General features: G+C 42.5%; 15 protein-coding genes, 3 long non-coding RNA genes and 1 pseudogene across 34 annotated transcripts; 12 read left to right on the forward strand and 7 right to left on the reverse strand.

Annotated features, from left to right (window-relative positions):
• Positions 1-1770: 1770 nt before the first annotated feature.
• On the reverse strand, positions 1771-2659 carry LOC135677695 (small ribosomal subunit protein eS27w-like). Its single transcript, XM_065190070.1, has 4 exons — positions 2512-2659; positions 2334-2435; positions 2216-2244; positions 1771-2112 (listed from the first exon to the last, which is right to left on the reverse strand). The coding sequence occupies exons 1-4, from the start codon at positions 2512-2514 to the stop codon at positions 1986-1988; spliced, it is 261 nt and encodes an 86-aa protein (XP_065046142.1). The 5' UTR covers positions 2515-2659; the 3' UTR covers positions 1771-1985.
• A 7106-nt stretch (positions 2660-9765) lies between these two features.
• On the forward strand, positions 9766-11554 carry LOC135676105 (chalcone synthase 2-like). The gene is made up of 2 exons (XM_065186937.1): positions 9766-10027; positions 10377-11554. Exons 1-2 carry the CDS (start codon positions 9850-9852, stop codon positions 11375-11377), a joined length of 1179 nt encoding a protein of 392 aa, XP_065043009.1. The 5' UTR covers positions 9766-9849; the 3' UTR covers positions 11378-11554.
• Positions 11555-11725: 171 nt separating this feature from the next.
• LOC135676106 (uncharacterized RING finger protein C548.05c-like) lies at positions 11726-14733 on the reverse strand. Of its 2 annotated transcripts, none has more exons than XM_065186939.1 (5): positions 14573-14733; positions 13854-14055; positions 13646-13727; positions 12914-13002; positions 11726-12292 (listed from the first exon to the last, which is right to left on the reverse strand). In XM_065186939.1, the coding sequence occupies exons 2-5, from the start codon at positions 14040-14042 to the stop codon at positions 12071-12073; spliced, it is 582 nt and encodes a 193-aa protein (XP_065043011.1). In that variant the 5' UTR covers positions 14043-14055; positions 14573-14733; the 3' UTR covers positions 11726-12070. The 2 variants fall into 2 exon arrangements, with proteins under 2 accessions (XP_065043011.1, XP_065043010.1); XM_065186938.1 differs by having other exon boundaries at positions 11726-12301.
• Positions 14734-15311: 578 nt separating this feature from the next.
• LOC135676107 (uncharacterized) lies at positions 15312-15895 on the forward strand. Its single transcript, XR_010514140.1, has 2 exons — positions 15312-15427; positions 15532-15895. It is a non-coding gene; the product is annotated as an uncharacterized LOC135676107 (long non-coding RNA).
• A 370-nt stretch (positions 15896-16265) lies between these two features.
• LOC108953078 (uncharacterized) lies at positions 16266-17389 on the reverse strand (annotated as a pseudogene).
• Positions 17390-32899: 15510 nt separating this feature from the next.
• Positions 32900-33891, reverse strand: LOC135677697 (protein BIG GRAIN 1-like E). Its single transcript, XM_065190071.1, has one exon. It carries the CDS (start codon positions 33774-33776, stop codon positions 32970-32972), a length of 807 nt encoding a protein of 268 aa, XP_065046143.1. The 5' UTR covers positions 33777-33891; the 3' UTR covers positions 32900-32969.
• A 2093-nt stretch (positions 33892-35984) lies between these two features.
• LOC135676108 (oligopeptide transporter 3-like) lies at positions 35985-39500 on the forward strand. The gene is made up of 6 exons (XM_065186940.1): positions 35985-36531; positions 36969-37066; positions 37319-37888; positions 37991-38246; positions 38330-38512; positions 38590-39500. Exons 1-6 carry the CDS (start codon positions 36037-36039, stop codon positions 39202-39204), a joined length of 2217 nt encoding a protein of 738 aa, XP_065043012.1. The 5' UTR covers positions 35985-36036; the 3' UTR covers positions 39205-39500.
• A 682-nt stretch (positions 39501-40182) lies between these two features.
• LOC135676109 (heterogeneous nuclear ribonucleoprotein 1-like) lies at positions 40183-46884 on the forward strand. Of its 2 annotated transcripts, none has more exons than XM_065186941.1 (5): positions 40183-40496; positions 40589-40651; positions 41121-41356; positions 41600-42797; positions 46298-46884. In XM_065186941.1, exons 3-5 carry the CDS (start codon positions 41129-41131, stop codon positions 46309-46311), a joined length of 1440 nt encoding a protein of 479 aa, XP_065043013.1. In that variant the 5' UTR covers positions 40183-40496; positions 40589-40651; positions 41121-41128; the 3' UTR covers positions 46312-46884. The 2 variants fall into 2 exon arrangements, with proteins under 2 accessions (XP_065043013.1, XP_065043014.1); XM_065186942.1 differs by having other exon boundaries at positions 40187-40496; positions 41121-41350.
• A 947-nt stretch (positions 46885-47831) lies between these two features.
• Positions 47832-51739, forward strand: LOC135676110 (probable inactive shikimate kinase like 1, chloroplastic). Of its 3 annotated transcripts, none has more exons than XM_065186947.1 (11): positions 47839-47972; positions 49327-49635; positions 50061-50107; positions 50189-50243; positions 50350-50422; positions 50512-50599; positions 50684-50766; positions 50870-50999; positions 51176-51257; positions 51339-51403; positions 51495-51739. In XM_065186947.1, exons 2-11 carry the CDS (start codon positions 49443-49445, stop codon positions 51561-51563), a joined length of 885 nt encoding a protein of 294 aa, XP_065043019.1. In that variant the 5' UTR covers positions 47839-47972; positions 49327-49442; the 3' UTR covers positions 51564-51739. The 3 variants fall into 3 exon arrangements, with proteins under 3 accessions (XP_065043021.1, XP_065043019.1, XP_065043020.1); XM_065186948.1 differs by having other exon boundaries at positions 47847-47972; positions 51179-51257; XM_065186949.1 differs by lacking the exon at positions 50061-50107 and having other exon boundaries at positions 47832-47972; positions 50172-50243.
• Positions 51740-54923: 3184 nt separating this feature from the next.
• Positions 54924-60355, reverse strand: LOC103987510 (vacuolar protein 8-like). 4 transcript variants are annotated; one of them, XM_065186944.1, is made up of 5 exons: positions 59783-60355; positions 59375-59515; positions 59062-59284; positions 57216-58973; positions 54924-57119 (listed from the first exon to the last, which is right to left on the reverse strand). In XM_065186944.1, exon 5 carries the CDS (start codon positions 56896-56898, stop codon positions 55180-55182), a length of 1719 nt encoding a protein of 572 aa, XP_065043016.1. In that variant the 5' UTR covers positions 56899-57119; positions 57216-58973; positions 59062-59284; positions 59375-59515; positions 59783-60355; the 3' UTR covers positions 54924-55179. The 4 variants fall into 4 exon arrangements, with proteins under 4 accessions (XP_065043016.1, XP_065043015.1, XP_065043017.1 ...); XM_065186943.1 differs by having other exon boundaries at positions 59375-59541; XM_065186945.1 differs by lacking the exon at positions 59062-59284 and having other exon boundaries at positions 59375-59541.
• A 385-nt stretch (positions 60356-60740) lies between these two features.
• LOC135676111 (uncharacterized) lies at positions 60741-62986 on the reverse strand. The gene is made up of 2 exons (XM_065186950.1): positions 62407-62986; positions 60741-61050 (listed from the first exon to the last, which is right to left on the reverse strand). The coding sequence occupies exon 1, from the start codon at positions 62960-62962 to the stop codon at positions 62429-62431; it is 534 nt and encodes a 177-aa protein (XP_065043022.1). The 5' UTR covers positions 62963-62986; the 3' UTR covers positions 60741-61050; positions 62407-62428.
• Positions 62987-67407: 4421 nt separating this feature from the next.
• Positions 67408-68824, forward strand: LOC103987512 (protein TIFY 9). Its single transcript, XM_009405838.3, has 6 exons — positions 67408-67600; positions 67682-67844; positions 67932-68019; positions 68095-68152; positions 68233-68293; positions 68624-68824. The coding sequence occupies exons 1-6, from the start codon at positions 67501-67503 to the stop codon at positions 68715-68717; spliced, it is 564 nt and encodes a 187-aa protein (XP_009404113.2). The 5' UTR covers positions 67408-67500; the 3' UTR covers positions 68718-68824.
• Positions 68825-73089: 4265 nt separating this feature from the next.
• Positions 73090-75601, forward strand: LOC103987514 (serine carboxypeptidase-like 45). The gene is made up of 10 exons (XM_009405839.3): positions 73090-73614; positions 73691-73792; positions 73888-73983; positions 74057-74149; positions 74225-74304; positions 74390-74671; positions 74748-74872; positions 74952-75044; positions 75119-75236; positions 75319-75601. The coding sequence occupies exons 1-10, from the start codon at positions 73362-73364 to the stop codon at positions 75478-75480; spliced, it is 1404 nt and encodes a 467-aa protein (XP_009404114.2). The 5' UTR covers positions 73090-73361; the 3' UTR covers positions 75481-75601.
• Positions 75602-76784: 1183 nt separating this feature from the next.
• On the forward strand, positions 76785-95655 carry LOC103987515 (protein MEI2-like 4). 7 transcript variants are annotated; one of them, XM_065186953.1, is made up of 23 exons: positions 76785-76988; positions 77808-77928; positions 78371-78492; positions 78935-79056; positions 79499-79620; positions 80011-80130; positions 80306-80467; positions 80797-80872; positions 81167-81347; positions 81435-81490; positions 84362-84559; positions 85820-86158; positions 86386-86819; positions 86933-87091; positions 88573-88689; positions 88805-88956; positions 91091-91182; positions 91291-91728; positions 92018-92666; positions 92778-92862; positions 92960-93028; positions 93385-93564; positions 94955-95655. In XM_065186953.1, the coding sequence occupies exons 12-23, from the start codon at positions 85834-85836 to the stop codon at positions 95168-95170; spliced, it is 2916 nt and encodes a 971-aa protein (XP_065043025.1). In that variant the 5' UTR covers positions 76785-76988; positions 77808-77928; positions 78371-78492; positions 78935-79056; positions 79499-79620; positions 80011-80130; positions 80306-80467; positions 80797-80872; positions 81167-81347; positions 81435-81490; positions 84362-84559; positions 85820-85833; the 3' UTR covers positions 95171-95655. The 7 variants fall into 7 exon arrangements, with proteins under 7 accessions (XP_065043025.1, XP_065043026.1, XP_065043023.1 ...); XM_065186954.1 differs by having other exon boundaries at positions 81245-81347; XM_065186951.1 differs by lacking the exon at positions 80306-80467.
• A 539-nt stretch (positions 95656-96194) lies between these two features.
• Positions 96195-100436, forward strand: LOC135676112 (RHOMBOID-like protein 12, mitochondrial). The gene is made up of 8 exons (XM_065186956.1): positions 96195-96631; positions 96944-97064; positions 97247-97366; positions 98389-98499; positions 98652-98690; positions 99182-99286; positions 99364-99405; positions 100099-100436. The coding sequence occupies exons 1-8, from the start codon at positions 96270-96272 to the stop codon at positions 100186-100188; spliced, it is 990 nt and encodes a 329-aa protein (XP_065043028.1). The 5' UTR covers positions 96195-96269; the 3' UTR covers positions 100189-100436.
• LOC103987517 (uncharacterized) lies at positions 100205-103520 on the forward strand. The gene is made up of 4 exons (XR_010514141.1): positions 100205-100343; positions 100492-101061; positions 102995-103075; positions 103172-103520. It is a non-coding gene; the product is annotated as an uncharacterized LOC103987517 (long non-coding RNA).
• Positions 103521-103802: 282 nt separating this feature from the next.
• LOC135676113 (cell division control protein 48 homolog B-like) lies at positions 103803-109107 on the reverse strand. Of its 2 annotated transcripts, XM_065186957.1 has the most exons (12): positions 108544-109107; positions 108390-108434; positions 107786-107841; positions 107494-107643; positions 107324-107431; positions 107092-107191; positions 106625-106906; positions 106375-106544; positions 105742-105870; positions 105122-105215; positions 104951-105028; positions 103803-104382 (listed from the first exon to the last, which is right to left on the reverse strand). In XM_065186957.1, the coding sequence occupies exons 1-12, from the start codon at positions 108685-108687 to the stop codon at positions 104086-104088; spliced, it is 1653 nt and encodes a 550-aa protein (XP_065043029.1). In that variant the 5' UTR covers positions 108688-109107; the 3' UTR covers positions 103803-104085. The 2 variants fall into 2 exon arrangements, with proteins under 2 accessions (XP_065043029.1, XP_065043030.1); XM_065186958.1 differs by lacking the exon at positions 107786-107841 and having other exon boundaries at positions 108544-108684.
• Positions 109108-109357: 250 nt separating this feature from the next.
• On the forward strand, positions 109358-113233 carry LOC135676114 (uncharacterized). 3 transcript variants are annotated; one of them, XR_010514144.1, is made up of 4 exons: positions 109358-111726; positions 111830-111861; positions 112516-112632; positions 112741-113233. It is a non-coding gene; the product is annotated as an uncharacterized LOC135676114 (long non-coding RNA). The 3 variants fall into 3 exon arrangements; XR_010514143.1 differs by having other exon boundaries at positions 109358-111861; XR_010514142.1 differs by having other exon boundaries at positions 109358-110125; positions 111594-112632.
• A 1379-nt stretch (positions 113234-114612) lies between these two features.
• Positions 114613-117586, forward strand: LOC103987519 (UDP-glucose 6-dehydrogenase 5-like). The gene is made up of 2 exons (XM_009405847.3): positions 114613-114873; positions 115890-117586. The coding sequence occupies exon 2, from the start codon at positions 115920-115922 to the stop codon at positions 117360-117362; it is 1443 nt and encodes a 480-aa protein (XP_009404122.2). The 5' UTR covers positions 114613-114873; positions 115890-115919; the 3' UTR covers positions 117363-117586.
• The last annotated feature ends 5623 nt before the right edge of the window (positions 117587-123209 follow it).

Here is a 123209-nt window from a genome sequence, read left to right on the forward strand (position 1 = left end):
AGGCGTGCCACGTGATTTCACGGGAGAAGGTGATTGATGTCACAGCACGAATATTCATGACAACACAACATATCTAACACAATAATGTGGATGGATGGTCGCGCGTGGTATATGATTCAATGAAAATATGATGTCATTATGCCTGCTCCAAGGTTATGGAATCATGTGAACGATGACATGATCAAAAGCCATATATATATAATGCGAAACTGCAAGACTCGAGCAAGATTTGCATCTTTTACCTTAGCTTCGAGCGAATCACTTCCTCTCCTGCCTTCTGTTCGACTATCGTTCAGCTAATCTGGCACCAAGCCAAATTGGGATCAACTGCAAGGAGTCAGTGGTCGATTTGATCTTATCCATTTCCTCCCACACGATATGGAACATGTCGGTCGAAGCAGCGGGCTCCACACACAGACAAGTATGATTATGTTATTTCTATTTATTAAAAAAAATATTAAATTATTATTATTATTATTATTATATTGGAGAATATGAGAATAAATACAGTTTAACTCTTTTTTTATCTTTTGTCGCCCAATTATGTAACCTATGACTCGCCAATGGTACGGTCAGCATTCCAACATCGAAGCTTGATCTCGACGCAATGACGTATCATAAAGGCTCGGGTCGGTCACGCAACGGACGGTTGAAACCCCGCCCCGCTGTGGGCCCCGCGCCCCCCCCCCCCCACCCACGTTACTGGAATTGCACGAAAAGGGCCTGCAATTATCCAAAGAACAGGTCACAGAACCTTACACCGCCACCGACGATGACTTATCCACCGATGATAGCATATGCTCTTTGGGTAAGGACGATAAATAAAAGTCCTGATAGCTTATTGCTCGCCGTGGACTGTTCGATTAATATATATATATATATATATATATATATATATATATATATATATATATATATATATATATATATATATATATATATATATGTATTTTATAATTGTGATCGCCCTCTTGGGTAGAGTTGAATTGGAACACCTAACTTACCAAACAATCTTGGCAGGCTAACCAGCTAGATTTCATGGGGGTGATGGAGTCCACATACAAGATCAGGATCTATGTGAATTACAACCTTACGATCGCATCAAGATTCGCACCAGCTTCATGATCGGAGGTAAATACTTTGCACCTGCAAGTGAAGGCGGGTGTTTGGATAGCTTGCCCGCCTGTGTCTGCGGTGGAGAGACAGCGACCGTGCACCAGTGATGGCTTGGATCACCTGCACACTGCCACGCTTGTGTTAGCTGATGCGTAGGTTTCGAGGGCTTTGCCTTGTGAACGGCGGTTTCGCTGGGGAAAGACCATGGTTTGGGATTGGATCTCAGATGTCACCCAAGTTTTGGGAGCTCACTCCACTGAAGTTTGGCACCAGCGTCGGGTTGAGGGAGCTGGAAATTCCATGGTCGAGTACGTTATTAGTGGAAGTTTGTCAACGTTAGGTGTCGATCCATCAAACAAAAAATCTCCATGCATGACTCTGCAACCAGAAAAGACAACTTTGACTTGCGTGGATGATAGCTCATGAACGAATCAGATGTGGCGTTTGAAGCCTTCTACTCTATGGTTGGAGCTGCAGCTTGAATGACAGTGAAATCCTGACCCCGGAGACAAATCCGTAGGTGCCAACCAAGGTGAATTCATTGACATCGTATCTGTCACTCCATCTGACAGCTGAACTAGTCTTCTTCTAACTTGGGCCTGGAAACTACCGTTTCTGCAATGTAAACAGGCTGCATATGGTAGCAACAGAAACTAAGTGACTATAATGGATTCTTATGGTTAAAGCATGTATCCTTCTTCACGTTGTATACGTACTATAGATTATACTTAGCGAAACAGCAAAGCCAGTAATCTACATCACCAACACACTATCGACTCGCTGTTCAGTAACAGAGCATCCTCGATAAGCTTGACATATAACCTCTTTTGAGTAATAGCTAGGAGGAACGAGGAAGGAACAGGCAAGCATCAGTCGGTCTTCCGCCGGAAGGAGCACCCCTCGGTAAGCCGGGTTCGACCGCCGGTTGGCTGACAGAGCGCAGTTTGGCAGTTCCCACAGATCACCACCGTCTGAGAGTGACTAAACACGGTAGTTCTGCATGCATGAGCCCAGCAACGTTACGTCCATAAACTACCATACAGCCACAGAGAAGCGAAGAAGACCTACTTAAAGAACACAGTTTGTGATCGGAACTCACATGTTGAAGCACCCTTGGCACTTCACATCCTTCAATCGACAAGAATCAACGGTGAAGAAGGTTTGTCGGCTAAAGAACAAGGAAGAAACAGACGTTTGATGAAAACAAGGAGACGTACCATGAAGAAGGAGTTCGGAGACTGAACGAGGCGCTTCTTCTTGTGGCGTCTCTTCTCGAGCTCCGGCGGAGGGTCGAGCAGATCGATGTCACCCGGAAGCACCTGAAGACGTCAGTAGCGTCGTATCAAAAGAGCAAGAATTGCACAGGAACATCCGAAACGAGATCCAACCACTCACCATCTCGCCACAATCCTAAGCAGAGGAAGAGTCTTCTTCTTTGGAGGTGAGGATGGCAGCATCTTATCTCGCGCGGCTAAACGAATCACGGCCGATGGATGAGCTGTCGTGTCCAAGAGCATCGAAGAAAGGTCTCGGCTTCTCCACCACGTTCGAGCGAGGCGGTTGCGTTGACATGACGGTGGCGGACAGCGGCGACGTCGGGAGAGTTCTGCTGCGTCGGATCTCGACACGTCGACAGCGACGTTTGGGCGACGCGTCAGAGCTGCGAACCCACACCGACTTGGGCCGGACAGCCACCACATCTTGTTATTTTTCGATAAAAGTAATTATTTTAATTAATAGAAAATTAACTGCTTGTTATTGTCCCTATTAATCATGCAAGCATTTCTGCAGCATTTCCATAACGATTAGGTTAGAAATATTAAATACGAAAAATTTTGGATGCAAGCTATTATATGAATAGTAAAAAAAAATGATATGTTGATTGTGTAAAAGATAAACTTTTATATCTGATAGTACATAGATAAAATATTAAAAATTAGAGGATAATTTTTATTTTTTTAACAATCTTAATTTAACATCTTATGCACGTAGACAATCTTAATTAGATAACAATGATAAAGACAATCTATAATTCTATGCTTTGGACCCGGGTGAATGATAATGTTTTATCTTTTTTTTAGTTTCGATGTCATACAGAGAACATGTGTTTAATTGATAATATCATTCATAGTATAAGGTATTATGGATAATACTAATATAAATTTAAAAAAAATAAAAAAAATAATTAATTTACACTATCTAATTTGGATGAGATTATATAAAATCTAATATATTTATAAGAACATCAAGTCAAGTGAAGAGAAATGGTTTATGTTCCATCTTCCTTCTTCTTTTGATTTGTTTTAAAAAAGATACCATTCATTTTTTATTTATTTATTTTTTACAATCAAAATGTATGGATCCATACATTTGTCATTCTAGAAAAGAAAACCTAACGAGGTTAAAAAAACATAAATTAACAAAAAATATACGGTTAGAAAATAGATAGATAAACAAGTTATAGAAGAAGTTGATTGTTATTAACATATCCCCCTTCCTTTTATACAGGTTAGAAGGGAGAATTTTCTTCAACAGGTTAGAGGATTTCCCTCAACAGAGTAGAGAGATTTTCTCAAATAGTTAGGGAAATCTCATCTACTTATCATGCCCCCGCAAGATGGTGCTCCGATCAAGGAGGCCAATCTTGGACTGATGTAATGCAAAAAAGTTTACGAGCTAGAGGCTTCGTAAATGAGTCGGCTAATTGATCAGCCGTATGAACATGAGAAACACGAAGTTGACGGCAGACAACTTGATCGCGTACAAAGTGGAAGTCGATAGCAATATGTTTCATGCGGGAGTGGAATACCGAATTAGCGCACAAATAGGTAGCTCCAATATTATCACAATATATTGTAGGGGTAGAATCGATGTTGAGTTCCTGGAATAGATTCGTGATCCAATTGAGTTCTGCAGTGGTAGTAGCAATGACACGGTATTCAGCTTCAGTTGTAGACCGAGCGACTGTCTTTTGCTTCTTAGAACTCTAACTGATTGGATGAGCACCAAAGAAGATAATATACCCCGATGTAGATGTTCTATCATCAAGGTTACCTGCCCAATCAGCATCGGCAAAGGCATAAAGACGAAGTGGAGAGTGTTTACGAAAAAAGAGTCCATGATTTAGGGTCCCTTTAAGATATCGTAAAAGTCTCTTGACCGCAGACCAGTGTAGAGTAGATGGTTGCTGCATAAACTGTGATAATTTGTTGACAGCAAATGAGATGTCTGGATGCGTGAGAGCTAAGTATTGTAAAGAGCCAACAACTTGGCGGTATTAAGTGGGTTCCGTAGCAGGACTTCCATCCGATAATTTGAGAGAACCACTAGTAGAGATGGGGGTTGTAACTGCATTTGCATCCTGCATGTTTGTCTTTAATAACAAATCTTGAATGTACTTGCGTTGTGATAAAAAGAGACCGGAAGATGTGAAGGTAGCTTCGACGCCCAGAAAGTAGCTCAAGGGTCCGAGATCCTTAAGCGAGAATTGAGCTACCAATTGTTTGATGAATGCTTGGATGCTGATGGGATTGTTGCCTGTGATAATAATATCATCCACATATACCAGAATATACATTGTGTTTCCATGATGATGTCGCAGAAATAATGAAGTATCAGATTTGGAGTTAAGAAAGCCGACAGAAGTAAAAAATGAGCTAAGTTCAGTGTACCAAGCTCTCGGAGCCTGACGAAGTCCATAAATGGCTTTCCGAAGTTTGCAAACATGCTGTGGATACTAAGGATGAGTAAAACCGGATTGTTAACATCCAATTGTCGTAATTGCCAGCCTTTAGTGGTAGCCAGACTCAAGATAAACCGGATTGTAGTGGGTTTAACAACAGGACTAAACGTCTCAGTAAAATCAACTCCAGATCGTTGATGAAACCCTTTGGCGACCAGGCATGCCTTATATCGGGCAACAGAGCCATCTGGGTTCCGCTTAATTCTAAAGACTCACTTACACCCGATGATGTTTTGTGAAGGATGGAAAGGAATGAGATCCCATGTTGAATTATGGAGGAGGGCATTATATTCCTCACTCATGGCAGTACGCCAATGCGGATATTTTTTGGCTTGAGTGAAGGTGATGGGTTCAACGTTGGGGGATGAGGAATTCATGATAGCTTATAGGTTAAGTACCTGACGAGGTTTAAAAATACCATGCTTAGAGCGAGTGGTCATAGGATGATTGGAGACGACAGGATTGGGAGGTGATGTTGGGTGAGGATCTATGGCACAAGCCGGGTCAAATGGAGACACGTCAGGGGCACTTGGGCGAGAAGGAGGTAAAGAGGATGGTTGTGTTTCGGAACATATTGCCCCATCAATTGGGGAAGAGTGGAGTGGAGTAGGAACAGAGGAAACGGGCAAGTGTTGAACTGGAGTGATATAGTGCGGATCAGGAGGGAAGGAAGTAGACGAAGTCATGGGAGGCTCGTCCGATTGGTCCGAAGGTATACTCCAATGAGATAGTGAAGTGGTCCGTATGGCAAGATATGGAAGGGTTTGGAAAGGAAAGTTAGACTCAACAAAGACAACGTGACGTGATATGAAGATTTTGTGAGTGTGGAGATTATAACAGCGGAAAGCATTATGTTCAAGTGAGTAACCAATAAAGACGCAAGGAGTAGAGCGGGATGTTAACTTATGAGAGGCATAGGGACGTAACCAAGGATAACATAAACAACCGAACACTCGGAGTTTACGAAGGTTAGGAGGTTTGTGAAATAGTGTGTCAAAGGGGGACTGGTATTGTAGAACTAGTGTAGGCATTCGATTGATTAGGTAGACAGCAGTTTGAAAGTCTACTGTCCAAAAAGTTGAAGGCATCGAAGCCTGATGTAGAAGTGTGAGTCCAGTTTCTACTATATGCCGATGTTTGTGAGGAGTATGTGGGGGAGACTTGAGATGTTGAATGCCACAAGCTGAGAAATGGGATGTCAGGGCTTGATATTCACCGCCACCATCAGAGTAGACTGTTTTAATGGTAGACTGAAAATAGTTTTCGACCAACTTTTGGAAAGTGAAAAAAATGCGAGAAACGTCGGATTTATGGGAAAGAGGATATATTCATGTGTACTTAGAGAAGTGATCTATAAAAATAACATAAAATCGGAACTCATCAAAAGATAAGATTGGAGCAGGACCCCAAACATCAGTATATATAATTTCAAAAGGTTTAGAGGAGGAAATGGAAGATGAGCCAAAAGGCTGCTGATGACTCTTATTACTAAGGCAAGCATCACAATGCATCATAGAATTAGTGGACTTAAAAAGAGGAAGAGAGTGACGAGATAGAGGGATGACTAAGCTGACGATGCCACACATCAACTGGAGCCGCAATAGAAGAATGAACAGTGGGCTGAGTTATTCGAGAGGCTGACGGCCATTCGTAAATGTTGTCTTTATTCGGGCCTTGGACCAATGATGCCCCCGTGCTCAAGTCCTTAACAAGAAATGAATCAGGAAAGAATTCAATGGAAGTATTATTATGTTTGCAAAATTAAGAAACAGAAATGAGGTTGCGTTTAATATGAGGGGCGCATAAAACATCGGGTAAATGTATTAGAGTCAGAATTAAGCATTGTGGAACCAGTATGAGTTATAGGAAGTTCTTTACCATCACCGATGATGATATCTTCATCGCCGCCATAGGAATTGTGAAGAGACAAATTCTGAAGATCAGCGGTGATGCGATGAGAGGCACCAGAGTCGACAATCCAGTTGGACTAGCTAGGTGTCGGAGAAGTTAGGAGATTTGCCTGAGGCCAGTGTGACGGAGCAGGGAGACGGGGACGAGACCGGCAAACTTTAGCGGAGTGGCCGACTTTGTCACATAGTTGGCAAACGACTCGTCGTTGATGGCTCGGTAGGGCAGGACGCCAAGACGGATGATGGCTGGAGTTACCACTTTGCGAGAAGTGATGACTAGGAGGATAGGAGGGGTGTTGCATGGAACTCACAGAATCAAGAGGCGCATTAGCCAAACCTTGGGTGATAGTCAGTCAACTTATCATAGAGATCTTCAAAAGAGACTGGCGAGTCGCGTGTCCGAATTGCAGCAGCCAATTCCTTGTAGTCGGTGTCGAGACCATTGAGGGTATGAATGACAACCTCTTCGTCACATAGGGAATGACCTATCAAGGCCAAGTCATCAATGATAACCTTGATATGTTGTAGATAATCAGAGATAGTACTTCCCTCTTGTTTTGTCACCATAAGCTTGGATAGAAGACTAATACACGAATGATTTGCCAGGGTGGTTTGTAGTGTAGACCATGCATTGGCAGCTGTCACACATGAAGATATCAAGGGAGCAACGGATCCAGCAACTGAAGCTTAAATAGCTTGGAGGATGAGACGATCTTGACGTAGCCACAATTTGTGAGCTGGATTGAGTACTGGACTGGGATCGCCGGGGATGTTGAGCATGGCCGGAGGACAATTGTAACCTAACAAGTCGTATCCAAATAAAAGATTAGAAAATTGAGCTCGTTAGGACGCATGGTTGCCACCCTTTGATAACTTAAAGGGGATCAGCGTGGTAGCATTGATGGAGATAAGCCCTGTAGAAGAACAAGAAGTGGGAGTCCCTACAGGAACTGAAACATCAGAAGAAGTGAACGAAGACATTTTTTTTTTGTTTTTTTTTAGGAAGAGATGCAGCGAACCTTGTGTGATACTCAGGTCACACAAGGTGGAGAATGAGGGAGGGGGCTGCTGCTATAGATTACTGCAACAGATTGTAGAGGCTGCGAAAACTGCAGCGGTATTCAAGACTACGGTTCGTCGGGAAATGGCCGCGAAAATCTGCAGCGGTACTCAAGGAAACTGCAGTGAGAGAAATCTGCAGCAATTAGATGTATAGAGGAAAGCGGCAGCGAAAGCTGCTGCGGTAGAGGAAGGAAGATGCAGCGGTTGCGGTTGCGGCTACTGCTAGCCGGGAAGCAGCTGCGACAGCAAAGGAGGAAGACACGACAGTCGTCGTTAAGCAAGGTAGACTGAGCGAGGAAGACACCGCCGTTCGTCGTTCGTCGCTATTGAGGAGGAGGACACCGTCGTTAAGGAGGCGCCGTTGTGTAGAGGGAAGCGGCAGCGAAAGCTGCTGTGGTAGAGGAAGATTTAGCAGTTGCGACTGCTGCTGGCCGGGAAGTGAGGAAGACACCACTATTGAGGAGGTAGTGAGAGAATGTTTTCCTCCTTGCATGACAGCGACGAAGAGTGTCTGTTGTAGGCAACAAATAGGAGAGGGAGCAAGGCCAGCGAAGAAAAGCAAGACTGGCGATGAAGGAAGAGAAGGAGTGGATGAGCAGAGCCAAGACGGTGCTCGTTAGCACTGACTCTGAATCCGTGTCTTGTGCTTATTCAATGACTCCGCTTGAGGCAGCGTGTTACTATGGCCCCTTGGCTAACACACGGCGATACTGCTGTCGCCAAGGAGGAACTGCTCTGATACCATGTTAGAAAATAAATAGATAAACAAGTTGTAGAAGAAGTTGATTGTTATTAACATATCCCCTTCCTTTTATACATAGAAGGGAGAATTTTCCTCAACATGTTAGAGGATTTTCCTCAACAGAGTAGAGAGATTTCCTCAAACAATTAGGGAAATCTCATCTACTTATCACATACAAAAGAAAACCTAATGTACTTTTGTCATTATTTCAATAGTATCTACTCATTCAAAACTTAATTTAAATATCATATTTCATCTCAAATATTTTTGAGATACTCTTGGGAAATCCTTATAGATCTCCCATAAGAATCTATGAACCTATAAGAATCCATACAGCACAAATGCTTTTATTGGAATTTATTATTATTATTTTTTCAATCATCGTTCTCAAACATAGATCTTTATTATGCAGAAAGAAAATCTAATCTATATACACTTGAATATTTAATATATATAATTTTTTTAAAAAATATTATTTTATGTTATATATAAGAATCCATAAACCAGAATTCATTATAAATCTTCGAAAATAAGAAGACACTCGCATAACACCTAAGTTGGTGAGAAAGAAGATATATTCGTAGACAAAAGAGATCTAAGTTGGTGAGACGAAGACATACTCTATTCTCTTATTCTTGCATGTATCTCTCCTTCCTTCATCATAACTATTATCGAGATATCACCATACAAACAACTTATCTAAGGAGAAAAATTTTTTGCTCACTTGGAATGATGTTAAGTACCGTCCAACAAATACTTTCCGAGATATCCAAAGCCAACGTGAAGGAATGATCGGAAAATACGAAAGAGAGAATCAAGACATATACAAACCTATACTCGTATGGTTTACCATCGATTCATTTATCGTTTGGTATATATATATATATCCCTGCCAAGAGTTACGATGATCCCCTGCTAGTACTCGACTAAGCGTTTACCAACTACGTATCAGGCGGCGTTCCGTACGGACCAGATGGTTCAGGATTCACGATCTCCGTTGGTGTGTGGGCGCTGCGAGTGCGGTTACCGCCCGAGGAGGCAGCGGGGCACGAGGCTCGCCAACTAACCGGAGGAGAGGAGCCGGTGGCCACGTGGCGACGGGGTGCACCAAACCGGAATTCGGACGCCCGTGGCATCGAATTTGATCGTCCATCCCACGTTCCGTCCCTATAAATCTTCCCGGTGCCTCCCCTTGGCTTCTCCATCCTGGAAGCGGCTCCGCGTCGCCTTGGCACTACTCCTACGACCGCTCCCCGGCCATCCCACGGTCCGTAACGATGGCCGACCTCCAGGAGATCCGCCGCTCGCAGAGGGCCGAGGGACCCGCCGCGGTGCTCGCCATCGGCACCGCCACGCCGGCCAACGTCCTCTACCAAGCTGACTACCCCGACTACTACTTCCGCATCACCAAGAGCGACCACCTCACCGAGCTCAAGGAAAAGTTCAAGAGGATGTGTACGTCACCTCTACCTCTTCTTGTGATATTACACTCACCCTATTTTGTTCCTTGATCTTTGAGAGACTTCGTGACCGACAAGTGTGTAGTGTGTACCTCTCCAGACAGTCTGAGAGTCGTCCAAGAAGCGTGACTTCTTTCTTGTTGATTTCATACGCACAATCCTGCTTATCACAAACCAGCTGATGGTGTTGTCTTGTTACCATAATTTAGTAGTATTTTATTGCCTGGTAGCATTTAGATAAGAGCTGTGTCATTGTTCTAGAATAGGACTTGTGCTTTCTGCTGGAAATGTTCTCTCCTTTACCAAAGGACCGTGCGTTATTGCATGGTTTTCTGTGGCTTCAGGCGACAAGTCGATGATCCGAAAGCGTTACATGCACCTCAACGAGGAGATCCTCAAGGAGAACCCCAACATCTGCGCCTACATGGCGCCGTCGCTGGACGCGCGGCAGGACATAGTGGTGGTGGAGATTCCGAAGCTGGGGAAGGAGGCTGCCGTCAAGGCCATCAAGGAGTGGGGCCAGCCCAAGTCCAAGATCACCCACCTGGTCTTCTGCACCACCAGCGGTGTCGACATGCCCGGCGCCGACTACCAGCTCACCAAGCTCCTCGGCCTCCGCCCCTCCGTCAACCGCCTCATGATGTACCAGCAGGGCTGCTTCGCGGGCGGCACCGTGCTCCGCCTCGCCAAGGACCTGGCCGAGAACAACCGCGGCGCGCGCGTCCTCGTGGTTTGCTCCGAGATCACCGCCGTCACCTTCCGCGGGCCCTCGGAGTCCCACCTCGACAGCCTCGTCGGCCAGGCATTGTTCGGGGACGGCGCTGCTGCCATCATCGTGGGGGCCGACCCGGACCCCGCGATCGAGCGGCCCCTGTTCCAGATCGTCTCCGCCAGCCAGACCATCGTCCCGGACTCCGAGGGCGCCATCGACGGCCACCTGAGGGAGGTCGGCCTCACGTTCCACCTGCTCAAGGACGTGCCGGGGCTGATATCCAAGAACATAGAGAAGAGCCTGGTGGAGGCGTTCAAGCCGCTGGGGATCGACGACTGGAACTCCATCTTCTGGATCGCGCACCCCGGCGGTCCGGCGATCCTCGACCAGGTGGAGGCCAAGATCGGACTGCAGAAGGAGAAGATGCAGGCGACGAGGCGCGTGCTCAGCGAGTACGGCAACATGTCGAGCGCCTGCGTGCTGTTCATCCTGGACGAGATGAGGAACCGGTCGGCGGCGGACGGCAAGGCGACCACCGGCGAGGGATTGAAGTGGGGAGTACTCTTCGGCTTCGGGCCCGGGCTGACCGTGGAAACCGTCGTCTTGCACAGTATGCCAATCGTTGCAAACTGATGGCATGCAACACTAGCAAGAACTGAACTCGTCCATCTTTCTCTTCCAGTATTCTACGCCTAAGAAGCTGTTTAAGCGTGTCGGATGGTGTTCAATAAGATGTATTCTGTCAGCTCAGTTTGATATGGATTTGGCTTAGATCATCAGTTCTCATTACTTTTGTTGATCAAAATGGAATTCACCATCCCTGCATATAAAACCGAGGCTGAGCAGGTTTAACCTCCATCAAGAATTATTGTATTTTTCTTGTTCCTGTTCAGTGAATTAATCGCTTGTTGAACATCACCGGTATCAAACTCATGTCAGTCCAGTTAGTCTTAGCCATGCTAACCTTCCACATCAGGCAAGTTGAAAAGACTGTAACAATTCCATCAAGTTGGCAAAAAGAACTCAATACAATGTTCAACAGTCTTAACAATAATAAACTTGTAGTCTCGTGGTGGCAGGATTAATCGGTGACCAGATCTTCCTGATTCCAGTTTTGAGTTCAAACACACATACAACCTGGGATCAGTTTCTCATTCACAGGACATATAGAATTACAACTCACGGCTGCTGCTACAATACCTAATGCACAAAAAACTTCTACAAAACACCCGAAAGTTCATCGAAACCCATCGGCTACCCTTCGTAAGGTGATCATCCGGAACCAGGCTATAAACTCGGTCGAGATGTCAGTGCAGTCAGTAGTGGTCAGGAACTTGCTCCTGGGAGGTATATGCGGTGAACATTGCTCAGAGAGAGTTTCTCCCGGCAAGTTGGGCATCTCCGCTGCACGCGGATCGCGTTGGTGATGCAACCGCCGCAAAACACGTGTCCACAGGTCGTGGATGTCTCCTCCTTCATTGTGTCCATGCAGATTGCACATTTCAATTTGACCTCATTAAAGTCACAGAGGTATTGGCTGGAAGATGCCTGTCGTATCTAGATCACATCAGGACAGCAAAACTAAATAATTTAAAGATATATTTCATTAAAATGAATCAATAACCATGGTGATTAAGAAAGACATGAAACAAAGGCCAACAATCAAATTAGCACATGAAACTAGGGGTGCCAACAACCCAGATGACATGATCATCCAACCCAGATTTAGCCCCGCCAACATAGGTATGGATCCTTAAAACTAGATCAATTAGATTTCTGGGTCAGGTATGAATCCTCAGTCACACTCAGTACCCAAAAACATGTTTGGAGCAATGTTCTACCAGAACCTGATGGTTATTATGGTTGAATCTGCATTTAGATCCTATAATTCGTTATCTGATGGAGACCAAACTGGCCTACGAAACACCCTCATGCCAATGGAGGAATTAAAACCCCATATCTACCAAAAGTAAGGTCCATGAAGCCACCGAAGAGAGTGGAGACCATCATAAATTTAAGAACAAGGGCACTAAGCTTTGCTCAATTCTCCTTTAAGCTTCAACCAAAAGGAGAAAAGCATCCCAATAATTAAAACTGTAGAAGGCAACCAAAGTAAAAACTATCGGATAATTAGAAAACGAAAAAGGCATCTCAAGAATACATATATACCTTGCCAGATTTCAGAGCATTTGGGTCTTTAAATTTAAATTCCAATCTATTAGTCCCACAAATCGAATTCCCAAGATGGACATGAGTGGCTGCAGAGAATCAAAAGGAATAAGGAATGTATTAGGTGCCAATATATAAGTCAACTTCGAAGATATAGAGCAGACGTCTCACTGGTATGAAGTAGTGGCCTACACTTTATGTGCTCGAGAATTACATATGCGCTTTAAGGAATTATATATGCAACAATGCAGTAACTTTCTCTAGTCTCCTAAATTCTAAAATCATAGATGACCCTCAAAAGCAACAAGCAGCATCAACCTTTCTCACCAAATTCACCATTAAAATCTTCATTTTCCTCTGAGTCGTTAAAGCTTTAGGCAGCTAAACTTGAAACAAAGTTTATCTCATAACTAGTACCACTAAGCTATTTTGAACAATGATGCATATCTAATCGCATGCAGCATATAAGCAACGGATAGCTATAAGTGACAAAGTAGAGACAACTTGCCTTCAGTGACATATTGTTGTGAATGTTGGAATATCAATGAGATCTTCGTATTTGATTTTTATAGAAATGCATCTTTACTCCAAACGTTTCACAATCAACAAATTACAGGTAGTTCCAGGAAATAGTACAAAGAGTTTATACATCATTTTTCTACTCGAGCAGTGATTTCTACTAAGGACTTAAAACTAAAAGCAGTAAGTTGTGCAAAAGGATGCTTCACTTACCTCCAACTCCGAGACGAAGTTCCAAGTCCTCTTCTCTAATTACATGTTCCCATGAACTTGAGTATGGGTAGGAACTAAATGCCTGCATTAAAAAGACATACACATGAAGCCCAAAAAACAGCACAAAATACCTCAAACTGTGGAGGAAAAAAAATCAACAAACTAGAACAAAATAAAGAAGCCCAAGGTAAGCATTCTACTCAAGTACCACTTCTGGATGTTCAGGAGGGTTTATCAGCCTGTTGTCATAATCGCCGTCATCATCGATCAATATTATCTCACGGTAAGTCCTTAAACAATCAGAAGGCGGCATTCCAACTTTAGATAGATAAGAAGGACCGAGTCTCAACTCAAGATCTTGAACAGTTTCTCTGACTGATCTCGATCGATTCATCATAACTGACGTTTATCTATCACAGAATACCCAAAATTAGTTTCAGGTTGACAGAGTACCAACTATAAGTTCTTCGTTTCACTCCAAAGAGAACAATTCTCATCTTAAAAATCACTAATTTGTGATCACATAAGCAAAAGGTAAGCATTTAAGACACTCTTTCGAAGCAAAAGAACATCACGCATGAAGACCAACAGAGACAGTATCTACAACTCCAAGAACTCGTTGCAATATCAACAACAATCTGTGGCTACTTGGAGCAAAAAAATTGCAGCTCAAGAAGTCACTTTTCGCGAATAATTGCGAGAAAAAGGATAATTTTGCACGAGGATCAACCAAAAAGACAAGTAAAACAAAAAATACGAACAGATGACGATAAATCAAATGTAAACGGTGCTAAAGAACGAACCTTTTCAACACATCCAAGGTCCGAAACAAAAACCGATGGTTCTAACCCTAGAAAGGGTTCCTAAATCCCGGAATCGAGCAAGACCGAGGGAAAAGAAGAAACCTTTCTACCGAATCGTCCTTACCGACACCCGAATCTACGAATTCGGCAAAGAAATCGTCGGTGTTCGACCGTTCTTTCAGCTCGCCCAGCTCGCCGAACAGGTTGAGACTGTGGAAGCGGAGACGAGCAGTAGCGGAACGAGAAACCCTAACCCCAGCCTCCAATGCGAAATGAGGCATCCACAGGATTAGACAACACAATAAATAACTCCCACAATTTTAATTATAAATTCGGAAGAAAAAAGACAAGAAAAAAAAAAATTTATAAGCTTTCAACGACAGATTAATTTATTTTATGCACCCAAAAAAACATATTTACTTCTTGCAATCACCGAATTCTAAGATTGATAGAAAATAATAAATTGTTAGATGTTTTTTTTATCATTTATAAGTATATTTAAATAGGCTCCGAGAATTTAAATATAAAAGAATGTAAATATTAAATTAAATAATTCAAATATCGATTTGTCGATGGACATAACGCTTTCAATCTTATCGGTCTATCTATTTTATTTTAAGTGTTTAAGTTTACTAATTAGTTCTTCTAATTTTATTTTTCTCTTATTTGATTTGATTTTTCCTATTAGAAATATTTAATTCCTATCCGCATTTCCCAACCGTACACTTGTATCAGATACGTGGGATTGATTAGATGGGTTTTCTTCTCCACCAATGAGATTTGCTGATGAAGACACGTGTTTCAATTTGAGGCACGGTGCCAATGTCACAAATTGATGTTTGTATAGATATATATCCTTTATATTGGGATTAATGTGGAGAGCAGGCCAACGCGATTGATCGCGTTGGCGCCCATGGCGACCTCGAGGATGCCAAACCCTAATGCTAAATGCTCCTCGATCTCCTCATCCGCTTCTCAGGTGCCAACCTTTCCTCCGATCGATTCCCTAACGCTCTCTTGTTCTTGCGGATTCGATCCTCCGATTCTTGATTTCGTCTGATTCGATCTTCGCTTTCGATTCAGATCCTTATGTTGGAACCTTTGGTGTCGACCTCTCCGACGAGGAAAGCGAACGCCGTCTTCGTAGCATGTAATTTCTTGTCAATTCGTCATAAACGAGTCGATTGATCCGTGATTCTGAAGGGCGCAAAGAATGCTTCTACGTGTGGGTAGGAGGTCGCTGCGTAGCAGCAGGAAGAGGGAGTTTTCGTTTGAATTGGATTTGATCGTGGGCCGAGGGGAAGATTCGTGCCACGGGTGAGTTCCATAGCAGAGCCATCGATGGTATGAATTGTCTTATCTTCCATCTTCTCCTTTAATCTTATGTTTGCTCTGTTCGATCTGATCTGCCCTGATAATGCAAATTTCTCCCAAGATCATTTGTTGAGGTTTCGTAATGTCTCAAAAGAATCTTGGGATCATTTGGTTAGTTGCTCGCAACTAATTGGGAGAGGGAAGTTTCAGATCGATGAGAAGTCCTCAACCTTCGGCCAATTATGTTCTTTAAGAACCATCATCTTGCTACTTCACCATGGCACCGACTAGCTTTGCTTGCCAACCATTATATCTTTCCTCTCATTCACGATGACTGGTAGAGTCAGTTTTTCTCTCATACAAAAGATCTTAAACTATATTCATTCCTCACCACTGTAAGACGAGCTAATTACGCCAATAGCTCCACCACCATTTCACACATTAGTCTCCAGAAAAGCCAAAAAAGGAGGAAGAGTTCGCTTCAGTGACCAACAAACTAAGAATTACAGATAAGCATCCAAACCAGATTTATTTAGATCGCCATCCATGACCGACGAAGATGTGCGTGTTCATAACTGTCCTACGGACTGATGACTTTTAGAGAATCACCCTTCTCTTTCAGATTAACCAGCAAACTATCGAAACTCTTCTTGAAGGACTCGACACTAAGCTGCGCCCCAACCTCATTCCAGTTGATCCCCAACTTCTCTAGTGCACTGTAAACTCCTTCGGCTTTCGAGATATTCGAATCAATGGTCCTTGAGACGACACCGTGATCTATAAAAGGCTTGTAGAACCTGATCAGGCATGGTCAAAACCTGAAAGCATAAATAAAAGTACATGTGATGATAAGTACATTATTATTACATGCAAAGCCTGTAGACCGGAAGGAATGCCAGATGCATTATTGCTGAAGGTACATGCTTGATGCAATTTCCTACAGTGAGAAAATAATGCATTCATCCTAGTAGAATCTAGTAAATCTATTAGTATCTGTCATGGTACCACAACATGAATATCATCGATGAAATCTTCAGTACATATGTTCAGACTTGTCACCATTGAAGAGTATACAAAATCAATCTTTGTGTGTGTGTGTGTGTGTGTTTGGGTAGGTGGTTTTTGTGGGGTTTCTAAGGAAGGGTAACTTGGTGTAACTCACCGTGTCAGGTCCAATTAGTGGATCTACATAGAGGTGCCAGGATACACAGGATTCTTAACACTAGTTGAGGCCCACAATAACCTCTGTTTTTTGGCACCCTTCTTTACTAAAGCCTTCCAACGAGGACCAGAAAATTTCTTTTGGTACAGCTTGTAAGCTAGGGTTGCTTGAGCTATTGCTGCCTGCAGGATTTGAACATACAAAAGGTGAGAATGTTTATAACCTTTTGGTTTTAGAGGCCCCAAGTAATGGATTTTATACCTTTCCTCGGAGATCAAGAGCTTCAGGTGTCCCAATCTTTTCCAGCATTTTGTCGATGAGAGTGTCAACACGACTGACACAGAAGGAAGCCACGCTTGCAAGCTTAGATAGGTCATTCAGCCCAGAAGACTCAAGACCGTCCAAATATGCATCAATGACTGCTTCATATCTAGGCAGTGAGAAGAATAAGTACAGGAAAGGACAATATGAATGGAGATATCATGCTATAAAAGCATACAGAATATGTCAAAAACATGCGATGCTTGATAGTTATTTTAAGAAAATAATCATTTAAAAGATCAAGTTTGGCACTGCAAGATGATGCAACTAAGGGCAGCTTAGTCATCTGATCTCCAGATGTGACGGAAAATTAGAAAATAGATTCAATCGAGTCTAAATTTTCTCAAGGTGTTAGCTAGGTCATTAGTTTCTGTTAATGTTATTTCAGGACCATTTCCGGCAGTCAGAGATTAAACTTGTGTAGGTGTCCAGACTGAACAACTCATTTGCTGTTATCTCAATCACGTTGTAATTAATTTTTTCCTCTCTCTCCAAGATTCTTACATTTGGTAGGTTACATGAAGAAATAAAACAATAGATAACTAGACATTTTCAGGTAGAAATAAAACAGTAGATAATGTCAGACATTTTCAGCCCAAGAACTAATCTGAGATGATGGGCAATGAAGTCAAATCATAAATCCAAACTATGTACTTATAGCAAGAACTGTTTCTGCTGAACAATTAAATGATCACAGTTGCATTTTGTTCAGCACATTGTATCAAATCTGAGAGAACTAGCTTCTTGAGATAAAGTGTGACTATGATCTTTTACACATTTGGATGAAGCAACAAATTCATCCAGACTATTGGTGGGGCCTATAAGACCATGACTGATCCTCAAAGGTAATGAATGGACAAAAATAACCAGTTATGAAATCTGGGTCAATCGAAGTGAAGCTTGTCTATGAACAAGTTTGGGCAGATTATAGAAATGTTAACCAGAAGTGCATCAAAAGCAAAACAGTTAAAAGATTACAACTAGACAAACTGTAGTTAATAAAACATAGGAATAATCCTATAACAATTATAAGAAACAGTATTGTCCATATGGATAGGCCACAGAATTAGTAGCTCCATTAAAAGGATGGTGTTTTATAACATTAGTAAATAAAGAACATAACTGAATGTCAAGAAGGCTGAAACATAGGAGTTTAAGTCCATCAGAGAAACACACAAAGCATTTCAACTTACTGTCACATTAACACGTATGCCAAGTGAAATAACTTGTTTAATGGAAGAAACACATTCAGCTGTAGCTGTGGGCGGTCAACCATTTTGTGCAACCATTTAGCAGCTTCAATGGTGCCATTAGTGTCATTTGCAAGTCTAGGAGAGACTTCAACAGATACATAACCATCAGCACCATCTGTTTGATCATAGATGGCCTAAAAAAGTTTGCAAGCATCTTGAATGTCCTTTATAACAAGCTCCCAATAAGCACTTTCGTTGTCCTTGCCTGCCACTGCCAGCTGCCTATAGACCAAAATTGCATTTAGTTAATGAATATGTATACAGATTGCAGACAGATGATCATGTTAAGAGGAAGTTTACTGTTGGATTGCTGTTTACACCCCTGACACCGCTAGCAATCAACGGTAGTAAATCTGATACCGGGTGACAAAGATTATCATACTATGGAGACTGTCTTGCTGTTCATAAAGATCGTGGAGGGGTTGTCCTCTTGGATGTGGCACCATTTCCATCTTGAGCTGAGCACTTCGATCTAGAAATAATTAAAATTCAGATGAATTTCTACATAAGGAAGCATCTTAATAACACGACACAGAAAAAAAAAAGATGAAGAGTATCAGCTAAATTAAAATACAACTAAGAACTAGGTTATACAAACCATGGTATGCAATTTCGAATAGTACTGCCCGGTACGGGCGATATGTACCGGTCCGACGGCATACCGGTATGCAGACCGTCCGCTACCGGACCGTCTGCTATAGTACTATAGTGCTGTACTGTAGCAGTGCTACAGTGCTACCGTAGAGGAAGAAATATTTAAAACCACTCGGTACGCCCTGGTGTACCGAGCGGTACACGGTACCATACCATATCGAGCCAACGTCGAAACATCAGTACGGTACGGTATTGCATACCTTGATATAAACCATGTATAAATATTGCAGTGCAGCTTGACAACAAAGTCAAAGTTCAACTGTCATCATTCGTCATTACTACAAAGCTTATCATCTTTTTGAAGTGTATGGCCTCACCAGATTACCGTTTAGTAATTCATCTTCTACATGATGAATGGTGAATTGCCTAAAAAATCTGGTAGACCTTGCAGTGACAATGCATGGACATGAGATGGAGTTGTACACTTTAGCTACAATCAATGGTGATGCATAGGCCCACCCCATGTTATGATCCCAGTAACAAGCTCTTCCTGATCTTCCCCAAACCAGAGTTCAATTAAACATGTTCTTGGACAAACCGTAGACTTCAATTAAAGATATCGACTTGACACAACTCATTTAAAACCTCCGTTGCAGAGAACAGAAGAAACAAGGTCTAAGACGGGGGTAGGATTCTTGAGATTATGGCATATTTGAGACGATCGAAAAGAAAACAAATAAGCAATAATATAAGAAAAGAGATTTCTTGGTGAAGCATACATAAGCGAGTTCCTCTTGGCGCATTCTCATCGAATTGAGAGGCTAAGGGGAGCGGTTGGGCTCCGTACCGTACTACCTCCCCGGTGGGAGACGACTGGGAGCCTCGGCTCGGAAGCCCGCAGAGGAGAAGGTGGCGAAAGATGGGTTGTAGAGTTTTGAGATCGAGGCCGGGGTTGGGAGGTGGATGAGGAGGGCAAAAAGGAGGTTCTTTTAGGAGGGATTTTAGTGGAGCGATGCAGATGGAGGAGGAGGAGGTGGTCGGGGGTTTGAGGATGCAACAAAGGGTAGGTGAGGGGTAAAATGGGGCGAGTAATCCCGCGATGGTGGACGGGTGTCAGCTGCGAGACAAAGAAACACCTTCTGTCTCACTAGACTGAGCGTGACGTTAGCAGGATAATGTGGGACCCCGGTTGCTTTGCGAGATGCCGTTATTTGTGCTCTGCCTCCTATTGGACAAGCGATCTTTGATCGTCGTCAATATATACATGCCTTCTTTCTCGTTTCTATTAGAAGTTTGGGTAGCCATTAAGAGCTTCAAGAGGTAGGTCGGATCATGTGACTCCTCTTTAGGGTTTGCAAGTGGTCGGGTAAGGGAACTTGAGAACTTGAGCTTTTATTTTTTCTCTTTTAATCTTTTTTAAGATTTCATGACTTTGATTTTGATGTTCCAACAAATTTCTATCTCAATTTAAAAGAACACCTTTCGAGGATTTTTCTTTTGGTTTGACTTGATGTCCTAAGGTTATACATGAACTCCAATAAATGTATGTCATGGTCATTGTTATAATTATGCCTCAATTATCTAACAATAATATGCAATAGACATTTCACGGAATTGATGTGGATGGTTTAAAAGTTAGTTTCGATTTGGAATTTGGGCTCTTTGGGCCACGACTTGTAGGACTAGCGATATTTGGCCCAGCCCAAATACACATCTTTTTCTTGTGATCCCTAGGCTATTAGGCTTTCTTGCTCTCATTCACATTCTAATTTTATACGATTTGTGGTGATCCCAATCCCTCTAATTCTTATAACATGCGTGAAAATTGGCTTTGATTAGCTAATGAGCTATTATCCATCACAATAAATATTATATATATATATATGTATATGTATATATATGTATATGTATATATATGTATATAGTATGCATACATATACATATATGTATACATACATACATATATATATATATATACATACATATATAATGAGCTCGGCTTCCTGCCCATTTAAGTACGCAAGGGTGGGTTTCTTTCATTCCCGCCGACCCCAAGAAAAGGAGAGAGAAGTCATGGAGATCGTACTCGCTTGTTGCATTGGTTGGGGGCGCTGGATCATGAGAAGAGCTCGTTGGCAAGAAGCTTTTGATGATTTCCTTTTGCATCGTTGCAGCGTTTCTTCCGGTGTTCAGTTGCGTGCATTCTGTCAAGTCTCGGCCTTCTTGGCTAAGCTTGGCCTCATTAATCATTTCTCCTCGTAATCCATTGTGTTACTCGGGCGGCAGATCTCTACCTGGAAGCGGTCACTCTGTGATTTCTGGATCTTGGAGGTTCCTTTGTCTTTAGGTTGGAAGTTCTTATTTCCCCGATCTTTTTTGTCTCATTTCTCGGACATTAGTTTGTTTCTGTTGCAATTAAACTTTATTGGTCCTAAGTTTGTCGGTTTCTTTGGCTTGACGCTCGAATTCCCTAATTTCTGATCTTTTGTTTTGTTTTTTGGATGATTCTGTCTTTTGTTTCGATTTCTTGGATGAGGTTTGCGTTCTCTTGTGGTAGAACTGTGTCGCCCCGAAGCCTTGTCGGAATTCTGGAAGTGATCACTTCAAGATTTCAGGATCGTGGAGGGGTTCTTTGACTTCTCGATGGAAGACCTTTATTTTTTTTAATTATCTTTTCTCTGATTTCTTGAACAAAGTTTGTTTTCTTTTGATTTCTTGGAATTAGGTTTTTAGGATGGTGGTGTTGTGCTGGATCATGGAGCTGGGAGGACAATCTTTTGTCCGCTAAACTTTTTGATGCTTTGCCATCTTTCATTCGGATGTGTCCTCGGTGTTGTAAGGAGCTGGATTTTTGACACCATCAGAATCTAGGGTTTTGGCAGTAAATTCGTTTTTTTCCAGATGGCCATAACTAGGAACTTCTATAAAAAAAGTATCACGAGGTAACTTTTTCCAATGATTTCTTGTTTATGCTTACCACCTGCCTAAATATCTAATCACGTCTGTTCTACTTCTTTGTGAACCACCTTCTTGCTAGTGACATTTGGAACTGTTCCGCGATTCTATGGTTGTCTAATTTTCTTCTGCAGATCTTTCAATTCTTTGATTCCCACTTATTTGCTATATCTTGAAGCTATTGGTTGAAGCTTCCCGTTGAAACTAATGTGTCTCTTCAACCAGGATCTTTTATTGTTCTTGTTTGGAGGTGATTTCTAGTGTACTTTTAAAGTTACTTCTTCACTCACTGCCTTCTACTGATAGAACTGTGTTTTCTTGTCCCATACACATGGAGTTGCTCTGTTCATAGATTTCTCTATAGCTATATTTCTGAAATATAGGTTCTTTTGTTTTTTGGGTTGGGAGTGGGAGTTTTGTTTTCGTTTAGATGGAAAGATCTTTTGTGTTTGTCTCGGACCTTTTTGAGGAGCTCTGTTGCGTTTTTTTTTTTTTTGAAGTGTAGAATTCGTGTATGTGTGAATTATGGATGTCAGCCAATTGGAGTTTCCATCACATGTGAGAAACATAACTCGCTGGTCTTCAATCTCATGTGAGAAACATAACCCGCATTTCACGAATTGTTTTTATGCAATTCTTACTCTGAGAGACATTACTCTCGAGGGTTGTATTCTCACTCTGGTTCCTTTCCCGGGCGGCTGCCAATATCGTTCGGAGTGTTGCTATTGCGAGCAGTTATGCAAGCCAGGTGAACATCACTACAATGGTTATTACGAACTGTAGCCAAAGCAGAGTTACCTCACATGATTGTTAACGTGTTGGATTGCTTGCGTAGAGCTGCTCAGCACAATGTTCCAGAAATTAGCTTACATCATGAACACTTGCAAATTCAATCATGTGGAGAGGGGGATCAAAATTTCGCGTCTCGGCTTTGTAGAAAGAAAGTCTTAGGATAATTTCTTTGAAAAAGAAAGAAGCGATGAGTGGAGAGAGGGGAGGGAAAAAGTGGTGGGATGTGCTTGTATGGGAAGAGAGAGAGAGAGAGAGAGAGAGACAGACAGAGACAGAGAGAGAGAGAGACGGGAGGACGGAGGAAAGACAAAGGCGGGGGATGGAGGAAGAAGGGAGGAATAGAGAGCGGAAAAAAAATGTAAACAAGTCATCCAAAATGTTAAGCGATAGTGCGTCATATCTTATTTGAAAATCTTATGTCCACGATACCTTTGTTTCCAACAAGTCCATACTCGCGAGTTTAAATCTTGCATCGGATGCTCTTGTGCATGTGAATCGAACGCTATCATGCATCTTTTATAAAGCTCTCCTTTTGTTCGATACACTTACATGACCACTTACATTTGATACTATATTTAACATAGAAGATGTTCGATACTACGTAAGCACTTTAAGGCATATGCTTAGGTAATTCAATTCAAGTTGACTCGTCCCTCCATACTTACAAATCTAATATGTTTGACACTCCATAGAGCAATTAAAGTCAATATGTCTCAATGCCTTACTGCTTCTTTTTTGTCCAACACTAACCTTTTCAGTTTTATTTCTTGAACCGTATGTTGTTTTACTAGCTGAAGGGACCAATAAACTTGTGATTCTCAGGAACAGGATGTTAAAATTGGAGATACAAGAATATTGACGTAAAATTATGGTACATCGAGCATGATGCGAGGATTCCAAAATCGAATAACATTGATGTTCATATATAGCTTTCTTGGAAGTGTGGGAGGCCATGGACAACGTATAAGAGCCCCAGAAAAGATATTATGATATCAGTAAAAACAGCAGAAAGAGCAAATGGTTCCTCAGTTGTTGCAATGTCATTCAAAAATTTACCAAGTGTTAACCAGAGAATACAATCAATGAGCTTACAAATATTGCATTTTGTTTCTTTCTTCCTGTTCTTCCGTTCACGTTTGTAATTTTTCAGGTTAGAGAAGAAACGGATGCAATTGCTGGACTAGGGATTGAAGTACTCATAATTTACCTCCTTATAATCCTGTCCCAGACCTTCTTGGTTTAGGGCAAGTGCCTTATGAACCAATTCATAAGAAACGATATACCTTGAACCAAGTTTATCATCTCATATTATTCGTCTCTAGTTAGACCAGTACATGTTGATTGGTACAGGTGTATCGAGATATGATACAACAGTACATACTGATTGGTACAGGTGTATCGACATATGATACACCAATACATACTGAAGACTCGAGAAGGAAATATAAGAAGAGGGAGGAACATATGGAGAAAGGGGAGGAGAAAGAAGTTAGGAAAATGTAGGGAGAAAGAGGAGGCAGTGGAGGATAAGAGAAAGGGAGGAGGAAGAGGAAGAAAGAAGAGGAGGCAGTGGAGGAAGGAGTAAGAGAAAGAAGGAGGAAGAGGATGAAAGGAAAAAGAGGAAATAGTGGAGGAAAAGGAGGAGGAGAAGAGGAGGAAGCATACTCGAAATTGACAATGGGTGACGAACAATAACATCAGAATATACGAGGAAGAGGGCTTGCAACTGCAAGACCTAAGCTAGTGGAAATATTTTTTTCTATTATTAGTGAACTAGACCACAGGAAATAAGAATGATCTATGTACTGGTTCACAACTAGATCGGTACATATCATTTGTTTTGTGCTAATCCAGGTGAAACCACATTCCATGCCTTCAAGGTCACAGAACTAGCAAGTAAAAGACTAATGAGAACACAAAAGCTAAGGCTTAAGGAACCACGTGGAATAACACGACTTTGTGTTTTTTTTTTCATTTGAAATTAATTGTGTCTGGTTTCTCATTAGAAACTACTCAGTTGAAATCACATAGTAACAAATGTGTGCAGTTATCAGAGGTTCGTCTATAGAAATATTATAATCTTTAATGCAGAGAGAAAATGATGCGGATATGATCTTTTAATTCAATACAACAAAGCAATAATTAATATCGGTAAGGAGCACCAACCTTTTTGGATTTATTTCTTGATCCGTGTGTTCCTTTAGTAGCTGAAGGAACCTCTGCAACAACAGTTGAGCACAGGGTATCAATGAACTAATAATTCTCAGGAACAGGATGTCGAATTTGAAGATTCACTCTACAGGAAACGTCAGCTTTTTAAATAGGTCAAACAAGATTGAGGCAGAACATACATGGTATGAGCAGAAACAATATAATTGATGTTCAAATATAGCTTCTTAGAATAATGAGAGGCCATGAACATGTATTAGAGCCCTAGAAAAAAATCTAACGATATGAGTGAAAACAACAGACAGAAACTTTGTTCTCAAATGTTGCAATGTCATTTAACAAATGCAACTAATTATCTAGACAAATTAAAGATGCCATCTACTATATATAATATAGATCTATTTTATATGAAGAGGTTACAGTTGAAAAGGTAACTATAGAAGGTAGAGTGCAAAGGAATGTGTTGCATGGCAAGTCTATGAATTATAAGAGACGATCCAACAGGACTTCTAATCAATGTCATGCTTACCGAACTAAGCTCATCCACGAGATAGTTACTTCTCCTACATCCCTCAATTTGCAGAAATGCAGTGAATCTCACCTTATCTCAAGAGACTAAATTGAAGAAACGCAAGAAAAGAAATTGAAGAAATCAAGATGAAGGAAGAGGAAGAAATCAAAATCGAAATAAACAGATATAACCCTACGAAGGATCAAAAACACAATGGCGAAGGGACATAGATCACGGGCAAAAACAGAAATCAAGGAAGCAAACAATTACATCTACTGGAAAACCGCCACTCGCAACACGAGAGCAAGCTGTTCACATAGCATCCCAAAATAACCACAGCTCGAGATCGACTTACGGAAGAACTCAAGCAAACGCAACCGATCCTCAAGAAAGAGGATTAGCAAACCACCGAAGCGTATGATTGAATCAGAATCCAAGACGAACGAGTCCTTGAAGGAAGCGAACCCGCAGGAGACAAGCGTTCAAGAAATCAATTCACAGAACTCCATATTCGAGCACCGTCTGCCGATCATTTTCCATATTTCTTACGGACACCTAACTCCTGTGGTTTTAGAGTAGCAACAAGTAATTGAAACTAGAGGAGTGAAGAAATCGAGAAACCCCTCCAAAAACTCGAAGCAACTCAGGAGGCGATGAAACGGATCAAGCGAATCACACCTCTCCTCTTTCCTCTAGGACTCTTCTTTCGGTTTCACGGCAACAAGTAGTCGGATCGAGTAGACCCATAGGAGAGACGGAATCAAGAACGAGTATATCCATAGGAGAGAAGGAATCAAGAAACCGTTACAAGAACCGGAGGCAAGGCAAGAGAGAGGAGGCGTAATATGGGATCAAGCGCATTACCAATCTCCGCGCTCCATCACTTTCTGCGCCATCACCGCGTTTGTCCGTGGGATAAAGAAATCCGCCCCCAAGAACTCGAAGCGGCGAACAGCAGAATCAAGCGCATCGAGTAATCGAAACGAGCAGACGCACAAATCAAGGCCCCATTTCAAGAACCGTAAGCTAGGAGGCGAAAAATAGGGATCAAGCGCATTACCTATCTCCGCGCTCGATTTCCTGCTGCTCCTGTTAAAATAAAGAGATAAATGAGTTGTAGAAGAAGAAGTTGAATGTTATTGACATATCCTCCGTCTTTATATACAGGTTAGAAGGAGAAGTTTCCTCAACGGGTTAGAGGATTTCCCTCAACAGAGTAGAGAGATTTCCTCAACAGTTAGGGAAATCTCATCTACTTATCATGCCCCCGCAAGATGGTGCTCCTATCAAGGAGGCCAATCTTGGACTGATGTAATGCAAACAGCTTACGAGCTATAGGCTTCGTAAGTGAGTCGGCCAATTGATCAGCTGTATGAACATGAGAAACACGGAGTTGACGGCGGACAACTTGATCACGTACAAAGTGGAAGTCAATAGCAATATGTTTCATGCGGGAGTGGAATACCGGATTAGCGCATAGATAGGTAGCTCCAATATTATCACAATATATTGTAGGAGTGGAATCGATGTTGAGTTCCTGGAGAAGATTCGTGATCCAATTGAGTTCTGCAGTGGTAGCGGCAATGGCACGGTATTCAGCTTCAGTTGTAGACCGGGCGACTGTCTTTTGCTTCTTAGAACTCCAACTGATTGGATGAGCACCAAGGAAGATAATATACCCCGATGTGGATGTTCTATCATCAAGGTTGCCCGCCCAATCAGCATCGGCAAATGCATGAAGACGAAGTGGAGAGTGTTTACGAAAAAAGAGTCCATGATTTAGAGTCCCTTTAAGATATCGTAGAAGTCTCTTAACCGCAGACCAGTGTAGAGTAGATGGTTGCTGCATAAACTGTGATAATTTGTTCACAGCAAATGAGATGTCTGGACGCGTGAGAGCTAAGTATTGTAAAGAGCCAACAACTTGGCGGTATTGAGTGGGTTCCGTAGCAGGACTTCCATCTGATAATTTGAGAGAACCGCTAGTAGAGATGGGGGTTGTAACTGCATTTGCATCCTGCATGTTTGTCTTTAATAACAAATCTTGAATGTACTTGCGTTGTGATAAAAGGAGACCGGAAGATGTGAAGGTAGCTTCGACGCCCAAAAAGTAGCTCAAGGGTCCGAGATCCTTAAGCGAGAATCGAGCTGCCAGCTGTTTGACGAACGCTTGGATGCTGGCGGGATTGTTGCCTGTGACAATAATATCATCCACATATACCAGAATATACACTGTGTTTCCATGATGATGTCGCAGAAACAACGAAGTGTCAGATTTGGAGTTAAGAAAGCCGACAGAAGTCAAAAATGAGCTAAGTTGAGTGTACCAAGCTCTCGGAGCCTGACGAAGTCCATAAATGGCTTTTCGAAGTTTGCAAACATGCTGTGGATACTGAGGATGAGTAAAACCGGGGGGTTGTTGCATAAAAACATCTTCAGATAGAGATCCCTGTAGAAAGGCATTATTAACATCCAATTGTCGTAATTGCCAGCCTTTAGTGGTAGCCAGACTCAAGATAAGCCGGATTGTAGTGGGTTTAACAACAGGACTAAACGTCTCAGTGAAATCAACTCCAGGTCGTTGATGGAACCCTTTGGCGACCAGGCGTGCCTTATATCGAGCAACTGAGCCATCTGGGTTCCGCTTAATTCTAAAGACCCACTTACACCCGATGATGTTTTGTGAAGGATGAAAAGGAATTAGATCCCATGTTGAATTATGGAGGAGGGCATTATATTCCTCGCTCATGGCAATACGCCAATGCAGAGATTTTTGGGCTTGAGTGAAGGTGGTGGGTTCAATGTTGGGGGATGAGGAATTCATGACAGCTTGTAGGTTAAGTACTTGACGAGGTTTAAAAATACCATGCTTAGAGCGAGTGGTCATAGGATGATTGGAGATGACAGGATTAGGAGGTAATGTTGAGTGAGGATCAGTGGCACAAGCCGGGTCAAGTGGAGACACGTCAGGGGCACTTGGGCGAGAAGGAGGTAAAGAGGATGGTTGTGTTTCGGAACATATTGCCCCATCAATTGGAGAAGAGTGGAGTGGAGTAGGAACAGAGGAAACGGGCAAGTGTTGAACTGGAGTGATATAGTGCGGATCAGGAGGGGAGGAAGTAGACGAAGACATGGGAGGCTCGTCCGATTGATCCGAAGGTATACTCCAGTGAGATAGTGAAGTGGTCCGTATGGCAGGATATGGAAGGGTTTGGAAAGGAAAGTTAGACTCAACAAAGATAACGTGACGTGAGACAAAGATTTTGTGAGTGTGGAGATTATAGCAGCGGAAAGCATTATGGTCAAGTGAGTAACCAATAAAGACGCAAGGAGAAGATCGGGATGTTAACTTATGAGAGGCATAGGGACGTAACCAAGGATAACATAAACAACCGAACACGCGGAGTTTACGAAGGTTAGGGGGTTTGTGGAACAGTGTGTCAAAGGGGGACTGGTGTTGTAGAACTGGTGTAGGCATCCGATTAATTAGGTAGACAGCAGTTTGAAAGGCTGCTGTCCAGAAAGTTGAAGGCATGGAAGCCTGATGTAAAAGTGTGAGTCCAGTTTCTACTATATGCCGATGTTTGCGTTCGGCAGAACCAACTAGTTGAGGAGTATGTGGAGGAGACTAGAGGTGTTGAATGCCACAAGCTGAGAGATGAGACGCCAGGGCTTGATATTCACCGCCACCATCAGAGTAGACTGTTTTAATGGTAGACTGAAAATAGTTTTCGACCAACTTCTGGAAAGTGGAAAAAACGCGAGAAACATCAGATTTATGAGAAAGAGGATATATCCATGTGTACTTGGAGAAGTGATCTACAAAAATAACATAAAATCGAAACTTATCAAAAGATAAGATTGGAGCAGGACCCCAAACATCAGTATATATAATTTCAAAAGGTTTAGAGGAGGAAATTGAAGATGAACCAAAAGGCTGCCGATGACTCTTATTACTAAGACAAGCATCACAATGCATCATAGAATTAGGGGACTTAAAAAAAGGAAGAGAGTGACAAGATAATAATTTCTGCTGAATAAAGGGTGAGGGATGGCCAAGCCGACGATGCCACACATCAACTGGAGCCGCAACAGAAGAATGAACAGTGGGCTGGGTCATTCGAGAGGCTGACGGCCATTCATAAATGTTGTCTTTATTCGGGCCTTGGACCAATGATGCCCCCGTGCTCAAATCCTTAACAAGAAATGAATCAGGAAAGAATTCAATGGAAGTATTGTTATGTTTGCAAAATTGAGAAACAGAAATGAGGTTGCGTGTAATATGAGGGGCGCATAAAACATCATCGAGAGTAAATGTATTAGAGTCAGAATTAAGCGTTGTGGAACCAGTATGAGTTATAGAAAGTCCTTTACCATCACCGATGATGATATCTTCATTGCCGCCATAGGGATTGTGAAGAGACAAATTCTGAAGATCAGCGGTGATGTGATGAGAGGCACCAGAGTCGACAATCCAATTGGACTGGCTAGGTGTCGGAGTAGTTAGGAGATTTGCCTGTGGCCAGTGTGACGGAGTAGGGAGGCGGAGACGAGACCGGCAAACTTTAGCGGAATGGCCGACTTTGTCACACAGTTGGCAAATGACCCGTCTCTGATGGCTCGGTAGGGCAGGACGCCAAGACGGATGATGGCTGGAGTCGCCACTTTGCGAGAAGGGATGACTAGGAGGATAGGAGGGGTGTTGCATGGAACTCACAGAATCAAGAGGCGTAGTAGCCAAACCTTGGGTGATGTTCGGTGAGTACCGAGCGTTCTTCCGTTTAGACTTGTGACTGACTTGAGCTGTGACAGTTGATCCAGGCAGTTTGTCCGCACGCTTCAAAGACATCTCGTAGTCAGTCAACTTATCATAGAGATCTTCAAAAGAGATTGGCGAGTCGCGTGCCCGAATTGCAGCAGCCAATTCTTTGTAGTCGGTGTCGAGACCATTGAGGGTATGAATGACAACCTCTTCATCACATAGGGAATGACCTATCAAGGCCAAGTCATCGATGATAACCTTGATAAGTTGTAAATAATCAGAGATAGTACTTCCCTCTTGTTTTGTCTCCATAAGCTTGGATAGAAGACTGAGCTTGCGAGTACGCGAATGATTTGCCAGGGTGGTTTGCAGTTTAGACCATGCATCGGCAGCTGTCACACATGAAGATATCAAGGGAGCAACGGATCCAGCAACTGAAGCTTGAATGGCTTGGAGAATGAGACGATCTTGACGTAGCCATAGTTTGTGAGCTGGATTGGGTACTGGATTAGGATCACCGGGGATGTTGAGCATGGCCGGAGGACAACTGAAAGAACCATCAACGTAACCTAACAAATCATATCCAAATAAAAGATTAGAGAATTGAGCTCGCCAGGACGCATAGTTGCCACCCTTTGATAACTTAAAGGGGATTAGCGTGGCGGCATTGATAGAGATAAGCCCTGTAGAAGAACAAGAAGTGGGAGTCCCTACAGGAACTGAAACATCAGAAGAAGTGAACGAAGACATTTTCCTTCTTTTTTTTTTTTTTTTTTTTTTTTTTTGTAGAAGAAGGCAGCGAACCTTGTGTGATACTCAGGTCACACAAGGTGGAGAATGAGGGAGGGGGCTGCTGCTATAGATTGCTTGCTGTGGATTGCTGCTTGCTGCAGCAGATTGTAGAGGCTGCAGTTCGCCGGAAAATGACCGCAAAAATCTGCAGCAGTACTCAAGGAAACTGCAGTGAGAGAAATCTGTAGCAATTAGGTGTATAGAGAAAAGCGGCAATGAAAGCTGCTGCGATAGAGGAAGGAAGATGCAGCGGTTGCGGCTGCTGCTGGCCGGGAAGTGGCTGCGACAGCGAAGGAGGAAGACGCGAGAAAGACACCGTCGTTCGCCGTTGTCGCTATGGAGGAGGAAGACACCGCCGTTGAGGAGGCGCCGTTGTGTAGAGGGAAACGGCAACGAAAGCTGCTGTGGTAGAGGAAGATGCAGCAGTTGCGACAGCTACTGGCCGGAGAAGTGCAGGAGGCGGCTGCTGCGATAGAGGAAGATGCAGCAGTTGCGACTGCTACTGGCCGGAGAAGTGCAGGAGGCGGCTGATGTCTTCTCTGGTGCTGCTCAACGTGGGGCTGAAGGACCACGTTGTCCTTCCGGCGAAGAAGAAGGAAGAGGAAGGTGCAGCAAATAGGAGAGGGAGCAAGGCCGGCGAAGAAAGGCAAGACCGGTTAGCACTGGCTCTGAATCCGTGTCTTGGTGCTTCTTCAATGACTCCGCTTGAGGCAGCGTGTTTCTTCAATGACTCCGCTTGAGGCAGCGTGCTACTGTGGCCGCTTGGCTAACACATGGCGATGCTGCTGTCGCCAAGAGGAGCTGCTCTGATACCATGTTAAAATAAAGAGATAAATGAGTTGTAGAAGAAGAAGTTGAATGTTATTGACATATCCTCCGTCTTTATATACAGGTTAGAAGGAGAAGTTTCCTCAACGGGTTAGAGGATTTCCCTCAACAGAGTAGAGAGATTTCCTCAACAGTTAGGGAAATCTCATCTACTTATCAGCTCCATCCCAGCGTTTGTCCGTGGGATCAAGAGATCTCTTCCGGAACTCGTAACGAGCAGGCCCACGAATCAAGAACCCATTTCAAGTACCGCAAGCAAGGCAAGAGAGAGGAGGCGAAGTACAGGATCAAGCGCATCACCCTACCTCCGCGCTCGATCTCGATCGGCTCCGCGTTCGTCCATGGCTCCTCCTCAGTTCGCTGGATTCGCGGAACGGCGAGCGGGAGCCGTCGACATCTCTTCTCGGGAGCGAAGCGGACGACATGGCTCCCTTACAGAGTCGAGTCAGAACCGACTTGATCTCGTCATGGTTCGGTTCGGATAAAGCAAGAAGACACGTCTCAACGACTTCCATATAACCGACACGAGCTCTCCTCGTCATGGTTGGGCTCAACCAACTCCTATACATCAATTAATTGGACGATCCATTTATTCCATGTATTTCTAATGTATATTCGTAAACATTTGTTTGCTTCCTATTTAATTTGGATTATGACCAATAGGACATCAATCACCATTGGAGTGAGTGATGGGATATTGCTGAGAATGCATTGAGGATGATGGACTATGACACCTTTGAGAGTGGCACATTTCGGACCTATCGAGAACCATAGGATATGAGATACACACGTGGCTAGCAATGTCAACATACCAACTTGAGTGCTTGGCAAATGAATTGCCAACATACCAACTATGATGATTCATTTGTGGGAGGACACATCCTCAATAATATAATACTCCTCAAACCTCACGCGTGAATCTCCAATGGATACTTGGAACAGAGGTCTGATGGCTTCTCACTTCACATCCATGAAAGCTTAACTTGAAGAAGAGCAAATGAAAAGAAACATCACTGATTCGTATTATTACCAGGTATTGGAGAAGGGAAGAAGAGAGGAAAATGGTGGCTAAGATGCAGAACTTGATATCGCAGTGTCTCTCTTGATAGCTTGGATATCTGTGGTTGCAAAGACGGGCAAGCCGTCGGAGAGGCCGCCGCGATCACAAATCTTCAGCTCGAATAGATCGGAGCTGGAGTCGGAGTCCCCGTCATCATCTTCCACCTCTTTTCCTCTTCTACCGAAGGTCTTATTTCTTCCCCTTGGCCATGCACCGTTCGGCACCTGTTTGTTCTCCCAGTTTTCTCTCTCCTTTGACACCTCCGTGATACTTCTTCTCCTTCCCCTTACCTCACTTCGTGGGCAGAAATTGCTGGATTTGGTGCCAGCGGTCTTGGTGCTTTGAGAATGGCCGGTGATGCTTCTTCTTCTCTCCTTCTGATCTCCAGGTCTCTTCTCCACCTCTTCCCCATCCTCTCGTGGCTCTCTGGACGTCGAGGTGGGAGTCGAACACTTCGGCTTCCTCCGAGAAGCCGCTTGATGGAAGAAAGAGTTGAGATAGCCGACTAATTTAGCTCCAGGGGAGCCAGGTTGCTTGCCGCACTTCTTGGCTCTCGTCAGCGAGGGACTGCCGCTAATTAGTCTCCCATCTGAGCTCCTGGGCACCGTCTGCTCGACTGCAACAGCTCCACGAGGGCCAAATCCACCTACGAGACCTACGCCGTCGGTCGCATCAGAGAAGTACCGCGTCGCCTCGAAGACGCCGAGCTCGTCGGACTCATTCCAACTGTTGAATCGCTCCCTGTAGCGGTGATTCATGCTGGAGAATCCCTTGCCGGACATCAGGGAAGACATGCAGGCGTCGACTCCATGCATAGGTATGGGTTGGGGACAGTGGGAAGACACCTCTTTGTTATAAGGAGCAGTACCCACATAATAACGTTGATCACTCGTTGTTATCCGCAAACAATGGGATGTTATCAGCAATGCAAGCGACTCGACGCACGCGTGCCGATGAGACATCAGCTAAGCTGCAATCCATGTGCTTTATATTCTCCAGTGGTTGGACAAGCCACCCGCGGCCAGAGGTTTTCTTTCTACTGAACAGAAGTGCAGCAGTTCTCTTCCGCTCAGCTCCACACGCTCTAAAGCGAGAGCATCACATCTCTTCCACCTGTATTCCTCGGCTGGAAGATGTGAAGGAACGAAGGGTGGAGGCTCATTTGTCAGCATTGGCAAGAATAACATAGCTTACGCCGCTGCCGTCCGTCGCTTTTGCTGGAGGAGAACCGGAACCGGAGCCCGAGCAATTCCTTTTCACATCATTAAAGGAGGCGATAACGAGGTGCGGACTGGACCACCAGCTCTTGTTTGTCTTCTCGATTGACCATGAGAGCTTCTGCATCACGCTTTCGAGGAAAGAAGGGATGGTATGGGCTTGAGCTCGATCGACAAGCGCGTCCGTCGATTGCCCGTCGTTTTGTTCGCCGGATGTGTGGTCTGGAGATCAGATACGTACAGTGAAGGCTACAGCATTGTCATCGCATGCGATGCAGGGCTTGTGGTGTTTGGGTACAAGATTTGATAGCTCTCTATGATGCTTGTTCTGCTTCGCCTCTCGTCCTAAACCCAAGCATGGCTGAATCTGATTTAGTTTTGTGTGTGGAGAGCACCGAGAGAGAGGGACTTTATTGTGCATAAATAAATAAATATCATATATATATATGTATATATATATGTCATGAACCATACTGTTCTAAGGAACTTTCTAATAGTATTTCATCTTTATTTAGCTAGGTAGGATTCTAACGTAAGACCAAAACAAAGAAAAAACTAAAAAGGAAAAGCAAATTTAGTAGACCCTATTTAGTGCGGAATCCTATCAAATTTAGTGCCACATGATATCAAAAAGGAGAAGGTAAGAAAGGGAGGAAATCAATCACCAAGTGGACTAGCAACTCCAGATGGAATCAACGAAAAGGTAGAGACAAACCCTAACAGATGACTCAGACAAGACGAAGGAGGAGGTGAGAAGGACAAGAGCTACCTAACAATTACGTAACTGTGTCCATTAACCTCGGATGCTCTGAATAATGCTTCTCAGCAGTATTTATCTCGATGAACAGTTAGACAATTGCGTGAGGTTGGCGTGATCCCAGCTAACGTAGGCAGAAAAGGATAGATTACCTTGGAATACTTTCCCGAGCGTTGGATTTCGTATGATACGAAACCGGGGATAAAAACCATGTTCTCAACGAGGCTTTTGGTGATTCGCGACTGTAGTCAACGACAACAGCGACTCCTCGTTGAAAAGAAGAGTCTTTTTTTTTCTTCCCCCTTTACGGATCCGAGCTGATCAAGTGCAGTACGCCTCCACTGTTGGCCGTTCTTTCCCTGTCTCTATCTCCTCCTCTTTGTCTTCAGTTTGGTGTGGTGGAGATCATCCTGTTCTGAGCTCTCCACGCGATCAGGTGCAGGTCTTGCATGCTTCGGCAGCTTTTCCTTTTTCCTCGCTTTCTTTTAGCTCGTCATCCAAACGATTGGTGGCTTATCGATGAAGATGAAGACCAAGGAAGGCGGAGACCACGGAGGTGGCGGAGGTCCATGCACCCGAGTGGTCCGCACTTAGACAGGTGGCAGCCTCGTCGCCAACGGAGCCGCGGGGCCCGCAGGTACGGTGCGCTCGCGGGCGCAGCGAGAGGGGAGGGGGACCGCCGACGTGACCCCGCCACGTCGTCGCACCGGGGTGCCCCGCGGCGGGTCCGCCCGCGCACTTCCGGGCCGTCCCGGCGTCGCGAACCAACACAGACGCGTGCCATCGTCGTGGTCCTCGCGGCCGCCACACTCCGCCGCACCGGTTGCTGCCTATGCGCCACCCACCCGCAGGAAGTAACTCAAGTTCGCGGTATCAAATGACCAAAAGACCCCTCACGTGATCCGTCTTTGCTCCCTTATTTGGCATATAAGGGGTATTTTGGTCATCAAAGAGTTCCAATCAACCTCTTCGGACTTAATATCGTACACGCTCCTTCCCCCACCTGCGTCTCTGCTCCTTATATATTACCGGCTCCTCCCCATCTCCATTTCATATTTGACCTTTACCTCCTCCGTCTAAGGGAAAAGCTGGTTCTCCCCAATGGCCTCCAAGGGTGATAGGAAAGGTGAACCTCCGGTTTCGGAGGAGGGGGTGGAGAGATGCCCCGTCGAGGAGGTGAAGCTGGTGGTCCCGGAGACCGACGACCCGTCGCTCCCGGTGATGACATTCCGGGCGTGGTTCCTCGGCCTCACCTCCTGCTCCCTCCTCATCTTCCTCAACACCTTCTTCACCTACCGCACGCAGCCGCTCACCATCTCCGCCATCCTGATGCAGATAGCCGTGCTGCCCATCGGTCGCCTCATGGCCTCCGTGCTTCCCGACAGGGAGGTCAATCTGCTCCCGGGGTGGGGTTTCAACCTCAACCCCGGCCCCTTCAACATCAAGGAGCACGTCATCATCACCATCTTCGCCAGCTGCGGCGTGTCCTACGGCGGAGGCGACGCCTACTCCATCGGCGCCATCACGGTGATGAAGGCCTACTATAAGCAGAACTTGAGCTTCCTCTGCGCTCTCCTTATTGTTCTCACCACGCAGGTAGAATATAGAAAAATGCCTCCTTTCCCTTCTCTCTCGTTCCGCTTTGCATGTACTTCTCGCTCCCTCTGCATTTCTGATATTTCGATCACGATTATTAATCGCTGAAACGAAAGTGATTGCTTGACCTTTTCAGACTATTATTTTCATGTAATTTTGGATTTTAGATTTAAACTATTTCATTGTCTTTGACTTGGTAAGCAGATGTAGTGTTGCCGCTGACATCTCTGTTTTGGAAAGTGCTATAAATTTTCTTGGGTCCTCTTTTTTGCCTTTGTTTTCCAGTGTTCGGTGGAGTGTTGAGTTTTCACTGTGAGGAATAGATTCACAATCTTCTCATTTTTTGGGAGAGAGAATTCATATTCTGATATGGTCAGAACTTTTTGCTATGATAATCTACTCATTTATTTTGTTTTCTCAATGTTCTTGAAATTTAGATCTTGGGTTATGGGTGGGCTGGAATGATGAGAAGGTATTTGGTGGAGCCACCTGAGATGTGGTGGCCTTCTAACCTTGCTCAGGTCTCCCTCTTCAGGTCAGATGCCTCTCTCTTTCTCTCTCTCGTCCGTCACATTCTGCTTTGTCCAATGGTTCCAAGTTCCCTTGTCTCTTTCCATGGGCAAATATCAAGAGAATAGAAACGGATTTATCAGAATCAAACACCTCTGTAGTTGGAATTATTTATATATGTCAACGTAGACAACCTTAAAAAGATCACCAGAAGATAAATCACAGATTTTGAGATGCTTGTCGACTTCACTGATCAATGGAGTGATGCATGTTGCAGAGCTTTACACGAGAAGGACTCGAGATCGCAAGGGCTAAGCAGGATGCGGTTCTTTCTCATCTTCTTCGTCGCGAGCTTTGCCTACTACACGTTGCCCGGCTACCTCTTGCCCATACTGACCTTCTTCTCCTGGATGTGCTGGGCATGGCCACGTAGCATTACCGCACAGCAGATCGGGTCGGCTTACCATGGCCTCGGAGTCGGCGCATTTACTCTCGACTGGGCGGGCATCTCCGCGTACCACGGCAGTCCTCTGGTGACGCCATGGTTCTCCATCCTCAACGTGGCCATCGGCTTCATCATGTTCATCTACATCATCGTCCCCGTGTGCTACTGGAAGTTCAACACCTTCGACGCCCGCAAGTTCCCCGTCTTCTCCAATCAGCTCTTCACTGCGACAGGGCACAAGTACGACACCACCAAGATTCTGACGCCGGATTTTGACCTCAACGTAGCCGCATACGACAGCTACGGCAAGCTCTACCTCAGCCCTCTTTTCGCACTCTCGATCGGGTCAGGATTCGCGAGATTCACGGCAACCATTTCCCATGTCCTCCTCTTCCATGGAAGGTGCTCGACAAAAGTCCTCCATATTTACTTTCGCAGGTGCAAGCACACGAATTCCGATTCTTCAAGAGACTTGACTGATTTCCGCTTCCTACTAACTTGTAGCGATATATGGAGGCAAAGCAAGTCAGCGATGAACTCCCTGAAGCTGGACATCCATGGCAAACTGATGCGGAGATACAAGCAAGTTCCTCAGTGGTGGTTCGTCGTTCTACTGGCGGGAAGCATCGTCTTGTCGCTGATGCTGTCGTTTGTTTGGAAAGAGGAGGTGCAGCTGCCTTGGTGGGGGATGATATTTGCCTTCGGTTTGGCTTGGCTTGTCACACTTCCCATCGGAGTCATTCAAGCAACCACGAATCAGGTAATCCAAACAAAGAGTGCAGTTCCTAAGTTGCTGATATTGAATCTTTCAATGATGCGAACTAATATGGTGGCTCATTATAGCAACCTGGGTATGACATTATAGCCGAGTTCATGATTGGGTATGTCCTTCCGGGCAAACCTATTGCAAATCTGCTGTTCAAGATCTACGGTAGAATCAGCACCATCCATGCTCTTTCCTTCCTCGCAGATCTGAAGCTTGGCCATTACATGAAGATCCCACCTAGGTGCATGTACACTGCCCAGGTGATCTTTCTCTCCCTAAGACAACATCAATCGATGATTCAGGTGTTTGTTTCTGAGCCTCGATTTCCATCTCTCAGCTGGCAGGAACTGTTGTCGCCGGAGTCTTGAACCTATCTGTGGCTTGGTGGATGCTCGAAAACATCGAGAACATATGCGACGTCGATTCACTGCATCCCGATAGCCCGTGGACATGCCCCAAGTACAGAGTCACCTTTGATGCGTCTGTCATCTGGGGACTTATAGCCCCCGGGCGACTCTTCGGGCACGGCGGGTTGTACAGGAACCTGGTGTGGTTGTTCCTCGTCGGCGCCGTCTTGCCCGTTCCCGTGTGGGTGTTGAGCAAGATCTTCCCGGAGAAGAAGTGGATATCTCTCATCAACGTACCTGTCATCACCTACGGCTTCGCCGGAATGCCACCCGCTACCCCAACCAACATAGCCAGCTGGCTCATCACCGGCACCATCTTCAACTACTTCGTCTTCCGATACCGAAAGGTGTGGTGGCAGCGGTACAACTACGTCTTGTCCGCAGCGCTGGATGCAGGTACAGCATTCATGGGCGTGCTGCTCTTCTTCGCTCTCCAGAACCAGCATCACAACTTGCACTGGTGGGGCTCGGAGCTCGACCACTGCCCCTTGGCGTCATGTCCAACCGCGCCTGGGATATCAGTTAAAGGATGCCCAGTCTTCTAACCACGAGCTTGGCTGTTACTGCATTGCCGTAGAGAGTTCGATCGCAGGAGGACAAGGACAAGCTCCGAGAGATGTGGGTTGGTTCTTGACATCATCTTCTTCTTCTTCTTCGCTGTGTTGACTGCAGTTCTCCGTGTTTGGATTTTGAGACTGCAAAATGCTTGTCTATCATCATCCGTTTTGTTCTAATTTCCCTTCGTTACCTTCTCCATCTCCTCCCATGTATCCCCAGAGCATGATCATACTGTGTGCAAGGACCACTACATAAGGCTGGCTTAGCTGCCATTTACGACCAACTTACATGATCACCAAATACTACATATAATATATATATATATATATATATATATATATATATATAATCTATTATATATTATGATTGTTTCAAAAGAATTATGAAACGTATGTGATAAACGTGACGGGCTAATATAATTGTGTCTACAAATAATGGAAATGCTTTTGTGCCTTATTTGGATTCATGAAGGTGGCAAAGTAATTGCAATGAACGGTTCAATCATAGTTAGATACATGCATTTCCATTATGGAGTAGCGGCACAGTTAATTGTCACAAGCATCAGGCAATAATAATAATTTTGGTGCAAAAAGAGTGAATAATTCCGATTTAGATTCATGAACGAGGGACTGTACAATGCCAAGATAACAAAGTTAGTAATGCACCCACCAACTTGCATTACTTACGTGAAGAAAGGATCTGTGAAATGACCCACATTCATCCGTTATTGGGGCACTTAAATCACAATTAGCGGATGTAAATTAACTTAGATTAAGAAGAATTGATGAGAAGGATGAATGTAATTCTGCTTAGTTGTTATAAGTTGTGTTGTAAATACGGAGGTAGCCGCGACGGGTGTCATTTTCACGTATAATTTAATGGTATAAATAATAAGAAATCCAACGCAGAGAGAGCAGTCTTACCACCCGCTCGCTTTGCTTTCCATTTCTTACACACCACATGCCAGCCGAGAGAGGCCGACGCACACCCCCACCATCCACACCCACCCTTACCCGTTCCGCCTCGCCACCTATTTATATATTGCCGATGCGATCTTCTTCCCCCTCCTCTTTTCCTCTCCTTTAGATAGCCAGGTATGTGTTTGATGTAAAGACCACCCCCCATTTCTTCCGGTTCGCTCCATCTCCCTTTGTTCCGTGAGGCGGGCGGAATTGGAGGAAGGAAAAGGAATCGCTAAAGCTAAAGAATAGTCCTTAATTTATTCGTTCGTTCATCGATCGAAAGGAGAGGAAGAGAACGATACGGAGAGACGGAGAGGGTAGGAGGCTTTTGTTCTCTTTATGTCGTTGTTATTGTTGTGGTTGTGGTTGTTGATGATGACGCTGAGGATCCTCTGATTCCGCCTTCCAGATCTTGGCAGCGCCTCCGATCTCTCTTCTCCCCCGTCGCATCTGACGCCGGCGCTTCGGATCGGTGAGCCCCTCCGTAGATGCGTTGTTTCTTTTGATTTCTTCTTGGGTTTTGTTTTTGCGCCGGTCGCAGACCGCGAATCCGATCCTCTGATTCTTTCCGTTCGGCTTGGATTGTATTCTGTTTCGCCTTGCCCGATTTGGCTGGGCATCGACGGCGAGCTCCACGGCCGGGTCTGCTTTTCCCGTCAGATCTGGCGTCATGGCTAACGTCTGGCGTCTTTTCTTCTCGCCTAAGCTGTCTAATCTGTTGGGAGAGTAGATGGAAGTCCTGGAATTGCTTCTCGAGATCGATCAGATCTAATTCGAATCAACAACTCACCCTTTAAAGTTGAATTCTTTTATATGTTCCATCAAATCGGTGGAACTTGATCTCCTATTAGTTATTGTGCATACCTGTCCTTAATTGTTGGTATTGTGCTTCATCCGATGATGATCGTGACAACGGGAACTTAAAGATGTTTAATTTGCAGAAAAGAGAATGCAGTCGGATCTTGGGAAGCTGTTCATTGGTGGGATTTCCTGGGACACAAATGAGGACCGCCTGCGGGAGTACTTTAGAAACTACGGTGAGGTGGTGGAGGCTGTGATTATGAAGGACCGCACCACCGGCCGTGCTCGTGGTTTTGGGTTCATTGTGTTTGCAGACCCGGCCGTCGCGGAGCGAGTTGTCATGGAAAAGCACTTGATTGACGGCCGAATGGTAAAGGTCTAACCGTTTGTCTTCTACCTTCTCTATTCTTTTCCCCACTTGAATGTATTTAGGCATCCTTGTAATTCCATATGCTTCATGCATTGCACTTTATGCAAATTACAATTATGCATTTGTGGATACAAGTTCATGGATTTTGAATTCTGAGAATTCTTGATAATCAGCAACATTTTTTCTTTTGTGATTCTGATGATCAGCAACTCACTAATGAACTTGTTAAACTGGCGATCGATTTCTCAGGTTGAGGCAAAGAAAGCTGTTCCCAGAGATGACCAGCAGATCCTTAATAGAAACAACAGCAGCATCCATGGTTCTCCTGGTCCAGGTGGTCGCACCAAGAAGATATTTGTGGGAGGCCTGCCATCTACCCTAACGGAGAGTGATTTCAAGAAGTACTTTGATCAATTTGGAACAATCACTGATGTTGTTGTGATGTATGATCACAACACCCAGAGGCCTCGGGGATTTGGTTTCATCACATATGACTCCGAGGATGCTGTGGACAGGGTACTATTTAAAAGCTTTCATGAGCTGAATGGTAAGATGGTTGAGGTCAAGAGGGCTGTTCCCAAAGAACTATCCCCGGGACCCAATATTCGCTCCCCTAGTCCAGGATATAACTATGGTCTGAATAGGGCAAACAGCTTTCTTAATGGATATACTCAGGGATACAATCCAAGTTTGATTAGTGGCTATGGGATGAGGATGGACGGTAGGTTAGGTCCCATTAGTGCAAGGAACGGCTTCACTTCATTTGGTCCTGGTTTTGGAATGGGGATGAATTTTGAACCTAGTTTGATCCCAAGCTTTGGAGGAAATTCAAGTTTTAGCAACAATATTGGTTATGGACGTGGTTTGAGCCCATATTACAGTGCCAACTCCACGAGGTACAGTAGTCCCATCGGTTACGGTGGGGGTAGTGCAAATGCTAGTTCGGGATTTAGCTCAGTGACTCGTAATGCATGGAGTGGTGGAGATCTTAACTATGGTACTAATTCTGCAAGTTCCAATGCCTATATGGCCTCAGGGAATGGGAGCCTCGGAGGCTTTGGCAATAGTACCATAAACTGGGGCAGTGCTACTCCTATATCAGCTCAGGTTGGGGGAGGCACTTCAAGCTACACTAGTGGGAATCTTAACTTTGGAGGTGGTGACAATAACTTCGATCTCGGTGGTGGCAGTTTTGGAAGGAGCACTGGTCCTAGTGTAGTGAAAACTTCCCTTTCTCCATCAAGTGGTGGATTTGAAGGATCCTATGCGGAGCTGTATGGTGGAAGTTCAGTTTATGGAGACCCTACTTGGCGATCATCATCTTCTGAACTTGGGGGCACTGGCTCGTTTGGTTATGGGCTTGGCACCGTACCTTCAGATATCATAGGCAAGGGCTCTGCTGGTTATGTGGGTGATTATAATGCTACCAATAGACAACCAAATAGAGGTAAGCAGTTTATTTAACTCTAATCAATTTGATTATATACGTATTTCTTGTTTACCCCTTGAGAAACAAAATAGTGCATGATCATGACGATAGATATGAAACATGTATGAACCAGATTTAGGTGTCATTATGAATGAACTATTTCACGCATCTTGTGGATCTTCAAGACCACTGAGTTATGTAATTAACTTTTCAAATTTTCAACTTTAGGTTTTAACTATGTAGTGAAATTCCATATATAAAGTTCATATTCTTTCTCTTAATTGTGATGTTGGTAAAAGATGTTGCTGCCTACTATTTCAATACTTGGTATATGCTGGGTATGTGTTTGCATATGCACATATCAAATCTTCATTAATAACCATACATTGTTTGCTAGATATTAAAGAACTGGTGTCATGTCACAAATTCAGCATTGAGCCTCACTTGGTTTATTTTTAATAAGCACCACAATACATATAGATTGCTGAATGATACCTGTTTGCTTCAGCTACCTATTATGGCGTGCTGAAATTTCAAGAAATCCTTTCATGAGATTATGATGAGTTGTTTATGCCCGTGAAGGAAAAATCTGCTAACTCCTCTAATTGATAAAATAAGTATTACAACATTGTTGGTAATAGCTACATATCTAACAGATGCGTTGAGAGAACTCAGTTCCAATTGTAGAAGATAATTTATACTGCCGAATTTATGTAGATGAACAGAAAACTGTAGGATCTATTAAATCAGAGCATATGCTGATCCTAGATACTACTGAAAAATACCTCTCACTACTACATTTGGCTTCCTGGGTGTCGATCCTGTCAACACATACAATCCACCTTGATTCTTTAACCTCCCTCTCTTTTTGTATGAAGCAGTGGCTCATGGCACTGTACGGATTGGCCGTATAGCAGAGTTTCCTTTATAAGTAAGAATGGTTGCACTGCCTGAAATATTAGTCATCCAGTGGTTGGTTTTATAGTCGCAAACTATATATTCGTAGTCCTGCTGACACAATTTGAAGTTTGAACAAAGCATTAGAAAACCATTTAATTCATTCACAAGAAGTCCTGTATTGCACCTAGTACACTTGACATGATCTTGATGTTGTTCTTTGCCTTGGAGAGCTGGAGCGCCATCAAAACTCTGAGCTTTCTTGATGGTCTTTGAGGTCCTGAATGCTGAGTTCCGCTTGTCTTGGCACTTTACTCAACAGAATTTCTCATATACGATTCCCTCTCAACATAGTGTTATCTTCACTTTTCAAACTGTTCACTATATAATTGCATGGTATCAATGAAAATGCTACTTGGTTACATAGGACCTTCCTAATCTTCTCTCAGTGGCAAAAAGGCTAAGACCAAATTTTGTTTTAAGTTGGTTTTTTTTGTGCATTTGAACGGAGTCAATCTTTCATAAAAATGCTTTCTTGAAAGACGGACGTATCTCAGGTATGTCTTAGAATCTTTCTCATGCATCATCTTTTTTATTTCAACCAATCATACACAGTCTTCAAGTGCATACAAGATGTACACTACCTTCTCCACATCTGAGCTTTCTGCAACTATGAGAAGGTTTCAGCTAGATATTGCAGGAGTGTGATCATTTGAATTTAGTTATCCAACACTACACAGGAACTTCTATTGTCCTTCTCCTGGTTGTCATACTGCCCTTGTTATGCCGACCCAACCATGACTCATACTAATTAAAAATTAGACCATCATCACCTCCTGGATCAAGTGCAAGTCCAACATGCACCCAATTGGATCTAAAATTAACACCAAATATGACTATATGAATTTCAGTCGTTCAAGCAAAAGACATTATGTATTTACAATAGTATATGATCAGTCTGAACTTGTCATATACAAAGGCCATATTAATCAGCACAATGAAAAATCCTCTGATATTTGTGTGACAAAGGGTCCTAGCATTTAAATCCTTAACAAGGAATAGTGTTTCCTAAACTCAGTAAATCTCTTATACCACATGGTTATCACACCCCAACTCACTGGTAGACAGTTGGATACAAAGAAGGGCTCTTTAAAGGCTTTACCTGCTTTAACTGATCAATTATAGAGTTTCTAAAACAAGTTTGTGATAGAATGCCTAATTTCCATCTTTAGAAATGTCAAAGATAACACCATAATGTTCACCATCACATCACATCCAACACAATTCTACTCGATTCAAAATAAAACATGATAGTATTTGGCATGCCACTCATCATATTGGTGCCCTACATCTATGGTACCCACATTCTCTGTTGTCTATAAATGGAAGCCAACATCTTCACCTGAATCTTTTTAGCAGATCAAACATGTCATTAAAATGTAATTGCACATATTTCAGCAAAATAACTTTATATTTTAATACAAACCCTTGCAAACATTAAGAATTCTGCCTCCCAAATCCCAAAAGAAATATTTTATAAATAGCAATGAATCCTAGAAATATGGCTCTACTAATTGTTGTACTAAAGGTCCTGTTAACTCTTGTAATCATGGTGGAATGGGACTGAGGGTTCCTATCAGTACCTGGGAAAATTTGTTTATCAGTAACAATTCATGTAGCCTCTATTACAACCCAATGGAGAACTAAGTAGCGAAGGCAACAAAATCTTACCTGAATGGCTGAATCTTTTTAGCAGATCAAGCATGTCATTAAAATGTAATCACACATGTATTTTTTCAGTAAAATCCTTTATTGTTTAAGACAAGCCCTTGCCAACATTAACCTGGAAGTATGCTCACAGGAACTTGTGTCTACAGGCATTTACGGTTGTTAAGATAAACCCAAATTTGGTGAATTGGTTTGTTTCGTGATTCCACCAAGTCAGATATTGACTTGCTTGAACATTATGTTTTCAGTTTCTTCATATGTTCTAGTACTTTTCATTTTCTAATATAAATAATAGAAGCTGTCCATGTTAAAATCAGATCGATAAGACCATATGATCCAGTTGTAAGGATAACTATGTTTTGCTTCTGCTTGTTGAGAGTTTATCGTTATGTTTCATCATATGATTCAGTTGTGTTGCAGTTTGTGTGGATCTCAGATGCAACTCTCTGAACCCTAGTGATGCACCAAGTAAATTAGGTAGAAGGTTTGCTCAACACCAGAACCATGAACTAATTATCTTAGTTTTAGGAAGCTATATGCCATTGATTACATATGGACACGGTTTTAAACAAATGCAAAAGCTTCAAGACGCTTATATAGGTACAACTAGAAACAAATGACTAATATGCAACTAAATAGAGGAGGCTGTCTTTTCCCTGAAGGTGATTTATAAAATAGACTCTATTCTGCTTCCGTATATTGTCTGGGTAATAAGTCACATTGTGTTGCCCCCTCTTTCTTATCTTTCCTTATGTGTTGCAATATATGTTGGTAAAGTATGTTTCCTGACAAACATGTTCTCATGGAGCTGCAGTTTTCTTTTCGAGTTTTATACGATAAGAACTGTTCCTTTATTATTATTTTTCTCTTCTGATATTTAATATTTGTTGCAGGAATTGCCACATAAGTTGACACATATTGAGGTCCAAGACTATGATAGGTGAACAAATTGCGACTCAGATGCATGACTTTGTGTTTTACATATCTCGTAAATTATATGGGTTAGTTAATTTTATAGAGCTAACCGTGGAGTTGTTTGGAAAAAAAAGAAGAAAATATTCAGATTCAGAAGATTCAAAATAAAGGTTCTTGTGTCGAGGTTTGGAATTCTGAGTTTAGTTCAAGCAGGTTTTGTTTCTTTCGAGTTTGATTGGGATGTAATCTTGTCAGTGGGTACATCCATAATTGTTCAGATTTATGCAACCAATGTGCCAAATAGACCTAGTAATTTTCTAAGAAAGGAAAGATAGCAAGCTCTGGTAATACCCGAGAATGGTTCTCGTCGGGAACTCTGTTATTCTTTTTTTCTTTCCCTTTTCTTATCGGTTTTACTTTTATCGGAGATTTGGTTGTCTTGTTAGTTTGGAACTCACATGGGTGCTTTCTGGTCCCAAAAAAAATAACTATACTATGTATTGTGATTGATTTTTGAAGTAACGTGCTTCATGTCATATGCAATGGATATGAATGTTTCACTTGATTTCGCTTTTGTTTTTGTATTTGTTGTGTGTTTGTGTGTGTGTGGCCATTGCCCTGTGGGTTATATGAGTATATGACATGCTTTGCATATCAAATATGTAAAGTTAAATCGAATATGTTTAGGAGGAAGATAATTGTGAAATACCAAAAAAGGAAAAAGTTATCTGCGTTTATATCATGTCGTATTAGGTTTAGACTATCAATAGGTTGACAGTTAACTCATCTCAGTTCCAATTGAGCATTGACTTGAACAACCATTCAGTAATTTCCCGAGGTTGAAGACGCCATGTTAGCCATAAATTATTTATGATAAAGCACACATATCCCTCCAATTATGTTGACTCTAATTGTGCTCTTCCCCTTCACATCTCTTTAAATAGTTCAGGTTTACCCTACTAATCTTGATTTAACAATAGCACTAAAACAATTATTACTATGTTATTTATGATGAAAAATCACATTTAAATCAACGAGTAAATGTTCTGTATCATAAAAATTTCATTATTTTCATGATATAACGAAGATACTTGATTAAATACCGATGAATATATAGATCTTATTATGGGAGTCGAATCGTTCAAGGTGAATCAAGCCAAATCATTTTTTTCGATTCGATTCGATTAAAGTAAGATCGTCTAAATGGAAACCATCTATCTAATCGAATTGATTCAAAATCAATTAATTATATTCGATTAATTGATTAATTAATTTATAAATATAAATAAATTTGATATATATATATATATATATTTATATATATCAAACCGGTTTTGAATTAGTTCAGCTCAGGTTTGGTTCCGATTTGATTCGATTTCCCAATTCGATCTGTACACGTCAGACCCTACGAGCCGTTATATATCTGAATCGCATTCGGGCGCTGTTCCTTTATTGGCGATTTGTTCTTTCGTCGGAGAGAAGCGAATCAGATCGAGCATCGGAAACCTCGCCGATCCCAGTCCTCCGATGTGAGAGTGAGAGAGAGAACTGTGGATCCCATGGCCAAGATCGACCCGTCGACCTCTTCCGCTCATCCCTCTGTGCCGATGGTCTCCTCTGGAGCATCAGTCGAAGGAAGGATTGCTTGTGATGGTGCGTCTTTCGATCCCTCTGATTTAAGTTTCGGCCTTCATCACAACCTGTGAAATATTTGGTTCCAAGAAATAGTAGACGTCGATCGGGGGTTCCTCCTCCGGCTCTCACATATGGGAGGGGAACTCCAGATCCCAAGGTCAAGATCGACCGTCGTCCTGTCCTCATCCCCTTCCTCGAAATGCGTCGCCTCTCGGAATTGAAAGCATAGAGAACCAACCAGTAGAAGTCAGTTGAGGTTGTTTCAGAAAATGATAATTTCTTAGATAGGTTTAATTGGAAAATCATGTGACGTGAGAAATTTCTACATCAAAGGTGGGTTGGCTTCATGATCATCATGAATCAATGGAATGATAAAACATATGGAAAGTTTTGGTGTCAAGTTAAGTCTTCAAGATTTAAGTATCAGCGAAATGATACTTACACTCCACCACTCGTTTCATAATTACATCAAATTTTAAAGTCTTAAACATTATCTGCTCGCTTGCATATGTGTGAGCAGACTCAAATATTAATACAATAATAATAATAAAATCATAAATCCTAACTAATCATTAAGGTTTATAAATGATCATATGTTTATGTTTAGCTAGGTTCAAAATATTTAAATTTTTATTAAGATCTTTTTAGATTTTTTTCTATGTTTTCATATGTCATTATCATTAATTATTATATCGAGAGGTCTTCTATTCTAGCATATGTTCATATCATCCTAATTGATTTTCTTTCGTTTATTGATAACATTAGAAAATTTTATCACATAAATAACTAATAAATATATTTATTATCGATATAAAAAAAGTTAAAAACTTAATATAGATTTTTGGTATAATTTTCTATATTAATAGAAAATTCATTTAACATACTCATTGTAGTTCTAACACTAATAACTATATTATATATATTAAAAAATTATCATAATAAATTTTTAGAAACTCTATCATAGAGTTTTTCTTAGTCAATAAAAATCTGATAAAAAAAATTTCTCTCTCTTTATTTTTCCATTAATTATCTTAATAAATAAATAGTTTCATAATTAATCTTTTAAGTATAAAAATCAAATTAATTTTAAAAAAATATTTATTTTAAATTTTATTCTATATTTGATAATTATGACTTATGATTTAAATTCATCTATGATTTGAATAATTTTGTATGTCATCCTTATTTTTATAAATTGATACTAAATTATTTTTTTATGATTTTATTTAAAATTTTAATCAAACTTAAATATTATTATAAGTTTTTCATATATACTGACTCAAATTTGTTTGGGATGCATATTTGATTCGCATTTATATATTCTTCTAATTATGTGCATAAAATGTGGTGGTGGATGCTGATACGGATACAGGTTTTATCCTGCTTCGCACGATTCGTGTTTGAACACGTGTCACGATCTCGTTTCAAGAAGCATGGACTCTTGGAGGCGGCCTGAAACCGGAACTGAGAGGGGAATTCCTCTTGGGCATGGCGACGAGAGCCGCGGCATCTCTCGCCGTTTCTACCCTCTTCCCTCCGCCAAATCGCGTTCTTCCTTCGAGCTCCGCGCGGATCCCCTCTAGCTCCGTGGTGAAACCTTCCGTCTTCCTCGCCTCCCCAGCTGCGATTCGAGAACCACGGAGTAGGAGCAGGAGGAGCACACGCGCCTATGGTTTCTCCGGTGAGATTTCTCCTCCCCAAAAGAAAAGAAATTTGCTGCCATTAAGCTGTCGTTCTTGTTTCCAGTTTTTGTTCTCTTTATCACAATCATGATTGTCGTAGAAGCCTCTTTACTATGTTAAGCCTGATTTTGGTCATTTCGCAACTCGACCACCGAGAAAGTTGGAATCTTGATGAAGTTTATTGCCATGTCATGCCGATTTGGTGTTGGAAGTCGTATCAAGTTGGGATTTTTTATGTTAATTTTGTAGGTAGGTATCTGAATATGTGATTTTGTTCGTTCAAGCCCTACTTTTTATGCAAACGATAGGAGTTATTTCCCTGGCTGGATTTTGGGAGTGAGTAGCTTAAATGATGCTATTTGTCTTCCTCAATTTTCTTGAAACAATAAGGGATGGAGCTCATGCCTATTTAATTTTCTCTCAGGAGCCAAGATGTCTGTAGCTGCACAGGAAACATCATTTGCTGTAAAGGTGAGGCATTTTTGTTTCAAAAAGATTAATACTTATGTAGTTGTCATTAATACATAATGTTTAGTAATAATGTGGATGCAGAAGAAGGCAGCTGAGATTTTGAATGATCTGAAAGGAACATCCATATTTCTTGTGGGTAAGCATCACCATGATCACTACCATCCTTTTTGGTCTTCCTCATATGAAGCATGCCTGCACAGGTTCCTATCTAAGAATCAAGAACTTGCTTCTGTTATTCATAGGGATGAATTGCACCATGAAAACTGATTTGGGGAAGATCTTAGCTGATGCACTGAGATATTGCTACTTCGATAGGTATGATCTTTGAGTTGACACCCGATGGATGGATGCCTCGACTAATCTTTAGCTAAATGCTTCATTCTTGTTTGTGCTATCACCAACAGTGATAGTTTAGTTGAGCAAGCCGCAGGTGGTGTCTCTGCTGCTAAATCCTTGAGAAAGGAAGACGAAAAGGGTTTTCGCGACTCAGAGGTGTGCCATGACTCATGACTTAATCATTCATATCATGCGATGCCATCGAGCTGAGAAAATTACATGCTAATAATCTTTTGACAGACTGAAGTGCTAAAACAGTTGTCCTCCATGGGTCGTTTGGTGGTTTGTGCCGGGGATGGTTCTGTGCAAACCTCGACAAACTTGTAAGCATGAATTATTCTTCCTGTGAAAGATCTCACATGGCAGCTCCATCGAGTTCCAACCATTATTAACCAAAGTCTCTTGACTGTGTCTTGTTTCTTCAAGGGCTTATTTAAGACATGGTATCTCGATATGGGTAGATGTTCCCTTGGATTACTTGGCAAATGAGATGCTGATGGGTGAGGTGTCATCACCTATCACAATAAATGCACCAGAGTCGGATTCATTCACAGAGGTAAGCCTCTCTTTGTGGACACCCAAATGAACATTCTTGGATATGTTTTTCGTTGTATGTTTCAATAAATTTTTATCACAAATTAATTTGATGAAAATTTCTGAACTGCTTCTGTCTTCTGTTTAATTTAATTTCTATTATTATGTCTCTGTGTAACGATATCTGGATGCATACAGCAGGTGCTGGAATCACTTATGCAGCAATATAATGATTTGAAAGAAGGGTTTGGTACAGCAGATACAACTGTTTCACTCCAAAGTAAACATATAGTTGTGTAGAAACTTAGTTCATACATAGTAGATCGCCTTTGTAACATTACCATCGCCTTAATCTTTGCAGAGGTAGCCGCTCAGCTAGGTTGCGAAGACTTCACGTCTGTCACCCCGGAGGTCATGGTCTTGGAGGTAAATTAGAAATGTAACAGAAATAGCATGATTACGATTCCTTGATCACGCAGTAAGGCTTTAAATATGCGGACAAAAATACCTGTTGCAGGTTCTGAAGGGACTCGAGAGGCTGATGAGTGTGAAGAAGATGATGGAAGCAGCTGCCAAACCATTTTAACCAAAGCCGTGCTGGATGTGATCAGGAAATGAAACAGGTTGAAGGCATTAGATAGACCTGAGCTGTTCGAGGGCCAGGCCGTTTTCATCAACAGCTTCAGGGAGCTGCTGCAATGCATCTGTAATTTAGAGACGGCTGATTCAATGGTAGAAATAGCTTTAGGCTCGTGGACGATATCCATTATCTTCTCTTTTACCTGTCCTTTTTGTTTAGTGGTACTAAAGTGCCAAGATGCAGCTAGCTACCTACCAATCAGTCACTCTGGTACTGAGGATGGAGTTCTGCAAATGGAGATTAACAGAGGCACGGCAGTTCTCCTGGTAAACTCTTATCCATGAAAGTAACAGAGATCTGATCTGGAACATAGTAGTCATGAGCAACCACTTTGTTATTGCTTTCCATCAGCAATGCAGAACACCAAAGCAGTTGAACATGAGAGAAAGTGATGTGTTTGGAATGCAGAACACTAAAGCTTTCGGATTTTCCATGTGTTTGGGGACAAACAGGACCTGAACTTTCACACAATGAACATAGACTTTTTGAGTTGGGAGTTTACTGTGACCAAAGTAAAAAAAAGCCTATATATATATATATATAACAAAATCTATGTAGAAGCTGGTCCAAGTTTAGTGCACAGGCAAATGCATTTGGCGAGGAATATGCTTTGGGATCATGTGGCATGGTCTTCTTTACAAGATGCTAAGTAAAAAGGAAAAAAAAATCAACAGATATTAATCTATATAAATTCTATAAAAAATAAGTGTCATGGGAAAATGTTATTGATGTTCAAGTCAGTCCGACATGGTTTAAACCCATGTAAGGTCGATCATCCGAGATGTCTCTGAGGTGAAAATATCAAGCTTTCGAGAAGATTACTTGAGGTGTTTTCGGGAAAATGTTATTGATGTTCAAGTCAGTCCGACATGGTTTAAACCCATGTAAGGTCGATCATCCGAGATGTCTCTGAGGTGAAAATATCAAGCTTTCGAGAAGATTACTTGAGGTGTTTTCGATATGAAAACGTTGAACTCCTAAGAAAATCATTCGATTTAATCATCAATGATAAAAAAAAAAAAGATCCATTGACAATGTTAAAAAGTAAGTTTTTTATAGTTGGTAGTGAAGGAACTACACGTGGAGAAGGTAATCTTTAATCGTTTCTAATAACCTCAATTTAATTTTTTATCCATGATAAGTGCGGAATCAACCAATAATCAGCATGTCTTTGGACTAATGTCCACACAAACAGATCAATGGATGGCCAGTTTTTATCTTCTTTTTTCAACCAGAATGTCACATGCAAAACATGTGTCAAATAGTGATTAATCGATGATATCTCAATAGACAAATGCAGCATTTGCTAAGGATTATTCTTATGCTATGGGGTCATGTGGGGAAGTCATCATATGCGACCTTATTTGCTATATATTATGGAACCGAAAGATAGCCGGGGGCCACTTCCTAGGTTTCGAGATCCTTAAACCTTACCGTTTAAGGGGTTTAATCTTGAAAGACAAACCATATGGCTTGCTCAAACAAATCTTTTTTTTCTTAATAAATGATTGTAGATGATAGGCAAGCAGTTAAGATTTGACCCAAACAATAAAAGAACCAATAGCATGTAGCTAATGAGTAAATGTCACGCTTGGCATTGATGAGTTGTTGGCTGAGATATTAAACTTAATCCAGCTGTGTGAAGTTTGCTTGTCTTCCAAGTAAGATATAGGTCAAAGGGTGATGCTGACTTAAGACAAGTAGTGCAAGTTGACCAAAGGACTCATTTGCTACATTTTCTAAATAACCTTTGAAAGTCAAAAGCAAAGAAGATGCAACAACAACAACAACAAAAATGAACAGAAAAACACACTCCCAAGTTCCAAAGGATTCATAAGTATTGGCATATTTCTGAAAATATCAGTCGACCAGCATTTTCTCAAGAAGAATGTAGATGGTTTTTCCAGGCAGAAGACCTTAAGAACAAGCTCAAAACATTGGAGATTAAACCTTTGTTCATGGCATTAAGAATGGGATGCCTTCATGATGAGACTCCAAGGGTTTCCCTGGCATGTACAGACCAACTTACTCGAGAGAGATGTAGGTAGGTGTTAAGAGAATCTTGAGTAGCACATTAGGAAGAGAAATGCAAGCTTCAGAGTTCTTTCCAGGAAACCATGTGAGAAAGGACTTATGCAGCAGTTGTGGTAGGTAGGAAAGCCAATGTTTAATCTTCTCCCTCAGCATGTGACATATGGCACTTGGATGAGAAGAATGCAGTGACCTGATCACACAGGAAATCCAGTTCTTATTAATGAACCAGAGGTTTAGGTGAGGGAAGCCTGAGAGTACCAGAAGCAAATATAGTAGTGTATTCAGGGATGAGATCAGCCAGCTTGTGCTTCAGACAAGTAGTATTGACAGGAACAACTTTTTAGAGGTATCATTCTTGTCTATATCTTCACTCATCACTTGTCAGGCCTCCATTTTAAACAAAACATAATGATGATGCAAAACTGTGGTTATGAGATTGGCAAAGCCAATAGGTGAGTGTCAAGTTTGGTACAAGCAAATCAATACAGCAAATGGAGAAAAGGGTATTGCTTTCAAGTATAAAGGTACATCACTGTATAAGCTTAGAACTCTGTTGTCAAGACATGGAAGAAGCACAAGGTTTTATCGAGTAAGACATTCAAGAGTAAATTCATCAATCAAATATCAAAATATTCCATCCATAAGTGGCTAAGTGGGGTTTCCCAACAATTCATATGCTAATTAATTTGGACATAATAATCAAGTTCTAAAAGAAATTGCAACTGAGCTATTGTGAGCAATCCAAAATAATACATACCTGCTGCATTAGGAGGCACAAGGACAGGACATTCAGAGGAGGCAGATCCCAATGTTGTTTCAGTGGGCAAAGCTGAAAGAATTGTATCCCATATGCTGATAGATCTTTCATAATTTCTTCACCTTCGATGCTTCTTGTGGTAATAGACCAAATAATTAGTACCAAATAGAACCAAAGGCTCCATGATGCCTTGTATATTGTGGTTGGTGGAAAGGTTAGACAAGCTATCCAATGTCTTTCTTCAATAAAACGTAAAAAAGAAAAAGGGCTAACAACAGTAGATTCCCTCCGAAAGGACTTGTTCGACGCAAAGATTCACTTGGCAACGTTACTTGACCTAAAAAGAGTATGGAACACAAGGTCTTTCCTACGAAGATCCTGTTGGTGATGCAGCAAGTAATCACAAACTACGCAAACTATGTGCGTAAAATGCATGTTCCGCATTAACCAATCAAAATATTTAAATTCAGATTTACCAGTAACATGCAGCATAAAAATTACTACGGAAGAGAAAGTTAGAAATATAATGTAGACATTGACTATTAAAAGTACTGAAAATTTGAACATGGGATTGGTTGTTCTCTATCTCTACTCACATACCAACAACCTCATCAAGAACTCAACGATCGAAAGCATGTACACCACGATATCGGGACAAAATCATCTACCGAAAGGTTGAAGAAAACAATTACTGAGATAGTGTTAATGTTACATACAGATCAGGGAGCAGCACCCTTTAAACTTAGAATCCTTCTTGCTGGCTCTGTGAGCTTATGTTCTTGGAAACACTCCCAGTATCTTTCCCCTTCCCAAGTTCTCAAGAAGCTTCTTTGCACCATCCACCTCCATCCCCACTAGTCTCTGAAGGTACCCGCAAGCTCCTGCAGCCACCATCTGCTTCCTGCATTTGCTCGACTGCGAAATCAATGCCAATACCGATATCGCATACCTCTTATCCAAATCACGAACTAAAGGATCAAGGAGCTGAACCACATTAACAATCCCCTTCTCCTCCTTCCTCAGTAATCTTTGGTACTCCGGGAATGACATCAGAGAAGCCAAAGCCCTCGTGGCAGCTTCCTTCTCCTCCCCAGTTTTGGCTTCCAACATGCGAACCAGTAGAGGCACCGCATCCCCGAATTCCTTCCTCGTCCTCCCTATGACCGAACCCAATTCAGCGACTGCCTTGGCTGCCTCTGTTCTTGTTCCTGGCTGGCTGTTCTCCAGTGCAGAGATGACACGAGGAAGCAAACCAGCGGTGGCAACGATCTCAGCAATGTACCTAAAAGATGCCAGATTTCCTAGTAAGCCGATTGCAGCCTCGAGGTTTTGACCATCTCCGCTGCCGCTTGCTTCCCAGTGGTTCTTTAGGCATTCCAAAGCGCCTTCTTTGAAGATAGATAGCTTTATGCTCTGCGATTCTTCGCCGGCTGATAGATTACAGAGGCAACCGACAGCGTTCGCTTGGGCAAGAGGGGTCCCGAAGGCCAAAACCCTAATGAGGACGGGGACACCGTTCTCTTCCATGAAGTTCTGCCGGAGTTCTTGAACCATTGCGAGGTTCTTCAGCACTGCGGCTGCGGTGGCCTGGGCGGAGGGCGTTCCTGAGCGGCAGATCCCAAGGAGGGCTGCGATCCCGCCGCGGGACCCGATGATGACCGCGTTTTCCCAAGTTAGCGTTAGGGTTTGGAGGGCCACGCAGGCCTTCTCCTTTGCGGCGCCTCCCTCGGACTCCAGGACGCGGGAGAGGTGATTGAGGAGGGGCGGGCCTTCCGCCAGCAGGAGATGGCGGCAGCTCTGCACGGCCGAGATCCTCGCGATCGCCGCCGCGGCTTTCTCCCTCGTCTCGTGGCAGGAAGCGGAGCCAGCGGCGGAGTCGAGGAGACGGACCAGCGCCGGCACCAACCCGCTGGCGGCGGCGACTACGACGTTCTTGTCGTCCTCGCGAAGCAGGTCGAGCAGAGAATCCAAGGCAGCGATCCTCGAAGCGGAACTCCCGATCTGGAGGCGGGTCACGAGGCTTCTGGCCTCCGCCCGGACGGACTCGAGGCGGGAGCTCCCACCCGCTGCCTCCAGCGGCGGCGACGGCGGGTCGAGGAGGGCGCCAGAGCCGAGCAGGACGTCGGCGTCGGCGGCTAGCTGGTGGAGGGCGGCGGAAGCGGCCGCGATATCGCTCTGGGTGCGGAGCCTGGCGGCGGGAGGGTCAGGGGAACGGCAGCGGATGGCGAGGGCGAGGGCTGGGGCGAGTGTCAGGGCGAGGGAGCGAAGAAGGTCCGAGGCGAGGGGGTTAGGGGGGTGGGCGGCGAGGCCGTCGAGGGCCGCGGACAGGCGGGAGACTGCGGCGGCGACGGAGGACCAGAGGCCGCGGAACGACTGGGCGGCGGAAGCGGCGGCGGAAAGGGAGGCGAGGAGGTGGCGACAGCGGGGGAGCTCGTCACCATCGTCGGCGGGGAGCGCAGCCTCCATGGTGGCAGCAACACGGGGGCACATCGGGAAAGCAGCGAAAGGACGAATAGCAGCCGCAAGTCACAGTGTTCACAGTGGAATCCAAACCGAAAGCCAAAAGAAGCGAAGGAATCAAAGCCGGTGTAAAGCGGAGGCAAGGAGTCGCCGTCATCTTTCCATCCACTTCTTAAAAGACTCGACGACGCCGGGTGAATGGGTCCCACGTGCACATCACCAATCGGGTGATTAAACTCGGCGGTGCGTTTCTGGGTTTAAACGGGCTTGGGTTAGGAAACAGGTGGTTTCAGGGGAGAACGCATGTGCAGGGCAGAGGAAGAATGATGGGTATATTATGGGTGCACCTTTTAAGCCTTTTTGGCTTTGACGTGGATGTCACGGTGGCGTGGCTCGTTGACCCGTGGAAAGGAGGATGCCATTTTGTGTTGACTTTGGGAAATGTGATTTTGACCCACCGATTATGCTTCCACAGTATACGATTTTGGTGACATTATTTCGGCATCCATTCATGAACAAACGTTGGGAATTTGCTGGAGAAAATGCAGTGTCCACCAACTAATGCAGGAGAGCCAATGATGGTAGGAGAAATATTTTGTGCGTTAATTGTTACTGCTTCTTCTCATGAAGTCAGTCAACTTGCAGGAAGCTGGTGGCAGGGCAAACATCAATTGTTGTGGCAAGTGAAGAGAAAGATCTGCAAAGGTAAGAAAACAAAGATAATAGAGAGAGATTCTCGTGGAATAGACGAGAGTTTGACATCTTGAGTTGGCTCAAGAGAGAGATGAGACATGATTATGAGAATAAATCAAAAGGCAGAGATTTCTAACTCATAAGATGCTAATACATAGAACATTAGGACAAGTATGCATGTATATAAGAGTATATATAATTCATGGACTAGAAAATTATATATATACCTTGATTTGCTTAACATGTACTGCACATATTAAAAAAACTATTTTGGAGGGGTATAAGAGGTACCTTCCAATAATTAAGCTGCCAGTAAAATATGATTAGCACATGGCCAACATTAATGTAATGATCTTACCATGAAGTTGCAGAGAGAGAAGATTTTGGCATGACTTGATGCCTGATCATGTGGATGTAGATTCTGGTTTCACTCAGGCTAAAGTATGGCTTTTTGCCTGCATGAACAAACAACAGGCAAGATTCATTCAGATGAACAGCTCACAAATGACCCTGGAATTATATTCACCTGATTGAAACCACTGTCAGTCTGGCAATCATTCACAGAAAAAGCATTTCCAGATCTTTGCAGCATATAAGAGAATAAAGTGAGCAACTGTTTAAGAAGAATTTCCAAGACTCGATGCTCTTTAGTGGAAGACACAGTTGCATGTGCTTATGGAGATATGAAGTGATAAAGACTGACATATTAATTACAGAATCTAGTACTCATGCAGCATGCATTACTTTCAAAGATGTGACCACCTTCTGCTCTTTCTTCCTCCCATATATTACTCTGCAAACACCTGTCAGTGTTCTGATCACTGGTTCACCTGGAAATTGCTCTTGACAGGGCATAGACAAAGCTAAGCCCAATGTTGAAAGCTGTGTAACAGAGCAGTGACTGTGGTGTTGCTGTTCAATGACTCCAATCCATCGAATGAAAGCTTTAATGTCTAAGCTATCAGGTGCCATGTATGCTTCGATTGATTGGGTTAAGATTTGGGACAGAGTAATGCAGGCTAAGTGCTCGTCTCTTCAGAATAAACAGTAAGAACCTGCACAAAGGGTCACGCAATTTGGAGGGAGCAAGTGGTGGATATCATTGATATCTATTGGATTCCAATGGTATAGCCACCAGGCATGACAAGACAAAAAGTTCATGAAGATACACATTTTTTCCAGAAAGATTTGGAGTCCTTTTCCAACTTTGAGCAAGTTGCTAATCCTTGTGACTTGGATAAAGTCATCTCCTGCCAACTTGAAAGACCTAACAAGGTCAATGTATCTCTTGTCAACTAGAACTGTTCCCAAGGATTAAACTAGGAAGATATTGCTAACTTGATGTCTCTCTTTTTGTGCACAGGATTGTGTAGTTGCAGAAAACTGATCCGAGAAGATCAAGAGAATATGTTCTGCAAGGAAGAAAAAGTCAAAAACTATGCCTCAGAAGAAATATTAAGCCTTAATTCTCACTCGGGCATTATAAATAGGGGTACTCACATATGAAATTGTGGAGCAGAAGAAGGGTCTTCCATGAGGATAAGAGTGTCTTTGTCAAGCCAAGGATGACTTGCCTACAGTCTCTTAAAGGATGCATGCCATCGAAGCACATCATGAATTGTATTGAGTTTTCTGTAGGCAGTCTCCTTGGCTACTCTAAGAGGCTTTTATCCTTCATGCTGGACCCAGAACTCTTCTTCATTGTCGCTAACCCTACCTGGTACTTCATGCAGCAGTGCAGAACCAGAAGCCACCATGTGAGAGAGAGATCAGGTTTTAGCTTCTACAGGTAAACTAGTTCGATAATTAATACCTGCGTCAGGTGTTGCACGGCTGAGAAAGTTCTTCCAACTTCAACCACGATCGTCGATGATTTGTCATCTCTCAGCTAGGTATTTGGGATCATTTGGCCAAATGATAACGAGTGATGAGATGGGAGGCTTTATTGATTGATCTGCAAAATCCCAAGCACACTGAAAACTGCGCAATGCAAAGTAATCAGATACTAAAGAATCAATTGTAGGCAGAGATTTGAATGGAAATGGAAGCAATCACAAAGCTGATCACGCCACTCTGCAGCAGAGACAGGCAGATTAAAAAGTCGATCTGCATGTATCCCATGTGAAGAGAGGACCTTTTCTTGAGGTCATGACTGCATTTATGATCGACGATTGGCGACACCAGGGAGAAGAGCATTTAAAGAAGGGAGGGGAGATCGCACCAGCATGTCAAGGTGGTACGGGAGGGCGGCGTCCGAGTTCAACTCCGCCGTGATCCCCTCATTGCTCTCGCCGCTGGCCCCCACGAGGTGCGGCCGCGGCAGCGACTGCTCGGCTTGTCCGCCTCCCCCCAACGAACAGCTCCTCAGCGAGGCGGCGATCGTCTCGATGTTGGGGGCCGTCATCGCCGAAGGCGAAGCCCACAGCCGATGCCAAAGGAGAGAGAGAGAGAGGCAGTGTAGTGAACGAAACGAAAGCAGAGTAGGCCTGCCTGCCAAAAAAGTTATATTAAGGTTATATACAGTCCCCTAAATTAATTGTCCTGACATCCATATTAAATAATGATGATGATAAATAATAATAATAGTAATAATAATAATAATAATATAATAGTTAAGTTCTCCCGGAATGATCCAAGAGATGCCCAATAAACATGCTCATGTTTTAATGTTCACCCACAGATTCCCAAACTCCAAGAGAAGACCAATAAACATGGCCATGTTTTACTGGTCAACACCCACAGACTCCCAATCTGGAAGGAATAATATCAATGCCTAACTTTTAATATGTAGTCAAAGTGACAGCTGAAGACAGGCTGGGCCACAACATTAAATCAAAGACTGATATCAACATCAGATCAAATCCACCATGTAAAACGTGCCACACTGGGGCAAAGAACTCATCAACTCAGGTAAACACATTTGCTTATCCTATTTGTCAGCAGACACCAAACACATTTTTATATTTCTTTCAAGCAATTTAGTTTCCTAAAGCTTTTCATGCACTGATAACACAACAATTTAGCGGAATAAACATTTAGGATAGTAGAAAATATGCTATTCCCATTGAAAACTTTTATCCTCATATAATTTAAGAGGGGGGGGGGGGGGTGCAGCTTCTTAACCACTTCATTCTGATATCAGCAGTATAATCGATCAGAGGAAAATTTGCTTGGAAGCAATGTCAAACTGTGCTTTCCATCAATGGAAAAATTATATCAATGCAACTCATTGTACCACCCTAAGAACTCAGATATACATATTGTTCTTTCTATGCTCTACAGTTCAGATCAAGCAAATACTGTTCCTTCCATATTGTTCTACAGTTCAGATCAAGCAAGTAAAGTGCTGATAACCATCCATATCCTTCCTTCTCATGGAAAAATAGAAGTGAAGAAACTCAGCGCAAACTAACAGTGAGTGGTGATCACCGGACACATTACTGCATGGATAGCAAAATGGTAACTTGATCCTTGCCAACTTCTAGTTTCCTGCATAGAAAAAATTACATTACTAAGCAAAAAAAAAGCAATATATTGATACGGATCATAGTTGAAAGTAGTAATCTTGCCACAAAGACAAAAAAAAATCACGAGAAACAAAAGGCATATTACTTGGTTCCCTTAAGATTTCACAACCCCAGCAGTCATTGTTTAATCTGGCTCAGAAGGTAATAAATATTTCAGGAGGTATAGCAAAAAATCTCCCATTTAAAATGACAAGACTCGTGATAAGATTTAGAAAACCACTGAGTAGCTTCTGAAATTATTGACTGGTAAAACAGAAGCCCATTACTCAGCTTTGTTACTCTATGCATCCAATCTCAACAACGAAGTGTATACAAGTGTTATTCAATAGGTAGTACCATCCCAATATGATAATAGCACAGAGAATACGTACAATCGAGACATTCAACTGAAAGAAAGTTAGGTGCCAAAGCACAGCTCCTTGCTTACAATAATTAATACAAATTCCAGAGTTCAACAATGTATTCATTCAACAGCCCTCTTCCTTTAAGCTCTATCTAGAAGCCAAAATAACTAGTGATAAGCACAGCCCCTTGTAGTCTTGACTGAATGCAAAGCTATCATCTTGAGAAAAAACTGTGGGTTCGTTCCTTTATGATGTAATAACAGATATCACTGATTCATCTCCTTTGACAGTAATGTATTCACTTTTCACTATTCCTATGTTCTTATAGCAATGGATGGCTAGGGTGAGGCTACACAACCCGAGTCTTGGTGGGCAAAGTACAACGTGTGATTTGTTTTTGCAAATACACCTGCATTGTGCTACTGCCTACAGAAATCTAAACTGATGAGAAGTAACCAGTAGAAAGAATAACATGAATATCAAGATTTGCAAACAGCATGAGAGGCGCAAATGGACAAAGACACGAAAGCTAATAACCCTGGACAAGAATTATTATCCGGTTTTTGGATTTACTTGTGCAAATGAACAATCTATTTCAGTTTTTGGATTTATCCAGCTTTTGCAAACAGAAAAATCTATTTCAGACCAAGTAAATCACAAAATAAAGCCTACAGATAGTTAAACTCAATACAAAGAGCTCCTTCATCTGCTAAATATCGACCATATAAAGACTCCTAATTCTGCAGCATTCATCATAATGCCTAAAATTGTTTCACCAAAAGGAAACTAATAGTGACAATAATCTGAGAATCGCAAGGGCGAACTTACGAACCAGAACACCATTGATTACGCATATAGGTCATCATGTTTCAATTGGACGATATCCAATTGAGGGTATTCAATAATTCGCATAGGATCCCATCCCTAACGATAGGATGAACATCAGATCAAAAAGAATTGCCAGTAAAAGTTACCTTCTTTGAGCCTCATCTCATTTTACTCACTGTCATCGCTGTCATCCTCGTGCTGATCAGGGTCGAAATAAGCCCCCGGAGGCGGAGGCTCCCGTCGCCGCGTCCTTGAAGGCAGGATGTTCTCGAGATCAACCTCCGCCAGCGGATCATCGACGAAATCACTGTCATCGTCCTCCTCTCCGACAATCTCGTCGCCACTACCCACATCGCTACTGTCGTCGCTGTCCTTATCATCGCCCCCGTCTTCTTCTTCCTCCTCCTCGCCCTCCTCATCGACCGCTATCCCTTTACCCTTGTCCACCGCGGTGAGCACTCCCTTCCCCTTATCGACAGCGGCGTTCCGGTCCCCATTAGCGTCGGCCGGTTCGTCCTCGTTGGCGCCGTCTTGGGTCGGAGGTGGAGGATCAGAGGCGACCTCGAGCTTCCGATGCTTCGTCTCTTCTTCCACGAGGGCTTCAGAGTCTGGCTTGCGCTTGGAGGGTGGCAGGGGATTCGATTCTGGTTTTACGGTTTGGGGATGGGAATGGGGCTCGACATTGGTCTCACCCTCAGCCATGGAGATTAGGGTTTTGGGAGGGTAAGAAACGGAACACCCCCACCTCTTCTCTTAATAGAAGGGCTGCACTTTTGTGGGGAAACCCCTAAACATTTTTGAAATGTCATATTTTGACATCAGAATGTGTTGTGGGATTAGAAATGATAAGTAAATTGCATAGCAAATATCAAAGTTGCGTTAGTATAATAAGATAATTACATAACTTATTTCTTAAAAGAAAAAAGATAATATATTAAGTGAAACACTTTTACAAGCCACAAATCGTCTCATATATTATATTTTTCAGTTAATGTATTATCTTTCTGTTAATATAAACAGTAAGTATGATCGAACGTGGATTTTTGGTATTAAAACAGTAAGTCGATGGTCACACTAATTATCCTATCTAAACGTATGAATTACGTATGAATTGTTACTGAACTTTACACCATGGCTGGGACTCAACACGGTTTGGTTCGACTCCGAATGTCCAAGGAGGCGCCCACGAAGACTCTAGGTCGATCGTCGGGTTGGGTCAAGCGGAGCAGGTCATTGTTTGCTTCCTCGTCGTAGGGCCCTGCACACATGTCGAAGTCAGGGGGATGTTTTCCCGACCCGACCTCTCCGAAGGTCAAGTTACTGGAGTTGGATCTCACTCAAAGTACTCTCTCAAGTTATTCCAAAAAAAAGCCTCCCCTAGTGTAGCTAGGTAGTTGGCTCTTATACCTATGCACGAGGGTTGATCATACAGGGTTTATTTAATGACTGCAAACGAGTTAGCACTAAGAGGGAGTGTGAATTAGTGCAACGGATAAAATCATGTCAGTTTAAAAATCTTTCGTATGATAAAACCGTTCTCAGAAAGATATTAAATTTCAAAGCGTTCATAAGAGTGTAATGAGAAAGCAAAGCAAGTAAGGAGGTTTGTAGCGAGGTAAATTGCACAAAAGAAAAATAAATCAAATTTTTATAGTGGTTCGGTCGTCGTGACCTATATCCACTCTCGATTCCTCTTCCGTCGAGGCTACCGGTATCCACTAACAGTCATCCTTCAATGGGTGAAGACCAACTGTCCTCTTACAACATTTTCTCATTTTCACATGTTTAGAAGATAACCTTTACAAGTCACTCTTTTACAAAGTATTCCCTCACACACCTTTCTTAAGACTAACTCTAAGTACTAGGAGGAGGAAACTTAATATTTGTTTTGGTAGAGTTTACTCAGTTTTTTTTCTCTAGAATTCTTGCTCCTTTCTTGCTGCCCAAGTAGGGATTTATAAGCCCCAAATGGTTTAAAAAATGGAGCATAAAATTCAGTCTTTCAGGTCTTCTGGGTACGGACGGTACCACCGCTTGCACTGGATAGTACCATCGCATGTAGCCTGACACTAGGTGGTACCATCACCTGACAGCCTCGGAAACCAAGTTTTTCGAGTTTTCCAACTCACAGGCAGTTCTACTACCAGACTCAACATTTGGGTCATTGAATGAGCCTCTCAATGAGCCCAAATCACTCCTAGTTTAGGCCCAACTGACCCCTAATTGAGTTGGCATTGTTTTCACCCTAATATCGACTCAATTAGACCTAAACTAACTCGATCTAGACATAAACGATTCTAAGCGAATCCCATATTGTATGGCATGTCATTGATTCATCCGGCGCTTCGTTTGATCCTTCGACACATCGTTCTCTTTTGTTGCTTTTTGCCCAATCGGCATGTTGACTCCGCAACTCTAATTTCCTTGGCGTAATATCCGCTCTTCTTGACCCAATGCTCGAATTCATGGACCGAAGCCTTCTACCGATGCGTCGACCGATCCTCCAGCCCGACATCCGATCTTCTGACATGTTTGCTCCGGCCCAACGTCTGATTCCTCCAACTTTAATTGATTTGTCTTTTCTGATCGAAGCTAGTCCTGCGTCACTTAAACACACATTAGATAAACACTTATTAATTGGTTTCATCATCAAAATCTGAGATTCAACATTGCCGACCCCTACAGGCAGCTAGCTCATATATTCTGGGTGGTCGATGTCTGCATCGAGGCAGTTTTGTACTTGGTGGCGTCGTCCCGAGTTCCCAAGATCGGCTTTGCACTTGACGACGCTGTCCCAAGTTTCCGAGGTCAACTTTTGTACTTGACGACATTATCCTGAGTTTCCGGGGTTAGCTTTTGTACTTGACGGCACCGTCTCGATTTCTCGGGGTCAGTTCTGATCTTGATAATGCCAACCCGAGTTCCTCGACTAGGGTTGTACCCGACGACCCTAGCCCGAGCGTGGAAAGGAGGCTGGGGTGGTGGGGTCTGATTGGCCATGTTGCCATGGATGCTGTAGTGATAGGTATGCTAAAATATGCCCTATGAATTACTCTCCATCCGATAATCGATCAAATTGATTCAATATGTTTCGAACACTTAGTAATACGATTAATTTTATTTATCAATTCGATATAATAAAATTGATTCAACATAATATATTATTTGAATATTGTAACATAATTTGTTATTTGAGTAAAAAACTTAATTACTTGAGAAGGATTTCAAAAAAAAGTTTAATATCTTGGAGGAGGATTTTTTTTACTTTAATACAAAAAAATATAGTGTATTTCTTGTATATTATTTCGATGCATCCAATAAGACTACTTTAATGATCAAGTTCATAATCAAAACATGGTGAGCTTACTTTGTTTGTTTTGTAAATCGAAATAAACATCTTTTTGGATGTCACGTTAACGTTACATATTCGATCAATATGTTATCATATTCGAGTTGATTTGGTTTGTGTTTGTCATGTTTTGATTGATAAAAAATATTAGTTATATTATTTGCCTTATATTATATTTGAGAGGTTTATGGCTAGTCAAATATTGGTTTGTGTTTGTCATGTTTCTTCCAACTTAAGTAATTCATCATCTGATAACAACCAACATGATAAGTCATATTCTATTATGTGATTATATTTAATTAAATAATATATATTATAATTTTAATTAAATTTAAATTATAATTATTCTATATCTTTTGCTTTCATCTATAAATAGATAAGACTTCACAAAGACTACATTATATCTATATTATATCACTTATAATGATCATAGAAATAATGAGAAATACGAGTCTAGTTCCATGAATTAAATAAATATACATAGAATGATGTTGGAAAATAGGAGTCTAGTTCCATGAATTAAATAAATATACATAGAATGATGTTGGAAAGTATACATCCTAATCTTGATTTATTATTATTTAATTTTAGATTTTAATATTAAATTTATTTCACATAATAATATGATTATGATTTTATGCTTAAAGTCTAACTCATCTGATTTCAGTTGACTCAAAATTATGATCAACTAATTATTAAAATATGAAAAATTGACCTCCTTAAGGGCATAGTTATTATAAGAGCATACTCATCTTGATGGTATAATTTTTTTTAAGGATATGATTGACTTAGGGGATAGGATCTTCGATATTTTAGCAATATGATAAATGTGAAGGCAACTTAGGCATTGATAACTTAAAACATACTAATGATGGTCATCTCGAGGATAAGATTATTTTGATGATGCAATCAGCTTAGGAACATAATTATCTTTTTGAAGATATGGTTAACTCTAGATGTAATTATTTTTAGAATGTGATCGACATAAATATCATATTAATCGATGAGTTAGCGTATTTGAAACCATCAAATATTATAACTCGCCAAGCTTTTTAGTTCTCCGGTCAAATATTTTTTTGATTTGAGGGACAGAATAATTCCGAAGAGAATTAATTGGTCGCCTAAACGAAGACAATTAGACTCACTGACACCCGCACGCAAGCGCCAAGGAGGCATGTGAAGAATCCCACCAGCACAGTCCCAATCCTAACAAACCTCATTCATGGCCGTCACGCCGCCCGTGTGATGCGTATGACCTACCCGTCACAAGCGACGCCTTGTGGGTGCGAAAGCTTGCGGCGGACGCCACCTCCACCTCCACCTCCACCTCCACCAACCTCAACCCCACAACATCCTCTCTGTTCCCCTGCCACCCCCCAATCCCGCCACCCACCCACCTCCTCTTTCTCCCCCACCGAAACCAACCACGTTTTCTCTGTCCCAACGCCGGCCACTCCTTCCGCATCCGTATACAGTCCTTTAACCCACGTACGCGAAAAGACCACGACCGCGTTGGTACGAGTTCGGGTGAAGTGTCGTTTGGTCCCACTTCCCGTAGGTCACGTGCCCTTCGATCGCCCACGACACCAGCGTGACACATGCCCCTCCCAATATTAACTTTCATGTAATTACAACGATATCCCTACCGTACTTGAAGTCTGCGACCCTTGGATTAGACGATCGAGCGGGCCTACGGTCGATATTGCATCGTGGGCGTAGGGGTAATTTGGGAAAGTAACTGGAGCGCATTGAAAAGGCGATGGAAGCAAGGCGTGTTGCCATTTCTCGCTATCGCTGCTGCTGCTGCTCCTCCTCGGGGGGTTTTATCATCGGCGCTCCTCCCCGCGGGAAGAGGAAAGAGAAGAGGAAGCGGCGGAGGGAGAAGGGAGAGATGACGAGGGGCGAGACCATGGTGGAGCTCGACTTCTTCCGGATCGAGAAGGAGAATGCCGCCAGGTTCCGCGGCGTGGATCGAAGAGGCTCCGTCCGAGGTCGTTCATCTCTTCTCGCTATCGACCGCATTCGTTTCTTCTCGCATCTGATCGTTGTACTCTCTTTACCCTTCGGTTCAGGCATCGAGAGCGTGATCTCCGGTATCAACCCTCGGCTTCTCCGGACCATGATCGCCCCCGGTGCCGCTTGGAGGGCCGCAGCGCCTCCTTTGTCGGCGGAGACCACCCTGTTCTTCCCCTCCCCGTCTCCGTCGACGATGCCGGCTCTAAATCCGTCCTTCCGGTTCGCCTTCTCTAAATCTTTCTACTCCTTACCTTTGATCATTTCCATACCCGAAATATAATATAAATCAAAATCGAAATCCTCAAGATCGATCGGGGAGACATCGAAGGGAACGCCGCCGCTGACGATCTTCTATAACGGCATGGTGGCCGTCTTCGATCTCCCACGAGAGAAGGTTGGACGCTCCTCCCGTTTCCGTCTCATGTGCCTTCTCTCCATTACACTAATTATAACTCATCGATCGTAACAGGCGGAGGTTATCTTGAAGTTGGCGGAGGAGGGGGATGCACGAAACGTCCATACCGGAGGTGACAGCCAAAAACTGACATCCTCAACAGTGCTTGAAATCGAATCTTCACCTCCGTTTTTGTTTCTCTTCTGCCTGCAGACCTACTGCCGATGGCGCGGCGGAAGTCGCTGCAGCGATTCTTCGAGAAGCGCAAGCAGAGGTAACGTCGTCACGGACTCGGAGACTCCGCCGTCCGTTCATTCATTCCATCACGCTCGTCATCGTTAAGATGGCAATTTAGTAATTAAAAAGAGAAATTTTTTGTCACGTGAGCCGATTCATTGCCGTCGATACGGCGGAGGTGGCGAGATCACGGGAATGGTTGTTTTGGACTAATAGTTAACCACGCACCACCGAATTATACGCATATGTATATTAGGCATATACAAATCACACACCACACGTTACCTCATATTTGCAACCTTCCTTCCGTTGATTTATGTCAGGATGTGCAGTGCAGATGATGTGATGGGTTGTTTTTACCGTGCAGGTTGACGGCGGTCGGGCCATACACGAAGGACGTCGAGGAGGTGGGAACGGGGAAGAAGGCGACTTCGGATCCCATTTCAGCTTCCAGTTTGTGACTTCCAATGTTGCTGCTCTGTTAAAAGTTGTGTTAGGTAGCCTCGACTGGGCTACTATGGTTCCATGTTTACGCTTCTTCGGTTGCAATCTACTACGATCTCATGTACTGTTGCTTTTGTGCTTGCGAACGCCATTATCTCTACCGTACATGCAGCATCGTAGCTCCCCGATTGCATCCGTGGGAGCTGCGAAGTGCTTTGGATCTCAATAGCATCATCAGCTATTAACATTACAACGATCATGAATGAATAATACATTTACTTCATATAAAATTACATCGCTCTTTGTATATTAAAGAGAATACGTATCTGATCTGTACCGTTGCTTCCCCAATCAACGGTTTCTTTCCCGGAGATGGCCATTTAATAAGGTATTAACGCGTGCGTGGACACGCGAATTATCTCCGGCCACCGGAAAAACGGGTAGGCGGATGGGTCATCGTTTAAAGGGTAGTAAAACCACAGCTCCCATAATACACAATAAGATTTTGATTCTGCGAATTGAAACTCCTTAAATTGCCAAAAAGATCTCATTTCTTTTTTCCTTTTTTTTCCCAACATTACCGTTCCTCCTTTGCTTTTTATGTGTACTCCATTGATCTTTTTTTGGCTGAGAAAGTTTACGTTGGACGTGAGGAAATGGATGCTGGGTTAGGGAAGGCTTCGTATACTCGGTGGTGGAACTCCATCCCGTCTCCATGGCTTCAGTCAGCACTATCAGGTTTTCTGCTTCTCACAAAGCCTAAATTTATGTGATCCATCTCCGTGTTCTTGGTAGGATTGAGATGGATGATACTGTGTGCATGCAGAGTACGAAGAAAACATATTAGCTTTGCTGGCAGACATAAAACGAGAGGATGGTGATTCCTCCTCGGCCGAGGAAGACGATGTCTGCCGCCGTAAGAGACCAGAGCTGGTGAAGAGGGTGGAAGGCTTGCACAGGCTACATTGTTCATTGGCAGAACATTTCATGCAGTCTTCTTCTCGCTCGTCGCCGTCTTCCATCGTTGGCGAAGCTGCCAGGTATGAGCAGTCCGATTCGAACCCCGAATCCAGCATGGAAGATCTTGAACTCGAGACGTGGTCAAAGTGTGGTAAGGGGAGAAATGGTTCCATGGCCGATGAAGTCGTGGACGTGGAGCGCAGAAGAATCTCCTGCTCGGAACAGACCTTGGCGCTCATGGAGGAAAACTGCAGGCAACTGAATGAACTGACGAGGAGGAACGAGGAGAAGAGAGGAGCCATTAAAGATCTGTGGAGTCAGGTAGAGAAGCTTCGAAAAGAGAACAGCGGTCTCCGCCGGCAACTCCATACCGTAACGAGCAAGAGCAACAACTCGAGGTCTCCTGGTGTTATCATCAAGAAGCCCAGATCGTCTCTCTCCAGGCTGAAGACTCTTTTCATGAGTGCACTCTGTGGTAGGGGTTTACCATAATCATCCTACCTTCGATTGTATTGTTCATGTTGACCGAATCGAGCCTCACTGTTCCTCGCCCCAACCCAGCCGTGTCTGTGGATCGACCGAGTTGTTGGGCCTTCGCTTGCTTTCTGTCTCTTCGCCCGTCTCGTGGTGCTCATCGCCTGGTATTGACCTCACGCCTTGTCGCCACGTCGGCCGCGCCCATCACCGCACGCCTTGCGCTGCTTTTCCATTCTGTCTCCCACACCGCCGTGCGATGGAAATGATGACTGCCGCTGACATTATGATCGCAGGGACCAAAAAGTAATAAAGCGAAAAGATGGGGGACCAAAAAGCCAATATATTAGAACAACGCTGCACGCTGTCCGACTGTTGTTCACGCTTGAATCTGGTCATTCTATTTTAGACATCCCGTTTGAATTCATATATCAGCATCTTATGAGTCATTTAATGTAAATAATTTTTTTTTCTATTTATTATTATTATTATTATTATTATTATTATTATTATTATTTATAGTCTCCTCACTCTTCAATTCCGAAGCCTTTTGCTATGTTTCAATATTATTGTTTTTATTCAATATTAAAATATCAATATTATAGTTTTTATTGGGTCTAAATCACTAACTTAAAATATCAATATTAAAAATAATAATAATATCATCTTAATCTTATACTAAATATAAGCTTAGTTTAATGAAAAGCTTCCATTAGAGGTCACATGGAGACAGGGAAGCAATTGGTCAGAACACAAGCTTAGCTTTTGTTAGATAATGGAGAAAAGCTGCAGTCCTTTTGCTTGCCCAACCCATCACAATAGTTTGTGCGGAGTGTGAAGTTAAAGGCAGCAGAAGGGTAGAGAGAAAGAGGGAAAAGGAGGACAAAAAGCCTTCTTCTCCTTTGCTTTTGCTCACAAGGCTCCAAGGAAGAAGAGCTCTGAGGAGCATTCCATTCCGTCCCCCAACTTTTACTTTTGGCATTTAAGACTCTGGAGCACTTTCTTGGGGTTGATTAATATCATATGCTGTGCCTATGAATCTTTCATATGATACTAAGTGGATTGAGAATAATACCATCATATAGTTTGATGGAATTATTCATATATGTCACTTATTGTGTTTCATCAAGGACTCATGACCCCAAGCTAAAGTTGGCAGACCAAAACACATCAATACAAATTGAAAGGAACAAGGAACCTTTTTCCTGTTGTTCCCCAAAAAAACCTATATAGTTTATATGTTATTAATATATTAAAATTTATTGATACATCAATATCAATATTTTTCGATATCAAGATTCTTCCCAAACCATCCGGGTTTATCGTACCACTATAAATTATAGTAGTACATAATTATGAATGTTTTATTTTTTATCATAGAAAATAAGAGATCGAGACTCTATGGGCATTATATATATCGAGCGTAAGATAGATATTTTTTTATCGCCTCCATATTCTATTTTAATGATTTAGTGTAATAAGAGCCAAAGAGATCATTATATCGGATTGTCTCGATGATTCGAATCGATAATCGTTTTAAATTTAAAAAATTAAAAATTATAATATTTAAAGTATTATTAAAAAAAGGTCATTTTAAGGACTGATAATTAATAGCAAATCAAAATTTCAACAATTTGTTTTTGTTTTTTGTTTTTGCAATCAACCATGCAAGATTTAGCGCCAATACTGATCTAATTATCTCATTTTTCAGACCATTGACTGAATATTCCATACTCTTGTGTGCATAGAATTTACATGTGCTCTGCATCGTATACGTATTCTGACGTAGATAGATGGATGCATGGTTTCACTGTCATCCTCGAGAACAGGCCAAAACCTACTGCGTCCAACCCATGTCGCAGCACAACCTACTCCCGTCGCGCCATCAGAGGAAGGGAGCGACAAGGGAGCAGAGAAAGAGAGAGAGAGAGAGCATTTGAAATGCAGCACCACCTACTCCTCCACGCCCGCACGGTCAGGGGAAGACCGGAACCCTACAAGCACGGTCTGGGGAAGATTCCCATGCCCGCTGTCTTCTTCATCTTCTTCTCCATCTTCTTCGACGCCAGGGCTGCAAACAGCTCTTGCCGTGTGCTCGCGATCGATCCATCCTCCCGCCGGGCTCCCTCCCTCCTCTGTGATGGCGCAGCCTCGTCCTCTTCCGCCAGCTTTGCAGGCCACTGCCATGGTTTTGACTCTTTGGTCGTCAGAGCCCACAGCCTTGTATCCCATCTGACAGCGCCAAGACAAAACCTCATCGCCTCTCCCTCATCCATCAAGATTCTCAAAGGACAGGGCGATGATGATATGGCAGCATCAACCATGCCCTACAATTCTTTCCTCTCTTCATTTTCCCTCGAAAGAGAGAGAGAGAGAGAGAGCTGCCACCATATCTCCCAGAAAAGCAATGGCTTATATCTACGAGTCACACACTACTCTCTCACTTTTTAGTACAATAAGACCCGACGAGCAATCCGATCATTCAAAGGCGCAAAGCAGTTTTGGGTTGTATCCAAGTGTCCGAATCCCTTTAGACCTTCCCATCAATCATGCAACCTCACGCTCGATATCATCTCCCCACATCACATACTTGGAGTAGAGCCAACAACAAACGACTAAAGAATCCATCAAAAGAATGAATCTTTGATGTCTCCTGCGACTCCTCACCAAACGAGCTTCATCTAAATACAACATAGCCAGATGACACAGTCGTAGCTGCGGCATCTCCTCTCCTTGGAAGACACTCCAAGCTTCTCCGATAATAATGACAAGCTCTCTTCTTTCGGAGAGGCATCAAAATAAGAGTCACGGCTTGAGCTTCAGTGCTCTTTGGAAGTTTTATATGGACAGGAGTTCTTGTTATGTGCAATGGCTATAATGCCAGTGTTACATCACCCAGCATCCATCAGTCACTCGTTCGATTTCTTTTGGGGTGGCAGACAAGACCTATAGGAGCAAAAGGGCACTCCTATCGATGTCTCTCTGTCCTCTGCTGCTCAGTTGCTTCAATACTAAATCCTCCACAACTGGGTGTGGATATCATAAAAGAGAAGAGATGAAACTGGTGGTGGATGACAACCTTTCTACATTTTCTAGCCTTTCTCTGCTTCAAGTCTCACTGCTAATGATCATATTCTGATTTTTCTCGCTATATATACTGCCTCATCGGTCGCTCGACAGCATCCTCTCCCCCTCTCTTTCGGTTTGTGTTGGGTGGCTCCTGCAACATGCAGTGTGTAGCATGGAGGGCGATGGTGATGGCTGCCACCCTGCTTCGACTGTGCTCCTCCAGGGAGCTGGAGCCCAAGCCGTTCCGCCCGGACGTGATCATGAAGCTGCCTGGCCAACCTCCGGTCAGCTTCCAGCAGTTCTCAGGCTACATCACGGTGGATCAGCTCGACCGGAGGGCTCTTTTCTACTACTTCGCTGAAGCAGAGGTGGATCCTTCCACAAAGCCTCTGGTTCTCTGGTTGAATGGAGGTGACACAGCATCTTCAATCTTTTCGATTCGATTACCTCATACGCTTCTGTGTTCATTTCTTCTTCGTCTCCGAAGGGCCCGGTTGCTCCTCTGTTGGGGTTGGAGCATTCTCTGAGAACGGGCCTTTCAGACCAAAAGGCGCAGTGCTGGTGAGGAATGAGTATAGCTGGAACAAAGGTACCACTCTGCAACATCATACATGGATTCTGTTCCTCAGAGACACCTTCCTTAAACAGGGAAACCAGTGACACCTCATCCTCTCCAACTTGCAGAAGCCAACATGTTGTACCTGGAGACTCCAGCAGGCGTCGGTTTCTCCTACTCCAGTGACTCCTCCTACTATGAGGGTGTGAACGATCGGATGACAGGTGAACGATTAAGCAGTTCGTGTTGCCGATGCCGGCGTAGAAGATGACTCTTTCCTTGTTTTCGTTCGTTCAGCCACGGATAATCTAGTCTTCCTGCAGCGCTGGTTCACCAAGTTCCCACAGTACGAGGGCAGGGACTTGTACATCGCTGGGGAAAGCTACGCAGGTGAAGAGACACCCCTGTCTCCCTAGACATAGTTCGTCTTCTCTTGAAATCAGCAACTCAGGCTGTGGTTTTCAGGTCATTATGTTCCACAACTCGCCCAGCTCATGGTCGAATCTGATGACAAGCAGAGGGTCTTCAACCTTAAAGGCATCGCTGTGAGTAATGCACCATTGTCGATGAATTAACAGAGTTGTGTCTCCGCTGGTTGATCTCTGTTCTTTCCTCTGCTACCTGCCACAGCTGGGCAATCCGGTTCTCGAGTTCTCCACCGACTTCAACTCGAGAGCAGAGTTCTTCTGGTCGCATGGCTTGATCTCGGACTCCACGTACCGAATCTTCACTTCTGCTTGCAACTACTCACGCTATGTCAGCGAGTACTACAGAGGTTCCCTCAGCTCGGTGTGCCAACGAGTGATGAGCCAAGTGACCAGAGAAACGAGTAGATTCGTGGACAAGTACGATGTCACCCTCGACGTCTGCATCTCCTCCGTTCTATCTCAATCCATGGTTTTGAGTCCTCAAGTAAGCTCGGGAGCCGTCGTTTTGGTGATCTGCGTGTTCTCTTTGACCTTGCATCTGAGGCATGCCGCGCTTGCAGCAAGTTACCGAGCGTGTGGACGTGTGCGTGGAAGACGAGACGGTGAGGTATCTCAACCGGAGAGACGTGCAGTCTGCCCTTCATGCCCACCTCGACGGAGTTACCAAATGGACCGTCTGCAGCAGGTATCGATGTTGAACCTCGTACCCATCGTTGCAGAAACCTGAGCTCTCGTCTGACATGCTGCTTCTGGTGTTCGTCCAGTGTTCTGGAGTACGAGCTACTCGACCTGGAGGTTCCAACGATCTCGGTCGTCGGCTTGCTTGTGAAGTCCGGGATCCCGGTGTTGGTCTACAGGTAATCAAGAATCCCTGGAGCCCCATCAATGATGTCGACTGTACCCGACAAATTCTCATGCTCTTCGATTGCAGCGGCGATCAGGATTCTGTGATTCCTCTGACGGGAAGTCGAACGCTGGTGCAAAGGTTGGCCAACGAACTGGGCCTGAAGACAACAGTCCCTTACAGAGTCTGGTTCGAGGGAGAACAGGTAAACAGGATGGTGATTCGTCTCAGGTCGCACGCACCGCACTGCCTTTCTGCATCTGAGTTCTCTCGCGTTCTCTGTGCAGGTCGGTGGATGGACGCAAGTCTACGGTGATGTCCTTTCGTTTGCCACCGTGAGAGGGGCATCTCACGAAGCTCCGTTCTCGCAGCCGGAGAGGTCGCTTGTGCTGTTCAGGGCGTTCCTGCAAGGCCGACCGCTGCCGGAGACGTTCACCTACGCGCCATGAGTTGGTTCTTCGGTGTGCAGTGTAAGTACATGCGAGATTAGCATCGATTCCAAGGTGTACCTGTGTGCTCGAGCTGACGTGTTTGCCGGATCAAAGTTAATGGAAGGAGTAATTTGAGTCGTGTTTGCGGACTTGCTTCCAGGCAGAAACTTCACTCACTGACAACCGAACTACCCCTTAAATCTAACGATGTTTATAGGAAATCTATCAACGATTACACGAGTAGTCAATAACCAGAAAGCAACACATAACCAGCCACAGAATCAATGGAGAAAAGAGCCCCCAAACCGAACTTTCTGCCGCAGTACACGCGTCACCTTCTTATTCTCTTCTGCCCGAAGTGATCAGGGTAGCGATGGTTTCGAGGATGTCTTCTGGACGGGAGGAAACGCCTCGGGCTCCAATGGCGGGGAGATGGAGGAGAGGAAGGAGGACGAGTTCGGCCTCTTTGGCTTACACTCCTTGCTTGAGGACCTCAAAGACGCCGCCTTTCTACCGAATCCTTAGCTCCACGTGGCCCAGCCGCTGCATGCCGTCGAGGACCGACCACAACCAGCCCTTTTTCTCTCCCGAAACCGGCTCTTTCGTCTCTATTCAACGAAGCGAACCTTTTCGACGTGGAGTTTGAAGTAGGGGACGACGCGGCCGCGTTGGATCCCCCTGTCCGATGAGCAGGGGAGGTGCTAGTGGCGACCTTGGCGGCAGAGTTGTTTGCTTTGTCGGAACTGGAACCGGTGGACTACTGGCTGAGAACTGCTCCGGCTCAGGCCCAGGCTCTCTAAGGTGTTGAGGCATTTGGAGATGCTCCCTCCGGTGGCCGCGCAACCCACTCTACGGCATAACTTGGCGGCGGCTGGCCACAAAAAGGCGGCATTTTGGATCCATGGCCTTTGAGAGACCGCTGAAAGGGGAGTTTGTTGTGCATTTTGCATTCGAGTAGTCCCAGTCATAGTTCGATTCGAATCAAAATTAAATCGGTGGAACCAAAACCTAATTCATGTGACGGTTTGCCGATTCCAAACATAATCGAAATCGATCTTGAGCAGTTCAATTCTGATTCTGATATTTTCTGAATATGTTTTGTATACTAAAATATTTATATATAATTTAAAAAGCAAATTGTAATTATAAAAAAGGAGAGAATAAACGGCGAAGAAATTATATTGGAAATATGAAATTAAATTATGGTATTTATTATTCGTTTATGTACTTGATTTGGGTAATATATATATATATATATTAATGCATCAATTTAACATTTTTTTCATTTTTTAGTGCCAATTTATTCACCGTTAAAAGCTGAGGCATCAAGACGATCTGGGCCGTCGGATTCAAGTCTTTAGAATTTGATCTCCGGCGCCAAAGACGAAGAAGAAGGAGCTCAGTTTCGGTCCCGCCCACTTATAGAAGGCGGCCTCGACATGGAGGAAGAGACGGAACAGAGGAGAAACCGGAGCTATTCAAAGATCGCTTCCGCCTATCCATGAGCTCCATCGCCACCGCTGTGGGTTCGTCTCCTCCGCCGCCCTTGCCTCTCCTCTTTGCCCTTTCTCGATCGCCAACCCCTCCTCGATCCTCAGCTCTATCTAATTCATCTCTGGAACCCTAATTTGCAATCGTCACCGACCTAGCTTTTTCAGCAGACAGGTTTCGCCTCCATTACCTGTCGTTCCTATACTTCTTCTACGGTTGCTTAAATCTAAATGTTAGATCCTTCCATTTTCGAGGACAACATTTCTCTGATGTTGCTGTAGATCTTTAGCTGGTATATCGCGAGAGCCAATGTTCTGTTTGTAATTAGGGTTCTTATCCTTTGTTTTCCCCATATAGTCTCGTTTGCTTTATTGGATTCCAATAGCTTGCTTTCAATTTCTCATGGAACGAGGTGTGTGATGTATTGCCAAGTTGTGGTTGTTGTTGCTTGGAAGCCTTAATTCTCAACATAGAAATTTTCATGTCGTAGTGGACTAATTGTTTCTGTTTTGATTTGGGAAGTGAGGTTTTATTCATTATGTGCTGTCTACCAAGATGAATTGATTGTTCCTTGCGCTAAAATCGGTTGTTCAAACTGATGACCACATAGATCTTTTATCGTTATTGAGAAATCGATTAAAATTTATGTTCATGAGATCTGACATAAATTTACGACTGGTTGTCAGTGACCTAATACAACTTTTCACCTTTTTCATCCGGATATGAGACCGTCATTGACGGTATTCATGCATTTCAATTCATCTTTTATTTTGTTATTGGCCATTTGGACAATAGTTATCCATTTCTAGATGCTCAACAACTGAACAAATCAACTCTTTGCTTGACTGATGCAGAAGCATCTGATGTTGGGCTTCCAACAACTGCTTGAAGCTGAAACTGTGATTACATTAGGGGAATTGAGAGATTGGACATTTGGTGATGTGAACAGCAGAAGAGAAAACTATGCTGAGAGAGGTAATATATGCGGTTTATGTATCTGCCAAGTTATGGTTGTTGTTGCTTGGAAGGCTTAATTCTCAACCTAGAAATTTTCATGTCGTAGTGGACTAATTGTTTCTGTTTTTGATCTGGGAAGTGAGGTTTTATTCATTATGTGCTGTCTACCAAGGTGAATCAATTGCTTCTTGTGCTAAAATCGATTGTTCATTATGTGAAGTGTGTTAAGACTGATGTCTACATGGATCTTTTATCGGTATTGAGAAATCAATTAAGATTTATATTTATGATATTTGATATAATTTTACGTTGATTGTCAATGATCTAATTGAGACTGACATTTACGGTATTCATGCATTTCAATTCATCTTTTATTTTGTTATTGGTCATTTGAACAATAATTATTCATTTCTAGATGCACAACCACTGAACAAATCAACTCTTTGCTTGACTGATGCAGAAGCATCTGATGTTGGGCTTCCAGCAACTGCTTGAAGCAGAGAACTGTGATTACATTAGGGGAATTGAGAGATTGGACACTTGGTAACGTGACCAGAAGAAGAGAAAACTATGCTGAGAGAGGTAATACATGTGGTTTATGTTTCTGCCAAGTTATGGTTGTTGTTGCTTGGAAGGCTTAATTCTCAACCTAGAAATTTTCATGTCGTAGTGGACTAATTGTTTCTGTTTTTGATTTGGGAAGTGAGGTTTTATTCATTATGTGCTGTCTACCAAGATGAATTGATTGTTCCTTGTGCTAAAATCGATTGTTCATTATATGAAGTGTGTTAAGACTGATGTCTACATGGATCTTTTATCGTTATTGAGAAATCAATTAAGATTTATATTCATGATATTTGACATAATTTTACTTTGATGGTCAATGATCTAATTGAGACTGTCATTTACGGTATTCATGCATTTCAATTCATCTTTTATTTTGTTATTGGTCATTTGAACAATAATTATTCATTTCTAGATGCACAACCACTGAACAAATCAACTCTTTGCTTGACTGATGCAGAAGCATCTGATGTTGGGCTTCCAGCAACTGGTTGAAGCAGAGAACTGTGATTACATTAGGGGAATTGAGAGATTGGACACTTGGTAACGTGACCAGAAGAAGAGAAAACTGTGCTGAGAGAGGTAATACATGTGGTTTATGTTTCTGCCAAGTTATGGTTGTTGTTGCTTGGAAGGCTTAATTCTCAACCTAGAAATTTTCATGTCGTAGTGGACTAATTGTTTCTGTTTTTGATTTGGGAAGTGAGGTTTTATTCATTATGTGCTGTCTACCAAGATGAATTGATTGTTCCTTGTGCTAAAATCGATTGTTCATTATGTGAAGTGTGTTAAGACTGATGTCTACATGGATCTTTTATCGTTATTGAGAAATCAATTACGATTTATATTCATGATATTTGACATAATTTTACGTTGATGGTCAATGATCTAATTGAGACTGTCATTTACGGTATTCATGCATTTCAATTCATCTTTTATTTTGTTATTGGTCATTTGAACAATAATTATTCATTTCTAGATGCACAACCACTGAACAAATAAACTCTTTGCTTGACTGATGCAGAAGCATCTGATGTTGGGCTTCCAGCAACTGGTTGAAGCAGAGAACTGTGATTACATTAGGGGAATTGAGAGATTGGACACTTGGTAACGTGACCAGCAGAAGAGGAAACTATGCTGAGAGAGGTAATACATGTGGTTTATGTTTCTGCCAAGTTATGGTTGTTGTTGCTTGGATGGCTTAATTCTCAACCTAGAAGGTTGAGAAATTTTCATGCCGTAGTGGACTAATTGTTTCTGTTTTTGATTTGGGAAGTGAGGTTTTATTCATTATGTGCTGTTTACCAAGATGTCTACATGGATCTTTTATCGTTATTGAGAAATCAATTAAAATTTATATTCATGATATTTGACATAATTTTACGTTGATTGTCAATGATCTAATTAAGACTGACATTTACGGTATTCATGCATTTCAATTCATCTTTTATTTTGTTATTGGTCATTTGAACAATAATTATTCATTTCTAGATTCTCAACCACTGAACAAATCAACTCTTTGCTTGACTGATGCAGAAACATCTAATTTTGGGCTTCCAACAACTGCTTGAAGCAGAAACTGTGATACATCAGGGGAATTGAGAGATTGGACATTTGGTGATGTGACCAACAGAAGAGAAAACTATGCAGAGGGAGGTAATATATGTGGTTTATATTTGAAGTGTTTGGTTATCATTTATTCAAATAAAAACATGGCCCTCAATCCTATCTATCCAAATGCTGCTGTCATTGTCGTGTCCTTCACTTCTTGGGTTGCTATCATTGGATAATGGGCTTAAGAATCCATTGGCACGTTGGATTCTCAATGCAGGGACATGACAACATGGAACTCTTCTTGCTTTCCGTTTGATTTGAATTACAGTTTGAGCTAAAGCCTATTTGCTCGAATAATTTTAGCATTTGCATGCTTCATCAACATAATCAACATTCTGAACCTTTACGTAAGTGGGCAGCAGATGGGAGCCAAGAAAAGGTCTGTGTTGACACCAACAGGTTTATCATTCACCATTCAGTTTCATATGATTGTCCAGTAAAAGCGTGTATCAACATATCATTCAGAACGATAGCTCTTTCTGACAAGGCATTTAATTTTGACAGCAACTTTTGCAGACTTTTGTTCTCTGAGTACAGATTTCACATCAATTAATTATTTTGCACTGTTGGTGGTCTCTCTCTCTCTCACACACTCATGCACACACAGAAAGATCACTGTGAACGCCTTTGATTTGATTCATTTGGTTGGATCCGAATTACTCTCTCACTCTTCCTGTTAAATTTCTAACAAGTGTTTTTACCCTGCAGGATTGCTCTTCCTCTGTCATTGAATAAAATGGCGACACATGGTCCTGTCTTGGAGCATCATAATGCACAGGAGAAGGTAAGGAAACCTCATGCGGTCATCAAGTGATGCTTGACAATTCCATGCCATCCACTTGCACTCTCATTAATGCTTACCCACAAAAGAACATAAAAAGTATTCCATGACTGAAGCTATTTATCCAACCTAGGCTATTAACTAAAATATTCCAAATTACAGTTTGTGGTTTTGGCATTCTCAATCTTCATATTATTTAGAAAATGTAACAGATCGAATAGACTGCATTATTTATCTTTTTTTTTCTTCTTTATTTAATTCTCTCTTGCATATATGGACTGACTGATTTATCAACAGGAGACAGGACTACTTGCTATCTCACACTTATATTACAAAAATTAACCAGCAACTTGCTTCTAACTGCTGGTTGTGCAGCTAGGGACCAGCAGCATAAGTTTCAGAATCCACAGCAAACGTACACTAATAAAAACAATGTCAGTATAGCGAAGTGGAATTATTCCTGATATGATTGATTGAGGTATGTGGAGAAATCAGATGGACTGGCCCTCTTTGTGCATGGAAATGTCAAAGATAAAGAGCTCAGTTTGTTGATTCTCTCTTGTAGGTGTATGTTGATGAACATCAACTCGATCTTCCCCAAACATCATAGCTCAGTGTCAGGTAATAATTTCTTCCTAGTTTGAACTTTATATTTCAATTATGTCTTATATTTGAATTCACCCAAAAAAAAAAAACTTGTTTCTCCTAGTAAACTAAAAGAAACTAAAGCTCATAACTCTCTCTCTCTCTCTCTCTCTCTCTCTCTCTCTCTCTATATATATATATATATATATATATATATATATAAGAAAAAACCCAACTAGAATCATCACCTTCTGAAATGAAACATTTAATATTATAAACGAAGAGACACGAATGTGTAGCGTGTAGATACTTCAAAAGATGTTGATTAATGGAAAATGACCTCTCATCAAATTTGCATTTTTGGTACGTGCATTTAAAATATGTGATTTAGGTGCCTGTTAAACTTGACTGCGAAAGGACACCAAGTCGACTGCCGTTGGATGGACCGACCTTATCATGTTCTGGTGTTAGTAGTCGAAATAGCAATCGGTCAGTTTGATGTCCGATGGATCCCGTCAATCTTCCAATGGTAGTTTGCCACATGGCCCTATGCCATATCAGCTAACATACCATCTAGGGAAACTAGCTGGACGATTGTTCTTTGTGTGGACACTCCCAACCTTATCTGGTTTGTACAAGGGGGGAACCGATTTGACCGCGATGACAACCTCCAACGCTACATTAATCTAAGGATGTTAGGTGTCATACAGCTAGTGAATAGAGATTTTCGATTACCAATAATAAGTTATCTTAAGATTTATTAGTGTCACAATTAGTTGTCTATCTACCTCCTGGAATCATAGAGTCAAGTTGACCTGATTTATCCTTCAGAAGGTTAAAACCTCATAAGATACGGAGTATCAACTGTAAAACTAGTATAAGTTTCTTGAACTATATCTAAAAGGGTTTTATGATGATGAGAGACATATTATTGGAATAAGGAGTTTGAAGAATAATTTTTAGTCTGCACGTGTGGAGTTTCGATTAATCCAATATATTGAGTATATCATAGTCAAAATCTTATTTTGTTTATCATTTGTAAAGAAAAAAAAATATTGATTTTAGGATCTTAAATGAGGATAAAAAAAATAAAGTGGTCACTCATTTCCTTTGACTCTACTTGGCCGTAAAAAGTGGTCACTCATGTCCTTGTTTTGTCACCTTTTCATCATCCTGATACAATAAAGTCCATTCGGATGAGATGTAAACTAGAAATGGACAGAACGGACAACACATTGTAGAATGGTTGTCCTTATCATGAGGTAAGGAGTAACTTTCAAGCTTAGCTTCTAAGGATGAGCACAAGGACATCCAATGATCCATGCAAAGCTTGCACTCGTTGATGAGAGAAGAAACCAACTTCAACTTACACTCCATCATCAATCACTTTTGAATGTACGTCTACAAGTACCAGTATACATGCAATTGTCATGGTAAGAAATAGGTTGATCCGGTCCCTCCGTCCCGGATCGGACGGTTAGTGAGGGAGAGATAAATGATTCCGGTGAGATCCTATGCACCATCACAAGCATAAAACAGAGCTCACCTTCATCGTGGCGCATCGCGAAGGGCTAACACTGAGGGACCCAACGCTAGGAGAACCTATCGCTGTCCGAGACAGATGGAGCAGGATCTGGTGATTTCTGGATCTGCTGAGCTTGTATATTTTAATTAACGGTGGACCAGATTTCTCCCGAAACAGGAAACAGCTTCTTTATGTTCAACAAAGAAATGCCACGAGGGGCGGTTGGGTCGTCGAAATGATTATCTTGCCCTCCGCTATCACCTTAATTACGGAAAATTGAGTTAAATATTTAAGGGCAATAAGGTAATTTGAGTTCCCGAGCGAGTTGGAAGGCGCTAAATCTCCGGGCGGTGGGCGTGTCGATCCGACCCACCCTGCGATCGAGGGCGACGCCGTTAGGACCATAACGGCGCGCCGTCTCCGCCTCCGTCTCCGTTTCTTTCTCCTCCGCCGTTTACCCCTTAATCTGCGCCCCGCCCTCTCCCTTCTCTCTTTCGCTCTCTAAAGCTTCGAATAACAACCCTCCTCCTCCTCCTCCTCCTCTCTCTCTCATTCTTCTTTCTCGTGCTCGTCTCTCTTCCCCGGTCGGAGGGAGAGGGGGATCGCCGTAGATTCCGGCGACAGCTCGCCGGAATCCACCAAAGATCCCGACAGAATCACTCATTCTGAGGCTTGCGCTTGGGATCTCTCGATTTCTTCCGAAGAGAAGAAAGATTCCGTTAGCGGTACCCGGGGCGTGGTGTTCTTGCTTGCATTGGACGGGAAAGAAGAGGACGGAGGGGTGATGGGCGGGATTGGAGGCTCGCGTACGGCACGGATGCCGAGGTGACCCTTGGGGGATTCTCCCTGGCAAACCGCTCCCTCGCCTTGTGCGGACCACTGCTTTAAATTTGGCCAGGCCCCAGCTCCTTTTGTGCCGTTCTGCGGAGGTTCTTGGTTAGCGAGAACGGAAGATGGGGCGATCTGATGTGGAACCGACTCGTTGAATTCGTCTTCTTGCTTGCTTCGTAAGTTCTTTGCTGGAATTTGTATGCTCGTTTGTGATCTGCCTGGGAATTGGCGTCAAAAGGTCGGGTCTTGCGCCTGCGGTTGCAATTGCGAGCTTGAATTCAGGTACTTGGTTTTGTCTGTTTCTCTCGATTTGCTGCGATCTCTTGCTTGCTCTGAGTTTCTTTTGCTCCCTAACTGCTGGCATTCGGGTCGCTGCAGCGATCTCGCTTAACTTTTGTCTTGAAACATTAATCTTGGTTTGGGATCTTCTCTGTGGGATTTTTTTTTCTTTGTTCTTTTAAATATCAAGAACATCGACGATTTGGTCGACACGAAGAAAGGACCCATTCGAGTTGCCATTTACTTTCTGTGTTTGTTTTTGCCCTTTTTAGTTTCCAAAGGATCAACCGTTCATCCGGAGAATTTACGAAGAGGGTTGTCCGGGCGCCTTAATGTGAATTTAGTTTTCGCCTTGGTTTTGGAGCTGCAGGATGCCAACTGAAGACATGGATCAGGGGCGGCTCTCTGTATTCAGCTTGCACTCTGTGGCGTCTTCAACTTTTTCTGAGGAGCCGCATGTTGCTACTGAGGTAACAATTGCATCTTCCCTTTTGTTCTTTTCTTTTCTTTTGAAAATTGCTAAGAAGTATCAATCCCACCTAAAGAGCTACTTAGGTCAGGTGATTTGGTACCACCCCGGCTAGTTCTCAAACCTAGAACCTTTTCAAGATGAAGAGGGGATCCAAACCCTAGGCCATGGTGCCTGTCCTCAGTAACAATTGCCTTAAATTTGGATTCTGATGTGTTCTCTTCTGCACATCAAGAATCTCACCTAGATCAAAGGGCATCATGGTGCTTGAATTTATCAAGTAACACATTTTCTATTGTATGTCCTCCAGTTATTTAACTCATTTAATAATTCGTATTGACAAGTGCTAGTGTTAGAATTGGTCATTAGCCCGATGTTGGTAGACTCACGTGAACTGGTCCATTCTCCAGAAATTTTAAATTAATCTGTGTCCATCCTACTTTTAAGTTATCGATTCAAGATGCCTAAAACTGAATTTTCTTGTTATTTAACATAACTATATCCTCGAATCTATTCCAAGTATTACTAAGATTATATCTCACATGTTCGGACTTGGTCCTGCTTAATTTAAAACTTTTTCACTTTATAAGGATTGTCGCCGTAACTCAAGTTTAGATTTAGTTTCATTTACTCTCATAAACTACAATAATATCATCAATCATACACCAGGGAAATCTATTATGCAAATAATTAGTTAATTAGACCAAAAGGTAAATGCTTAATGAGGAATCTTGATGTAGTTCTATACTAATATTGTATAGGAAACTCATTAGACACACTAGTGATGCAGTGTCATTTATATTCATTATAATATCAATTTAATTAATAAATAAACCTTTTCTAAAGCCCATGATAATTAATGTCTAGGAACTAGGAACCCTCTAATAAACCTTCTCTAAATTAATAAAAATTATATGCAATTTCTTTTTCTTTATACTATTTCATTAGTTGTTAAAATAAATAATAACTTCTATTGTTGATCTTCTAAACATAAAACCAAATTAATTTCAGAAGATATTTGTTTCATACCTTATTCGATTTTCACTAACTCTTTTCTAAGTTTTCATAGTGTAACTTGTAATTCTAATTCCAATATATAGAATAGTTTTGGATATCACCCTTATACTTATAAATTGGTTTAAAAATCTCTTCCTCACTAGATAAGCTCTTTCACATTAAACCAATGTTGTTTTTTTTTAATTTCTGCTTATGATCTAGGGCAATTGTGTAATATATGCATCACCCTATTCATCTTTTGCAGAGGGAAGACAACTGATGTCAGGGAGTAAGTCCATGTCATCTTCTCCACCTGATAAGCATTGTGAGATTAAAGCAAGCTCTATGGAATGTTTAGAGCTTCCAAAGTCTTGCAATCTCAAGGACCAGAAGACAGAGTCTAACCTTGAACATCATCTGATGGTGCCACAAAGGGTGACCAGCATTCCTCCTACTTCAAGACTTGCTGATCATGTTTCTGAATTCCAATCTGATATGTTGTCTCTTCCTCCTTTGTTTGGCAAAGGGAACATAATGGATCTTAGTGGACCATATGAGAATGGACTCTTCTCAAGCTCTTTATCAGATATACTCGACAAAAAATGTGTGTTTTTCTCCTACAATTCATACATTAGTACCTTTTTAGATAATGCTGCTAGCCTAGATGCCTGAGTTCTTCCAAGAAGAATTTTGTTCTCTGTTTGAATATTTTTATGGAGTAAAGTCCTACAAATACATGCACATTTTCCTGCTTTTTCTCATGGAATTTTTTGGCATGTAAGATTTTGCTTTTGGAATGTCTATGTTTATTCTTGTTAATTTCACTGGCAGTGAGATTGTCATCAAGAATTGTTCCCTTTGGTCAGTCTGTTAATTCAGTTAACTCAAACTTTGGTGAAGATGAGCCTTTTGAATCAATGGAGGAAATTGAAGCTCGGACTATTGGAAATCTCCTTCCTGATGATGATGATTTGTTCCCTGGTGCTGCTGAAAATATTGGATATATTCATCGACCCAGCAATGGGAATGACATTGACGATGACATATTTTACAGTGGTGGTGGTATGGAACTGGAATCTGATGATAATTCCAATCGCAATAGAAAATCTGAATTTGTCGAGGGAGGGCTCTTTACTGGTCAACAAGGTGAACCAAATGGCCCATTTTCCAGTGAACACCCATATGCTGAACATCCATCTAGAACACTTTTTGTTAGAAATATCGATAGCAATGTCGAAGATGGTGAATTAAGGGCTCTCTTTGAGGTACATTTTTCACTCAGATTGATCTATCTTTCTTGTTAATTCTTTGATTAAGTGCTTTTGGTAGTGTCCACAGATTTCTTAATTCCTGATTGCTATCTTCTTGATTTCTTAAGCATTATGGGGATATACACACACTTTACACTGCTTGCAAGCATCGCGGTTTTGTTATGGTATCTTATTATGACATAAGGGCAGCACAAAATGCAATGCAAGCGCTTCAGAACAAGCCATTGAGGCATCAGAATATGGATATCCAATTCTCTGTTCCAAAGGTAATGACTTCCTGTCTTCTTTTGAAATGGCGTCATGACATTACAGTTCATTAGAAGTTCTCTAAGTACTTTGATCCTGAAATCCATTGTTTTAGATTTTTTTTTATATTTATACTGCTTTCCTTTGTTCAATTAGGTCTTTGTAACAGTAATGTGAACTGGGGTAACACATGGAAATATATCGAGGTAAATCTGACATGATTTGCATGATTGCCCTACACAATTGTATGACCCACCACCTCTTCCAGTGAAAATCTCCAAAAGTAAATCAGGGATAAAAAATATCATCCTTTGCAATTGCCTCGTATAATGAAAACTGAACTTCCTGGTCCATGGTCAATGTAACACAAATTAAGATAGGATTCTGGTTGAAAAATAGAACCACTTTTGTGTTGATTTAAAAAGCAAGTGATGCTAAATGAGCCAATCTCTATTGGCTGTCTGCATTAGAATTCAAATGTTGGATCAACTAAGTGATCGATGTTTACCTGCCAATAGCTTACTAGTATATGGATCGGGGTTAACCGTGTGGTATGCCCATTATAGGTTTGTACAATCCAGGATTTTGACAGGTATTGTACTGGTCCATACCAGTGTACCGAGCTTCCATATGCCAGTATGCACCTAGCTTTGGAAACAGCATGAAAAAATTACCGAGGAAAAAAACAGGAAGAAAATGCCTGGTGCAGGGGTCTGCACCTTGTTATACCAGATGGTAAAGACCCTGTACTGAACATACCACCCGGTTCACCTTGGTCTGTGTACCGATAAGTCATCGTACTGGTAAATGCCATCCATCCTGAACCTTACCGAGCAGTATTCCAAATATTGATTGAATTTAAAACTATATCTACTAATTTTTTGTATGTTTAGAATTGACACTTGGATCCTACATTTTATCCCTTCAAAACAAGTTTTCTTGCTGCCTCTTAACCAGCAGATAGTATTCACATATTGCTTTTAGCATTATGCCATAGCTAATCTGGTGGTACGATGAGACAGCCCGTAAGGTGAATGGTCTGGTTATTGAAGTGATTCAAAAGCAATACTGACCTAACTGGATCTCATTCTTCTTTGGGATGAAGCTAGGAATTTCTGTTCAGTGATTTTTTTTTCCAACTTCATTTAAGGAATATGGAGATAGTCCGGCTTCTATAATGATGGTTCTTTTCATCTTTATGCTGTCACCTAATCACGTTATCATGGTGGTTCTTGTCATCCTTATATTGTCATCTTATCATGATGGTTTATGTTATCTTTACATTTCTTGTGTGTTTGCCATGAAATCTGGTACTTCCTCTCGTGGTTTGTACAAACTATGTATATGCTTATTACTCATGTGAAAGCTCCACCTGTACTGTATACCAGCTATATCTCTTGCAAAGACAGGGTGTAACATTTTTTTTAGGTGTTTCCCATGGCATATATAAATGCCTATGGATTACATATCTTCTTGTAGTGACGTGCTTTCCGGTTATTAGGACAATCCTTCGGAGGAAGATATAAATGAGGGTATGCTTATTGTGTTTAACCTTGATTCTTCTATTACAATTGATGATCTCCGTCAGATATTTGGTATTTATGGCGAAATCAAAGAGGTGATGTAGATTTTCTGCATTCATTATATTGATATAGATTGTGGCAATAAACTGAAGTTCTTTTGGTGTTATGATAAAGCTGCTAATGATGTCAATCCTGAATTTGACCTTATAGATATCTGAGACTCCACATAAGCATCACCACAAATTCATAGAATTTTATGATGTTAGAGCCGCTGCAGCTGCTCTCCATGCTCTAAACAGGAGTGACATTGCAGGCAAGAAAATTAAGCTTGAGCCTAGCCGCCCTGGAGGTGCAAGACAGAGGTATTATCCAAGCAAACACTTTTCTCCCCACATTTCTAGACAGAGGCTCTGTATATTATTATTTGATTATGCTTGGAAGATGCATGGAAAACTAAATGCAATTTTTGGTTTGTTATAAGTCTTTACTAAATTTCCCATGGTATTTGTATTTGTGTTTTGGCGTTCTATCATTCTTATGTATATTCTTTAAGTGGCAGACAAATTGAACATACAGCATTGTACTTGTATCTTCTTCTTACAGTTTTCTGTCAGCAACTCAGCTCTAATTTGTATGACTGGAACCATGATTAGTCAATTTGGATTATCAGAAACTTGGTGCCTGGTCTTTGTCATGTCAGTTTCTTGAATTGTGTCAGTTATTGTTTATCAAATTCTTAAATCTGAACTCCATCTTTTCAATATTTCTTTTCTATAGACTACCTTCTAGGATTTAGCTGAGCTTTCATGATAATGATCTTGTGGACCCTTTCAAATCATATTTTCCTTCCATATCACTGTATTCTATCTACTCTATCGATTTTGGTTTGATTGAAGAATATGTTTTCTCTGGCTGATTCAAATAGTCACGATATCATGTTGATGTATGTTCAGAATGGTACTCTGGTGGACTTGAAGCTCAACAGCTGGCATTGAGGTTTTAGGCTTGGACTTATCTTTTATGTTTATTTGCTTATATAGACAATAATTACAAAGCCAGAAGTCATAATTATTGGGGATGAATTTTGACAGCTACAACAGATCCTGAAGTCTTAGCTATTTGGAATTGACTTTTAGAATTAACCTTATTAAAGATCATGTCCTCTGTTAATCTACATAATATTATTTGTTAACTTTGTGCCCTCAAACAACTACTTATTGATGTTTCGTATATTCTTTCTGTGCATATCTAGGAAACGAAATTTTTTTTCCTTGCTTTGAGTTTCGGCTGTGTGTGTGTTAATTATTATAGTTGTAACATATTCAGACGACATAGTGATAATATAAAACTTCCATTGAAATGGCTGTGTAGTACCCTATAGGTTGTTTCAACTTTCAAGTGTTTATTTCTGGCATGATTCAGATATTTGCTTGCAAGAGGTAGGGTGTGAGGTAGTATAGAAGGTAGCTCCTGAGATTTCGTGGCAAGTCATATATGCTGGGCATCATTACGCTCTTGGAATTTGTCCGCAAAGTCTTATTATATTGAGCTAGTGCCTACTGTCAGTGTTATGACCAGACTTTGGTGATGTTTAGCATCATCTGGGTTGATTTATTCTTTAGCCTCATTTCATGTGAATCTTGTCACTGCAATGCCCATATTGCCCACTCACAGAATTCTGAACTATCTCACTTTTTACCTCTGTTGTCAGGGTTACCCTATTTAGTTGCTTTTTATGTCTCTTTGAAATTTACGACTCTCTTTGCCAATATATAACCACCTGGGTAGAGATTAATGGCAACCGGATGGCTGCATGTTCATAAATTGTCCTTGACTACAAGTAAAGTTTGAAAGTTCCATTTAAATTACCATTTATATTACAATGACAGGTAATGCAAATCACTGAAAGCAATTATGATAATTTTGTAGCTACTTATATCAGACTGGTATTAAAACAGAATATAGTTGATCATGCAACTTTTTTTGGATATGTTAGAACATATTTTTGCAGAGAATATTTATAATTGAAGTTCAAGCCAAATTATTTTCTCTTAAAACACAACATATATCATTATCTAAGCATATGCTCTGTATAACAATAAATTTTACATTACTTCTTTTTTTATTATTTTCATTAGCATTTAATTTATAATTAGTCATAATATCTTATATTCTCAATTTTCATGATTACTTTTAGTTAATAACTTATTTTCCAAAAGAATTGAGCCTTCTAAATGATACTTTCTATCCGGACAAAGCTTCTCCATTTAATGCATCTCTCTATCAGATTGTCTACACATCAATTTTTTGAAAATGGTACTTGACCTATTGATTCTTGGCCTCCCTACTGCAAAAAGTCAACTCGTATTTTTTGAGTGATCTTACATCGACTATCATATCTATCTTCTATCATTACCTTATAAAAAGACAACCTTGATGTTCAAATTTGCTTCTCTTTGGCTTATTATCTAGTGACTCACATTTCTTTACCAACAGCTTGATGCAACAGTTATCTCCAGAGCTGGAGCAGGAAGAATTAGATGGATGCTGGCAGGGAAGCCCTAAAAACTCTCTCCCTGGGTGCCTTGGTATAATTTGAGGCTTCTATCTTTAGTTGTGCCTTCTGTCATTTTTCATATCATGTTATGCTTGTGACCTATGTAGCTGGACCTAATGCATGCCACTTTTTTTTTTAGGTTCATCCTCTCTTGGGCCAATCACACCTAATAATCTTGAAAATGGAGCACTCCATGGTTTACCCTCAGCAATTCAAGCGCCATTTACCCCACTTATGGGGACCACATTTCATGGATTCTCATCTAGTGTGCCGCAGAATTTATCTTCCCCCGTAAAAATTGCATCTGTTGATAATCACACCAATCAAGCCACCCATGCTGATATAAGCCCTTCAGTGGGCCAAATCAATACTGGATTCCAGGGCATGTCTGATATGCATCCTCACTCCCTTCCAGATTATCACAATGCAATATCTAATTGCATCCCTTATAACTCGAATACTACTTCAACCATGGGTATTGGGGTCATCTCCAGACCTTCTGGAGGAATTGACAAAAGGCATCTGCAGAAAGTAGGCTCTGGTAGCTTCAATGGGCATTCTTTTAATGCTAATGAAGGTACTAAGTTGAATAGAACATTCATTTGGACAAAATAGTATTGTTGTCATTAATATATGTTCAACACTTAAGTTAAAATTGCTTTTGGTCACTAGTTATATATTTGACACCTTCTTTGTTCATTTTCATACTAAAACAAGTTATAAAATCTGAGATTCAGATGACACTTCATGAATCTAATTAGTTTTTGAGCTTTATGATGGTAGTTATTGCCTGTTATATTGATATTTTAAGACCACTTTCCCTTTATTGCTTGCTAATTATGTAATGCGTTCAATTATCTTTACAGCTTTTGGTGTTTCCTCAAATGGAAGTTATCCTGTTCAAGGACATCAGTATGTTTGGACTAATACAAATGCATTCCCCCATAAACCGCCTGGCTCCATGTTATGGTCAAATTCTTCATTGCTTATAAACAATATTCCTGCTCATCAACCATCTCAGATCCATGGAATTCCTAGAGCACAATCTCATCTGTTAAACACTTTACACCATCATGTCGGTTCGGCACCTTCTATCAATCCATCACTTTTGGATGGGAGACATGCCTATGCTGGGGATTCCATGGAGCAACCTGCTTTTCATCCTGGATCTCTTGGAAATATGGGGCTTTCTGCAATTCCACAGTTGAAATCACTAGAACTTGCTTCTCGTAACATCTTTTCACCTTCCAGTGGCAACTGTCTGGATCCTTGTCTTTCTCCTGCACACATCAGGATTCCTTCCCCTCAGCAAAGGGGCCACATGTTCCATGGAAGAAATCCCATGTTCCCTGTTACTGGTCCATTTGATGGTTCTACTGACCGGATAAGGAGCCGAAGAAATGACACAAATGTGAATCAGTGTGATAACAAAAAGCAGTATGAACTTGATATTGAACGCATTATACGTGGTGAAGACTCTCGAACGACACTTATGATAAAGAACATCCCTAACAAGTATGCTGAATTCTTGACCTTTATCTACATCATCCTTCTTTTTGTCTATGTGGATGCAACGTATGCACTTGTTATTGTTTCCCTTTGAACAGTTCTTCCTGGTTTATTTAGGTACACATCTAAGATGCTCTTGGCTGCTATTGATGAAAACCATCGAGGAACTTATGACTTCATCTATTTGCCAATAGATTTTAAGGTACCTACAGTATCCTTTGTATAACTTGCTATTGATGTGCATACCTGTGTCTGTTATTGACCATCTAATTGGTTGCGTTCACCCTTTCACTTTTCAGAACAAATGCAACGTTGGCTATGCATTTATAAACATGATCAACCCGCAACATATTATTCCTTTCTATCAGGTTTGATACATCTCACTGACTTTAAGCCACTGAAAGTCTGCCAGTTCCATCCAATATATATGAGCAATGTATATATATATATATATATATATATATATATATATATATATATATATATATATATATATATATATATATATATACAACCTCAACATGTTGAAAGATTTTCCTGTAATGTAGCTTCATATCTAAGTTTCTACCTACTAGTTTGTAATTTTTATCATAGATACAAGTTTTTTCTTTCTGTTTTAATTTTAGCTTCGTTTATCATCATTCTGTTTAGCTAGGTTGTTGTACTAGCAAATAATTTTTCACATTTGAAGTTGCGAGATGCTAAAATGTTGGCTTTTCTGCAGTCATTTAATGGTAAGAAATGGGAGAAGTTTAACAGTGAAAAGGTGGCATCACTTGCATATGCTCGAATCCAAGGGAAAACAGCTCTTATTGCTCATTTCCAGAACTCAAGTCTGATGAATGAAGATAAGCGTTGCCGTCCTATCCTCTTCCATACAGATGGTCCTAATGCTGGGGATCAGGTATGAGGCACATGTACTACAATTTTTATTGTTCTGATTGCTTTATTGTCTTGTGCTCCTGATTTCTGGTAGTTCATCCAGCAACTTTAATTGTTGGTTTTTGTTGACAAAATAGTATCACTAATAAAATATGCTGATTACAAGATCCCTTCCACTGTCACCGTGTCACATTCTTTTTCTATACCAGGATTAACATATTACAACATTCATATTTCTATTCTGTATGGCTTAAAAATCCAATATCTTATATATATCCTGGAGTTAGTTTAAGTAGTGACAAGCCAAGATTGTGCTTAGAGGTGGTGACAATGATATCTATATGATTACAATAAGCTTAGGTCTCAAGAATTGTATGAAATATTATTTCTTTTTGGTATTTCCATATATATTAGGTACTAAAATATATATAAATAATTATCCATAAGAAGGGAAGTCTTTAACAAGAAATGTCAAAAACAAATACATTCTTGTGCGAACTTTAGAAAAATATATTCAGTGACATTTTATCTCTTTGAGTTATTAAAACCTATCATGGTATTTTTTTGAAGGATCTTTTGGAGTTTTAAGCATAACATATCTAATAGGAGCTCCTTAACTAAACATTGAGATTGTAGTTGTAAGACTGACATGAAACCTTTTGAACTGTGAGATACATCCTATAATAATGTTGTATTCTTCCACTTTGTTAAGCAGGTGTGATCTTGTGACCGATCTGATTGAGAAAGCCAAAAGAACATGTACCATATGCAAACTTTCTTAATAAATTAATTAGATTTTTCATTCAAGAATGTTAGATGCCTTTATTTTTTGTTGACTCTCAAGTGAAGTTGAAGCGACAGTGATTTGAAGTTTGCTAAATTTTCTCATTGGAAAGTGTAGAAGGAAATATAAGCTGATATTTAGTAGTTAAAACAGCAACGTAGCAGTGAACACATCATCTATCCTCATCTTCCAATCATTATTAAATGTGAAGATCTGAGCTAGAATTTGACGTATTTGGAAATAAACTGCAGTTCACAAAGTATGCGCTATGCAGTTGGCCATTGTTCCAAGAACTTAATATCATCTATTTTGAAATATATGGTGATAATTTGCCGTCAAAAACTTTCATTATTAGCTGGCCTTATGATTGTCTAGTCACCATGCGTCTTAATTAGAATGTCAGATAGGAGACCCTTTTGCTGCATGCTGAACTCCATACCTATCTTAGGTTTGTTCCACACATTATGCCTATTGCACCAAATTCTTTCTATATCATATATCCTCTTCACGTTTGAATTTGGTAGTTGATGATCATGCTGTAGGTCTGCGTCTACCATATCATTGAGTAGTTATTATTTTCTATCGGTAGTTACTTGGAGTTTTCAAGTGTTTAATTTTTCGATTGTAGGAGCCCTTTCCTGTGGGCACTAATGTCAGGTCAAGGAGCAGATCAAGGACTGTCAGTGGTGGTGAAGAGAATCATCAGGGAGGTATCTCCGCCTATGCAAATGGAGAAGCTTCTTGTGATGCAGTGGGTTACCCTCCAGCTTCTACAAAGGATTCAGATCGACACAGGCCAATTTTTCTAGGTGAGGCCGACTTTGGGGCCAAACTTGAAGCATGATCCTCTGTCTCTCATGTCTTGAAATATCCGGAGTCGAATGATTACTTCTGCAATATGGTGGGTTGTGGTTGGTTGCTTTACCGAACGCGGAAGGGGCTTTCAATTTTCTTGGGTTATTTACTCAGCTGAGGTCAAAAATGTGAAAGGAGGTGGGAGAGGCTTAAGATTTTGGATTGCCGTATGAGGAAAAAAAAACAATGTACAGAAGAAATCTCAAGAGTGGGGAAAATAGGATTTTTCTCTTGCGGTTGCGGAAGGCCTTCTTCGTATTTTTCTCTCCTTTCTTTTTTTTTTCTTTCCTTTATTATTATTATTATTATTATTATTGCTTTTGCTTGTGAGTCTAGAGCCCATTCATGTACAGGGTTCTTCTTTGTTTCCTGTTGGAGCTGCATTGCGTGTGTTGAACCATCTGCATAGCTCCTCAGAATCTGTTATATCTTCCATACAGATCTGTATAGCATGAATTTTGGAGTGTTTTTGAATCTTTTTGTCTTGTTCTTCTGCAATTTTTCTCTCAGTTGTTTCGCCTGCACTTCAGTTTTTTTTGTTTCTGCAGCACCCATGATTAAGCGACCAGTGAGAAGAGATGAGCGCAGCACAGTTCTTTGCCAAATAGCAGGTGGCCACGGTCTGATGGGCCGCCTTGGTATGCTTTAAGATCGGTGTCAAAGGGACCCGTGATAAGAGATGTGAGCGTCGCACAGTTCTTGCCAAATATCAGTTGGCCAGGGTATGATGGGCCTTAGGATGCTTTAAGATCGGTGTCAAGACCCTTGAGAAGACATGATTTCTCGAACGCTCGTCTTCTGCGGATTCGCTAGCTTCAATTATGTAATATATTGTTGTCGTTGAGTTACGAGAGAATGCACACCCGAGATGACGAAGATAGACCGCAGAGAGAGAGCGTGCGTCACTCGTGCAAAATAAACCGCAACGTGAACCGGAATAAGGAGTGTGCCCGATAATCCAAAGCGAACCGAACCAAACCGCGACGGATCACCGACGAGGAGAATAAAGAGGGCATGTCCTGCTGCTGAGAAAGAAAGGAAGAGTGGCAGAGGCTTCCACGAAGACAACGCGAACGAAGACCGAGGAGATGCGGAGGAATCACTCGCTTCTCCTCCATCTATTCTGGAAGGAAGGAAGGAATCCCATTTCCTCTTCCCATGGCCGCTTCCTTCTCTCCTCGGCGCCCGAATCCCACGGCGCTTCTTCTCTCTCTGGCCGCCTCCCCCGTCCGTGGCGATCGGAAGCCAACCCTCTCCCCTCCGGCCTCGCCACCCGTCATCTCTTCTCCCGGCCATCGCAGGCGGCGACGAGAGCCCATTTCTGCGCCGTGCCTGCGGTCGGCCTCAAGGGTCTCGTCCTTGACGGGGTCCGCGCTCTCAAGATCTCTTTCCAGCGGCGGTCCGGGTTTGATCCCAAACGACTCATCTCTTCGCATGGATTCCCTCTCTGGTAACTACATTCGATTCTTCCGAAGAAATTTTGGCTTGTTTTTTTGCTGACAATTGTACGCGGCGATGGTCCCACAGCTGTTTGTTATAATCGATCAATGATCCTCATCCTCCGTAGGAACTAAGGTAGCCATTGAAATTGATTTGTTCTGAAAAGAAATCGAAGATATCTCGATTCGAATTTAAGGTTTTATGGACTTTTTTTTTTTCCTTTTATTTCATACATAGGATTTCTGAGCTTAAGCTGCCAAGTCGTATGTGCAAACTTTTGATTTGTTAGGACATGCACAAGCTTTCTGTTTCCTTATCGCAGGAGAAAATTGATGCCGTTAGCAAATGGAGACGGAGTGGTCTTTGGTTTGATTGGAGCTAATGTTGCTGTTTTCTTATTATGGCGGATTGCTGATCCTGCATTCATGAGGAAACACTTTATGGTATTAACTTTGCAGGAAGTGTTATTGCTTGTTGCTATTTCTATCGTGAATCAACCTATATTCCTGTTAGAACTAACAGGACTGCAGCCTTAATCTTGGCACTGTAGGTGTTTTGTTGCTTTCATGCTACCTGATGACAAATATGGGAATTTAATTTTGTTAGTCTGGTATCCATTGAGCAGATTTCACTTGACAATTTTAAAAGTGGCCGCTTGCACACTTTGATTACGAGCGCATTTAGTCATTCTAATACCAGCCATCTTGTGACAAATATGATCGGCCTTTACTTCTTCGGATCAAGTGTAAGATCTGTTACATGAAATTTCATTTTTGGTTTTCAAATTTCAATGGTTTATCATAAATGAATGTTGTTTGGTTGTATTTATCCTTGAGTGCTTCGAAACTTGAGTTGACGTAAATTACCGAGGGGTTAGTTTTAGTAACATAGTTATCTGCAGACAATGGAGGAAAATTCACTTGCAGATATTTGGAGATGGTAGTCATGCATTTCGAACTTGAGAATGTTAACCTATGTGTGTGCCTATTGAATATATTAGAAATTATTGCAGAAAATTTGGTTAAGAGTCTCAAGGTCGTCCGTCTCTTGTACAATGAGATAGTAAACCGAATTATGAATTGAAGATACATTTACGGGAAAAACATATTAAGTGGATAGAAGAACAATTACATGATGGGCAGCTATCGGAATTCAGAAGAATAGGTGAGTATGACAGTTTTAGAATCATGAGTTGTGGTCCGAGGCTGAACATTCATTATTTCTGAACATTATCACTTGCATGGAAATAGGGATGGACTTGGGTGTTAAGTGTTGGTATTGATGGAATTAAATGAGCTACAAATGTGGTATTGAAAACACAAATATATATACATGGTAAATGTCGAAAGGGTGTGACTCTTGGAAAAGGTCTTCTCCTTAATTATTTTCAGGCAATCTTAAGAGTAAGGTTACTGTAGAATACATGAAAGATCATTTGTTTGTTGAAAATAAAAAATTCTCTAGTCAAGGCTATTAATTATTTAATTTAGAGCACTCTTAGAATAGTTCTGTTTTAAACCTTATTCATTATTGTATTTTAGTTACATAAGCACAACCATATGATTTCTACTATTTCATGGACGTGATTCCTGATAGATGAATTACAAGTTCTTTAATATTTGCAATCTTGACATCCTGTTTGTTCTTACTTTTGTCAAAGCATGTTTTGTAAGGGTAACAGTTGTACCTAAAGTTTCTTGTGCATTGCAGTTCTAACAGTATTGAGATATATTGACTAATTTATCAGAAACTAATCGTGGCAAACAGATTGGCAACCTATTTGGTCCTGATTTTTTGCTGAAATTGTACTTAGCTGGTGCATTAGGTGGATCAATTTTCTACTTGGTGCACAAGGCATTTATGGTTCCGTCTTCAAAGGTAACAGACATAACTACTGCTATTTTGAGATCAAGCATCATATTTTCCTTCAGAAATATAAGTTCTCACTGATGCTTCGATTTTCTTTTTTATCATTTCCCTATCAATTAAATAACCTTATGTAATTTGGATCTCCATCTTGATATCTTTAGGGTTATCGAGGATGGGATGAATCAAGAATTCCTGCACTGGTATGTTTTGTCTCTAGCCATGTCATTCAGGATGCATATGCACACATATGTAGCTACTCATATTTCATATCTTTATTCATTGTTTCTAAACACAAACATATACATATAAAAGATAAATGTGATATTACTTTCTCAACTACTATACCACAGATCTCCTCCCACTATAGATGCTCCATTATTTATCAAAAATGATCTTCCTTAGTCTTACTTTATCCATGAAGGTAAATAGAGAAGTATGTCAATTAAGAGGAAGTATCGCACTTCCTCCTTAATCATCCATATGCATCTGAACAATGCCAAATGCCGGTATGCTTTACCAGACTCGTTAACATAGCTTTAGCATATCTGTTTGTATATTTCCAGTTCCACTTCTGTGTGATCACTCAATACTAAGCTACTTATGCCCTGTCCTTTTCTTCATTTTCATTTAATACAAAAAATTCTACTTCTCTTTATATTTATTCTAAATCTTATGCCACCATGTCATGCAGGGTGCAAGTGCTGCCGTAAATGCCATAATTCTTCTTAATGTGTTTCTTTTCCCAAAAAATATATACTATATCAACTTCATTATACCTGTGCCTGCAGTATTAATGGTAAGTTTGTGCTCTTTGATTTTTAAGAAAACATTGTGTTACATGTCCATAACTTAGCCTCTGCTATGTCGTTACAGGGAGCATTCTTGATTGGAACTGATTTGTGGAGGATTAAGCAGGTATGTCGAATGTAAAAACTCAGCCTTAGAGCTTATATTTTTCTGCATTCATAACAATAGGAGCACAAATACTCTAAAACCACTGAATGGATTGCTAGGCTGTGAAAGTCCCCCCTCGCGGAGTGAGTCATTTTCCGTCATAGGTTCTGCCTCGTCACTTCTTGCCAACCTTCTCTAATCTTTAGCTGCTTTGTGATCTGACATTGCTTTTGATTTTATACAATGGAATACAATTCAGTTATTTAGTAACAAGTTGGTAGTTCGATCTAACGCATAACGTTTGCTTTGACGGGCTACTCTAGTCACTTCTGTTGACTTGTTGAGACCTGTGTTGGTTGCAGAGGATCTCACTATCTTCCCTTCTGTTTACTTCTTGCCAACGTGTGCTTGATAGAATCTAATGTGCTCTAAAAGTGGCCATTTTTCATATGTATATTTGTGGTGTTTCCGTCTGGCTTTTAAGTTTTTTATCCACCCATGAGGAATTTGCTTTCTTTTCTTTTCTTGTATCAGCAGCTTTCACGTCGAGCAGCACAATTTCTCTTCATTTGCCTTAAATTACTCGACTCGCTTTTATAAGTTCATCCAGTAGGCTTGCGACGATAAACTTGTTTTCGAAAAACCAAGAACTTGGCTTTATTATTTAGGCTGATCATGGTGTGATTAATCTCTTTTTATCTTCTCATTCCTCAGGGCGAGGGACACATTTCAGGTTCAGCACATTTAGGTGGGGCCGTAGTCGCTGCCCTGGTGTGGGCCGGAATCAAGAAGCGCTGGATCTGATCAAGCAGGCAATCATTAGACACATATGTTCATCACAGGGGTATGGAATTAAGTAGCAATGAGCACTGTGATCATACATTGTTCTTGCGATGCCTCTCCTGCATGCAGCGAACAACATAGTACTCTTAAAAAGTTCAATGTTACAGATTATCGTAGTAAGTAGATCAGTCAACTGACGTCATCTTTCCTGTTGCTTTTCCATTATTTTTCTCCTTCGATACCGCCAAAGAAATAGCAACTTGTTCTCATGCGTGTTTGCTCACAGAATTTAGCTCGTCTCCTTCCATCTAATTGAGTTTGCAGGAGATCGAGTTGGAGGATCTATTCGTATGATGCTATACGACACATGAGCTTGTATTAGCCTTCATCCGTCCATCTCATTAAATTTGTGCATTAGAAACATGACTGTTCTTTGGTATCGAGGCATCTAAATATCGAATCGGAACATCTAAAGAAGCCCACAGTGGATCCCAAAATCTCAGAAGCGGACGGCGAGGATTTCTTGGGTGCTTCGCTTCTCGACTTGCGACGCAAGGCAGGCAGCGGCAAAGGCGGTGGCTCTTCACTACCACTTGTGTCACGACTCAGGTCGGTCCCCCGTCCCTGAGGAGGTGGAGGCCCTCTGCGTCGACTTGTCTCACGAGTTAGGTCGGTCCCGAGGCCAACCATAAGTGGGTCGGTGGAAGGCGAGGAGGGAAGCGCGGAAGAGACAGAGGAATCCATGGAAGACCTGTTCCGGAAGGTGTATCGTGGCGACCCCGGGGTGCCCCACTCTGATCCGGACCGCTACCTCCATTCATGTTTGGGCTCCTTCGCCTTCGCCGCCGTCTCCTGGTGCACCTCTCGCACCGCCGACCTCTCCCGGCGCTTCAAGTACGTCGTCTCTCTCTCTCTCTCTCTCTCTCTCTCTCTCTCTCTCTCTCTCTCTCTCTCTCTCTCTCTGTGGTTCACTATGTATCTTCGCCCTTAGGGTTTCTCTCTTTTCGCTTCCCCATCTTTGTTGACGTTGGTATATCATTTCTTGCCTTCTTAGGTAGGTTTATATTCCCTTTTCGGTCCCTCTTTTCCGGCTTCATATGATCTCAGTAGCTTCAGCCTTGGGTAGGAAGGGAAGGAGGAGGAACCGGAGGGTGGCATCCTTAAAGGCTGCGTCTTGGGACATCTATGATGTTCCATGGCCTTTGATATCAATCAGAGTAGGTCTTTTTGGTGCTACCTTTACCTGCATCGTTCTGCAAGATGTATTAGGAAATCATGAGTGTTGCCTGTCGAGGCTTTGCTTATTGCTTGATAGTTTAAAACTATTTACGATGTCTTTCGGTGAGATGTTTCTAAAGGATCTATCTGACGTTGAAATCAAGATGCAATTTTGGTCGTGTAATTATATTTTACTTGTGTTGCATAAAATGCTTGTTGAATCGAAGGTTGGACCTTTGAACATCCATAATATTTGATAGCCCTTGACCTTGATCAAATTTGTTTTAGTGCTGTCTCGTACAATGAGCTTTGCTATAGTTTCCATTATTCCTTGTCAGTGTATAAGGGATGTGAATGTTGAGGAAGAAAAAAATAACAACTTTAAAGAAACTATTTGCAGTTTTTTTATGGCTTGCTTCTCACGTAGATGGTTCTTAGTAAGTAACAAAAGATGGGACAACCTTTTGCTAGGTGACAAAAGAGTTTAATCCTTGATAAGCATTATTGTTGCCATCTTATTGGTGAAATTTTGGTAACATCTGTTGCGTTTGTGATTAAGGCAAAGGATTGATCTCGGAAAGGGTCACCTTTACAGAGGTTTTAAAAAATGACCCCATAAAAGATAATGGTCACATGCAATTTGGTGGATGTAAAATCAGAAGTCTTCGTGATATGTGTAATCAGGAGACATATATTTGGTTGGATGTTGGTGGTTTGGAGTTCAACAAGTAAATTTATAGATATTATCTATAGTGGAATATCATCCGTCTAAGGAAAACGATGAAGTACGAAAGCAGGAGTGAGAACTGCATACAGTTGTAGTTTGTCTAGCTAGTGTTGTGGGTTTTGTTGCATTTTGTTTTTGTGGGGAATCATTTGGTTTCTGGATTTGCTTGGAGTCTTTGGACTTGCATTTCCTTTTTAAGGAAGTCCAGTGGGTGACAAACTCTTGTAGTGGGAAATGCAAACTTTGTGGTTTCCTAGTTATAGTAATACGATTTTGTGTTTTTAGTTTCCACCAAGAAAACTATTTTTGGATTAATGATCTTTCATTCACATCCTTATGCCATGTTTGTACCCTATATTGATATTTTCCATTTTTTGTTTAGAGATTTTATTACCTCCTTGCTGAGTATCCAAATCAATTCACTTTATCCTTTATGTTTTATTAGTTGTCTGCTCAAATGTTGTTTGTAGTTTGTACCCTATATTGATATTTTTCATTTTTTGTTTAGAGATTTTATTACCTCCTTGCTGAGTATCCAAATCAATTCACTTTATCCTTTATGTTTTATTAGTTGTCTGCTCAAGTTTTTTGTCACTAATTTAAAGATGCATTTCTATGTGTTGAGTGCATTCTTTATCCAACGTTTTCTTATGACACTAAATTTAAGGTGTTATCGTGGAATCAAAAGCTAAAAGCAGATCAGATAGCACATTTTATGTTTTGATTGTTTTAATTCTTCTTTTATGGTATTAATTCAATACATCTTTTGCTCCTATTGCTACAAGCAGCACATGCTTTTCGCCTTTTTTTTTCCCTTTTTCCTTTGCAAGACATCCTGCCTTGGATTAGTTATGACGTTTCATACTTCTTTCCTTTCTGCAGCTGGCATGACAAGGCCTTGAAATTTGAGCATAATCATTGGAAGAAAGTCATGGAGAGGAAGCATCGGAATGGTGATTCACTGTGAGTTATTCAAAGTCTTATTTAGCAAATATCCTAAAGTATCATGATCATGTCTCATGCATCACACCTCTTATTGACACTGTTTTTGCTTCACAGTACTGCCAGTATGAGCAAGCCATGACAGACCTGGCTAATTAGGTCTCAACTGCTGCTGATATCCTGTTCATAGGCTCCAATTACTCATCTGTGCGTATATGTTGTTGTCTTATGGGAACAGTATTCTGAACGATGTCGGTCGCTGTGCCGATAAAGTTGGTCCATACTCATCTGTGGATTATGTATGGTTTTGCTGTCACTTCTGTTAAATTTTGCAATGGTCATGGAGTTGTTTCACTTATGTGTCTGTTTAGTATCTTTAAGTTGGTCCATACTCATCTGTGGATTATGTATGGTTTTGCTGTCACTTCTGTTAAATTTTGCAATGGTCATGGAGTTGTTTCACTTATGTGTCTGTTTAGTATCTTTAATCAAATGTAATTCTCAATGACATCGTACATTAACCCCTTGCAAATAGTGAGCCTCAATGACATCTCATTAAAGATAAATTGTTTTGGCCAATACATGTTCTTGAGATTTGACATAATCTTATGTTTTATAAAGTTTAGTGATTGCAAAAGATTCATGAAACCAATTTTAAATGGTTGTTATTCATATCTACTTTTGCGAAAATAAATAGCAGCATAGAAACAAAATACAGAGGAATGTGTAGGGTTCTGTAAAACAAATATAAAGCATACAAAACTGTAACTCTCATTTTTTTAATCTACTGATAACATCTGAATACATGGATCTTCAACAAACTATTTTACCCACAATTCATGATATTTAGCATCAGACATGCTTTTCCTGATGGGGAATCAATCAGAACATCTCCACTGATATCGATACTCTTCCTGCAATCAGATATCAGATACCAATACGACATAGAATTGTATGATACAGGAACCAACCGAGTACCAAGTTAGGAACCTAAACAAGTACATGTAGAAATTGAGCCTTGAAAAGATGCTTTATCTACGAAATCTTGCGCTGGCATACTCTTCAATCATTGATTTAGTCAAGGAGGGTCTCAGTGAATCTCTTGCTGTCTGGAAATGACGATTGCAAACAGAATCGGCCAACATGTCTTCCCTGAGAGCCACCATGCCGGCTTCTCTGCACAGGCCTTCTAGATCAGCGCCAGTAAAATGATCGGTAGATTCCGCGACCTCTCTAAGATCCACATCTTTCCCTAACTTCATGTGTCTTGTATGGATGCGTAATATTTCATGACGGCCTTCTGCATCAGGAGGTGGCACATACAGCACCTACAGCACAGCCATAAACATTGCGAGTCGTTAAGATAGTGTGGTCGACAAGGTCTAATGTTAGAAAGTGGTGCAATTGACGGAGACATGATTTGCATCTTCATTCAGGTACAAAATAGCACTCGAGTTAGCATACACCGGTCCATTAGCGGTCCATTAGCTTCAATGTGTAATATAAAAGATATTGCTCGAATACACAGACAGCATGCACATGCTCGCATACATAATACTAAAGAAACTCAACAGTATTGTCATCGACAACAACAAAAGTAAAGGAAATCGATTATAGCATGGAAAATTTACATGACATTTTGGATTCATAAATATGTTCTTAGTCAAGCCAGTATGAAGATATAATACTCCATCCTTTTTCTAGAAGGGAATAAAGCCAGAAGCAAAACAAGATAGATCTTTACAAAGGCAAGGAAAGGAAGTAAGAGATAGCCAAAATAAAGTCTTCAGATAAATCTCCAGGTCCAACATCTAAAATGTTAAGAACACTGCAAAACTGTACCTACGTGAGACAAGATGTTACTGTACGTAATAGGATATTACTGTATGTACATACCAAATCAAAACGGCCTGGACGCATAAGAGCAGCATCTAACGCGTGGGGACGATTAGTAGCAGCCAGTACAATGATTCCCTGTAAGTGCAATAATGGAAATTAGACAGAAAAGTTATCAAAGAGGATAAGCCCTCCTCATTTTTGAGAGCTTATCAATGGGTAGAGCGCTACCGTGGCTAGTTCTAGACCATCCATTTCGGTCAATAAGGTAGACAGAAGTCTTTCTCCAACACTGACATTGCCGCCTGAGCTCCCACCATGACCACTACAATAGGGAACATTTCGTCACATATAAACAGTGGGATAAACATGTTCTAGTCCAATAATCATCATGTTTATGTAATCATGAAGATAACCTGACAGCACTAAAAGGAACTAATCCATGTAGTACAGAGTAGGAAACTGTCAAGCGTTTCAATCCCCTTTAAAGAGCACAAAATAGAGGACTTCCTGAGGCTGTGTTCTTATGTTACCTAAACCTAGTACTAAAAGAAAGTAAGGGTCGAAGGCACCACAAACTAAAAAGATTCAGCTTAAATACCTGGTTCTCCATAGCTCAAAAGTACTCCAGAAAGAAAAAACTCCATCTACATATTTTGTCACTTAGATATGTGTCTGAAGGAAGCACACTTATAAAAGGATGCCTATTACATTTTTTAATTTGAAATGAGATACTTCCAGACTAGTTATATCCAAAGGTGCCTCGGGCTGCAAGTGCTTGTATGTACAGATTGTCATTAGCCCCATTAAAAATTAGGTTAAAGCAGCACATGGGCCATTTTAATGCTTACCGTTTGGGAGCAATGGCATCAGCCTCATCAAAGAATACTATGCTAGGCGCAGCAAGGCGTGCCTTCTGAAATGTTCTTCGCAACAATGCTTCCCCTTCTCCAACATATTTGGAATACAGTTCGGCACCACTGCATCATCAATTACATATTATCAAAGACAATACACAAGTCAAAAAGAAAAACCAAGCATAAGAGAATATGACAATCACAAATCTCTAAAATTCAAAGTCATGCCTGAATAGCATTTTGTGCATGAAATAGCATGAGGTGAAAATGACAACAAATCCCATTGGGAAAGTCAAAGTCATGCCTGAATTCAAGGTCTCCAGAAAGTCATCGCAAGTAATGACAACAACACTGACAAGAGTCATAAGACAATGGTGAAAATGAAGTGAGACCTTTGTCCGTATTGCAGCCTACATCAGTCTTTCACCATTGCTTAATTTATACTATGCAAAAAACTTGCAACAAAACCCTGCACCTTCCACCTAAACATGTATCACAAGTATCACTCTTGTGTTGCTTACCATCATGGTTATTTTTACATATAATGATTTAAAGCATTTTAGAAATATTTTTTATTTAACAAGTGGAAACTAGGAAAACATTTACACATTGAGTTGGAAAGACAACCTCAAGGAAAAGAAAGAAGCCTGGGCAGCATTAGCTGCAGCCTTAGCAAGGGTCGTTTTTGAGCACCCAGGTGGCCCGTGCAGCAGAACACCTCGTACTGGTGATATTCCTAGTCTTGCGAATGAGTCAGCATGCTTAATAGGCCATTCAACAGCCTGCTGAAGCTTTTTCTGTTATTGACATTAAGGTCTAGTTAGAGAAAAAGGTTAGCCAAGACATGAGTAGATTGAAAATGTGTGAAGGATCTAACCTTCAAATCTTTTAATCCTCCAATATCATCCCATGACACCTTCGAAACTTCTTTAGTAATGCCTCTTGTCATACTTGGACCAACCTCAGCTCTAGCGTTCTCCCAGTCTTCCATTTTTAAGATAAGTGCATCTTTATCCCTAGAGTCTGACAACCTACGATACGCAAACCTAGCAGCTTCTCGACAAAGGGCTTCTAAATCAGCACCAACATATCCATTACATGATGCAGCAATAGATTGCAGATCCACATTTTCATCCAGTTGAAGATTCTTCGAATACAGCTGGAGCAAATTAAGTTGCATTAAGTTGTAAAGATGAGGCACAGCCTCTCAATATGCTAAAACCATGTGATGGTGCCGGCAAGTAACCTTTCAAATCAGCTACTTTGATCGAGCAATTTACTCAAAAGTATACCAAGATGTTCTACAATCAGAGTGATGACAACGAGATATGGAACAAGTCAGACCTCAAGAATCTGCAATCGTTCTTCAATTGTAGGAACTGTAACTTCTATCTCAGAATCAAAGCGCCCAGGCCTTCGCAATGCTGGGTCAATGCCATCAACCCTAACAAGACACATGCAACCAATTATCCATCTTAACTTCATATAATTGAGACAGTCGGATTCTTCGGATGGAAACAAATTTCTAGAAACCACTTGAACATTGAGTTGGTTCATACACACTTAAATGTCTAACCTGTTAGTTGATGCTACGACAACAATATGTAGATGGGATCTGGATGAAGACTTACTTCCATCCATCAAGGTTAGAAGCTGACCCACTATACGAGATTCCTGCTCCCTCCTGACCAAAGAATTATTCAAACTTCAGCTGAAAAAGAAAGGGGGCAAAACTCACAAACATACCTAGAACTGCGTCGGGGACAAATGGCATCAATTTCATCAATGAATATGACAGATGGCTTCCCTGATGACGCATACGAATATGCTTGAGAGAATGCTTCTCGCAAAAATTTTTCACTTTCTCCAGCATGTGATTTATGAACAGAATAAGGGCTATGGGGAACAGACATAAAACCAAAAAAGAACATCAATGACATGTACAAGGATACATGGAATATGTTTGATGAGTAAAAGGCACTAGCATCAACTTTATTTAATGAAAAGATGGCATCTCTCTGTAATTTTTCTCCATTACTTGATCATAGTCAGATGTGCATCACATTCACGAACAACAGCTTGGACCAGGCTAGTCTGAGACACAACAACATCCACATGTGAGGTAAATGATACGATAGCAAATCTTCCTCTCAGATGACAACAATAAGATGATCATGAACAAGTGTCACAATAGCAGAAATGTCTACAAATACTAACATAAATTCACAAGAGCAACTGCACTAAAGCTTCCCATTTGCAAATACACATACAAAAAACAGAGATAATTTTCATGAGTATTAGTGCTTTCTTAAAATGAATTAGATCAACCAAATTCAGCTATTAATGAAATAATCTAGTTCGACAGAATAACTGACTCATTAACTTTGTCGAGCCTAGCCAACATCATGCTTAAGTCAAAGTTAATGATAGTATACACTATACACATCAAGCCTTTATCCTCTCCTGCTGCGGGATCAAACTTAGGTATTACATAACTACAAGCAGTTATATTTTCTTTTATCTTTTATTTTTCCTTCACGATTAAATCTTTGAATGAGAACTTCCACAAGCAGTGTCTGTACTGGCCAAAATTGAATTCACAAAAAAAACAGACTAGTTTGGTCATGGAAAAAAGGTGATACCTTTCCAGTGCCTGGCGGACCATAGAGAAGCAACCCTCTGGGCCACTGCAGGAAGATCCCAATCAACCAAGAATCAATTGAGAAAACAAAGACCGAAGAAGAGCACAAACCTTCTGCAACAAAAAAGAAGATAGAAGAAGGGGAAAAGGCATGCCTTTAGGCCAAGCTTGCGCGACTCGTTTGCGTAGAGAAAAGGATATATGATGAGCTCCCTTAGAGCTTCCATGACCCCGCTATTCCCTGCGATCGCGTGCTCCGCCCTCCACCGTCCATCCTTCACGCTGCCGTTTCTATCCATCCAAAGCCGGAAGAAAGTTCCACCGCCAAGGACGACAACAGACGGGCAGCTGGTGGTCGAAACGCCCGCCGCAGACGATGGGGTTCAGAAAGTTTCCACCTTTTGGTTGTTGCTTCGGGTTACTTGGAGATTATTGATTGACGTTTGATTAGCTTGCAGCTTCTGGTGCGGGATGCACGCCTAACTTTGCCCCACCGGATCTCTTGGTCTCGTTCACGGAGTAGAGCGACTTCGGTAGCGGCGGGGAAGGAACAGAGGATGGTGGGGTTTGAAGGCGGCGACGGCGGTGGCATGTCGCTCGGCCTTATTATTCTTCTTCCTTGTAAATTTCCAAAGATACCCCTAAAACATGAGAAAATTTACAAAATCACCCTATGTTTCTAAATTGGTTATTATAATGGGCTAAGTACATACTACCCTGTACTTAGACCCTCTTAGCCCCGTCGGCGCCGCCGCCACTGTGGCCGCTGTGGTATCGGAGCCTGTCGAAGAGGGTCTTGGGCACTCGTTTACCTACGTCGATTACACAAGACAAGAAAGAAAGAGCGAGTCGAGGAATAGAATCGCATCAAGGAATGTAGGTTATGGAGATCACTCCACTGGTCTTGAAGGGATTGGCTCCACAGGAACTGAAGATTGAAGGTAGCCCATTTGCTTCTCCAATTGGAGATTTCTCTGTTCGAGATCATACTTGTCAGTCAAAATAGGAAAAAAACTAGTGGAAGGAGAACCATAAATGCACCTTAAAGCCACAAGTGAACTCCAAAATGCCTTCATTGAAGCTGAGGGGTGGATTGAAACCAGACGGTAGAGAGTAGGGATCAGGAATATAGCATGCCTTGGAGAAGCTGAACAAAGGCGAGCTGGCAGCGTCACCCAACAGAGAAGAACGCTGTCTCTGCTGCTCTAGTTCGACTCGCCTCTTCTTGGCACCGCCCGTGGCCAATCCAGCAGCCGGAGTCAAGGCAGAGCAGAGGCAACCGCCACCCTAAAACCAAGTGCTGGAAAGAAGATAACAGCAGGAATGCTCGTCCTATTCCCGAAATGAGGAGGCCCGGTGGACGCATCGGAGACCATGGACAGGTCCTCCTCCTCCTCCTCCTCTTCTTCAAAGGAACCACCTTTGTCACGGATGAGAAGCTAAGGGCAGTCACCGGAGGACTGACCTAAGTAGTCGGTCCAGCCTGATTGGCATCCGTTGCTGCAATCTGAGCTAACATCTTCCTCCTCTCCTTGCATCAATGAATCAATATAGGAGAACGATCTTTTCATTCTCTTCGTCGAACAAAGGAGTGCCGAAGGCCCTCGTCGACAGTCTCCGACGCCACAGCGACCGCAGCGGCAGCGACGCCAGGGCGGTCGTCGCTGGGTACCTTACGACACGCGTGGAGGAGCACAGTAACACCCTCGGAGGCGGAGGGCACCGGAAATGAAATAGGTCAGAGGTTTATTGCAGTTTGTAGTTCTGATCTCAGATTAGGTTTCTGTTCCTGTATTGATATCATCTTGGGCATTGGACGAGATAGGGCCGTAGAGATTCTCTTTTTCTCCTCACTCAAAAATGGCGCCTTGACAGTCTTGATTGGTTTGATTTGTTCAAATGGTGCGGAGAAAATTGACTCTACCAATTGTTGGTTGCAAGACCTATTTTTAGTTGCTTTGTGCTGATGATGTTCTTCAAGTGGATCGACGAAGATGCTATTTGTCAGGAACGAAGAATTTAATCGTGCTTGAGTAGTCTTTTTAGTGTCTGAGCTATCTTTCTATTAAGAATATATTTCTTGTCCAGATTAGTGTTGGCTATGAATTCAGCTAGAACTTTGGCATTATGTTGATAGCCCATAGCAAAGATTTGGTGGAATACCCCACATTGGTGAGAGCCTCGTGTACTATACTCTTTGAAGGCAATGATGACTACTTTGTCTTGCAGTCTATCTTGGAAATAGGCTTTCCTTTGCCATTAGTACTCACACTAGTTTGGTCTACTTGTAACTTTGCTGGAGAAAGCAAAATAACTCTTGAATCTATTTGTAGTTTCTTCATACTCCCTGATTAACTCATCTCACATTAATGTTTATCCATGGAATTGAGGAAATTTCCTATTGTTTAAGACACATGGGTGGTTTGGACACAAAGAAGAATGAAGAGTGTAAATGGTTACAGTGATAAAGTTCATCACAAACTTTCTTGGTAGAGACCTTGGAAAACTCTGTCCAAGTTTTGCATCTTATGACCTTTGGACTAAAGAGCAGATTTGTTTTTTTTTCTTCTTCTTTTAAGAGTATGTAGCAGAATGGTTGATCTAATTTTTCTGTTGTAGCAGGTCATAAAGTTGCTGGCCTTCAACTTTGCAGAAAGAAAGTTTCTTCTGTTGGGTGTCTTTCAAGAAGTCCTGACTCTTCCTTTCTCTTTTAATTTTGCCTGCAATCAGTTCTGGGTCATGTTTATTGTTTCCCTTCAGCTTGCTGATTCAAGCACCAATAACTGTGCAGTGGAAAAATAAACCAGATATTATGTTTACTACTAATCTGGAGTAGGATTGGCTTGTCCATTCTCTTATACTACCCAACTGATGCATTTACAAACCAACCTTTCTCAAGAAGAAAATTCTGTTGATGTCGTTTACATAAACATGTAATTATACATATTCTTCACCTTGGCTAAGGGAGAAAACAAGGGTCAAACCGTTAAAGCAAGTACTTTGTAGAAGCCTATGAGCACATAATAGCTGGCAGCTACCATTTATTTCTAACTGGAGATGAAGGATTTCCCATTGTCATCCCTATATTTACAGTCAAGTTCATGATTAGAGTAGTGATCTTTTTAAAAAATCTTAAATGGACCTGAAATATTAGATAGTGATGGATTTATTGCCTCAAATTGTGTCATAGTCTATCGCAATGCAGGAACTCTTATGATTATTGGATCAGCCCAAACTTAAAGCTCAAAGCCCACGAGCACCAATTTTAGATTTCAGTGGGAGGGGGATTACTTCTCAGGGGCAGCAAGATCTAGACCTAGTTGCTGGATGTGTCTAAGGTACAAGCACAATCTGATCTTTTTCATCAGCACTATCTGTTTCATTTGTCTAATCCGAGACTTTTTTTTTTTTTTGCAATTCTGACATGATTATGTTTCTTAGATTCAATTCTGTCAGACTCAAGGTTAATCAAGGTTTGTCTTCAAAACTATACACCTTGTTCATATACTCTATATATTTCAAGGTAAATATAATTTCTTTTTTTCCCCTCGGCAATGTCTGTTTAATTTGTGCAAAAATGGATTATAATTCTATTGCATCAGGCGATGCTTTGTCCCCCTATCTACTCTTGAACAGCTCAGTTAAAAATCATGATTCAGTTGTGATCTGTGAATTGAAGCATCTATAATCGAAATGTTTTAGTAATCAGTTTGCATGTCTCATCTTATGGCAGGTTGAGTGTATGCTCTCCTTGCTACTCACATGGGGGCTGGAATCATCTTTATTCTGTCAGAGCTATACAACTATAATTCCAAGCAAAAAAATGATACCTTTATTCATGTATTGCACATAAATCCATGCTAACTATATTTTTTTTTCCCTACATCTGCTGCTTCATGCTTGATCACATGTTTATGATACACCGTAATCATGAATGAAGCAAAACAATAGCTAGGATGGCACTAAGGACTCAAATATACGAGTCGGTGACGAGGGATTATATGATAATTACTCCAACATTTGTGGTTAAGTGCTGATAGAGTTGACTATTTATTTTTCAGTATTAGAATGTTACAAAACTAATGCTTCTACTCAGTTTGGTGAGGTTTCAATTGTTGTGGCTGCAGGTTGGCACAAAGGCATCTTTCCAATGTGCATGTGCAGCTATTTCTTCTGCCATTGGTAGGTGGAGAACCTTGTGCCGGCAACCATTAATTGACATGGAGAAGGCCTTCCACAAAGAGGTTGTTTCTGTGACTTGAATCTTCATCATCTATACTGTATCATCATCATTCACATGACTGATGTCTTTGAAATGCTAAAACCTTGCCCCTGGATTTTTCTATGATCAGGTCAAAGAAAGCAATAAGTCTGCTTGCATCTCTGCAGCTGTCATGATCGAGTAGAAGTCATGCCTAACACAACATTGTCCTAATGCCTAGAGTCTGAGGTTGTGAGAACTCCCATTCTCATCCAACACCCTCCTAACTTTTTCTTGTCTTCTTGTATGAGATGTTCTTATTGGCTCTTGAGAAGGTCAATGGCTGCACCAGAAACACACCCAACTCATGACGAATTCAACAAACGTATTGGATCTTCTCTTTGCATCTCCATATATATATATATATATATATATATATATATATATATATGATTGGAGTCTGGAAACAGGATGAGATAGAACAGAGTGAGGAAAGAATCACATGAATTCTATGTGCCGGTCAGAATCGATTGTTCGATCAATTATTCTCCATCTACTGTCATAAAGAATGTCTACTGATTCTGTTGCCAATGTCATATCATTTTGTATGATTTGACGAAATAATATCAACCCCATTTTGTTATTCCCCAATTGATGACTTCTAAAAATAATAAAATATAATTTTATTATTTATAATCCCTCGATCAATAACTATATTTTTTTATCTTTACATCTTTTATTTTATCTATGTGTCGATGTTACTCGATGCCACTCTATCGTCTATTATCGTCAATGTTGCTTATCGCTTATCAAGCAAATAAAAATAAAAAAAATAAAAATATATATCTAGAAAAAAAATATATTTAGGAAGGAAAAAAGGAAATATAAAATAAATATTTATGTTCATTTATATAAATATATTTTAAAAATATTAAAAAAATTAAATGGGTTGTAAATATCTAAAGGGGTTGTAAAGATAATTCTCCCTCCACTTAATCATAATTTTACGAAAACACCCTCAGTCTCCTTCTCGACTGCGACAGCAAGTGCCAGAAACCCTAACCTCATTTTTACGGAAGAAAAGGTATCTCTTTTCGTTCTCGATCTTTCCCCCTTTTTTATTTTTTCGTTTATTTTCGATCCGGTGCTGCCGATTTGGTGGCAATTACTCCTCCTTAATTCTCCCCTCAATTCTTGATTGATTTGGTCGCTTCTGTCTCACTCCAAGTCCAAAGTAGTTCGTTCCTAATGTTAGGTCACGAGTCGCTGTCTTTTCTTGAATTTAAAGCGTCCTCTTGTTTACTTTAATGGAAGTGACAAAAGTCGCTTAGATAAATAAAGACGGTCATCGAATAATTTTCAGAAGGTTAAGATTGTTTTACTTTGCAAAAGAAGGGATTTTTTTGTTCCCTTCTCTCGAAAATTTAGCATCTTTGGCCTACTCTCTCTTTTGTCTGATAAAAATTGAATCTTGAAGTTGCAATTTCGATGATGCTTGGTTTTGTTTCTCATGTTCTTACTCTATTTTTTTTGGTCTTCTTCTTTGTGGAGAAATGTGCAAATGAGAGCTTGGCCGCCTTTTTTCTTGGAGTTTCTTGTACACTGTACTATTTATGTGCCTTCGGTTGGTGGGTGTCACAAAAATAGTTGGACTAAACAAGAATAGGTAACACTGTTTGGACCTTGTGTTGACTGTGAATTGTTAGAAGATAACTCAGGATCTGTGGCCTGGATTTAGATAGACATGATCCGTTGTGAAAGTTCTGAATTGGCTATTTGGTGATATTTCGTTTCAGTCGGCAGTGCCTGTTGATTTTGTGTACTTATGCCATCATCTTATGATTGGAATAGTTGTTTGGCTATGGGCTATGGTATATGAACTTCATCTAATGTTAGTATACATGTATTCTTCCTGCTTCATAAGGAGGATGTGCCACTGCAGTGGGTGTTTATGGAATGAGCAATGGAATCACAATAGTTATTGAAGCTCTTGTTTCTGAAAGTTTGTTATTATTGGAAAATGGGCTAAAGTACCTTCTCCTCATTTTCAAGTTTGGTAGACTTGCAGAGATGCTTGAAAACGTGTTGAAGTGTCCAACTAAGCTGGTAAAATCTGGCCTTTGACATGAATACTTTCTGAAAGGAAGATGGTAGATCTCAGTGAGTTCGGGTATTTAAGGAGGGGAAGTCACCTTCTCTTTTGGCACCAGAAATCGTTTCTCTTCCTCCTCCTCATTCTCCTCTCTAACCCCTTGTTGAAGCCAGAGTGTGAGCACTTTGGAAGGTGATTTTTCTTAGCTGATTTCTGTAATTCAGTTTATGACCTGATCAGAAGTTTGTAATTGCTGTTTTTCCCTTTTGTCATTTGTTCATTCTGAATTCTGATACTGCTGTTTTGGGTGCCTATACTCGAGGCATTCCTCCCATTTTATGAGATTTCTGTTGATGATCTTGATTCAAGGACTTTGACTCACTTAAATGTCTCTTTTTCTGTCTTTTCTTTTCCTCTTGCAACAGAAATTTATGGTCGACTGAACATTCAAGCCCAGAAAATCGTAGATCTACCAGTTGTTGTGAACTTTTATGTTTATGTTTGAACATCACTTTTTCTTGCAAAATGGAACAAGTGAATGCACAAGTTTAGTCAGATGATACTGCACATGACCAGAGCTTTTCATTAATCTTTTTTGTTTTCCCTGGTATTTATTCTTGGTAATCCGGAGATGCTGAATCTTGTTTTTCATTTTTCGTTTTGCCAGTCCTATTATGATGATCCATATTCTGGTAATCCTTCCACATGCTTCCTGTATTCAGTGAAGCTTGTTGACTTCTTGTGCATTTACTTTCGAAGATTCGGATCTTCTATTTACATAATCATTGTTTTTTTTAGAGTGGTCTTTTCTGTATTCAAAATTGTGTCTGTGGGCATCTGATCTTGTGGATCAAATTCCCTTCTTGAAGGTCATTTGCTAGTTCAATCTTTCATATCAATCTGTACTCATTAGATGCTTAGTTTTGTGCTTTCTTTGGGATCTTGAAAACCATTTACTGACATTCTCACTGTGCTATGTGAAACCCATTTGGCATTTTAGGAAGAAATTTTGCAAGTGATCTACTGATGATATTTTGCTAAGTAATGAAGAATTTCTTTTTACAGTAGGTGTGTGATTTCAACATTAATTATGTGTGAAGATCTGAATACTTTTGTATCTTAAAGTAAATGATAGGATATGTTTATATGTTGTGTAAATTAATCCCCTTCACAAGTGTAGAAACATTTTTCTGAACCATTAATGTCAGGCACTCAAGGTCATACAATAAGCCAGAAACATGGTGAAGATATGCTGCATTGGAGCTGGCTATGTTGGTGGCCCGACCATGGCCGTGATCGCCTTCAAGTGCCCATCCATCGAGGTGGTCGTCGTTGATATCTCCGTCAGCCGGATTGCAGCATGGAACAGTGACCAACTTCCCATTTATGAGCCAGGCCTTGACGATGTGGTCAAGCAGTGCCGAGGAAAGAACCTTTTCTTCAGCACCAACATTGAACAGCAAGTCTCAGAGGCTGACATCATCTTCGTCTCTGTGAACACTCCTACCAAAACTCGGGGCCTTGGAGCAGGCAAGGCAGCTGACCTGACCTACTGGGAAAGTGCAGCTCGCATGATCGCTGATGTTTCCAAGTCCAACAAGATCGTGGTCGAGAAATCTACGGTACCCGTCAAGACCGCAGAGGCCATCGAGAAGATTTTGACCCACAACAGCAGGGGAGTCAAGTATCAGATCCTCTCGAACCCAGAGTTTCTTGCAGAGGGTACAGCAATCCAGGATCTGTTTAAGCCCGACCGAGTTCTCATTGGTGGCCGGGAGACTCCAGAGGGCCGCAAGGCCGTTCAAGCACTGAAAGATGTTTATGCCCACTGGGTACCTGAGGACCGCATCATCACCACCAATCTGTGGTCTGCAGAGCTGTCAAAACTTGCAGCAAATGCCTTCTTGGCACAGAGGATCTCCTCCGTCAATGCTATTTCTGCACTCTGTGAAGCTACCGGAGCTAATGTGTCGGAGGTGGCCTATGCCGTGGGGAAGGATTCGAGGGTTGGCCCCAAGTTCTTGAACGCTAGTGTTGGATTTGGCGGGTCCTGTTTCCAGAAAGATATCCTTAATCTGGTCTATATATGTGAGTGCAATGGTCTGCCAGAGGTGGCCGACTACTGGAGGCAGGTCATCAAGATCAATGACTACCAGAAGAACCGTTTCGTGAACCGGGTTGTGTCCTCCATGTTCAACACGGTCTCAGGGAAGAAGATTGCTGTTCTTGGATTCGCTTTCAAGAAGGACACCGGGGACACGAGGGAGACCCCTGCTATCGACGTCTGCAAGGGTCTCCTGGGGGACAATGCCAAGATCAGCATCTACGATCCCCAGGTGACGGAGGACCAGATCCGACGCGACCTCGCGATGAACAAGTTCGATTGGGACCATCCGGCGCACCTGCAGCCTATGAGCCCGACTGCCGTGAAGCAGGTGAGCGTGACATGGGACGCATACGAGGCCACCAAGGGGGCACACGGCGTCTGCATCTTGACCGAGTGGGATGAGTTCAAGGAGTTGGACTACCAGAGGATCTACGATAACATGCAGAAGCCAGCCTTCATATTCGACGGGCGTAATGTGGTCGATCCAGAGACACTCAGGGCGATAGGGTTCATTGTGTACTCCATCGGAAAGCCTCTGGACTCGTGGCTCAAAGACTTGCCTGCTGTTGCCTAGTAGAGTGCTTCAGTTCAAGAGGGATTATTATCAGGGATCGAAATTTAGCAGCTGAAGCTTATGATTCTTTATAGGTATCGTTACTCGGTTGTTTCTTACAGAATTCTCATTAATTAGGTTTCGGTCGATGTCGTTCATTTGCAGCTTTAAGTCGATAATAATTGTATGCAATGTTTCTGTCGGTATTGAGAATGAAGCTGATGATCTTTTGCAGTTTTTATGAACTTCCATGTTGTTGATGATAACTGAGTATTATGAATAGCTTACAAAAGTTGAATTTTACATTGACAAAGGAAGGATCAGCAGCATGATCACGAAGAACAAAACACAAATTTGGTCAAGAATTTATGAGTGATGATAGGGGAATCACCACAAAAGTCAACAGGGATGTGGACCATGACGCCAGCCATCCCATGATGGGACAGCAGAAAAGACCCCCCTCAGGGAGTAATGGCGAACGTGACACGCCACGACGCCCTCCGCGCGCAGGCCGCACCCAGTCCGAGTGAGCGGGCATTAATGTCGACTCGACGCCTCCAACGTCACCCCCTCAGCCAGCGACTCCCTCATCCACACCCAGCGCGTTCACCCAAACGCAGAGGGCGACGATCGATGCCCCCCATGCCCTGCGACCGGATGATCCACACGCCACCCTAATGGCAACATCAAATCTAGTCAGAGGCACGACCCCGCTCTGACAAGCAGGAACATCAGGTAACATCAGACCAAAACTATAAAAGAGTCCAGGGCCCAAAAGGATGGGAGTAGGAAAAAACCCCCTTCTCGCCCACTAACAAGACCGTCGGAGGGGTCGGGCCCAGAGGACGGCCCGACCTTTGTGCAGGTACACGGCGATCACGTTACCAGGGGACTGCAACTGGCTACCTCGGAGGATCACCCGCGGATCGGCCGGCTGTGATCACTCACCCCGAAGACACCAGGAGGCTCTACCCGCGATCTTCGGCATCCGGACCCCTGAACTAAGCCGTAACGTCCCGAGGTCACGGCTTAAACAGGTGCAGACCGCATCAGATTGGCGCTAGAAGGAGGGCCCGAATGCCGAACGATCCTCACGCCGACCCCCTCGAACCCGTCGCCCACGGAGAGGGAGAAATGCCGACATCAACGCCAGATCGTTACTGGCGCCTGTTCAACGACTTAGGGATCCCACCCCCATTATCCACGGTCGACCCCCCAGCCGTACTGCCCGAGGCGTTCCTCGCCCTAGTTAAGCAAGTGCAGGGAATGACGGAGATAATGCAGACCGTTGTCCCACTTATCCCCGAAATCAGGCGACTAACGGACGCCTCCGCCGACCCAGCTCATCTGAGGCCGGGCACGGGACTGGATGCAACCGGTGAGACCCGGGACAGGGCCATCCACCACGAAGGTTCGCCCACACGCGTCTCTCCTGCACCCTCCTGAGCCGCACGGCGTCGCCCCGAGCCTGACACCATATCGTCCGACTCGGCGAACAGCTTCCTTAAGGTACAATTCTCCCAGGTCAATCGCCGCCTGGACGAGTTCCGACGCGAGCTCCAAAGGACGCGGGATGAATCAAGCGAGGGCACCTCGGGGGGATCCCCTTTCGTTCAGGAAATACAAGAAAAACCCGTCCCCCTCAACTTTAGGGTGCCAGCCCTCGAAACGTACGACGGCGGCTCCGACCCAGCAGAGCATGTCGCCGCGTTCAGAACTCAGATGGCCCTTTACGGCACGTCCGACGCGCTAATGTGCCGTACGTTTCCGACCACCTTCAGAGGACCAGCACGCGCATGGTTCAGCCGGCTGCGACAATCCTCGATCGCATCTTTTGACCAGTTCGCCAAAGAGTTCGAACAAAACTTCCTTACCAGCGCGCGGCCTCGTCCTTCCATAGCCGCTCTGCTGGCACTGTCGCAGCACGAAGAAGAAACGCTCGCGCAGTTCGTGACACGCTTTGCCGCGGAGATCCGCGGCTATTCGGACACTCACCCCTCTTTGATCATGCAGGCGTTCCTAACGGGGCTGAAACCTTCGAGGTTCTTCTGGTCACTAATCGAGAAGCCGCCCGCCACTGTCCCGGAGATGCTCCACCGAGCCAGCCAATACGTCGCCGGCGAAGCATTAGCGGCTGGAAGACGCCCGGTCGGGAAGAAATCCCGAACCGAACAACCCCGAACCACCACCTCGTCGGCCGACCCGCGACCCCATCGGAGGCTCAACCACCCCGAGCAGCGCCTCCCGAGGCCTCCGCCCCTCCCACTCAACACGCCTCGTACCGAGATCTTCCTCCAGATCAGGGAGAAAGGTCTTCTGCGGCCCCCTAATCCCATGAGAGCTACTTACAAAAATCGGTCGAAATACTGCAGGTTCCACCGAGACCATGGCCATGACACCGAGGACTGTCACGACCTCCAGAACCAGATCGAGGAGCTGATCAGAAGAGGGTACCTCGGCCGCTATCTCAAGGAACCCCGAGAAGCAACCCCGCGTCCCCGGATGCCCGTGGAAAGGCAGGTCGATGTCATCATCGGTGGACCAGCGGCAGGCGACAGCAGCTCAAGCGCAAGGAAATCCTACGCCCGGAGCTCGGTCGAGAAGCGCCCCCGACCCAAACTAGAACCCAAAATCTCTTTTGGGGCCGAGGAGGGGGAAGGGTCCCATCATGACGACGCTCTGGTAATTTCTATCCAGATCGCCAACGCTCGGGTGAAGCGGGTGATGGTCGACACTGGAAGCTCCGCCGACATCTTGTACCTCGACGCCTTCAAAAGGCTCGGCCTGCTCACTGAAGACCTCATCCCCATGAGCTCGGCGCTCACGGGATTCACCGGAGACTCAATCTCCCCGCTCGGCACCACCACACTCCCTGTCTCCATTGGGGAGGAGCCAAGAACCAAGACAATAATGACTACGTTCATGGTGGTCAACCTGCCCTCAGCCTACAACGTCATCCTCGGGCGCCCGACGCTCAACAAGCTAAAAGCAGTAGTCTCAACCTACCACCGAGCCGTCAAGTTTCCCACCTCGGCAGGAGTTGGAGAATCGCGAAGCGACCTAGGCGAGTCAAGAAGGTGCTACCTCACCGCGGTCTCACTCCCGAAAAGGGCGTGCCCCCATATCCCAGACCCACGAGAAGAGGCCCCCATGTCAACACACCTTGAACCGCCCGAACGGCTTACCGAGGTACCGATAAAGGGAGACCGGCCCGGTCAGACCGTGAAAATCGGCACAGCTCAGCCCGAAGAAAACCAGCTCCAGCTCGTCGAGTTCCTAAAAGCAAACACCGATGTATTCGCGTGGTCGCCCAAGGAAATGCCAGGGATCGATCGGACGGTAGCCGAACACCAGCTTAACATCAATCCCGAAGCCAGGCCAGTAAAGCAAAGACCACGCAGGTTCGCCCTCGACCGGCAGAAGGCGATCAGCGAAGAGGTCGACCGGTTGACAGAGGCCGGATTCATTTCCGAAGTAAAGTACCCCCAGTGGCTGTCAAATGTAGTCCTCGTTAAAAAACCTAATGGAAGCTGGCGGATGTGCGTTGACTACACCAATCTCAACCGGGCGTGCCCCAAGGACTACTACCCACTCCCGAGAATAGATCAGCTAGTCGACGCCACCTCGGGCTACGAACTCCTTACCTTCTTGGACGCATACTCGGGCTACAACCAAATCCGCATGGCGCCAGCGGACCAAGAGAATACCGCCTTCATCACCGACAGAGGAATATATTGCTACAAGGTGATGCCGTTCGGCTTAAAGAACGCTGGGGCAACCTACCAGAGGACCGTCGACAAGCTGTTCAGACGCCAGATTGGCAGGAACATGGAAATATATGTGGACGACATGATCGTGAAAAGCAAAACTGCGGAGGCGCACCTGGCCGACTTGTCGGAAACTTTTTAGACCCTCAGGCGATTCCATATGCGTTTGAACCCCGCAAAGTGCGTCTTCGGGGTTAGCTCGGGAAAATTCCTCGGCTTCGTCATCCACCAGAGGGGAATAGACGCCAACCCGGAAAAGGTACGGGCCATAACCCGGATGCACTCACCCCGCTCCGTCAAAGAAGTACAGTCTCTCACGGGGAAACTGGCGGCGCTCAGTAGATTCATACCAAGGTCGGGCGACCGATGCCTGCCTTTCTTCCAGGCTCTGCAACAAGTCAACAACTTCACCTGGACACCCGAGTGTGAGGAAGCTTTTGAAGACCTGAAGGCGCACCTTACCCGCCTGCCCCGACTCACTTCCCCTAAGCCAGGAGAAACCCTGGGCCTTTACTTGGCGGCGTCGGCACGGGCAGTTAGCTCGGTGCTGGTCCGAGAAGCACCGCCAAACCAGCAGCCCATCTATTACGTCAGCCACGTCCTTGCCGGGGCCGAGGCGCGGTACCCCCCCATCGAAAGGCTGGCTCTGGCGTTGGTGAAGACAGCGCGAAAGCTACGCCCATACTTCCAGTCCCACACAATCAAAGTCATCACCGACCAACCGCTGCAGAAAATCCTATCCAAGTTCGACGTGTCAGGACGAATGTTACGGTGGTCGGTCGAGCTCAGCGAGTTCGACATCCAATACTCGCCTCGGAACGCCATAAAAGCCCAGGTATTGGCCGATTTCATCTCTGAACTAACGCCCGAGGATTGTACAGAGGGACGGAAGGACCCCGCGTGGACCCTGCATGTCGACGGCTCCGCCGTCACCGGTGCGGCCGGAGTCGGCCTCATCCTAAAAAGCCCTACTGGGGAGACCTACGAAAGGTCCATCCGACTGAAATTCCAAGCCACCAACAACGAAGCCGAGTACGAGGCGCTAATACATGGCCTGCGCCTCGCCTTGGAGATGCAGGTAGGCAACCTCGAGGTATTCAACGATTCTCAGCTGGTAACGGGACACGTAAATGGGAGCTACGAGGCCCGGGACCCCACGATGGCATCATACCTGGCGGAAACACAGCGGCTCGCCCGCCTCTTCAGTCGGTTCTCAATCACACAAGTGCCCCGGGCCCAAAACGCATCCGCCGATGCTCTGGCAAAAGCAGCCTCCGCACGGGGTTTAGAAAAAGCCTCCGTGACCGAGCCCATAACGGCGCCAACCATACCATCCTGCTGCGTCGTCGAGACCCGAACCCCGCCGAACTGGATGGAGGAGATACTCCGCTTCAAGACAGACGGGACGGAACCCGACGACCCAGTCATTCCGAGTCGTTTCAGTTCAGGTTCCGACCTGCGACTCGACGACCCAGTCATCTCGAGTCGTTTCTGTTCAGGTTCCGACCTGCGGTTCGACGATCCAGTCATTCCGAGTCGTTTCAGTTCAGGTTCCGACCTGCGACTCGACGATCCAGTCATTCCGAGTCGTTTCAGTTCAGGTTCCGACCTGCGGCTCAACGACCCAGTCATCTCGAGTCGTTTCAGTTCAGGTTCCGACCTGCGGCTCAACGATCCAGTCATTCCGAGTCGTTTCAGTTCAGGTTCCGACCTGCGACTCGACGATCCAGTCATTCCGAGTCGTTTCAGTTCAGGTTCCGACCTGCGGCTCAACGATCCAGTCATTCCGAGTCGTTTCAGTTCAGGTTCCGACCTGCGACTCGACGACCCAGTCATTCCGAGTCGTTTCAGTTCAGGTTCCGACCTGCGACTCGACGATCCAGTCATTCCGAGTCGTTTCAGTTCAGGTTCCGACCTGCGGCTCAACGACCCAGTCATCTCGAGTCGTTTCAGTTCAGGTTCCGACCTGCGTCTCAACGATCCAGTCATTCCGAGTCGTTTCAGTTCAGGTTCCGACCTGCGACTCGACGATCCAGTCATTCCGAGTCGTTTCAGTTCAGGTTCCGACCTGCGGCTCAACGATCCAGTCATTCCGAGTCGT

The sequence above is a fragment of the Musa acuminata genome, chromosome BXJ1-6 (assembly GCF_036884655.1).
Source record: "Musa acuminata AAA Group cultivar baxijiao chromosome BXJ1-6, Cavendish_Baxijiao_AAA, whole genome shotgun sequence".
Taxonomy (NCBI): domain Eukaryota; kingdom Viridiplantae; phylum Streptophyta; class Magnoliopsida; order Zingiberales; family Musaceae; genus Musa; species Musa acuminata.

Coding starts and splice junctions, on each gene's coding strand:
- LOC135677695 (XM_065190070.1), bottom strand. Junction 2,245..2,333: donor CTCCGAACTCCTTCTTCATG/GTACGTCTCCTT, acceptor TGTCGATTGAAG/GATGTGAAGTGCCAAGGGTG. Junction 2,113..2,215: donor TGCCAAGGGTGCTTCAACAT/GTGAGTTCCGAT, acceptor TCATGCATGCAG/AACTACCGTGTTTAGTCACT.
- LOC135676105 (XM_065186937.1), top strand. CDS start 9,850: ATGGCCGACCTCCAGGAGATCCGCCGCTCGCAGAGGGCCGAGGGACCC. Junction 10,028..10,376: donor GGAAAAGTTCAAGAGGATGT/GTACGTCACCTC, acceptor CTGTGGCTTCAG/GCGACAAGTCGATGATCCGA.
- LOC135676106 (XM_065186938.1), bottom strand. CDS start 14,042: ATGATGAATCGATCGAGATCAGTCAGAGAAACTGTTCAAGATCTTGAG. Junction 13,003..13,645: donor ACTTCGTCTCGGAGTTGGAG/GTAAGTGAAGCA, acceptor GATTCTCTGCAG/CCACTCATGTCCATCTTGGG. Junction 12,302..12,913: donor ATGCTCTGAAATCTGGCAAG/GTATATATGTAT, acceptor GATGTGATCTAG/ATACGACAGGCATCTTCCAG.
- LOC135677697 (XM_065190071.1), bottom strand. CDS start 33,776: ATGCATGGAGTCGACGCCTGCATGTCTTCCCTGATGTCCGGCAAGGGA.
- LOC135676108 (XM_065186940.1), top strand. CDS start 36,037: ATGGCCTCCAAGGGTGATAGGAAAGGTGAACCTCCGGTTTCGGAGGAG. Junction 37,067..37,318: donor GCTCAGGTCTCCCTCTTCAG/GTCAGATGCCTC, acceptor TGCATGTTGCAG/AGCTTTACACGAGAAGGACT. Junction 38,247..38,329: donor TTCAAGCAACCACGAATCAG/GTAATCCAAACA, acceptor GGCTCATTATAG/CAACCTGGGTATGACATTAT.
- LOC135676109 (XM_065186941.1), top strand. CDS start 41,129: ATGCAGTCGGATCTTGGGAAGCTGTTCATTGGTGGGATTTCCTGGGAC. Junction 41,357..41,599: donor TTGACGGCCGAATGGTAAAG/GTCTAACCGTTT, acceptor TCGATTTCTCAG/GTTGAGGCAAAGAAAGCTGT.
- LOC135676110 (XM_065186947.1), top strand. CDS start 49,443: ATGGCGACGAGAGCCGCGGCATCTCTCGCCGTTTCTACCCTCTTCCCT. Junction 50,600..50,683: donor AGGGTTTTCGCGACTCAGAG/GTGTGCCATGAC, acceptor ATCTTTTGACAG/ACTGAAGTGCTAAAACAGTT. Junction 51,404..51,494: donor CGGAGGTCATGGTCTTGGAG/GTAAATTAGAAA, acceptor TACCTGTTGCAG/GTTCTGAAGGGACTCGAGAG.
- LOC103987510 (XM_065186944.1), bottom strand. CDS start 56,898: ATGTGCCCCCGTGTTGCTGCCACCATGGAGGCTGCGCTCCCCGCCGAC.
- LOC135676111 (XM_065186950.1), bottom strand. CDS start 62,962: ATGGCTGAGGGTGAGACCAATGTCGAGCCCCATTCCCATCCCCAAACC.
- LOC103987512 (XM_009405838.3), top strand. CDS start 67,501: ATGACGAGGGGCGAGACCATGGTGGAGCTCGACTTCTTCCGGATCGAG. Junction 67,601..67,681: donor TCGAAGAGGCTCCGTCCGAG/GTCGTTCATCTC, acceptor CCTTCGGTTCAG/GCATCGAGAGCGTGATCTCC. Junction 68,294..68,623: donor TTCGAGAAGCGCAAGCAGAG/GTAACGTCGTCA, acceptor TTTACCGTGCAG/GTTGACGGCGGTCGGGCCAT.
- LOC103987514 (XM_009405839.3), top strand. CDS start 73,362: ATGCAGTGTGTAGCATGGAGGGCGATGGTGATGGCTGCCACCCTGCTT. Junction 74,305..74,389: donor TCAACCTTAAAGGCATCGCT/GTGAGTAATGCA, acceptor TACCTGCCACAG/CTGGGCAATCCGGTTCTCGA. Junction 74,873..74,951: donor AAATGGACCGTCTGCAGCAG/GTATCGATGTTG, acceptor GTGTTCGTCCAG/TGTTCTGGAGTACGAGCTAC.
- LOC103987515 (XM_065186953.1), top strand. CDS start 85,834: ATGTCAGGGAGTAAGTCCATGTCATCTTCTCCACCTGATAAGCATTGT. Junction 91,183..91,290: donor CTCTCTCCCTGGGTGCCTTG/GTATAATTTGAG, acceptor TTTTTTTTTTAG/GTTCATCCTCTCTTGGGCCA. Junction 93,565..94,954: donor GTCCTAATGCTGGGGATCAG/GTATGAGGCACA, acceptor TTTCGATTGTAG/GAGCCCTTTCCTGTGGGCAC.
- LOC135676112 (XM_065186956.1), top strand. CDS start 96,270: ATGCGGAGGAATCACTCGCTTCTCCTCCATCTATTCTGGAAGGAAGGA. Junction 98,500..98,651: donor TTATGGTTCCGTCTTCAAAG/GTAACAGACATA, acceptor TGATATCTTTAG/GGTTATCGAGGATGGGATGA. Junction 99,287..99,363: donor CTGTGCCTGCAGTATTAATG/GTAAGTTTGTGC, acceptor ATGTCGTTACAG/GGAGCATTCTTGATTGGAAC.
- LOC135676113 (XM_065186957.1), bottom strand. CDS start 108,687: ATGGATAGAAACGGCAGCGTGAAGGATGGACGGTGGAGGGCGGAGCAC. Junction 108,435..108,543: donor CGCGCAAGCTTGGCCTAAAG/GCATGCCTTTTC, acceptor ATCTTCCTGCAG/TGGCCCAGAGGGTTGCTTCT. Junction 107,192..107,323: donor GTCGTAGCATCAACTAACAG/GTTAGACATTTA, acceptor GTGTCTTGTTAG/GGTTGATGGCATTGACCCAG.
- LOC103987519 (XM_009405847.3), top strand. CDS start 115,920: ATGGTGAAGATATGCTGCATTGGAGCTGGCTATGTTGGTGGCCCGACC.